The sequence below is a fragment of the Rhinolophus sinicus genome, chromosome 18 (assembly GCF_057876585.1).
Source record: "Rhinolophus sinicus isolate RSI-liver-muscle chromosome 18, RSI-T2T, whole genome shotgun sequence".
NCBI classification, from domain to species: Eukaryota; Metazoa; Chordata; class Mammalia; order Chiroptera; family Rhinolophidae; genus Rhinolophus; species Rhinolophus sinicus.
The window spans coordinates 91,944,831-92,087,526 of record NC_142518.1 but is presented as its reverse complement, the minus strand read 5'-3'; the positions used below and the strand labels follow the sequence as shown (position 1 = coordinate 92,087,526).

Below are 142,696 nucleotides of genomic sequence, written 5' to 3'. Positions count from 1 at the left end.
GGGTAAGAGGAGAGGCGCCTGCGAAGCCACGGGGACGCGAGGGGCGGGGCAAGCGGAGTGGAAGGGCAGGGCGCCTGCGCGCAGAATGACAAAAAGGAGGGAAAGTGAGTGGGCAGGGCAAAGGGCTTAAAACAAAAGTGGGAAAAGAAGAGAAAGGGGATGAGCAATATTTAGTAAGATGCTTAAGCTCGGAAAGGAAAATCAAGTAAGCAAATAAACCTCAGCACCTACTGGGCACCAGGTGTTATGGACTGAAGAATTAGACTCAGGCCCTATACATAAAGCACAGTTGAGAAACAGCAAGTTGGAAACAGAAAAGGGGACCATAAAAAGTTAAAGACAAAGAATCTGAAGAGTAGAAATGCTAACAGAGCAGTTCTGAATTAATCTGCAACTCACAATCAGCCACAAAATAATGAGGGCCTGCTGACCACCTCTGATTTTAGTCCCCCAGGAGTAGAAGCAATAACTGCAAAGCACCCTGGGTGATTCCGTTTACCCAATGTGTTACATCTGATTTTAAGCCTCTGGCATGAATGTTCCATAATCACACGAGACTATGCAATAACAGGGTTTATGTGTTGAATGTAACAGTTAAGTCAGAGCAAGACACGTGGCGCTAAATGATCATTTGTTGATTGAATGCATTCAGAATACCCTTGTTCCGAAAGAATCTTTCTTATTCCAGTTCACATCTTGGGTTCCTCCCACCTTTAAAATTTTTCTAAAGGCAGCACACATAATAATGTCAGCTGACATTACAGAATGCTTACTGAAGATGATGACAATAGCTTCATGTGCATTGAACTACTCTATGAGACAAGAACCGTTATATCATGCGGGGCGGCCTACGGGGTCTCTGCTCCCGCTCCTGACATAAGAACGCAGGATGTGGTGAGGCCGAAAAGGAACACCCACGGAGCCATAGGTAGGGGAGTCATACTACTATATTCTCACTGGTGGCTGGGTTGGAGAAACAGGAATCAGGAGCCACACTGTTCACAACCCTCACTGCACTGCTTGCGGGCTCAGCCACCATCTTCATGCTAGCCCCCATTTTTTGCTAGCGTAGCCACGGCAGTTGTATTAGTGGCCAATGGCTCACTGGTTACAGCTGATGGCCATCCAATCACAGTTGATGGGCATTTACTACCTGAGCCAGCAACTTTTAGTGTGACGCCAAGAGCCTGGAAACTGCACTTCTGGCTCTGTCCCCACACTCCACCCCTACAGGGTCTCACCTCACAAGTTATGTGACAAGCGTCTTCCACAAGGGGCCCTGTGTGAGGACCCTGGAGGTAAATGCAATATCCTGGACACAGCCAGGGTTTCTCAGGGCACCACCAGTCCTTCTGGGCACAGCCAGACTTCCTGGGCTTCTTAGGGTACCACCAGTCTCCCCGGACATCATTCACCAGGGCTGTCCTGGGGGTGAGGGACTACCTTGACCTCACCCTCATCTCCCAAGGAGGACTCAGCAAGTGTTTCCTCCTTAGACTACAAGTCCTGCATCCAGGCGGCCTCAGCAAGCACTTCCCAGCCCACAGGGCTGCAAAGACCTTCACTTTCTCCGGCCTATGCTGGTTGGAGAACTGTCCACGTCGTCCCACCCCTCCACAGGGGTCCAGCTCTCCGGCAGCTGCTCCTCTTGGTCTTCCTAGGACTGATGCACAAATTGCTCCACCGCCCTTCGGAGAGCTTTGGCTGGCACCGTACCCTGCTCGCTACGCCATTTGTCATACAGGGCGGCCTGCGGGGTCTCAGCTCCCGCTCCCCACATAAGAACGCAGGATATGGTGAGGCCAAAAAGGAACACGCATGGAGCCATAAGTAGGGAAGTCATATCACTATATTCTCGCTGGCGGCATCCGCCTCTCTGCAATCCGCTCTTGCTAGCTCAGCCACCATCTTCTTGCTAGCCCCCATTTTTCTGCTAGTGTAGCCATGGGAGTTATATTAGTGGCCAATGAGTCACTGGTTACAGCTGACGGCCAACTAGCCACAGCTGATGGTCATCCAATCACAGTTGATGGTCATTTACTACCCGAGTGAGCACCTTTCCACATGAGGGCGAGAGCCTGGAAACCACCCTTGGTTCTGTCCCCACACTCCACCCCACAGGGTCTCGCCTCACAAGTTATGTGACAAGTGTCTTCCGCAAGGGGCCCTGTGCAAGGAGCCTGGAGGTGAATGCAATATCCTGGACACAACCAGGGTTTCTCAGGGCACCACCAGTCCTTCTGGGCCCAGCCAGACTTCCTGGGCTTCTTAGGGTACCACCAGTCTCCCCGGACACAGCCAGGGTTTCTCAGGGCACTGCCACTTTAGCCAGACTTCCTGGCCTCAGCCAGGGCTCTCAGGGCATTGTCTGTACCGCCTCCCCAGCTCCTGTAACTCAGTGGGAGTGTAAGGGGTGTAGGCTGTGAACTCAGTCACAGCTGGGTTGCCAGCAGCAATGCCCCCAGGGCCCAAAGGTTGCTCACGTTTTTACCCTTTGCTTCAAGATTGGCTGGGCTTGGGGGTTGGGAGCTATATTGTCTCCACTAGCTTCCTCCACTTCTGCCTCAGAGTCTCCACCTTGGGGCCCCTCTTCTAACAGGCAGACCCGAGCTTCCAGCACTTCCAACCGTGACACCTGGTCCGGCACCTGGGCCATTTCACTAAGCGTATTTTCCGTGTTGAGACTCAAGGCCGTGAGGAACATCCAGCCCACGCGGCCGGCTGTAGCCTTCTCCTCCTCCGGCAACCGCTCAGCAAGAGCCTGCAGGGCCTTCTCCCCGCTGGCCGGAGAGCCATCCATGTCCTCCCACCCCTCCTTGGGGGTCCAACTCCTGAGAACAGTGGCCACCGGACACCACACACTGTGTGGGGGCCACACATTATTTTCCCTTTTTTGATAGATGAGAAAACTGATGACATAAGAAGTTAAGAGAGTAACTTTGTAAGTGGCAGATTCAAATTCCACTCTGAATTCAGAGACAAGCCTCTTAACCACTATGCTACACTGCTCTCAACTTTAATAATACTCTTATTACCTTGTGGGGACAGAGTCCCAGAGAGCAGTTTCCAGGCTCTCAGCCTCACGTGGAAAGGATCTGGCTCAGGTATTAGATGGCCATCAGCTGTGGGTGGCCATCAGCTGTTACCAGTTAGCCATTAGCCACTAATATAACTGCTGTGGCTGCATTGAGGGGTCGTTTGATTGGTTGGTTGGCAGAGAAGCGGACGGCAGATTGCGGCTCCTGCTTCCTGTATCTACAAACCAGCCGCCAGCGAGAGTATAGTGGTATGAACCCCCTATCCATGGCTCCGTTGGTGTTCCTTTTTGGCCTCACCATATCCTGCATTCTTGTGGGGGGAGTGGGAGCTGAGTCCCCGCATGACATACTTTCAGAAACTTATTCAAAATAGAGATAAGAAACATGCACGAGCTTTCCAAAATGTGAATTCCCTTCAATTTACATCTCAGCAAAGCACGCCCTTCCAGCCAGACAAAGGAGACTGTAACTTAGAGTCCTTATTTGGAAGGACTATACTCTCTCCAATGAAATGAATTGTGTGTTCACCGGTGGCCTGGGCTTGTTCCTCATATCCAGATGTCTGAACCTTGTAGAATTATGGCCCTCCTTGTGAGCAAATCACTATCTTAGCTTTTCTACAAGATTGTACCTTTGCTTCCTCAGCCACTGCCATCACCAGCTGACCACCTAACTAAACTTTGGTAAAAGGAGCTTTGTTTTCAAATGACTTATTTTAAATGTTCTAGAATAGAAGAATTTTAAAAGAGCATTTATAGAAACAACATTATAAACACATACCACACTTTTAACACATTTGCAGTTTGATTGCTAAGTTTGTTCTCAACATTTTTCAAAAATTGCATGAAAAAAATCAAATCCTCATTCTCAAAGGTGGCCATTTTCCTTTTTAATCACCTTCTATTTGTAGTCTCTACCACACAGACCAGTATTTGATGATACTCTGTCTTGTGTTATGGTTGAATTCTGATCTCTTTACGAGATAAGCTATTCAAGAGGATAGAATCCTGGAATCATCATGTTGGGAGATTTAGAAGTCCCTTCTATACTATGCATTATAGACACTTGTTCAATCTCAGCTAGAATACCCCCAGTGCATGTATCACAAGTCAGCTCATTTCACTATTGGATAACTCTGTTAGAAAATTCTCATTTACATTGAGCCAAAATGTGCCTTCCTCTTTCTACCCTCCCAAGAGAAATACCTGGTCTTAAAAAATGAAAAGGGCATTGTATTTGAAGCCAGAAAACCTTTTTTTATTAATTGAGGTGAAGTTCACATCACTAATACAATATTAGGTCAATTATATCTCAGTAAAACTGGGGGGGACAACAAACAAAAAAATTAATATTAAATTGAAAACTTTTTTATTTTCATTAAAAGACACTATTAAGAGAATGAAAAGGCAAGCCCCAGACAGGGAGAAGAGATTGTTAATCCATGTATCCTACAAAATCACATATCCAATGTAAATAAAGAACTCCTAAACTCAGCAATAAAAAGACAGGCAACTCAATTTTTTTTTTAAATGGGAAAAATACTTGAAAGGAATGTCACAAAAGAGTACATCCAAATGATCAATAAGCATATGAAAAAGTGTGCAACATTATCAATCATCTGGAAAATTCAACTTAAAATCATAATACACACCCACCAGCATGGCCAAAGTTAAAAGGATTGACAATACAAGGGGACTGGTGGAAAGTATCTCAAATTCTCATGCACTGGTAGTGGAAGGATGTATTAGTTTTTTATTGCTGTATAAAAAGCATTGCTACAAGTTTAGCACCTTAAAATGTACTGCCTCCCAGTTTCTGCAGGGTAGAAATCCAGGTATGATTTAACTAGGTCCTGGGCTCTGGGTCTCAGAAGGCTGCACTCAAGGTGTTGGCCAGACTATGTTTTTATCTCAAGACTTGACTTGGGAAGAATGCCCTTCCAGGCTCATTCAGGCTGCTGCAGAATTCACTTCCTTGCAGCTGTAACATCCAGGGCTTCAGTTTCTTGCTGACTGTTGGCCAGAGACCACTCTCACCTCCTTAGGGTTTCCCCAGTTTCCTGCAACATGGCCCTCCCATAGGCAGTTCACAATGTGGGCACTTGTTTCTTCCAGGCCAGCAGGAGAACAAGAGCCTCAGATGTGGTTTTATCAGCACAGAATATAGTGCAAGTATTATTTTCTGTGATGAAGACTATACCTATTTTTCAAAATTACAAATAGCTTCTTTTTCTGATTATAAAAAAGTACAGTCATAAAACATTTAAGCTATACACAAAAGTGGAAAGAAGATAAAAATTACACTAAATCTTAACATCCAAAGACTAGTACTCTTAACAGTGCGGAGAGCCTCCTTCTAGTTCACTCTCAATGCATACACGCATGATTATACAATCATTCTTGCGATGCCCATGTTCCAGTAACATGCTCCTTCAGGGTAGCCCTGGATGCTAAAGTCAGTACCCGTAGTACCCCTAATTTATGGTTATCCTACATTTCCCATATTTTAAAAGTTATTCATCTTTATGGAGGGAAAAGAAAAATACAAAAAACGTTAGATACAAATAAAAAAGAAGTAAAAATAAAACGTAAACATCACCCCCACTATTTAGTACCACCATTAACATTTCTATGTGCTTCTTTCCAGTGTTTCTTTCTCATAGAACTGGATATATGCTGCATAAACCTTGCCTTACCCCCTGCCTCCTTGCAGATCACACTCCTTCACTCACTCCCCCTTGATGATCCTGGAGAGCCAACATCTCCCTCCACTTATCCTTCCTATTACCTTCATGTTTTTCCCAGGTTACCAAAACAAGAAAATCCTCTTCTAACCCTGTGTCACCTAAATATGGCCTAATTACCTTACATTCATAGCCATTTAAAAAATTTTAACAATATTTTGCTTAACCCAATAGATCCAAAATAATATCATTTCAGAATGTAATCAATATAAAAGTATTAATGAGATATTTTGCGGTTTATTTTTATACTACTTTTTAAAATTTTAGACATCATCAAAATGGTGGTGTGAGGTGAGCCTCTGTAAATCTCCCCTGGAATTTAAAACTAATTGAACAACAATAACTCCACAAAGGACTCCCTGCACAGCTGACAGGCAAGACGAAGAGGCCCACTACTGAATTCATCTAAATGTGTGCCAATCGCATGAGCGGGGGAGGGGGAAGGGAGAAGTACGGAGGTTGACCAGCGCGGGCGCAGGACGCAGACCTAGCTAAGTGCTCTGAGCTCGCTGCTTCCTGGAACAACCGCAGCTGCGGGAGAGGGAAGAACTAGGACTGCTAAGGCTCCGCTTATGGCCCACAGGGCTGAGGGGGCAGAATATGACACAGCTGAACCCAATGCTCACAGCAAAGACCTTGGAGAAAAGACTGAGGGAAGAAGGCTGAAAACGGTGGTTTAAGCCCTCACTGCCAAGCAGAGAACAGAAGCCGTAGGCCCTGAGACTAGCCGCCGCCTCCCTACCCTCCCAGAGCTGGCCCTGTCCCCACCTGCCCAGTGCTAGAAGCAGAACAGTAGCAGTGTCAGATCAAAAGAACAGAATATTTGCTGTTCTGAGAACTGTAGACCGCAGACAGAGATTCGCAGCGCAACTAGTTCTGGCAAAGGGAAGGGAGATGTGGAAGCGGGACCAGCAGTGGTGGTGGTCGCTGCCATTGCTCTGGGCCACCTCTCACAGCTCACCCCGCCCCTGGCCCCACCTATCTGGGCGGATCCCTGCAGGAGTAAACAGAACTGCTGAAACACACAGGCTCTGAATCTGGTGCAGGAAGAGCTTTGGAACTTCAAAAGCTCTCTGCATACCCACACGGACACTGCGCCCTGTGACCCAAGTGAACTATTAACAGAGGAGAAACCCGTCTCCCAGGAAATGCCCCCATTGTGTGAGAAGCTGGAATAGTGCAGAGAAAACATAGCACTACCATGTGAGAGAGGAAAAAAAGGCTGTAGTCTGAGGGAAAATAAAGCATTCTACCAACAACTACTGGAAAACAAAAGAAAGACCCCTTCCTATCAAACTGTTGCAGAAGCCACTCCTGTAGATGTCTAGGAAGACAAACAAATCAGTAATTGCCATGAATAACCAACCCAACCAGACAGCTCAAAAAGAAAGTGAAAAGTCTCCAGAAAAGGAACTTAAAGATATGGAAATATGTGACTTAAATGACAGAGAATTCAAGATTGCAGTACTGAAAAAACACAACGAGATACAAGAAAACACAGAAAGGCAGTTTAATGAACTCAGAAACACAGTCAAAGAACAACATGAGCATTTTACGAAAGAGATTGAAATTTTAAAAAAGAACCAAATAGAATTTCTGGAGATTAAGAACTCAATAGAAGAAATGAAGAATGAAATAGCCAGCTTAGGTAGCACAGTTGACCAGATGGAGGAAAGAATCAGTGATATCGAAAATAGAAACCTGGAAATTACACGGGTGGAAGAAGACAGAGACTTGAGACTTAGAAGAAATGAAAGAATTCTACATGAACTTTCTGACTCCATCTGAAAGAGCAACATAAAACAAAGTGCATACCAGAAGGAGAAGAAAGAGAGAAGGGAACAGAGAATAAATTCAAACAAATTATCAATGAGAAATTCCCAAACTTGTGGACAGAACTGGAACCTCGAATCCAAGAAGCAAATAGAACACCTAATTACCTCAATCCCAACAGGCCTTCTCCAAGGCACATTGTATTGAAGCTGTCAAATATTAATGAAAAAGAAAGAATCCTCAAGGCAGCCAGGGAAAATAAGATAGTAACCTACAAAGGACAGCCCAATAGATTATCATCAGATTTTTCAGCAGAAACTCTATAGGCCAGGAAGGAGTGGAACCAAATTTTCAAACAATTGAAAGAGAGAAATTATGACCCAACAATAATAAATCCAGCAAAGATATCCTGTAGATATGAAGGAGGAATAAAGACCTTTCCAGACATACACAAGGTGAGGGAATTTTCTAATACACGACCTGTACTACAAGAAATACTAAAGGAGGCTATTCGACCACCATCAACAGGGACAATTTGTGGCAACAAAAACAAAAAAAGGGGAAGAATAAAGGCCTGAAACGGAATATGGGAATGGAGAAAGTAAACATGCTGAAGATAATGGAATACTCTAAATATCAAACTTTCCTGTGCATAAACTTAAGGGTAACCACTCAAAAAAAATCCAGAACTGAAATGTATACTGTAATAAAAGAAGAAACAGAGGGCAAAATCATAGAATACCACCACACAGAAATAATCAACAACAGCAAAAAGGCAAAGAAACAATGGAGACACAGCCTTACCAGAAAACTAAAGATAGAATGACAGGAAATCCTCACATATCAATAATCACCCTAAATGTAAACGGACTGAACTCACCAAAGAAAGACACAGAGTAGCAGATTGGATCAAAAAACTAAACCCAACAATATGCTGTCTCCAAGAGACACATCTCAGCTACAAGAACAAGCATAGACTCAAAGTGAAAGGGTGAAAATTGACACTCCAAGCAAATGGTATCCAGAGATAATCAGGTGTAGCCATACTGATATCAGATGAGACAGACTTCAGGGTGAAAAACGTAACAACAGACAAAGATGGACATTTCATAATGGTAAAGAGGACTACACAACAAGAAGACATAACAGTCATCAATATTTATGCCCCCAATCAGGGAGCACCGAAATATACCAAGCAACTACTAAGAACTAAAGGGAGAAATTGACCAAAACACAATTATACTAAGGGACCTAAATACATCATTGACAGCTATGGATACATCATCCAAACAGAAAATAAATAACGAAACAGCAGCCCGAAAAGACACATTAGATGAAATGGACATAATTGACATTTATAGAGCACTTCATCCTAAAACATCAGACTATACATTCTTTTCTAGTGTACACGGAACATTCTCAAGGATAGACCATATATTGGGACATAAAATCAGTCTCAAAAAATTTAAGAAGATTGAAATCATACCAAGCATATTCTCTGATCACAAGGCTTTGAAATTGGATATCAACTGCAAAAAGAAAGCGGGAAAAAACACACATACATGGAGATTAAACAACATACTTTTAAAGAACGACTGGGTCAAAGAAGAAGTTAGAGGAGAGATCAAAAGATAACATAGAAACAAATGACAATGAAAATACATCCTACCAAAATTTTGGGGATGCAGCAAATGCAGTTTTAAGAGGGAAATTTATCTCATTACAGGCCTATCTCAAGAAACAAGAAAACTCCCAAATAAATAGCCTCATGTTACAGCTTAAAGAACTAGAAAAAGAAGAACAAGTGAAACCCAAGGTCAGCAGAAGAAAGGAAATAACAAAAATTAGAGCAGAACTAAATGAAATAGAGAACAAAAAGACAATAGAAAAAATGAATGTGACAAAGAGCTGGTTCTTTGAAAAGATTAACAAAATTGACAAACGCTGGGCTAGACTCACTAAGATAAAAAGAGAGAAGACACTAATTAACAAAATCAGAAATGAAAAAGGGGAAGTTATCACGGACACCACACAAGTACAAAGGATCATCCAAGAATACTATGAAGGACTATATGCCACCAAATTCAATAACCTAGAAGAAATGGACAAGTTCTTAGAAACATATAGCCTTCCAAGGCTGAACCATGAAGTACTGGAAAATCTAAACAGACCGATCGCCAGTAACGAAATTGAATCAGTCATCAAAACCTTCCCAAAAGCAAAAGTCCGGGACCAGATGGCTTCACTAGTGAATTCTACCAAACCTTCAAAGAGGATCTAATAGCAATCCTGCACAAACTCTTCCAAAAAATTGAAGAAAAGACAGTACTCCCTAACTCATTTTATGAGGCCAACATTACCCTGATACCAAAACCTGGTAAGGACAGCACAAAAAAAGAAAACTACAGACCAATATCTCTGATGAATACCGATGCAAAAATCCTAAATAAAATTCTAGCAAATCGAATACAACAATGCATTAAAAAGATTATTCATCACGACCAAGTGGGATTCATCCCCGGGGCACAAGGATGGTTCAACATACGCAAATCCATCAATGTGATACATCACATAAACAAAATAAAGGACAAAAATCATATGATTATATCAATTGATACAGAAAAAGCATTTGACAAGATACAACATCCATTTATGATTAAAACACTTCATAAAATAGGCATAGAAGGAAAATACCTTAACATAATAAAGGCCATATATGACAAGCCCTCTGCTAATCTCATAATTAATGGTGAAAAACTGAAGCCCTTTGCTCTACGTTCAGGAACACGACAGGGATGTCCCCTATCACCTCTGCTTTTCAACATAGTGTTGGAAGTCCTTGCCAGAGCAATCAGGCAAGAGAAAGAAATGAAAGGCATCCAAATTGGGAATGAAGAAGTTAAATTATCACTCTTTGCAGATGACATGATGCTATATATAGAAAACCCTAAAGACTCCACCAAAAAGCTGTTAGAAACAATCAATGAATACAGTAAAGTTGCTGGCTACAAAATCAACGTACAAAAGTCCACTGCTTTCCTATATACTAACAATGAAATCTCAGAAAAAGAAATACAAAAAACAATTCCTTTTGCAATTGCAGCAAAAATAATAAAATACCTAGGCATAAACTTAACCGAGGATGTGAAAGAACTATATGCTGAAAACTATAAGACATTTTTGAAAGAAATTGAAGAAGACACAAAGAAATGGAAAGACATTCCGTGCTCATGGATTTGAAGAATCAACATAGTTAAAATGGCCATATTACCCAAAGCAATATACAGATTCAATGCAATCTGCATCAAAATCCCAATGGCATATTTTAAAGAAATAGAACAAAAAATCATCAGATTTGTTTGGAACCACAAAAGACCCCGAATAGCCAAAGCAATTTTAAGAAAAAAGAACAATAATGGAGGTATCACACTTCCTGACTTTGGCTTGTACTACAGGGCTACAATAATCAAAACAGCATGGTATTGGCAGAAAAACAGACACATAGACCAATGGAATAGAATTGAGAACCCAGAAATAAAACCACATAAATATGGACAGATACTTTTTGACAAAGAAGCTAAAAACATATAATGGAGGAAAGACAGCCTCTTCAATAAATGGTGCTGGGAGAATTGGATAGCCTCGTGCAAAAGAATGAAACCGGACTGCTATTTGTCACCATGTACCAAAGTTAATTCAAAATGGATCAAAGACTTAAGCATAAGACCTGGCACAATAAACTGTCTAGAAGAAAACATAGGTACTAAACTTATGGACCTTGGGTTCAAAGAGCATTTTATGAATTTGACTCCAAAGGTAATGGAAGTAAAAGCTAAAATAAACTAAAATAAACGAATGGGACTATATGAAACTTAAAAGCTTCTGCACAGCAAAAGAAACCATCGACAAAATAAAGAGACCACCAACTGAATGGGAGAAGATTTTTGCAAATAGTGCCTCCGATAAGGGGCTAATATCCAGAATATACAAAGAACTCATGCAACTCAACAACAAAAAAACAAACAATCCAATTGAAAAATGGGCAGAGGACCTGAAGAGACATTTCTCCAAAGAGGACATACAAATGGCAATTAGACATATGAAAAAATGCTCAACATCACTAATCATCAGAGAAATGCAAATCAAAACCACAATGAGATATCACCTCACCCCAGTCAGAATGGCTATCATCAACAAGACAAATAGAAACAAATGTTGGAGAGGCTGTGGAGAAAAAGGAACCCTCATACACTGTTGGTGGGAATGCAGACTTGTGCAGCCATTATGGAAGGCAGTGTGGAGGTTCCTCAAAAAATTACGAATAGAATTGCCATATGACCCAGCAATCCCTCTCCTGGGTATTTACCCAAAAAATCTGAAAACATTTATCCATAAAGACACGTGTGCTCCAATGTTCATTGCAGCTTTGTTTACGGTGGCCATGACATGGAAACATCCAAAATGTCCTTTGATAGATGAATGGTTAAAGAACTTGTGGTATATATACACAATGGAATACTATTCGGCGGTAAGAAAAGATGATATAGGAACATTTGTGACAACATGGATGGATCTTGAGAGAGTAATGCTGAGCAAAATAAGTCAGACAGAAAAAGCAGAGAACCATGTGATTTCACTGATATGTAGTATATAAACCAAAAACAACAAAAGAACAAGACAAACAAATGAGAAACAAAAACTCATAGACACAGACAATAGTTTGGTAGTTACCAGAGTTTAAGGGGGGAGGGAGGTGGGAGATGAGGGTAAGGGGGATAAAATATATGGTGATGAAAGGAGAACTGCCTCTAGGTGGTGAACCCACAATGGGCTTTATAGATGATGTAATACAGAATTGTACACCTGAAATCTATGTAATTTTACTAACAATTGTCACCCCAATATAAAAAAAGAAAGAAGAATGAAAAATAATAAAGGAAAGTTTAGGGAAGCAAAAATAAGAAAGGAGAAGGTGTTCTAGGTGGAATTTGAATAAATGTAAGTGGTTGGTAATGAGAATCAAGTGAAAGTGACTGAGGTCATTCAAAAAATGGTTAATTTTATGGTATACGAGCTACAAATGAATTAGAACATATTTTCTATAAATGAATAATACAGAAACAAATAAAAAAGTATATTTCACTTCTATCTCCACCTAACAGATAGCCAGTAAGGCCTTTTTGGTATGTTTTCTTTCCCTTCTATGTGTGTGTGTGTGTGCATATTAATATATATTTCAAAATTAAAAGTGAGAGCTTATCTTAAATAGAATTTTATAACCTAATTATATTTTATGAAAAAATTCTACACTTGTAATATGGATACAACAGTACAATTAACCCCCCTGAATCTACCATCTAGATTAACAAATATTGAACTCATGGCCAATTTTGCTTCATCCTTACTTTCTGATTAACTTGAAGCAAATCCCAGACATCAATTCTTTATCCATAAATATTTCAGCACACATATCTGAAAGATAAGGATACTTCTTAAAAGTATAATAATAATACCAATATTATACTTACAAATTTTGTAATTTTTAATAGCAACATCTTTTCAGTCAGTATTCAGATTTCCCCTAATTGTATCATGAATGTTTTTGTTACAGTTCACTTGATCGAACTAGGATCTGAATAAGTGCAAATACTTTCATTGTTTGATGTGTCTTAAGTGTCTTTTAATCTAGAGTGTCTCCTTCTGTTTCAATTTATTTGTTGAAGCAATACTGGTTTGCCTGCCCTACAAAGTTTTCCATAGTCAGGGTTTGCTGATTGTGTCATTAGTGTATTATTTATCATCTGTACTTTCTGTAAATTATTATTTATAGTTAGAAGCTTGATCAGATTTTAGTTTGATTTTTCACAAGAATACCTCATATGTGGTATTGTATACATGTTATCAGGAGGCAAATAATGCCTACTTGTCCCTGTTTTTGTGAAGTTAATAGACACTGAAGACCCTTTCCTAGCTGCACTGTTTCACTAAGGATAATAAAATGATGGCATTCTATCATTTCTTCTCCATTTATTAGCTGGAATACTTTTATGAACAAAAATGTCCCCTTATTAACTCTATGGTTTCCTTAATGTACAATATGCATAGGAAAGGGATAAATACTTCCTTCATTCTGTTTAATTTTCCAGTTTTTAAAATAAAGAGTTGGCTCCTTGCATTATTCTAGAGTAGCAATGTCTGATGCATTGAAATTGATTTTGTATGTTTGAATCAATTACAGTTATTATTCTCATTGATATTCAAATTGTCTCCTCTTTTAGAAGCAGGGGGATCTATAAGTTGACTCCTGAGTCCTTGTTAGCATGACCCAGTGACTTTTGATACCTAACTTCTGATATGACAAGTTGTTCGAGGATCACCTTGTAATTTCCTTCTCCAATCATGGAGCTAGCTCTATCTCCAAGGAAATCTGAAAAAGATGATTTCAAATGGCAGCATCTTATGCATGTACTATTATTAATTTAACCAGTCCAATATTTGGAGGGAAAGGGCTTTAGATAGTTTCTACCTATTCTGTATTATAAGTTAAATACTGAGATGTTTTATAAAAAATAGTATATGTGGGCCGGGCCGGTGGCTCAGGCAGTTGGAGCATCGTGCTAACGCTGAAGGCCTGTGGTTTGATTCCCACATGGGCCAGTGAGCTGTGCCCTCTACAGCTAAGATTGTGAACAACACCTGTCCCTGGAGCAGGGATGCCGTGAGCAGCCAGAGATTGGCGAGAGCTGCTGAGAGCTGCCATGAGCTGCTGTGAGTGGCCCACCGATGACTGGTCACCGACTGCCTCAGCCATGGGGAGCGCAAGGCTCATAATACCAGCATGGGCCAGGGAGCTGTGTCCTACACAACTAGACTGAGAAACAATGGCTTGAACTGCAGTGTCGGGGGAAGGAGGTGGAAGAAAGGGGGAAAATAGTATATGTAAGTGACTGTGTGCTTATAAATGTTTTCTCTATTATTTGATATTTAACAAAAGCCTAGTCAATTGACTCATTTATGGCCTGACTGATAAACTAGTGTGTATCATTCATCTATGAGTATTAGAAACATCTCCCATTTGTAAACAATGAATTAAAAGGTTGGAACAAAAAAAATAATTAAAAGATAGAAGATGGCAGCAAACCTGAAATAAAACCTCTGTTGAGAAAAGTATATATATTTAATCCCTAATACTCATTAGCCCCTAAGGATATTCTGCTTCCTGGAACTATAATCCCTCTCAGAGTCCCTGACATTTCATTACCAGCCAAGAGGATAAAACTTGGTGGGAATATGATAACTGAAAGGTTTTTGTTGTTAAGCTTCATTGGAGATGGTTCACTTCTTTTTCATCTATGCAAGAAGTTATCTAAAAAACTACTATTATATAAAAAACTACTCCTTTACTCCTAAGAATTATAAACTGAAAGTCATTCTCTCCCAACCATGGAAAATTCCCTATTTGGTTGGCTGGCAATATTTGTATTGGCTGAACTGTTAGAGTGAATTAAACCATCTTACATATATTTGGTATACATATTCAAATATATATACCAAGTCCCTTAGTATAAGGGAATTGGTGCATATTTTGGAATTCTGACGGTTTCTTTAATTTTTGACCATGAGGCTTCTAATTCCAACTAATACATCATACAATATGCCTTTTTCTCAGACAGAATGTTTGAAAATTATTTTTTCTAAGATTCCTGGACATAGGCAACAACTCCTTTCTTTAGGATGAAAATGAAGAATTCTCCAGAGAGAAGTGAGCACATATTTTTACATTTTATTTTTCTACCTCATATCTTCTTTATTTACTTTAAGACTCGAATCATCTGTATTTTCAAGGAATTTATATGGGATAAAGATGCTGTTAGTCAAAATTTATTAAATAGGATTTCCAGTCAAGATGGTGGAGTATGCTTGCCTCCTGTCAGGACCACATCAAAATTACAACTAAACTACAGAACAAGAATTGCCTAAAATCTAGCTGAATGGAAGTCCTACAACTAAGGACATGCAGGAGAAGCCACTTTGAGACTCGGAGGAAGGGCAGAGACATGGAATGTGCTGGTCCCACACCTGTGTGAGTCTGTTAACAATTGGAAGAGATATAAGGTGTGATCAAGAAATATGGTGAATGCTGCTGCTGAGTGCCATCCAATGGAAAGGCAGGGATGTTCAACACCGGAAGTGGCACATCGAACCTTAGTAACAGAGTGTGACAAGTTTCAACTTGTTCAGTGCAGTCAGTCAGGTGTGAGCTATGGTTGAGAGAAAGTGTGCTATATGTCATCCTCCATCATGACAATCCTCCATGTCACACATCACTTCTGGTATACAGCAATTTTTATCAAATAAAAGCATTATGGTGTGTCCTCATCCATCTTATTCACTGGATCTGGCACCATGCAACTTCTGGCTCTTCCCCAAAGTCAAAATGATCATGAAAGGTAAATGTTTTGAATCGATTCAGGACATCGAGGCAGCCATGACAGTGCAATTAAAGATACTCATGAAAGAGGACTTCCAGAACTGCTTCAGAAAGTGGCAAGAATGATGGGATAAGTGTGCTCAAAGCAAGGGGGAGTATTTTGAGGGGGATTTATGGCAATGTGTCTTTTACTGCAATAATTTTTTTTTTAATTTAAGCATTCCATGTATTTTGTGATCGCACCTTGTATATTGGCTGTGGAGGTCCCTCCACAGGGTCCCAGCCCCACACCAGGCTTGCCAGCCCAGGATTCCAGTGCTGGGGAGAGGAGTCCCCATAACTTCTAGCTGTGAAAACAAGTTGAGATTGTGGTTGGGTGAGATGGAGGGTGTCCCGGAGTCCCAAGCATTCCTCTAAAAGGGCCCACACAAGGACTTACTGACAGACTTGCTCACTCTGAACTCCACCCCTGGAGCAGTTCAAAAGGCGCCAGGGACATATGTGGAGGAACTGAGTTGTTTGGCTTCCAGAAGAGGGATGGAGGGGCAGCTTTCTCCCAGACAAAAGTGCTGGCAGAATCAATTGTTTCTTTGTTGATCCCTCCCCCATCTGGTCTAGCTAACACCATTTGTCTGTCCCACCCTGGTGATTCTCTGAGACCCCACCCCCACCCAATTTGGGGGCCTACTCAAGGCGCTTCCAGTGGCTTTTCCGTACAAACGGCCAAACTTGGCGCATGCTATGGTCTTTTCTAAAATCTCTCAAAGGTTCACAAAACCCAAACAATCAGCATCTGGCTTTAGCATGTCCCATACTACTTGCTGAGCCTCCCAAAGCCCAGCACCAGTGGCATCTGGCCTCCGTTCATGGCTTGGCCTCTTGAGGAACAACCAAGCCCACCACAGGTGACAGCCAGCTGCAGATTGCTTTGTGGCTCATGCCAGGTGGCCCCAGGCAGAGCATAGGCTGTGGCTGAACTTGGATTGTGGTGGGGCCCTTCCCAGGAGGCCCTGGGGCTGGCACACCCAGTGGCCAGCTTCAGACCAAGATGGAGCATCACCAGCCACCTACAAAGACAACACACCCAAAGCACAGACTGGGCAGGCACCAGAGCCCTTCGAAAGCAAATCCTGCTACATAGGGTCAGCCCCTGCAATACAGCTCCTCCATTGTACTCATGGCCATTCCTCACAACCAATCAGCCCGAGGGTCAATCGATCCATTGACATGCAAACAGCAACCAAGACTCAACTATAACAGGAGGGCACATACAACCCACACAGGGGACACAACTGGAACACCTGGCTCAGGTGACCAGTGAAACTGTGCCACTGGACCCCATTGGACACCTACTATATAATGCCATGCTACTAAGACAAGGAGTCATGGCAGCCTTACCTAATACATAGAAACAAACACAGGGAAGCCGTCAAAATGTGGAGACAAAAAACATGTCCCAGATGAAAGAACAGAACAAAACTCCAGAGAAAGAACTAAAGAAAATGGAGACAAGCAAGCTACCAGATGCCGAGTTCAAAGCACTGGTTATAAGGATGCTCAATTAACTTAGGCAAAGAGTAAATCAACTCAGTGAGAGCTTTAACAAAGAGATAAGAAACATAAAAATGGAGATAGAAAACATGAAAAAAGAATCAGTCAAAAATAAAGAGTACAATAACTGAAACAAAGAATTCGTTAGAGGGGCGGCCAGGTGGCTCAGTTGGTTAGAGTGCGAGCTCTGAACAATAGGGTTTCTGGTTCAATTCCCACATGGGCCAGTAAGCTGTGTCCTCCACAACTAGATTGAAGACAATGAGCTGCCGCTGAGCTGCCAGAGGGGCGGCCGGATGGCTCAGTTGGTTAGAGTGAGAGCTCTCAACAACAAGGTGCCCATTCAATTCATGCATTGGATGGTGAACTGCGCCCCCTGCAACTAAGATTGGGGGTGGGGGGTGGGAGATGAGGGTAAGGGGGATCGAATATATGGTGATGGAAGGAGAACTGACTCTGGGTGATGAACACACAATGGGATTTATAGATGATGTAATACAGAATTGTACACCTGAAATCTATGTAATTTTACTAACAATTGTCACCCCAATAAATTTAAAAAAAAAAAAAAGGAAAACGGCAACTGGACTTGGAGCTGAGCTGCGCCCTCTACAACTAGATTGAAGGACAATGACTTGGAGCTAATGGGCCCTGGAGAAACACACTGTTCCCCAATATCCCCCAATAAAACTTTCTTAAAAAAGAATTCATTAGAGGGAATCAACAGTAGATTAGATGAAACAGAGGATCGAATCAGTGATTTAGAAGATAGAGTAGCAGAAAACACCCAAACTGAGAAGCAAGAAGAAAAAAAAGAATCCAAAAATAATGAGACTAGTTTAAGGGGCCTCTGGGACAACATCAAGCGTACCAACATTCACATCATTATAGTACCAGAAGGAGAGGAGAGAGAGCAAGGAATTGAAAACCTATTTGAGGAAATAATGACAGAAAACTTCCCTAACCTGGTGAAGGAAATAGATGTATAAGCCAAGAAAGCACAGAGTCCCAAACAAGATGAACTCAAAGAGGCCCACACCAAGACACAACATAATTAAAATGCCAAAGGTTAAAGGCAAAGAGAGACCCTTAAAAACAGCAAGAGAAAAGCAGTTAGTTACCTACAAGGGAGCTCGTATAAGACTGTCAGCTGATTTCTCAACAGCAACTTTGCAGGCCAGAGGGATTAGCAGAAAATATTCAAAGTGATGAAAAAGCAATGATGTACAACCAAGATTACTCTACCCAGCAAGCCCATCATTTAAAATCGAAGGACAGATAAAGAGCTTCCCAGACAAGAAAAAGTTAAAGGAGTTCATCACCACCAAACCAGTATTACGAGAAATGCTAAAGGGACTTCTTTAAGAAGAAGAAGGGGAGGAAAGAACACAAAGATGAATAATAAAATGACAATAACTATGTATCTATCAATAATAACTTTAAATGTAAGTGGATTAAATGGTGTAATCAAAAGACACAGGATGCCTGAATGGATAAATAAAAAAGACCCTTACATATGCTGCCTACAGGAGACTCACTTCAAATCCAAAGACACATGTAGATTGAAAGTAAAGAGATGGGAAAAGATAGTTCATGAAAAGAGAAACAAACAAACCAACAAACAAAACTCTGGGGTAATAATACTTATACTAAACAAAATTTGGCTTTAAAACAAAGACTATAAGAGACAAAGAAAGACCTAGTAATCCCACTTCTGGTTATTTATCCGAAGAAACCCAAAACACTACTTCGAAGGGATCTGTGAATCCATATGCTCATTGAAGCATTATTTACAATAGCCAAGATATGGAGGTAACCTGTGTGCCCCTAAATGGATGAATGGATACAGAAGATGTGGTACATATATACAATGGAATATGACTCAGCCATAAAAAAGAATGAAATCCTGCCATCTGTAACAACATGGATGAACCTAAAGAGTATTGTACTGAGTAGAGGATATCAGACAGAGAAAGACAAATGCCGTATGATTTGACTTAAATATGGAGTCTAAAAAATAAAATAAATGAATGAGCAAAGCAGAAACAAACTCATAGATACTGAGAATATTTTGATGGTTGCCAGCTGAGAGGATGGTTGAGAGATGGATGAAAAAGGGGAAGGGATTAGGAAGTACAAATTGGTAGTTACAAAATAGTCATGGGGATGTAAACTGTAGCATAAGGAACATAATCAAGAATATTGTGGGGGTGGCCAATTAGCTCAGTTGGTTAGAGCGCAATGCTCGTAACACCAGGGTTGTTGGTTCGATCCCTGCACGGGCCAGTGTGAGCTGCGCCTTCCACAACTAGATTGAAAGAACTACTTGACTTGGAGCTGATGGGTCCTGGAAAAACACACTTAAAATAAATAAAAGGTATTTTTTTAAAAATAATGTTGTAATAACTATGTATGGTGTTACATGAGTACTAGATTTTGGGGGGTCATCACTTCATAAGTTATGTAAATGTCTAACCACTGTTGTATACCTGAAACTAACATAATATTGTATGTACACTCTAAATGAAAAATAAAGCAAATATATTAAATTTAAAAAAAATAATCATCCATTTCAAGTGTACAATTTAATGACTTTTCATAAATTTACTGGTTGTGCAACCATCACCGTAATCCAGTTTTAGACCATTTCATCACTCCAATAAGATCCCTCAGGCCCATTCACAGTTAGTTAATCCCCATATCCACCCTAAGACCTGTGCAACCACTAATTTACTGTCTGTGTCTATAGATTTGCTTTCTCTGGCCATTTCAAATAAATAGGTTCATACAATCATAATCATTTGTTACACAAGTTTTTTCTGCTGTATAGTGTGTTCCCAAAAGGCCTGTGTCTACGAGCATAAATCAATAACTTGAAATCAGAAAAGCAATAAAAAAAAGCAATAAAGAAAATCAATGAAACAAAGAGTTGGCTCGTTGAAAAGTTCAATAAAATTGACAAATCTCCAGCAAGTCTAACAAAGAAAAAAAGACACAATTATCAATATGAAGTATGAAGAATAAAATAAAATAAAATAAAAAAGAATGAAACAAGGAATATCAACACAGATCCTACAGATATTAAAAGGATAAAAAGGGACTATTACAAAAAAATCCACACACATACATTTTATAATTTACATGAAGTAGACCAATTGCTCGAAAAATCAGAAACTAACAAAGCTCACTAAATACAAAATAGATACTATGAAAACTCCTATAACTATTAAAGAATGTTAATTTATAATTCAAAACCTCAAAAAAGAAATCTCCAGGTTCAGACCATTTCACTGAATAATTATACCAAATATTTACATGGAAAGAACATCAAGTCTACCCAACTTTAAAGTAGAACAGGCGGTAACACTTCCCAACTTAATTTATGAGGCCAGTATTGCCCTGATACCAAAATCAGAGAAAGACAGTACCAAAAAAGAACTACAGACCAATATCTCCCTTGAGCTGAGACATAAAAAAAAATCTCAGCAAAATACCAGCAAACCACATTTAACAACATATACAAAGAATTATACACAACAACCATGTGGAATTTATTCCATGTATGAAAGGCTGGTTTAACATTTTTAAAAATTATTCAACATAACCAACCACATCAACAGGCTAAAGAAGAAAAATCCTATGATTATATTTATTACGCTGAAAAGTATTTAACACAATCCAACTCCATTCATGATAAAAGCTCTCAGTGAACTAGGAATAGAGGGGAACTTCATCAACTTGATAAAGATCTACAGAAACCTACAGCTCACATACTTAACAGTTAATAGAGCATGATACTTAACGGTGAGGATGGAATACTTTTCCGAGTGGGGTGCAATCCAGCCATGTGTTACAGGAGAGGAACTGTGGTCCACTCACTCACCGCCCTCTGCCCCAGCTGGTGAATCAGGCCCAAAAGGATTATTTGTCCTTCTCCTTGGTCACCAGCAGCGGGAGGTCAGGGGCCCTGGGACCCAGGGCCTTTGTCCGCCAGGATGAGTGGCAGGAGATTAGCCTAGGACTAATCCAGAATCGCCTCACAGGAGCAGCCTCAACCCCTTTTCCATCCAGCTTTCTTTCTTCCTCAGCATTTCTCCTTTGAACCTTCTCTGAGTCTGGACCCTGTCTGCTGAACACACTGATATATCTTTATAAAGCGAAAGTGAATGAGGAAGAAGTCTGAGTGTTTGTTAGAACAGTAACTATCATTTGTCACGCGGGGGACCCTGCTCGCTGCGCCATGTGTCGTGCGGGGCAGCCTGCAGGGCCTCTGGTCCCGCTCCCCACATAAGAACGCAGGACATGGTGAGGCCAAAAAGGAACACCCATGGAGCCATAGATGGGGGAGTCATACCACTATATCCTCGCTGGCGGCTGGGTTGGAGAAACAGGAAACAGGAGCCACACGATCCACAACCCTCACTCCGCCACTTGCTGGCTCAGCCACCATCTTCTTGCTAGCCCCCATTTTTCTGCTAGCATAGCCACAGCAGTTATATTAGTGGCCAATGAGTCACTTGTTACAGTTGACAGCCAACTAGCCACAGCTGATGGCCACCCAATCACAGTTGATGGCCATTTACTACCTGAGCCAGCACCTTTTAGCGTGAGGCCGAGAGCCTGGAAACTGCACTCCTGGCTCTGTCCCCATACTCCACCCCTACAGGTTCTTGCCTCACAATCTATGTGACAAGCGTCTTCTGCGAGAGGCCCTGTGCGAGGAGCCTGGAGGTGAATGCAATATCCTGGACACAGCCAGGCTCTCTAGGCACAGCCCAGGTTTCTCAGGGCACCACCAGTCCTTCTGGGCCCAGCCAGACTTCCTGGGCCTCTTAGGGTACCACCAGTCTCCCCAGGCACAGCCAGGGTTTCTCAGGGCACCACCAATATTTCTGGGCATAGCCAGACTTCCTGGGCTTCTTAGGGTATGTGGGGGCAGAGCCCCAGAAAGTAGTTTACAGGCTCTCGGCCTCACGTGGAGGGGTGCTGGCTCGGGTAGTAGATGGCCATCAGCTGGGGCTGGTTGGCTGTCAGTTGTAACCAGTGAGCCATTGGCCACAATATAACTGCTGTGGCTACGCTAGCAGAGAGAGGAGAAGAGAGAAAGAATGGGGGCTAGCAAGAAGATGGTGGCTGGGCTGGCAAGTGTGGATGGCGGTTTGCGGACAGTGTGAATCCAGCCTCCAGTGAGACTATAGTGCCGCCAGAGAGAATATAGTGGTATGACTCCCCTACCTATGATTCCGTGGGTGTTCCTTTTTGGCCTCACCATATCCTGCTTTCTTGTATGGGGAGTGGGAGCAGAGACCCCGCAGGCCTCCCTGCATGACAGGGTACCACCAGTCTTCCCAGGCCAGGGTTTCTCAGGGCACTGCCACTCTCTCTGGGCACAGCCAGACTTACTGGACTCAGACAGGGCTCTCAGGGCACTGCCACTCTCTCTGGGTTCAGCCAGTCTTTCTCACATATACTCCACGACGGCTGGTCGAGACACAAAAGCAAACATCCGCCAGTTCCACTACATGGTGGTACGTTCCCAAGCAAACAGTCAAGCGGTCCATTAAATTAGGGATGGAAGGCAAGTCCCCATAGTCCATAGTCATTCGTCAGGGCTGTCCTGGGGGTGAGGGACAACCTTGACCTCACCCTCATCTCCCATGGAGGACTCAGCAAGCCTTTCCTCCTGGGACAAGTCCCACATCCGGGCTGCCTCAGCAAGCACTTCCCAGCCCACAGGGCTGCAAAGACCTTTGCTTTCTCAGGCCTATGCTGGTTGGGGAACTGTCCACGTCCTCCCACCCCTCCACAGGGGTCCAGCTCTCCGGCAGCTTCTCCTCCTGGTCTTCCTGAGACTGAGCTTTCATACACACAAACTGCTCCACCATCCTTCGGAGAGCTTTGGCCAGCACCATATGCTGCTCGCTGCACCATTTGTCATGCGGGGGACCCTGCTCGCTGCGCCATGTATTGTGCAGGGCAGCCTGCAGGGTCTCTGGTCCTGTTCCCCACATAAGAACGCAGGATATGGTGAGGCCAAAAAGGAACACCCACGGAGCCACAGATGGGGGAGTCATACCACTATATTCTCGCTGGCGACTGGGTTGGAGAAAGAGGAAACAGGAGCCACACGATCCACAACCCTCACTCTGCCGTTTGCTGGCTCAGCCACCATCTTCTTGCTAGCCCCCATTTTTTCTGCTAGCGTAGCCATGGCAGTTATATTAGTGGCCAATGGCTCACTGCTTACAGCTGACGGCCAACTAGCCACAGCTGATGGCTATCCAATCACAGTTGATAGCCATTTACTACCTGAGCCAACACCTTTTAGCGTGAGGCCGAGAGCCTGGAAACTGCACTTCTGACTCTGTCCCTACAGCGTTTTTTGTCAAAGGCTATACTACTGTGGGGACAGAGCCCCAGAGAGTAGTTTACAGGCTCTCAGCATTACGTGGACGGGTGCTGGCTCGGGTAATGGATGGCCGTCAGCTGAGGCTGGTTGGCCGTCAGCTGTGGCCAGTTAGCCAATTGGCCGCTAATATAACTGCTGCGGCTACGGAGGGGAGCCGAGGAGAGTAGAGGAACAGAACCGAAGAGAGTGGAGGAGAGTCGTTGGTCGGTTGGCAGAAAAATGGACAGCAGGTCACACGTCCAGTGAACCCAGCCTCCAGTGAGATCATAGTGGTATGACTCCCCTACCTATGGCTCCGTGGGTGTTCCTTTTTGGCCTCACCATATCCTGTGTTCTTGTGTGGGGAGCGGGAGCAGAGACCCCGCAGGCCGCCCCGCACGACAAATGGCGCAGCAAGCAGGGTCTCCCGCACGACAACTACATATTCCACCACCACCAGGCTTTCATAACAGACTACATGTAGAGATCGATGCCATGAAGCCTTCTCGGTGAGGAAGAAGAAAAATTGCATTCCTCATGCTTCTTCAGAGATTCGGTGGAGAACTCTTTCAACATTCTTGAGTGTTCTCTAGCAAGAGGATTTTAAATTGGTGAATTTCTGACTTAGTTTTCAGGTGTGATCAATTCAGAGCACTTGCTGTATCTTTTTATATCTGGGAGAAAGGAAAAACAGCACCACTCCTTCCTGAACACATTTTCAGACTTATGAGGATATAATTGATATTGTACACGTTTTAAGAAGGAAAACACTATATTGTGCCTTGTTTTCTTACTCACATTACATCCTCCTGAGACTGTGGCTGACCTGTAGGCCCTTGGTATTCCTGAATATGATTGGCATAGTGTGGGGACAGAGCCCCAGAGAGTAGTTTACAGGCTCTCGGCCTCACGTGGAGGGGTGCTGGCTCGGGTAGTGGATGGCCGTCAGCTGTGGCTGATTGGCCGTCGGCTGTGGCCGGTTAACCGATTGGCCGCTAGTATAACTGCTGCGGCTACCGAGGAGAGTCAAGGATTGCCGAGGAGAGCCGAGGATTGCAGAGGATTGCCGAGGAGCCGAGGAGAGCCGAGGAGAGTGGAGCAGAGCTGAGCAGAGTCGAGGAGAGTGGAGGAGAGTCGTCAGTCGGTTGGCGGAAAGGCGGACGGCAGGTCGCGCGTCCGGTGGGCCCAGCCTCCAGTGAGACTATAGTGGTATGACTCCCCTACCTATGGCTCCGTGGGTGTTCCTTTTTGGCCTTGCCATATCCTGCATTCTTGTGTGGGGAGCGGGACCAGAGACCCCACAGGCTGCCCCACCCAACAAATGGCGCAGCGAGCAGAGTCTCCTGCATGACACATAGGTAATTAGCAGGCTAGTAAGAGAGAACAAAGAAAGTGCTGTCAAAACAAGTACAGAGACATCAGAGCAATGGCTTGAGAGCCTGGGGACTTAATAGGCCACCCCAGCTCTGCCACAGACACCCTCTGGTACCTTTCCAAGTTAGATCAACTCTATCTTCGCATCTTACTGGTAAATGAAATTAAATTATTCTTAGTATCCCCTATCTCACAGGTATGTCATAAAAATAAACTTAGAAAATTGAGGTGAAAATACTGAAGGTTTTTTGGGGGGAGGGGAGTGGTGGGTGAAAAGCATTCTCTGAACAAAAAATTCAGTAAAAGAAAGCCTTTTGACCGTCAGTTTAGAAACCATATATTTCAATTAAGTTCAGTACACATCTGTTGAGCACAAACTGTATATGCAGCATTCTGAGCTGTGCACTTTGTGGCCTCCACAGGCATTGTAATCTCGTGGAACCCCACTAACTCCTACGTACTCTGACCCCCCATGTCTGTGCAAGTTCCCAACCCTGAGTCTGAGCCATTTTCATTCTCTCTCTATCTGTGCTCAAAGGCAGCAAACATTCTAGATACAGAAATAAAATGGTGCCGAAGTTGAGCCCCACCCCCCCACACACTTGAGCCTAAGCTGTGGCTTGGGGTTTAGACATGTCTGGTTATTCCAGTAACTGAGGAGCCTCCTGGGAGAGATCATGTCCTTAAAGAAGAAGAAGCCAAACACAATATGCTTGAGCTAGGTCATCAGAAGGGAGAGATCCTCTGAGTCCAGCACCGTGTCTCCTGGCCCTTGACTGAGTGTAGTGGGAGGTGGGGTAGGGATGGAGGAGGGGAAAGAAGAAGGAAGGGGGTCTATAGATCAAAGTATAAACATCTGTTTCAAACTTTTCAAATCTCACACTTCATATTTATCACACATGCTCTCACTTCTTACTTTACTAGAATGGATCAAAGCATCAACTCAAGTGCATGCAACAGAATACCTCACTGGAGGTGACTTTTTAAAAATAAGAAATCTATTATCTCATAAAATAAGTTTAGGGGAAGATGGTTCCAAGGTTGGTTAATTGAGTAGCTCAAGTATGTCATCAGAGACCCAAGTGGATTTCTTTCTGCTCTACCATCCTCAGCATGATGGTGTATTTCCTGTCATCACCTGTCAGGGCTATACCATGGCTTCAGCATTTCTTGACATCAGATGCAAATGGGGGCATCCAGCAAAGAAGAGCAATGTTGCCTCCCATACCTGTAATCTCTCTCTGTCTCTCTCTCTCTCAACAAAGGAAAACCAAAAACCTCTGAGGAGGCCTCTAGCAGAATTTCCCTTGGGTCCCATTGACCAAAATTATGTCACACACCCATCCTACACTAATTCCTTGCAAAGGGAATGAGACAAATCATAATACAGCCCTCATTCCTCACAGGGAAATCGCCTTCTCAGAGCATGTGGCAGAGTAGGCTCCAAACAACATTAAATATTGCCAGAAAGAAATAAGGAAAGGTGACTGTGGCTTAGGCTCCAACAAGTTCCTTCACCTTCCCTCTCCTCCACTTCAAAATGTTTGTACATATTCCCTTCTACTGCCAAATGTTTCCATACCTACCCTTCTTTATCACCTCTAAATTGTTCTATCTTCACCCTGCTTCTGTACTATCTCAGTTGGAAAGGTAATTCCCTCTCCATTTCAAGACCTGGTCCTATGTCTGTCTACTTGAAAAATCTTTGGCCTTGCTCTTCTCCTAGCCCCTCACAGTGATCCCTGAACCACACCTGCTGGCTGTTCAACCTGACACTCCTTTAGTGAGAATCAGAGGAGATCTGAAGCCCTTTTCTTTGTCCCAGGAGAATCTAGATTTAAAGATTCAAGAACACTTTCAAACCCTATGAGGTAGGGCAGGAGTGGGGGTGAAGAGGCAAGGACCAAGATCATGCTTTATCGTTTCCTACCAGGATTCTATACCTAACAATCCTATGTCCCACTCTGGGATGTGGTGGGAGTGCCATGTGCTATCCTCAGCCACTTGGCTATGGTCTACTTCCAGCCCCTTTCTGCCCCCTACCAGCCATGATTCCCTTGATAATAGGTTCCACTCTAATTTTTTTGTGTCTTATCCTGGAGGAAATCTGAGAATGACTTGGCTTGAACTTGAAACTTGTTCCTCTTTCCTACACTCCCATTGATGCATTTATTCATTCAACATTATTAAACTCTGTTCCAAAAACAATGTGTTAGACAGACACTGGTGAATGAATCAGGGTTTCCTGCCTTCATGGAGCTTACATTCAGGTGGGTGAACTTTGTTTCTCCCACAAGGCGTGGATTGAAATTCATGGCTCTCACCGGGGGACCAGAATAGAAACAAAACTTAACAGCTGAGTTATTAATGCTTTACAGTAGAATTCATGTTTTAGTCAGTCACAAACAACCACTATTATTAGTGTTAATTGTTTTGCTCTTATACAACTCATAACATATCACATTTTTCACTGAGGTCATTGTTTCAGACAATTACAGTTTCCAACAAGATAAACACAGTGTAGGACAAAGTACTTGTGGTACAATGTGCTTTAACAACATATCTTGTCAGGTGAGTGGGCTAGGCCATGAATGGAACCTGTATCTGATCCAAGTTTATACATCACCAAAGTTGTTAACCTTTCTCTGCTCATAGTCAGGAATCTTCAGATTCAGCAGAATGGTTTGTAGCTGCATTGTGAGGGGATACAGTATTTACGGTTACCAATCCTCCTTCACTACACTCAGCATGGTGATTTTAAGATGCTTCTATATTGTTCCATGTATTAATAATTTGTTCCTTTTTATTACTATATTCCATCATATGGATATTACCTCCAATTTTCATTGTACAAAGTATTATCAAAAACTACAGTGAATGTTTAAATTAAAAATATATATTACTGTAAAAGACTCGTTGCCATTAATCCCATTCAAAATACTCCCCCTCACTTCAAACATGCTTATCCCATAGTTCTTGCCACTTTCTGAAGCAGTTCTAGAAGACCTCTTTCAAGAGTGTCTTTAGTTGCACTGTCATGGCTGCCTCGATGTCCTGAATCAATTCGAAACGTTTACCTTTTATGGTCATTTTGACGTTGGAGAAGAGCCAGAAGTCACATGGTGCCAGATCTGGTGAATAAGGTGGATGAGGACACACTGTAATGTTTTTATGTGACAGAAATATCCATACCAGAAGTGATGTGTGACACAGAGCATTGTCATGATGGAGGATGAAACCATTTGCCCATTTCTCAGGCTGTTTTCTAGGCACATTATTTTTTGAATGCTCTAATAAGCCCTTATAATATTCAGAGTTCACCATAGTGTTCCTAGGGACAAACTAAGCTCACACAATTCCATCAAGGTCAATAAACACAATGAACTTCACCTGGATGGCACTTCGCAGCAGCATTCACCATAGTTTTTGATCACACCTCGTATACCACAATTTGTTTATCCGTTCATCTGTTCATAGACATTTGGGTTGTTCCCAGTTTTGACTATTACAAATAAAACTGCTATGCACATTTATGTACAAGTTTTAATATGGACATATATTTTCATTTTTTGTGGGTGAATATCTAGAGATGGAATGGCCAGGTCATACGGTAGGTTTATGTTTAAAATTTTCAAAAACTGTCAAAAAGTTTTCCAAAGTGATTGTACCGTATTACATTCCCACCAGCAGAGTATGAGATTTCTAGTTGCTCAATATCCTTGCTAACACTTGGTATGGTCCGTTTTTAAATTTTTGTCTATTCTAATGTGTATGTGGTGGTATCTAATTGTGCTTTCTAATTTGCTTTTCCCTGATGATTAATGATGTTAAGTATTTTTTCATGACATCATTGGCCATTTGTATATCTACTTTTATCAAGTGTATGTTGAACTCTTGTCCCCATTACTGTTTGTCTTCTTATAATTGAGGAAGTGTGTGTGTGTGTATTTTTTTCTGGATATAAGTCCTTAGTTTGCTACATGTGCTGTGAATATTTTCTCCCAGGATCTGGATTGCCTTTTCATGTTATCAATGGTGTATTTTAAAGATTAAAAATCATGCTGGAGTTTTGCTTGTGTTTGTATTACACCTATAGGTCATTTGGGGAGAATTATCTCATAAACAGTATTGAGTCATGAACATAGTATATTTCCATATTTTGGTATTTTTTAACTTCTCTCAGCTTTGTTTTGTAGTTTTCATGTAGACAGATTTATTTTATTCATAAATATTTATATTTTAGTGCTTTGGTAAATAGAATTGTATTTTGAGTTTCACTTTCAATTGTTTGCTGTTAGTATAGAAGGATACAATTGAATTTATACATTAACCCTGTATCCTGGCTAAGTTCACTTATTGGCTCTAATATTTGGGATTCTCTGGGATTTTTCTACATTAATAATTATATCATTAAAAATGGAATCGTTTTACCTCTTTTTTTTTATCTTAATGCCTTGAATTTCTTTTTCTTTCCTTTTTGAAATAGCTGAGACCTCCAATACCATGATAAAGAGAAGCGGTGACAGTGACATTCTTTCCTTGTTAGTATCTTAGCAATTAAATCTTTCACCATTAATAATGAAGTTAGCTATAGGTGTTTTATAGATGCCATGTATTCAGTTGAGGAAGTTTCTTGTTATTTCTAATTTTTTAAAAATTTTATCAGGAGTGGATATTGGATTTAGCCACATGCTTTTTCTTCATCTATTAAAATGATTGTATGAGTTTTCTCCTTTATCCTATTAATATGGCGAGTTACATTGATTTTTTGGATGTTAAATTAATCTTGCATTCTGAGATAAAACCTACTTAATCTTGAAGTGTTATTCTTTTTATATATTTTTTATTTGATTTGATAACATTTTGTTAAGAATTCTTGCCTCTATATTCGTGAGGAACATTGATCAGTAATTTTATTTTTTATAGTATTTTTCTACTGTTCTCGTATTAAGGCTATGCTAGCCTCATAAAGTGAGCTAGACAGTGTTCCCTCTTCCTCTGTTTTCTGAAAAATGTTTGTAAGATTGGTGCTATTCAGTAGGGTAGCCATCTGGGCACGCAGTTTTCTTTTGAAGAAGATTCTTTATAACAAATTCAATTTATTTGATAGATATAGAGATATTCAGATTCTCTGCTTGTTCTGGTAAGTTGTATATTTCCAGAAATTTGTCCTTTTCCTCTATCTTGTTGAATTTGTTGACATAATATGACTCATAGTGTGGTTTTTTTGTGTTGTTTTTTTTTTTAATTAAATTTATTGGGGTGACAATTGTTAGTAAAATTACATAGATTTCAGGTGTACAATTCTGTATTACATCATCTATAAATCCCATTGTGTGTTCATCACCCAGAGTCAGTTCTTCCATCACCATATATTCGATCCCCCTTACCCTCATCTCCCACCCCCCACCACCCGCCCCCCTTACCCTTTAATGTCTATAGGGTATTTGATAACAACCCTTACCCATAATTATGATCATAGTTGCTATACGAGGTCGGACAATTTAGTTCACAAACTCACCCTAGAAAAAGTGCAACATAACTCATTGCTGAATATCACTACGGTCACCTTCAAAGTACTCCCCTTGGGAAGCTATGCACTGATGTCAGTGCCTAGTCCACCCTTCAAAGCAATTTTGGAACTCTTTTTCTGGAATAGCTATCAGAGCTATCATCATATTACCCTTGATGTCCTGAATGTCATCAAAATGTCTTCCTTTCAATATTCCCTTTATCTTTGGGTAAAGAAAGAAGTCATTGGGGGCCAGATCAGGTGAGTAGGGAGGGTGTTCCAATACAGTGATTTTTTTACTAGCTAAAAACTCCCTCACAGACAGTGCCCTGTGAGCTGGTGCATTGTGATGCAAGAGCCATGAATTGTTAGCGAAAAGTTCAGGTCGTCTAACTTTTTCATGCAGCCTTTTCAGCACTTCCAAATAGTAAACTTGGTTAACTGTTTGCCCAGTTGGTACAAATTCATAATGAATAATCCCTCTGATATCAAAAAAATGGTTAACAACATCTGTGCAACAATTTCGTGAACTTAATTGTCAGACTTCACATATGAATTGTGTTATGTATATTAATATGTGATAGATTTATTAAAATAAATTAATATATATTTTGACATTTTTTCAGTATTAATTTTTCCCCTTCTTCTGCCTCCCCTGGCAACGCCAGTTCAAGCTGTTGTTTCTCAGTTTAGTTGTGTAGGACACAACTCCCTGGCCCATGCTGGTATTATGAGCCTTGCGCTCCCCCCGGCTGAGGCAGTCGGTTGGCTGCTCATAGAAGCTCATGGCAACTCTTGCGGGCTGCTGGCCGCTCACGATGGCTGCCGGCCAGTCACACTGGCTGCTGCCCACTCACACTGGCCACCGGCTGCTCATGGCAGCACACGGTAGCCCATGACAGCACAGCAGCCCACAGCAGCACACTGCAGCTCACTCCGACTTCTGGCTGCTCACTGCAGCCCAGCTCCAGGGAGAGTGGTTGTTCACAATCTTAGCTGTAGAGGGCGCAGCTCACTGGCCCATGTGGGAATCGAACCAATGACCTCGGCATTAGGAGCACAATGCTCCAACCACCTGAGCCACCGGCCTAGCCCCAGTATTAATTTTTAACATGACAAATATTGTTATAACCTGCAAAGATCAAAACTCTTTGGACATCTACTGTTGATAGACAATTGGTTTTTCTCAAGGGTTTGTTTTGGTTATTATGAATAAAATACTACGAATATTCTTGTAAGTGGATATATATACTCATTGCTCTTGGATGTCTAGAAATGGAATGGCTGAGTCTCCTGGTATTTTTTAAGTGAATGGTAGTGAATATCAAATCCCTGTTGAATTGACTCCATTGGATATATTTCAAGGAGTATTGTGTAACATATTTTTATGCACAATGGTACCAATTCTATATTCATCTTCAGCTCATTCCTTTTCTCACATAAAACATTCCCTCAGTTGAGTTCACACACACATGCTAACCTATCCCAAAATCTTTTTCTTCAACTCAGAATTATCCCTTGAGTTCTTGACTTCCATATATGATAAACTGCTGGACATCTCAATGTCCCATAGATGATCCATAGGACAAACAATCCAAACGTGTTCTAAATAAAACAAGAAATTATCATTCCCATATCCTTTACTCAGAAATTCTCGCTAGAGAACTGGGCCTCATCCTAGGTTCCACCTTCACACTTAATCCCGACAACCAGCCAATCACCAAATCCCCTCATTTTTTCTGTCTAAATATTAATTAAATCCATCTTCTCCTCTCCCTTCCTGTTGTCACCGTCCTTGTTATTTCTTTCTAAACTACCGGAGGCATCCTAATTAGTCTCCCTGCATCTATCCTTAACTCTTCAGGTCTCTCTTCCATTTTGAGTCCAGAGAGATTAAACTAAATCACAAATATGCTCTTCATTCTTCCATCAAAATCTTCAATGGCTTATATGTTCATGTGCTTAAAGTCTAAGTTCCTAGTCAAGGTATTCAATGTCCTCAGTCAGTTGCCCACCCCTATCTACCTCTCCATGTCATTTCCCTCCACTCGCCCTTACCCACAAGTAATACTCCATGGTTTTCTGTTCTCCTGCATTTGTGTCAGGAGACTTTGCTGCTTTGCGTCAGTACAGTTCCTTGGAGGAGCAGATGTTAAGATGAGATTAGACATGCAAAAATATTTATTGGGAGAGCCACCTGTAAAGGATAAAGGGGCAGGGAGCGGACGGCTGGCTCAGTTGGTTAGAGCGTGAGCTCTGAACTACAGGGTTGCAGGTTTGATTCCCACATGGGCCAGTGAGCTGCGCCCTCCACACCTAGATTGAAGACAACAAGCTGCCACTGAGCTTCCGGAGGGGTGGCCGGAATGCTCAGTTGGTTAGAGTGCAAGCTCTCAACAAGGTTGCCGGTTCAATTCCCGCATGGGATGGTGGGCTGCGCCCCCTGCAACTAAAGATTGAAAATGCAGTTTATTGTGTCAGTTACCGTCTTCTTTTCCCTGGCTGCCTTGAGGATTCTTTCTTTGTCGTTGATTTTAGACAGCTTCAGTACAATGTGCCTTGGAGAAGGCCTGTTGGTGACTGGACTTGGAGCTGACCTGCACCCTCCACAACTAGATTGAAGGACAATGACTTGGAGCTGATGGGCCCTGGAGAAACACTGTTCCCCAATATTCCCAAATAAAATTTTTTAAAAAAGGATAAAGGGGGAAGCAGCAGAAATAGGTGAGAAGAGCTATGAAATCATGATGCAGGTCTGACACTTGTGAAAGAAAAGATAAAAGAATTCAGTAGGAAGAGCCTCATACTGCAATGCAGTTCTAAGAAAGTCTTGGACAAGGCTGATGGGGAGGATCCAAGAAAAAGAAGCCCATTAGAGAACCATGTGATTTCACTGATATGTGGTATATAAACCAAAACAACAAAAGAACAAGACAAACAAATGAGAAACAGAAACTCATAGACACAGACAATGGTTTGGTGGTTGCCAGAGGGTAAGGGGGGTGGGGGGTGGGGGGTGGGAGATGAGGGTAAGGGGGATCGAATATATGGTGATGGAAGGAGAACTGACTCTGGGTGATGAACACACAACGGGATTTATAGATGATGTAATACAGAATTGTACACCTGAAATCTATGTAATTTTACTAACAATTGTCACCTCAATAAATTTAATTAAAAAAAAAAAAAGAAGAAGAATCCCACAACGGGCGAGAATGGTCTGGTACGAGTAACCCTGCCATGCCCAGTCATTGCCTGAGAGCTCTCCGGGGGAAGCATGACCTGGTGGGAACATTGCAGTGGATTCAAAGGTGCTATAGCTGGAGTTAGTCAGTCATCAATGATCTCTGCAGCAAGTTCTCTCATAGGGAGATCTGAGTGGGGTATTACTATGGCTGTTACATGCTTCTACCCCTATAGAATTTCCCCATGTAGTTCTATCTATCACTCCTACCATCCACCTCGCTTTTGATTGGTTGACCTTCATCAGTAATTTAAGCTCAGCCATCACTTCCTCCATGAAGACTTCACTGATAAACCCAGGCTCAGTCAGGAGCCCATTTGAACCATACTTCTATCAGAGCACTCATATATTTATGAACCTCTTCCCACCACTTGAATAAAAGCAACTTGAAGGCAAGGACTGTGTCCCATTTGTCGCATTATTCCTAATGCGATAAGCATTTGCTGCAAGAATGAATAAGAATTTGCTGCAAGAATGAATGAGTAAATGAATTAATATCCAAACTCAATGCCCCCATCCCTAATATACAACATCTGCTCTAATCAAACTGGTCCCTTTATTGTCTCACAGAAGCGTTATTCTTCTTTATGTCTCCTTATTTTCCTTCATGTCTCTGCTTTTATCTAAAATACTTCTTTGCCTTATCAAATTGTATTCATTCTTCAACACCCTGCTTAGTCTAAATTCAGCCTGAGACCAGGACTTCCATATATGCTTCCATCTGTTCTAATTTCCACTTTCTCAGAATTCTCACTGAACTTGACAGTATGAAACACACAAAACTGGTGTACTTGTTTATACATGTTCTTGTGTTGCTCACTAATCATTTCTGGGGTGTTGACCCTAGCTTGACAATTAGATGTTAATGGCATACGAGAAAGGTCTATGTTGTATACTTCTTTGTGCCCTTCCCCCAAAAAATATAGCATAATGCACGGTACTGATTACAAAATTTAAACCATTCAACTCTGAAGGGCTAAGTCAATATCTGCGTACAGTTACTACAGGAGAAAACTCTCTTTTCCTACAAATTATTCAAGTGAGTGAATCATCCTTGAGACTTATTAAGAGCCCTCTACTGCTAAAATGGTTTATTTCAGAAATGTGAGGGACATAGAAAGGCCTTAACTTGGAATCTTAGAGACCTAGGTTACTGAATATGTGTCTTCCACCAAAATTTGTGACAGGAGTGACTTTTTCTTTTTCTTTAAATTGAAGTTTATTGGGGTGACAATTGTTAGTAAAGTTACATAGATTTCAGGTGTACAATTCTGTAATACATCATCTATGTATATCACATTGTATGTTCACCACCCAGTCAGTTCTCTTTCCATCACCACATATGTGACCCCCTTTACCCTCATCTACCATCTCCCTCCCCCTTTACCCTCTGGTAACCACTAAACTATTGTCTGTGTCTATGAGTTTTTGTTTCTCATTTGTTTGTATTGTTCTTTTGTTTTCAGTTTTATATACCACATATCAGTGAAATTATGTGGTCTTGACTTTTTCTGTCTGACTTATTTTGCTCAGCATAATAATCTCAAGATCCATCCATGTTGTCACAAATCATACCATTTCATCTTTTCTTATGGCAGAATAGTATTCCATTCTGTATATATACCACAACTTCTTTATCCAATCATCTACTGAAGAACACTTTGGTTGTTTTCATGTCTTGGCCACCATAAATAAAGCTGCAATAAACAGTGGAGCAAATATATCTTTAACGGATAAATGTTTTCAGATTTTTTTGGTGTAGATACCCAGGAGGGGGATTGCTGGGTCATATGGTAATGCTATTCTTAATTTTTTGAGGAAACTCCACACTGCTTTCCATAATGGCTGCACCAGTCTGCATTGCCACCAACAGTGTATGAGGGTTCCTTTTTCTCCACAGCCTCTCCAACACTTGGTACTATTTGTCTTGTTGATGATAGCCATTCTAACAGGGGTGACGTGATATCTCATAATGGTTTTTATTTGCATTTCTCTGACGATTAGTGATGATGAACATTTTTTATATGCCTATTGGCCATTTGTATGTCCTCTTTGGAGAAATGTCTCTTCAGGTCCTCTGCCCATTTTTTAATTGGACTGTTTGGTTTTTTGTTGTTTTTAAGTTGTATGAGTTCCTTATACATTTCAGATATTAGCCTCTTATCGGAGGTGTTGTTTGCAAAAATCTTTCCCCATTCGGTTGGTTGTCTCTTTATTTTGTCAATGGTTTCTTTTATTTTTGTTTGTTTGTTTATTATTGGGGAACAGTGTGTTTCTCCAGGGCCCATCAGCTCCAAGTCGTTTTCCTTCAGTCTAGTTGTGGAAAGTGCTGCCCAGCTACAAGTCCAGTCACCGTTTCCAATCCTTAGTTGCAGAAGGCACAGCCCACCATTCCATGTGGGAATTGAACTAGCAACAAGGTTGTTGCCAAGAGCTCCTGCTCCAACCAACTGAGCCATCCGGCCGCCCCATCAAAAGTTTCTTTTGTTGTGCAGACGCATTTTAGTTTGATATAGCCTCATTTATTTCTTTTAGCTTTTAATTCCCTTGCCTTTGGGGTCAAATTCATAAAATGCTCTTTGAACCCATGGTCCATAACTTTAGTACCTATGTTTTCTTCTATCCATTTTATTGTTTCAGGTCTTATGTTTAGGTCTTTGATCCATTTTGAGTTAATTTTGGTACATGGTGAAAGAAGTCTAGTGTCATTCTTTTGCACGTGGCTTCCCAATTCTGCCAGCACCATTTATGGAAAAGGCTGTCTTTTCTTCATTGTATGTTTTTGGCTTATTTGTCAAAAATTATCTGTCCATATTTATGTGAGTTTATTTCTGGGTTCTCAATTCTATTCCATTAGTCTGTGTGTCTGTTTTTGTTCTGCCAATACCATGCTGTTTTGATCATTGTAGCCCTGTAGTACAAGCTAAAGTCAGGGAGTGTGATACCTCCAGTATTGTTCTTTTTTCTTAAGATTGCTTTGGTTCTTTGGGGTCTTTTGTGGTTCCAAACAAATCTGATGATTTTTTGTTCTATTTCCTTAAAAATTGCCATTGGGATTTTGATGGGGGTTGCATTAAATCAGTATATAGCTTTGGGTAATATGGCCATTTTAACTATGTTGATTCTTCCAATCCATGAACACGGAATGTCTTTCCATTTATTTGTGTCTTCTGCAGTTTCTTTTAAAAATGTCTTACCGTTTTCAGTACATAAGTCTTTCACATCCTTGGTTAAGTTTATTCCTAGGTATTTTATTCTTTTTGTTGCAATTGCAAAAGGACTTGTGTGTGGTTTTTTATTATTATTAGTTCTTTTTCTGAGATTTCGTTGTTAGTATATAGGAATGCAATTGATTTTTATAAATTGATTTTATAGCCAGCAATTTTACTGTATTTGTTTATTGTTCCTAACAGTTTTTTGGTGGAGTCTTTAGGGTTTTCTATATATAGCATCATGTCATCTGCAAAGAGTGACAATTTTACTCCTTCATTCCCAATTTCGATGCCTTTTATTTCCTTGTCTTGCCTGATTGCTCTGGCAAGGACTTCCAATACTATGTTGAAAAGCAGAGGTGATTGGGTTCAGCCCTGTCGTGTTCCTGAACGTAGAACACAGGGCTTTAGTTTTTCACCGATAATTATGATAGCAGCTGAGGGTTTGTCATATATAGCCTTTATAATGCTGAGTTATTTTCCTTCTATACCCATTTTATTAAATATTTTAATCGTAAATGAATGTTGTGTCTTGTCAATGCTTTTTCTGCATCTATTGATATAATCATATGCTTTTTGTCTTTATTTGTTTATGTGGTGTATCACATTGATTTGCATATGTTAAAGCATCCTTGTGGCCCTGAGATGAACCCCACTTGGTCGTGATGAATAATCTTTTTAATGCATTGTTGCATTTGATTAGCTGGAATTGCCTTTAGGATTTTTGCATCTATATTCATCAGAGATATTGCCTTTTATTTTCTTTTTGTGTGTGTGTTATCCTTACCAGGTTTTGTTATCAAGGTAATGTTGGCCTCATAAAATAAGTTAGGCAGTATTTTCTCTTCTTCAATTTTTTGTAAGAGTTTGAGTAGGACAGGTATTAGATCCTCTTTGAAGATTTGGTAGAATTCACTAGTGAAGCCATCTGGTCCCGGACTTTTGCTTTTGGGAAGGTTTCAGATAACTAATTCAATTTCTTTACCGCTGATCGGTCTATTTAGTTTTTCAATTCGTAATTCAGCCTAGGAAGGCTATATGTTTCTAAGAACATGTGTAATTCTCCTAGGTTATTGATTTTGATGGCAAATAATCCTTCATAGTATTCCTGCACGATCCTTTGTATTTCTGTGGTGTCCGTGATAACTTCCCCTCTTTCATTCTGATTTTGTTTATTAGTGTCTTTTCTCTTTTTATCTTAGTGAGTCTAGCCAAGGGTTTATCAATTTTATTAATGTTTTCAAACAACCAGCTCTTTGTTGCATTAATTTTTTCTATTGTGTTTTTGTTCTATATTTCAGTTAGTTCTGCTCTGATTTTTATTATTTCCTTCCTTCTGATGACTTTGGGTTTCATTTGTTCTTCTTTTTCTAATTCTTTAAGGTGTAACATGAGGTTATTTATCTGGGATCTTTCTTCTTTCTTGAGATAGGCCTGTAATTATATAAATTTCCCTCTTAAAACTGCTTTCGCTGCAGTCCCAAAATTTTGGTAGGATGTATTTTCATTCTCATTTGTTTCAATGAATCTTTTGGTGTCTCCTCTGATTTCTTCTTTGACCTGGGCATTCTTTAAAAGTATGTTGTTTATTCTGCACATGTTTTTGGGTTTTCCTGCTTCGTTTTTGCCGTTGATGAACAATTTCAAAGCCTTGTGATCAGAGAATATGCTTGATATGATTTCAATCTTCTTAAATTTGCTGAAGCTAATTTTATGTCCCAATATATGGTCTATCCTTGAGAATGTTCCATGTACACTAGAAAAGAATGTGTAGTCTGATGTTCTAGGATGAAGTGCTCTATAAATGTCGGTTATGTGCATTTCATCTAATGTGTGATTTAGGGGTGCAATTTCGTTATTTATTTTCTGTTTGGATGATCTATCCATAGCTGTCAATGATGTATTTAAGTCCCCTAGTATAATTGTGTTTTGGTCAATTTCTCCCGTTAGTTCTGTTAGTAGTTGCTGAGTATATTTCGGTGCTCCCTGATTGGGGGCATAAATATTGATGACTGTTATGTCTTCTTGTTGTATAGTCCCCTTTACCATTATGAAATGTCCATCTTTGTCTCCTGTTGCCTTTTTTATCCTGAAGTGTGCTTCGTCTGACATCAGTTCGCTGCATGTGCTTTTCTCTGAAAACCATTTGCTTGGAGTGCCAATATTCACTTTTTCACTTTGAGTCTATGCTTGTCCTTGTAGCTGAGATGTGTCTCTTGGAGACAGCATATGGTTGGGTTTAGTTGTTTTTATCCAATCTGCTACTCTGTGCCTTTTTTATGGTGAGTTCAGTCCATTTACATTTAGGGTGATTATTGATATGTGAGGATTTCTATCATTCTATCTTTGGTTTTCTGGTAGGACTGTGTCTCCATTATTTCTTTGGCTCTTTGTTGTTGTCTATTATTTCTGTGCGGTGGTATTATATGATTTTTCCCTTTGTTTCTTTTTTTATGTTACATATTTCATTTCTTGATTTTTTTTGAACGATTACCATTAAGTTTATGTAAAATAAAGTTTCATATTTAGAGTATCCCACTTTCTTCAGTATGCTGACTTTCTCCATTCCCTTGTGCCTCTTCAGACCTTTGCTCTCTCCCTTTCTACGTTTTTGTTGTCACAAATTATCAATTTTATGCTGTTAGTTGATTTCTGCACTGCAGTAGCAAGTTGTCTTTTTCCTCCTTTTTTAAGTTTTTTTTTTTTTTCTTTCCTTCTTTACCCTGTATGTTATGTTTAAGTGCATAGTGTCCTATTTGGTGTTGGGGTTGCCGTTTCCTGCTTCTGTCTGTTCGTAATACTAATCATGGTTTTGTATCCTTTTGCCTTTTTGTTGTTGTTCATTTGTTTCAGGTCAAATAGCCTCCTTCAGTATTTCTTGTAGTGCAGGTCAGGTGTTAGAAAATTTCCTCAGCTTCTGCATGTCTGGAAATGTCTTTATTCCTCCTTCATATCTAAAGGATATCTTTGCTGGATATATTATTCTTGGGTCATAATTTCTCTCTTTCAATAGTTTGAATATTTGGTTCCACTCCCTCCTGGCTTGTAGAGTTTCTGCTGAAAAATCTGATGATAATCTAATGGGCTTTCCTTTGTAGCTTACGTCTTCTTTTTCCTGGCTACCTTGAGGATTCTTTCGTTGTCGTTAAGTTTTGATAGCTTCAATAAAATGTGCCTTGGAGAAGGCCTGTTGGGTTAATGTAATTAGGTGTTCTGTTTGCTTCTTGGATTCGAGGATCCAGTTCTTTCCACAAGTTTGGGACATTCTCGATGACTATTTGTTTGAATATAATCTCTGTTCCATTCTCCATTTCTTTTCCTTCTGCTATGCCCGTTATACTTATATTGCTCTTTCTGATGGAGTCAGAGAGTTCTTTCATTTCTTTAAGTCTCAAGTCTCTCTCTTCTTCCATCTGTGTCATTTCCAGATTTATATCTTCATGTCACTGATTCTGTCCTCCATCTGGGCAATGCTGTTACTTAAACTGGCTATTTCATTCTTCATTTCTTTTATTGAGTTCTTAATCTCCAGAAATTCTATTTGGTTCTTTTTCAAAATTTCAATCTCTTTCGTAAAATGCTCATGTTATTCTTTGATTGAGTTTCTGAGTTCATTTAACTGCCTATCTGTGTTTTCTTTCATCTCATTGAGTTTTTTCAGAACTGTAATCTTGAATTCTCTGTCATTTAAGTCACATATTTCTGTATCTTTAAGTGCCTTTTCTGGAGATTTTTCACTTTCTTTCTGAGCTATCTTGTTGCCTTGGTTATTCATGGCAATTACTGATTTACTATTTCTCTTCCTAGACATCTACAGGAGTGGCTTCTGCAACAGGTTGACATGAAGTGGTCTTTCTTTAGTTTTCCAGTAGTTTTTGGTAGAATGTTTTATTTTCTCTCTGACTGCAGCCTTTTATTCTCTTTCACGCTGTAGTGTTATATTTTCTCTGCACTCTTCCAGATTCTCACATGATGGAGGGATTCCCTGGAAGTCAGGCTTCTCTGTGAACAGGTCACCTGGGTCACAGGGCACCACCTCCATGGGGGGATGCGGAGAGCTCATGAAGTTCCAAAGCTCTTCCTGCACCAGTTTCAGAGCCTATGTGTTTCAGCGGCTCTGTTTACTCCTGCAGGGATCCTCCCAGATAGGTGGGATCAGGGGTGGGGTGGGTTTTGAGAGGTGGCCCAGAGCAATGTTGGCGACCACCAACACAGCCAGTACTGCACCCAAGGCTCCCTCCACTTTGCTGGAACTAGTTGGGCTGAAAGTCCGTGGCTACAGGGTGCAGTTCACACAACTGCAAATATTCTGTTCTTTTGATCTGACATTGCTCCCATTTTGCTTCTAGCACTGGGAGGGTGGGGGTGGAGCGAGCTCTGGAAGGGTTGGGAGGGGGCAGCTAGGCTCGGCTCCTGTGCCTTCCTGTTCTAGGCAGTGAAGGCTTAAACCGCTGTTTTCACTCTTCTTCCCTCAGTCTTTGCTCTGAGGTCTCCGCAGTGAGAGTTGGGTTGAGCCGTGTTGTATGCTGATTCCTCAGGCGGGACTGTGGGCCATAAGAGGAGTGCTAGAAGTCTGAGTTCTTCCCTCTTCTGTGACTGCGGTAGCTCCTGGAATGCAGGGAGCTCAGAGCTCAGAGCTCTAGTCTGTGTCTTTCCTGAGCCCACGCAGCTCACATGTCCATACTTCCCACTTCCCTCCTCCACTGCAATTTGCCCACCTTTAGATGATTTCAGTTCTGCAACTCTTAGTCTTGCCTGTCTGCTGCACAGGGATTCCTTTGTGGAATTACAGCTGTTCAATTTGTTAGAAATACCATGGGAGATTTCAAGAGGCTTACCTCCTGCTGCCATTTTTATGACATCCAGATCACCATTTTTTCTTGATTGACTTTTCTTAATGGGAGATTCATTATACTAGCTATTTACTCTATTGCACTTATTCTACATGAAGGCAAACTTGCATGATATTCCCTGTTATTTGCTATGTCCCCAAGAATCTTTGATTCTGAGTCTCTCATACTATCTATTTATTTATTCATTCATTCAACATATATTTATTGAATATCTAAAGAGATAGGATAGCATAATGGCAAAGATTCCAGATGCCAGAACCAGAATGCCTGGGTTCAAATCTTGGCTTTATCATTTGTGTTGTGACTGCAAACAAGATACTTAATAACTCTGTGCCATCTGTAAATGAGGATGCTAAAAATAGTAATTTCCTGGTACAGTTGTATGAAATAATTAATATTTATAAAGTACTGAAAACAGTGCTTGGCATACAATAAGTACTGTGTAATATTTTTTTTAGCCACAATTGTAACTATTACTACATGCCCAGTGTCTCTATTAATACCTCTCCTTTCCTTCCTGCATTCAATTTCTTCTACTCACTAAAGTGTTCTGAGGGGGCAGCTCCTCTAGAAGGCTCACTGATAATGAACATACATTCCTGGGAACTTTGGTTACTCTACCAGATGTACTACTTTACATCTTTGTTTTTGATAGGATGAGAAACAACAGGAAAATTTAATGCAGGACCATTGGCTACAAATAGGTAGAGCATTAGACTGGGAATAAGGAAATTTAGGTTTTAGTATTACCTTGCCATTTTTCTCTTGTCCCTTGTGTGCTATCAGACAACTCGTTTAAACTTTCTAGGTTTTCATTGACTCATCTTTAAAATTAGTTGGTTGGCCTAATGCAATAGTTTTCATGTGTTTCCTATTCATTTTATATACTGACAAATGGATAAACAAATGTGATATGTCTTCGCAATAGAATAGTATTTGGCCATACAAAGGAATGAAGTACAACATGGATGAATCCTGAAAACATTATGCAAAAAGAAAGAAGCCAGAATACATCACAGAAATGGCAGCATAAGGAGTGCTTGAAATCTCCCCTGGAAGATACAACAAATTGAACAGCTATTCTCGCATCCTGCATGACAAGAGCTGTGGGAAGCGAGAAGGACGATGCAGGGTTAAGAAAGACAGTAGCCAAGAATAGAGTGTAAGCGAGGCCAATGGACTCAAGCCTCAAGCACTGAGACCCTAATTGGGCCAACGCATAGCTTTTATTGGTTAACAAATGAGGAAGAAAAGCTTGTTAATCTCAAGATCTGTGAATTATGTGCCTGCTAGCTGTCTTTCCGAAAGTCCCCATTGTGCTCCAGCATGTACTGTGCCTTCACACACACATGCATAACTCCAGGGGATCCATTAAAGGGGAGGGACCAATACTATTCCATGGGGTCTCAGTTTGCTGAGACATCTCTTCAAGGAAGTGTTTCTGATATCTCTCCATTGGGCCTCAGTTTTCTGAAGCACTCCCTTGTGAAATCCTGGGAAGAACATGGGGAACAAATGGTTTGGCAGCTGTAAGGCAACAAGCTATAATTCAACAAAGGATAACTTTAGCAATACACAAGCACATCTGAGTGATCCGTGCATCAAATCACCTGAGGGTAGGCAAATCAGACAAGCAGGGGAGAAGGGAAAGCGGAAGTGCAGAGACGCAGGCCACGGGCCACACGATGCAGTCTGCAGCTGACTGCAGTCTTGGGAGTGGGAAAAATTCAGGCTGCACTCCCTGTGGCCCACAGTCCTGCCTGAGGGATCAGCATATCATATAGCTGAACACAGCATTTGGGGCAGAGACCTCGGGTGACAACTGAGGTTTAAGTTCTCACTGCGAGACGGATAACAAAGACACGAAGAAGCCTGGCTGACTCCTCCCTGAGAGTTCGCCGACCACCAACCACCCAGAGTTAGAAGCAGACTCCAGAAGAAACACTAGTAGTGTCAGATTAAAGAACAGAATATCTACAGCCTTGAGATGTGGAGCAACGTTCCCACAGCCACACACACACAGAACACAAATAATTCCAGTGATAGCGAAAGAGCTGTAGGGGTGAGAGAGCTGTGGGCTGGTAGTCACCATTGCTTGGAGGCACGAACACACCAGCTGCCTCTCACAGCCCACCCCATCCCCACCTTTCTGGACAGATCCAGCCAGAGCCACTGAGACCTACAGACTTTGTATCAGGCAACAGGGGAAGAATTGGGATTTCAGAAGCTCAGAATTCTATTGCCCTCCATATTCTCCCACAGAAGCAGTACCATGAGACCCAGGCGATCTGCTCACAGAGGACTAGCCCATTTTCCATCATGTGAAAAATCAGAACAACACAAGACAAAATAAATCACTACGGTGTGAGAGAAAATAAAAGGCTGCAGCAGGAGAGAAAATAAAACGTTCCAGCAATACCTACTGGAAAGCAAAAGAAAGACCTCTTCATATAACTTTCTGGAAAATGCACTCCTCCTGTACATGCCCAGGAAGAGAAATAATCATTCATTAATTGCCATAAATAACCAAGGTAACAAGGCAGCTCAGAAAGAAAATGAACACTCTCCAGAAAATGAACTTAAAGACATGGAAATATGTGACTTAAATGACAGAGAATTCAAGATTGCTGTTCTGAAAAAAATCAACAAGATGCAAGAAAACACAGATAGGCAGTTTAACAAACTCAGAAACACAATCAAAGAACAAAATGAATATTTTATCAAAGAGATTGAAACTTTAAAAAATAACCAAATAGAACTTCTGGAGATTAAGGACTCAATAAAAGAAATGAAGAAGAATGAAATTGCCAGTTCAGGTAAAAGAGCTGACCAGAGGTAGGAAACAATTAGTGATATTGAAGATAGAAATCTGGAAATGACACAGATGGAAGAAGAGAGAGACTTGAGAGTTAAAAGAAATGAAAGAACTCTACAAGAGCTTTCTGACTTCATTAGAAAAAGCAACATAAGAATAATGGGCATACCGAAAGGAGAAGAGAAGGAAAAGGGAACAGAGTATATTCAAACAAATAATTGATGAAAACTTCTAAAATGTATTAAAATAAATGGATCCTAGAATCCATGAGCAAACAGAACACCTAATTACCTCAATCCCAAGAGGTCCTCTCCAAGGCACATTGTATTGAAGCTGTCAAAAATTAATGACAAAGAAAGAATTCTTAAGGCTGCCGGGGTGGGGGGGAAAGGAGTAACCTATAAGGGAAAGCCCATTAGACTATCATCAGACTTTTCAGCACAAACTCTACAAGCCAGGAAGGAGTGGAAACAAATATTCAAACTATTGAAAGAGAGCAATTATGAGGCAAGAATTACATATCTAGGGGGTAGAAGGGTCCTAGAAGAAGGTAAATGGGGTCAAATATATGGTGATGGAAGGAGAACTGACTCGCGGTGGTTAACACATAATGTGAGATATAGATGATGTAATACAGAATTGTACACCTGAAATCTATGTAACTTTACCAACAACTGTCACCCCAATAAATTTTAATTTAAAAAAAGAGTTACATATCCAGCAAAGATATCCTTTAGATAGGGTGGAGGACTAAAGACCTTCCCAGACATACAGAAGCTGAGGGAATTTTCTAACACATGACCTGCATTACAGGAAATATTGAAGGAGATTTATCGACATGACACAAAAAAATCAAAAGAATACAAAACCATGAGCAACATTATGAACAGACACACAGAAGTCGGAAATGGCAACCCCTACACAAAATAGGGCACTGTACACTTCAACATAGCATAAAGGGTAAAGAAGAAAAAAATTAAAATAAAAAGGAAAAAGAGAAAAAAAATGACATGTGACTGCAACTCAGAAATCAACTCACAGCATAAGTAGGGATAACTTGCGACAACAAAAATATGAAAGGAGAGAAAGTAAAGATCTGAATCTGCAAGTGGGGATGGAGATAAACATGCTGAAGAAAAAGGACTACAATATACATGTAACTTTCTTTTACATAAACTTAATGGAAACCACTCAAAAAAAATCTAGAACTGAGACATATAACATAAAAAAAGAAGAAACAGAAAAATATCGTAGAATACCACCACACCAAAATAACAGGCAGCAACAAAAAGGCAAAGAAACAATGGAGATATTGAGATACCAGAAAACAAAAGACAAAATGGATATAAGAAACCCTCATATATCAATAATCACCCTAAATGTAAATTGAATGAACTCACCAATAAAAAGGCACAGAGTAGCAGATTGGATCAAAAAACTAAACCCAACCATATACTGACTCCAAGAGTCACATCTCAGTTACAAGGAAAAATACAGACACAAAGTGAAAGGGTGTAAATCAGTACTCTAAGCAAATGGTATTCATGAGACAAGCAGATGTATCCATACTTACGAACCCTGAAAATTAAGTTCGTGAACTTGTTGCAATGATGTTACTAAACTTTTTGATATCAGAAGGATTATTCACTTTCAATTTGTACAAACTGAACATTTAACCGAGTTTACTATTTGGACGTGTTGAAAAGGCTGTGTGAAAAAGACGACCTGAACTTTTCACCAACAATTCATGGCTTTTGCATCACAACTGCACCAGCTCACACGGCACGGTCTCTGAGGGAGTTTGTAGCCAGTAAACAAATAACTATATTGGAACACCCTCCTACTCACCTGATCTGGCCCCCAATGACTTCCTTCCTTACCCGAAGACAAAGGAAATATTGAGGACAAGACATTTTGGTGACATTCAGGACATCAAGGGTAATACGATAACAGCTCTGATGGCCATTCCAGAAAAAAAAATACTTCCAAAACTGCTTGAAGGGTGGACTAGGTGCTGGCATTGGTGAATATCTTCCCACGGAGAGTAATTCAAAGATGACCAGAGTGGTATTCAGCAATTAGGTACATAGCACTTTTTCTAGGATGCATTTGTGAACCAAATTCTCTGACCTCGTACATCAGAGGAAACAGACTTCAGGATAAAAAAGGTAACAAAGTGGCGAGGAAAAATGGTGGCGTGAGGTGAGCCTCTGTAAAGCTCCCCTGGAATTTACAACGGATCGAACAACAAAAACTCCACAAACGACTCCCTGCACAGCAGACAGGTAAGATGAAGAGGCCGACTGCCGAAGTCACCTACAGGTGGGAGAATCACGCGAGCGGGGGAGGAGGAAAGGGAGAAGTGCGGAGACGGAGCCGCGCAGGCACAGGATGCAGACTTAGCTCAGTGCTCTGAGCTCGCTGCTTCCAGGAACTACCACAGCTGCGGGAGAGGGAGGAACTCGGACTGCTAGGGCTCCGCTTATGGCCCACAGGGCTGAGGGGAAAGCATAAAACATGGCTGAACCCAACGCTCACGGCAGAGACCTCGGAGAAAAGACTGAGGGAAGAAGGCTGAAAACGGTGGTTTAAGCCCTCACTGCCGAGCAGAGAATGGAAGCCTTAGGCACTGGGCCTAGCCGCCCTCTCCCAACCCTCCCAGAGCTCGCCACGCCCCCATCAGCCCTGTGCTAGAAGCAGAACAGTAGCAGTGTCAGACCAAAGAAAGAGAATATTTGCTGTTCTAAGAACTGTGGCCCGCAGACACAAATTCGCAGCCCAACTAGTTCCGCCAAAGGGGAGGGAGCTGTGGAAGCAGGACCGGCTGTGGTGGTGGTCGCCACATTGCTCTGGGCCACCTCTCACAACTCACCCTGCCCTTGACCCCACCTATCTAGGCGGATCCCTGCAGGAGTAAACAGAACTGCTGAAACATACGGGCTCTGAATCTGGAGCTGGAAGATCTTTGGAACTTCAAAAGCTCTCCGCATACCCACCGGGACACTACGCCCTGTGACCTAGACGAACTATTAACAGAGGAGAAGCCCGTCTCCCAGGGAATTCCCCCATTGTGTGAGAAGCTGGAATAGTGCGGAGAAAACATAGCACTACTGTGTGGGAGAAGAAAAATAAGCTGCAGTCGGAGAAAAAATAAAACATTCTACCAACAAGTACTACAAAACAAAAGAAAGACCGCTTCCTATCAACCTGTTGCAGAAGCCACTCCTGTAGATGTCTAGGAAGAGAAATAGTAAACCAGTAATTGCCATGAATAACCAAGGCAACAAGATAGCTCAGAAAGAAAGTGAAAAATCTCCAGAAAAGGCACTTAAAGATACAGAAATATGTGACTTAAATGACAGAGAATTCAAGATTGCAGTTCTGAAAAAACTCAATGAGATACAAGAAAACACACATAGGCAGTTAAATGAACTCATAAACACAATCAAAGAACAGCATGAGCATTTTACGAAAGAGATTGAAATTTTGAAAAAGAACCAAATAGAATTTCTGGAGATTAAGAACTCAATAGAAGAAATTAAGAATGAAATAACCAGCTTAGGTAGTAGAGTTGACCAGACGGAGGAAAGAATCATGACATCGAAGATAGAAACCTGGAAATTACACACATGGAAGAAGAAAGAGACTTGAGACTTAAAAGAAATGAAAGAACTCTACAAGAACTTTCTGACTCCATCAGAAAGAGCAATGTAAGAATAATGGGCATACCAGAAGGAGAAGAAAGGAACAGAGAATATATTCAAACAAATTGTCGATAAGAACTTCCCAAACTTGTGGACAGAACTGGACCCTCGAATCCAAGAAGCAAATAGAACACCTGATTACCTCAATCCCAACAGGCCTTCTCCAAGGCACATTGTATTGAAGCTGTCTAAAATCAACGACAAAGAAAGAATCCTCAAGGCAGCCAGGGAAAAGAAGACGGTAACTTACAAAGGAAAGCCCATTAGATTATCATCAGATTTTTCAGCAGAAACTCTGCAAGCCAGGAGGGAGTGGAACCAAATATTCAAACTATTGAAAGAGAGAAATCATGAGCCAACAATAATATATCCAGCAAAGATATCCTTTAGATATGAAGGAGGAATAAAGACCTTTCCAGACATACAAAAGCTGAGGGAATTATCTAATACACGACCTGCACTACAAGAAATACTAAAGGAGGCTATTCGACCACCATCAACAGGGACAATTTGTGGCAACCAAAATTCAAAAGGGGGGAGAGTAAAGGCCTGAACCGGAATACGGGAATGGAGAAAGTAAGCGTGCTGAAGAAAATGGAATACTCTAAATATCAAACTTTCTTTTACATAAACTTAAGGGTAACCACTCAAAAAAAATCAAGAACTGAAATATATACTGTAATAAAAGAAGAAACAGAGGGAAACATCATAGAATACAGCACACAGAAGTAATAGACAACAACAAAAAGGCAAAGAAACAATGGAGACACAGCCTTACCAGAAAACTACAGATAGAATGACAGGAAATCCTCACATATCAATAATCACCCTAAATGTAAATGGACTGAACTCACCAATAAAAAGGCACAGAGTAGCAGATTGGATCAAAAAACTAAACCCAACAATATGCTGTCTCCAAGAGACACATCTCAGCTACAAGAACAAGCATAGACTCAAAGTGAAAGGGTGAAAATTGACACTCCATGCAAATGGTATCCACAGAGAATCGGGTGTAGCCATACTAATATTAGATGAGACAGACTTCAGGGTGAAAAACGTAACAAGAGACAAAAATGGACATTTCATAATGGTAAAGGAGACTATACAACAAGAAGATATAACAGTCATCAATATTTATGCCCCCAATCAGGGAGCACCGAAATATACAAGGCAACTACTAACAGAACTGAAGGGAGAAATGGACCAAAACACAATTATACTAGGGGACCTAAATACATCATTGACAGCTATAGATAGATCATCCCAACAGAAAATAAATAACAAAACACCAGTCCTAAATGACACATTACATGAAATGGACATAATTGACATATATAGACCATTTCATCCTAATACATCCTAAAACATCAGACTTTTTACTAGTGTACATGGAACATTCTCAAGGATAGACCAAATATTGGGACATAAAATCAGCCTTAGCAAATTTCAGAAGATTGAAACAACATACTTTTAAAGAACGACTGGGTCAAAGAAGAAATTAGAGGAGAGATCAAAAGATACATAGAAACAGATGACAATGAAAATACATCCTACCAAAATTTTTGGGATGCAGTGAAAGCAGTTTTAAGAGGGAAATTTGTATCATCACAGGTCTATCTCAAGAAACAAGAAAAATCCCAAATAAATAACCTCATGTTACACCTTAAAGAACTAGAAAAAGAAGAACAAAGGATACCGATGGTTAGCAGAAGAAAGGAAATAACAAAAATCAGAGCAGAACTAAATGAAATAGAGAACAAAAAGACAATAGAAAAAATTAATGTGACAAAGAGCTGGTTCTTTGAAAAGATTAACAAAATTGACAAACCCTTGGCTAGGCTCACTAAGATAAAAAGGGAGAAGACACTAATTAACGAAATCAGAAATGAAAAAGGAGAAGTTATCACGGACACCACAGGAATACAAAGGATCATCCAAGAATACGATGAAGGACTATATGCCACCAAATTCAATAACCTAGAAGAAATGGACAAGTTCTTAGAAACATATAGCCTTCCTCGGCTGAACCATGAAGAACTGGAAAATCTAAACAGACCGATCACCAGCAACGAAATTGAATCAGTCATCCAAAAGCTTCCCAAAAGCAAAAGTCCGGGACCAGATGTCTTCACTAGTGAATCCTACCAAACTTTCTAACGGGATCTAATACCACTCCTGCTCAAACTCTTCCAAAAAATTGAAGAAGAGATAGTACTCCCCAACTCATTTTATGAGGCCAACATTACCCTGATACCAAAACCTGGTAAGGACAACACAAAAAAAGAAAACTACAGACCAATATCTCTGATGAATACTGACGCAAAAATCCTAAACTAAATTCTAGCAAATCGAATACCACAATGCATTAAAAAGGTTATTTATCACGACCAAGTGGGGTTTATCCCCGGAGCACAAGGATGGTTCAACATCCGCAAATCCATCAATGTGATACATCACATAAACAAAATAAAGGACAAAAATCATATGATTATATTAATTGATGCAGAAAAAGCATTTCACAAGATACAACATCCATTTATGATTAAAACACTTAATAAAATAGGTATAGAAGGAAAATACCTTAACATAATAAAGGTCATATATGACAAACCCTCAGCTAATCTCATAATTAATGGTGAAAAACTGAAGCCCTTTGCTCTATGTTCAGGAACATGACATATCTGTCCCCTGTCACCTCTGCTTTTCATCACAGTGTTTGAAGTCCTCGCTAGATCAATCAGGCAAGAGAAAGAAATAAAAGTCATCCAAATTGGGAATGAAGAAGTTAAATTGTCACTCTTTGCAGATGACTTGATACTATACATGGAAAACCCTAAAGACTCCACCTAAAGCGGTTAAGAACAATCAAGGAATACAGTAAAGTTGCCAGCTACAAAATCAACGTACCAAAGTGCATTGCATTCCTATATACTAACAATGAAATCTCAGAAAAAGAAATTAAAAAAATACAATTCCTTTTGCAATTGTAGTAAAAACAATAGAATACCTAGGAATAAACTTAACCAAGGATGTGAAAGAACTATATGCTGAAAATTTTCAGACATTTTTTTAAAAAATAGAAGAAGACACAAAGAAACGGAAAGACATTTCGTGCTCATGGATTGGAAGACTCAACATAGTTAAAATGGCCATATCACCCAAAGCAATATACAGACTTAATGCAATCCCCCTCAAAATTCCAATGGCATTTTTTAAAGTAATAGAACAAAAAATCATCAGATTTGTTTGGAACCACAAAAGACCCCGAATAGCCAAAGCAATCTTAAGAAAAAAGAACAATAATGGAGGTATCACCCTCCCTGACCTTAGCTTGTACTACAGGGCTACAATAATCAAAACAGCATGGTATTGGCAGAAAAACAGACACATAGACCAATGGAATAGAATTGAGAACCCAGAAATAAAACCACATAAATATCTACAGATAATTTTTGACAAAGAAGCTAAAAACATACAATGTAGAAAAGACAGCCTCTTCAATAAATGGTGCTGGCAGAATTGGAAAGCCACATGCAAAAGAATGGAAACTGGACTGCTATCTGTCACCATGTACCAAAGTTAATTCAAAATGGATCAAAGACTTAAGCATAAGACCTGACACAATAAACTGCATAGAAAACATTGGTACTAAACTTATGGACCTTGGGTTTTAAGAGCATTTTATGAATTTGACTCCAAAGGCAATGGAAGTAAAAGCTAAAATAAACGAATGGGACTATATGAAACTTGAAAGCTTCTGCACAGCAAAAGAAACCATCGACAAAATAAAGAGGTAACCAACCTAATGGGAGAAGATTTTTGCAAACAGTGCCTCCGATAAGGGGCTAATATCCAAAATATACAAGGAACTCATGAATCTCAACAACAAAGAAACAAACAACCCAATTGAAAAGTGGGCAGAGGACCTGCAGAGACATTTCTCCAAAGAGGACATACAAATGGCAAATAGACATATGAAAAAATGCTCAACATCACTAATCATCAGAGAAATTCCAATAAACCCACAATTATATATCACCTCACCCCAGTTAGAATGGCTATCATCAACAAGACAAATAGTAACAAGTGTTGGAGAGGCTGTGGAGAAAAAGGAACCCTCATACACTGTTGGTAGGAATGCAGACTGGTGCAGCCGTTATGGAAGGCAGTGTGGAGGTTCCTCAAAAAATTACGAATAGAATTACCATATGAACCAGCAATCCCTCTCCTGGGTATCTACCCAAAACGTCTGAAAACATTTATTAAGACACGTGTGCTCCAATGTTCATTGCAGCTTTATTTACAGTGGCCAAGGCATGGAAACAACCAAAATGTCCTTTGATAGATGAATGGATAAAGAAGTTGTGGTATATATGCACAATGGAATACTATTCAGCGGTAAGAAAAGATGAGATAGGACCATTTTTGACAACATGGGTGGATCTTGAGATTATAATGCTAAGCGAAGTAAGTCAGACAGAAAAAGCAGACAACCAAAAGATTTCACTGATATGTGTTATATAAACCAAAAACAACAAAAGAACAAGGCAAACAAATGAGAAACAAAAACTCATAGACCCAAACAATAGTTTAGTGATTACCAGAGGTTACGGGGTAGTGGGGTGGGAGACGAAGGTAAGGGGGATCAAATATATATGGTGATGGAAGGAGAACTGACTCTGGGTGGTCACACACACAATGGGATTTATAGATGATGTAATACAGAATTGTACACCTGAAATCTTTGTAATTTTACTAGCAATTGTCACCCCAATAAACTTAAAAATTAGACTATCATACCAAACATATTCTCTGATCACTAGGCTTTGAAATTGGATATCTATTGCTAAAAGAGAGCGGGAAAGAAAGCAAATGTGTGGAAATCAAACCAAATGCTTTTAAATAATGGCGAGGTCAAAGAAAACCTATGTTGAGAAATTAAGAGACACATAGAAAGAAATGGGAATGAAAATACATCCTATCAAAAGTATTGAGATGCAGCAAAAGCAGTTTTAAGAGGGAAATTTATATTGTTACAGGCCTATGTCAAGAAACAAGAAAAATCCCAGATAAATAACTTCACATTACACCTTAAAGAACTAGGAAAAAAAGAACAAATGAAAACCAAAGTCAACAGGAGGATGGAAACAATAAAAATCAGAGCAGAACTAAATGAAATAGACAAGAAAAAGACAATAAAAAATTTAATGCAGCAAAAAGCTAGTTCTTTGAAAATACTAATACAATTGACAAACCCGTTGCTTCACTCACTAAGATAAGAAGAGAAAAGACACAAACAAAGAAAATTAGAAATGAAAGGGGGAAGTTATCACGTATACCACAAAAGTACAAAGGGTCATGCAAAAATACTGTGAAGGATGATATGCCACCAAATTCAATAACCTAGAAGAAATGGACAAGTTCTTTGAACTATGTAGCCTTCCCAGGCTGAATCATGAAGAAGTGGAAAATCTAAATACACTGATTAACAGTAAGGAAATTGAATGAGTCATCCAAAACCATCCCAAAAGCAAAAGTCCAGGAACAGATGGCTTCACTGTGCTGTGAATTCCACCAAACATTCAAAGACGATCTAACACCTGTCCTCTTCAAACAATACCAAAATAAAATCATTTTATGAGGCCAACATTACCCTGATACCAAAACCTGGCAAGGATAACACAGAAAAAGAAAATTACATGCCAACATTTCCGATGAATACAGATGCAAAAATCCTAATCAAAATTTTAGCAAATTGAATACAACAATGCATTAAAAAGATTATACATCACGGCCAAGTGGGGTTCATCCCCGGGGCACAAGGATGGTTTAACATCTGCAAATCCATCAATGTGATACATCACATAAACAAAATAAAAGATAAAAATCATGTGATTGTATCAATTGATGCAGAAAAAGCATTTGACAAGATACAACATACATTTATGATTGAAACACTTAATAAAATAGGTATAGAAGGAAAATACCTTAACATAATAAAGACCATATATGACAAATCCTCAGTTAATATCACAATTAATGATGAAATACTGAAGCTTTCCACTCTACATTCAGGAACACGACAGGGATGTTTTCTATTACCACTGTTATTTAACATAGTGTTGGAAGTCCTTGCCAGAGCAATCAGGCAAGTGAAAGAGACAAAAGGCAACCAACTTGGAAGTGAAGAAGTTAAATTGTCACTTTTTGCAGATTACGTGATGCTACATATGGAAAACCCTAAAGACTCCACCAAAGAGCTATTAGAAACAATGAACGAATACAGTAATGTTGCCGGCTACAAAAGTGAAGTACAAAAATCCATTGCAGGGCGACTGGATGACTCAGTTGTTTGGAGCACGAGCTCTGAACAACAGGGTTGCCAGTTCGATTCCCACATGGGCCCGTGAGCTGTGCCCTCCACAACTAGACTGAAGACAATGAGCTGCCGTGAGCTTCCAGCGGAGTGAACAGATGGCTCAGTTGTTTAGAGTGAGAGTTCTCAGCAACAAGGTTGCTGGTTCAATTCCGGCCTGGGATGGTGGCCTGCACCCCCTGCAACTAAGATGGAAAACGGCACCTGGACTTAGAGCTGAGCTGCGCCCTCCACAACTAAGACTGAAGGACTACGACTTGGAGCTGATAGGCCCTGGAGTAACACACTGTTCCCCAATATTTCCCAATAAAATTTTCTTTTAAATCCATTGCATTCCTATATACTTAAAATGAAATTTCAGAAAAGAAATTTAAAAAAAAACCAATTTTGCAGTGCAACAAAAAGAATAAAATACCTAGCAATTAACTTCACAAAAGATGTGAAGGACCTAACCTATACACTGAAAACAATAAGACACTTTAAAAAGAAATTGAAGAAGACACAAAAAATTGGAAAAACATTCCATGTTCATGGATTGGAAGCATCAACACAGTTAAAATGGCCATATTACTCAAAGCAATATACAGATTTAGTGCTATCCCCATCAAAATCACAATGGCATTTTTTAAAGAAATAAAACAAAAAATCATCAGATTTGTATGGATCTACAGAAGACCCTTAAAAGCCAAAGCTCCCCTAAGAAAAAAGGATAGGCTGGAGGTATCACACTCCCTGACTTCAGTTTGTACTATAGAGCAATAATAATAAAAACAGCATGGTATTGGCAGAAAAACAGACACACAGACCAATGGAACAGAATTGAAAAGCCAGTAATAAACCCACATAAATATGGAGAGGATAATTTTTTTTAAAGATTTTATTAGGGAAGGGGAACAGGACTTTATTGGGGAACAGTGTGTACTTCCAGGAATTTTTCCAAGTCAAGTTGTTGTCCTTTCTATCTTGGTTGTGGAGGGCGCATCTCAGCTCCAGGTCCAGTTGCCATCATCATCAGTTGCTGGGGGCACAATCCACCATCCCTTGCGGGAGTCAAACCAGCAACCTTGTGGTTGAGAGCCCACACTCCAACCAACTGAGCCATCTGGGAGCTCAGCGGCAGCTCACCTCAAGGTGCTGTGTTCAATCTTAGTTGCAGGGGGCGCTGCCCACCATCCCTTGCTGGACTCGAGGAATTGAACTGGCAACCTTGTGGTTGAGAGTCCACTGGCCCATGTGGGACTCGAACCGGCAGCCTTTGGAGTTAGGAGCATGGAGCTCTAACCGCCTGAGCCACTGGGCCGGCCCTGGAGAGATAATTTTTGACAAAGGAGCCAAAAATATACAATGGAGAAAAGAAAGTCCCTTAAATAAATGGTGCTGGGAAAATTGGAAAGCCACATGCAAAAAAAATCAAACTAAACTGCTATCTGTCACCATATACCAAAATTAATTCTAAATGGGTCAAAGACCTAAACATAAGACCTGAAACAATAAACCGTATAGAAGAAAGCATAGGTACTAAACTTATAGACTTTTCGGTTAAAAGAGGATTTTATGAATTTGACCTCAAAGGCAAGGGACGTGAAAGCTAAAATAAATGAATGGGACTGTATCAAACTGAAAAGCTTCTGCACAGCAAAAGAAACCATCAACAAAACAAAGAGGCAACCAAACGAATGGGAGAAGATATTTGCAAACAACACCTCCGATAAGGGGCTAATATCCAAAATATATAAGGAAGTCATACAACTCAACAACAAAAAGAAAAACAATTCAATTAAAAAATGCACAGAGAACATGAATGGAAACTTCTCCCAAAAAGACACGCCAACAGCCAACAGATATATGAAAAAATGCTCAACTTCCCTAGCATTAGGGAAATGCAAATCAAAACCACAATGAGGAATCACCTCACACCTGTTAGAATGGCTATCATAAACAAGACAAATACAACAGTTGTTAGAGATGTTGTGGAGAAAAAGGAACCCTCATACACTGTTAGTGAGAATGTAGATTGGTGCATCCGCTATGGAAGGCAGTGTGGAGGATCCTCAAAAAATTAAGAATAGAATTATCATATGACGCAGCAATCCCTCCCCTGGGTATCTACCAAAAAAATCTGAAAACATTTTTTCTGTAAAGATGTATGTATTCCGGTCTTCATTGCAGCTTACTTTACGATAGCCAAGACATGGAAACAACCAAAGTGTCCTTCAATAGATGAATGGATAAAGAAGATGTCGTATATATACATAATGGAATACTACTCTGCCTTAAGAAAAGATGAAATACTGCCATTTGTGACTACATGGATGGATCTTGACATTATTATGCTAAGCAAAATAAATCAGACCAAAACAAAAAAAAAAATGGTGTATCTAAACAACGGAATATTATGAAGCCATAAAAAGGAATGAAGTCTTGATTCATGTTACCACATGGATAAATCTACCTCTAAAACATTATGCTATGTGAAAGCAGACAGACAAAAAAAAACTACATGTTGTATGATCCCACTTATGTGCAATTTCCAGAATAAGCAAATCAGTAGAGAAACAAAGTTGATTAAATGTTGCCAGGGGATGTGGGTTGGAGGGAATTTGGTAGTGGCTATTAATAAGTATGGTATTTCTATTGTGGGATGATGGAAATGTTCTGCAGTTAGATAGTGGTGATGGTTACACAACATTGTAAATATATAAGAAATAGCTGTATTGTACACTTTAAAATGGTCATTTTTAAGTGAATTTATCTCAAATTTTTAAAAATGCTCAAAAAAGGGTATCCAGGCGTACATCCTGATTTAATGCATGTCCTAAAAACAAAAAATGAAAGAAAGAAAAGGAAAAAAAGGAACATATGGCAAGTTAGTCAAAAGAGTAAAAAAAAAAAAAAGTGTTTTTTTTTTGAAAGCTTGGGGAAGAGTTTTAAGGATAAAGTAGTCAAAATCATCCAATGTCCCATCTGTGGATTCCATTCTCACCAGGCATTCTTTTTATGATAATTGGGCTTCTTGAGTACATTTCCTTTTGAGAGAAAACTTGCTGTCTAGCGTTTTATGCTCTTCTTGGCTGTTATATTTTTCATGAAAAAATAGTAAACTGGATTGGAATTTTGGTTTGGTTTATAAATGTTTTCTGGTCATCTCACTGAGGCATATTTCAGTCTCCCCTTCCTAATTTTAGTTCGGATGTGGAGGCTCTTGACACCCTATACACCTAAAGAATCTGAGATAAATTTTATTACCCAAGGGACTCCTGAGAAAGCACGGGGTTCAAACTGGTCTGGGTTGGCTTGAGAGAGGAAGAGGGAGTGAATTAGGACTTCATAATCTCTAGAGGGTGGGACTAGGGTAGTGCTCCCCATCATGAGCTGTAGATTTGCTAGTTTTAATTTTCTCACTGACAACAAAGTAGAAAACACTGGGCTTATCTGCCTGTCCAAAAGTGGGGGTCAATTTATAAATGCTCCAAGATTTTGGAATTTTTTAACTTTCCATGTGTGTTATTTTGATCATTGACTGTCTTTTCTTGTAAAGCTTATTTTCAGGGCCAGTAGTAGCAAAGGGAAGTATAGATGAGAAAGAAGAAACTAGCCAAATAGAATTGGTAGTATTCAGTGACTTACTGAACTTGCATGTGTGTTAAGGAACTACTGAGACAAGGTTTTAAGTCTGGGTAACTCTTGAGAGAATGACCACTATTGCCAGAGAACTTGTGAGAAAAATTGGGAGAGAAAACTTTCCTCACCATTCTGAACGCAATGTTTAGAAAATGTTTGTAAAAGCAGTGTCTTAGCAAATGATTTTTTTTGTAAATATATTTTTTCTTAACATTTTAATAACTATTATAGACATCTATATGACAGGAATAATATGCAAGCAAAATCATATATTTAAAACAAATTTAGTGAAATTGACCAATCATTTAACTAACCTGACTTTTATTCCTTTTACTCTTCTAGTTTAGGACTTCACCTCTTTGGCATAGTTTTTTGTTTTGTTTTGTTTTGAAATAGGTGTCTCTAAACCTTGCACAGAGGGAGGATCCAGAATTCACGTTTCCATGTACTCAGATACTGTGAACAGACCGGAGTTTGGAATTGCAACCCGGTTGGACAGCAGGCTTACGAAAAAGATCGGCATTGGCGCCGCTGGCCTTGCGTCGGGGGCCGGAATGCCGCTGCGTCGGAGAACGGGTAAAACCCTGCGCATGTCCTCTCCGGCCCCCTCTTAGTCTGTTAGAAAAGAAACCCGGATGTGCGGGGGGGGGGGGGGAGGAAGAGCTGGGGTCTACCCATGAGGCAGCGCGTGTGGTTATATCCGTCTGCCATGGTCTAAGGTTCTCATTCTGCGCTGCGAGTCACCAGAGGCCGCTGCAGTTGCTGGCTGCCGCCTGGTGTTTTCGCGCTCCTCCCTTTCCTCCTCCTCTTTTTCCTCCTTAGAGTCCCAGTCTGGCCGACCTGTTCTGCTCGCGGTAAGTGTCCACCACCCCGCCGGCGCTGCGAGAAAGCGCGAAAGCGGGCAGTCTCGCCCGCGCGCGCGGTCGCGGTCGCTATCGCTTTCCTCTGGGGTAGCCGTGTCGGCCAGGCGGTGAGGAAGGAGGCAGGTTAAGGATCTGGATGCCGGCGTTGGTCGCCGGGATCTCCCGGGCGCCGGGCGCGGGGGAGGGGACGGGCGCGGTGGCCGCGATGCTGGGTGGGCCACCATCTTGCGCCAGCCCTGGTGGGGGAGGGCTATCGGGGACTGGCTGCTCGGCGGCTTGGTTTGGCGGGCAGCTCAGGCCATGGCTGCGCGGAACCACTGCCTCTGCCTCCTCCTCTCCTGGGGCCTGTGTGTCTGTCTGTCCCCAGACTGATTTGGGCTTTTCTTTCTGGAGGCAACTCTCTTTGGTCTTTTGTACATTCGATACCGATGTTTGGCCAGACCCGCCCACCCCCAAGTCTCTAAAGTCCTAGAAAAGGAGACCAGAGAGGGTTCTAAACTTTCAGGCTTCAGGGGCCTTTGGGCCCATTTTTTCTGACCAGGTTCCCCCCACCCAGGTTACTGGTCATGTAGCGCTCATACCCTTGTTCTTGCCAAAGGGACTTCGCTCCTCCGTCATAGAATTCGTGTTCCATTCCGTTATTGTCTAGAGGAGAAGAGCCCTGGGGGGTAGAGTTGGATACACATTTTGTGTGTGTGCTTTTTAACTGAGCTTTGCATGTTTTACTTAACGGGAGAAAAATATCTCATTCTGAGGTTTTACCCTTCTCTAGACATGAAGGGAGTTCCTCTTAACTCATCTCAAGTCTTGATGCTTTTATTAAGGAGATATAAAAAGGAAATGTCAAGTGCACCAGCTTCTGCAATCACGGGAGAGATTCATCCAAAGGATTCTCTTTGTTTGCAAAGTATTTTTAGGTTTTTCTTTATTTAATATGTGAACTTAAATTTCGCCTTTTTTGTTTTCAGTTTTGGACTGTGAGTTTTAATGTCTTTTAGTGCCATTAAACATAAAATTGAAACCAAGAAATAGAGTTTTAAACTACAAAAGTCGCAGCATTTGTGCGATGTCCTGCTTTAGGGGGTGATAACTCGAGCTGTGTTCTTAAGGATAAACTTTACCAACCGATGAAGGCACTGGGTTGCTTATAAAATTAAGTTGGGCCGTATGCCCTTGCTGTTTTAACATCAGTACAAATTCTACTGCAATTGCATTTGTATATGTGTATCTTGTATTTGTATATTCATTGATATCACCCATTTTGAGGTGGGCTATGGGGTGTTGATAAAACTGTTTAGAAGGTGAGGAAACAGCCTCAAGGAAAAACTTTACTGACGTCATAATGGCTAAGAATTGATAGGATGGTTTCTTAAACTTAGGTCTCCTAACTCTTCACCCAATATTCAATCTACTGTATTGTGTCCCATTTTTTTATGGGAGTGAGGTGGTAAAGAATAAACAAGGGGGCTCACCTAAAAAATAAATATTTTTCAATTCTCCTTTTTTTTCTATTTTTATTTTTAAGGCTTCATATCTTTTCAACTTTTTAGTATTTAAATACTATTGTTATTATTTCCAAGCATGTTGGAAAAGTTGAAGAATAACCCATTTTAAAAAGTTCCAATATTGAAAGGGTTCCAAATTTCAGCTTCCTCTTTTCAACCTATTTTCTTCAGTTACATTTTCTAGTCCAATCAATTTCTTTAGCCCAGTGTTTTACTACTCAGCATCAGCTTTTTTAGTTGAAGATGTGAGTAAGGGGGAAAGGCTATATGATTCTGTCCCTCCTCTTCTCTCCTATTTGTTCTCCTTATTGAGGAGGACATTTAGAACTATACCAAAATGTTTTTTGTTGCTTTTGTTATACTAATTGGACAGGGGAAATACCGGAATGAATAGCAATTTTTGTAAATAGAAAGTAATCCATAGTTTTGGTGACAGATAAAATATTGGAAATTTATATTGAAAATATGTTATTTCAAACGTAACTTTCCAAAGATCAGAAATACTATTTATAACCTATTCATTAATTAAATATATAACTGAGTTTTTTTCTGTCCTCCTGCTTCAAGAGCGACTTAAAAATGTTTGGTTTTCAGTCAGGTTGTTTTAAATAATGACTCGGAGACTTGGTTTACTCAGTAATTTCTATCAAAAGTGTATGTCTAGACTTTTTTGATTCATTCTCTGCAAAGCAGTTTTCTTTTAAGGAGTGTTTTTGGGGTTTTTTTTAATCCTGAATATGTCAGGACAAATAGTCATCACTATAACATTTTTATTTTATTTTTTATATTTTAACTCACTTTACAGTTAATTTAGTAAAGAAATAGTGAAACCAAATTTATTAGATATTTAATAAGGATTTAGACATGGTGTACTTGTTTGTATGTGCTTAGATACACAAGATACATTTCAGAAGCTGATTAAAGAATCCAAATGTCTTTTATTAAGATAAATAGTAAAGACATTTGCAAAAATATAATCAGTGCCACTCTTCTCATTTTTTTGTTTTACAAAATAGTTATTTTCATTAAAATTATATGAAAATGTATTAGGCTTATTATTGCTTTAAGTAAACTAATACGTATTAAATTTTTTAACAGTTTCAATTTCTAATATGTTAAGTTTCAATAGATATAATCCACATAAATGAAAAACTCATCGAGGTCCTTAATAAGTTTTAAAAATGAAAAGAGTTCCTGAGATCAAAATGTTTGAGAACTGTTGATCTGTAATACTTTATTTGTGACGGTATTTTAACAGTTCGTTACATGAACTAGAATTTTGTTTTTAGTGCAAAATACTATACGGTAATTTTTCATGTGCTTTGCTTTCCCAGTAGTGCTCCAAGGAATGTGTTCATTTTACATATAGAAAAACTAAACTCAAAGAGGTTGATTAAATATTCTATAGATTAGGCAACGAGAAAGTGGTAGACTCCAAATTCCCACTTAGTTATTCAGCCTCTACGTCCAGTGTTCCCATCATTGTTCTCTATATTTTTACTTGATATTTTCCCTAGTGTATAAGATTTACCCCTATAAGGTGTGAATTAATACTTCCTGAGGTTATTTTAGGAATTAGTAATTATAGGATATCTTATGAAACTTATTAAATATATTAATATAGTTTGGCTTTGAAAGGCCAATTATGCATTAGTCTTTTTTTCATGTTATTTTACATATGAATTACAACAAAAGCATGTTTTTATGGATAAAATCTTTAGCCTGAATATAATATGAAAATTACTTTGCAGAAAGTAAGGTTTACTATAGTGCCCCATCCCAAAGACTTAACGAAAAGAAAATGTTTTAAAATATAGGCACTCTTTGCAAAGTGTTATGCTAATGAATTTTAAATCATAGTGTCAACTAGCTATTTTCTACAAATAGAGACAAAAGTTGAAAACCTAAATAAAATTAGGGGCAAAATAATAAAATTATTAAAGAAATATCTTCTCAAAATGTACTTGGACTTCATGTGTTCAGGCTTTCAAGAAAACAAATAATTCCCACTTGGACAAAAAGATGGTGAGCCTGTTTTACTTCTAATTTACGCAGTCTGACAATTAAGTTCGCGAACTTGTTGCAACAATGGTGCTGACATTTTTTGATACCAGAAGGATTATTCATTATGAATTTGTACCAACTGGACAAACAGTTAACCAAGTTTACTCTTTGAAAGTGCTGAAAAATCGGCGTGAAAAGTTACACGAAAACAACCTGAACTTTTCACCAACAATTCATGGCTCTTGCATCAAAACAGTGCACCAACTCACAAGGCACTGTCTGTGAGCGAGCTTTTAGCCAGTAAACAAATAACTGTATTGGAACACCCTCCCTACTCACCCGATATGGCCCCCAATGACTTCTTACTTTACCCGAAGATAAAGGAAATATCAAAAGACATTTTGATGACATTCAGGATATCAAGGGTAATATGACAGCTCTGGTGCTTTCAAAATTGCTTTGAAGGGTGAACTAGGTGCTGGCATAGCTTCCCAAGGGGAGTACTTCAAAGGTGACCATAGTGATATTCAGCAGTGAGGTATGTAGCACTTTAACTAGGATGAGTTCACAAACTTAGTTGTCTGACTTCATATGTGTGATTTGTTCTCAAAACCTGGTTTGAGAGTGAATTGCTTAGGTGCTGGCGAAATTGTCTAAGGAACCAAAGGGTATAATCCAGTTATCTTTGATTTGAGTACTGTACAAGTTAATTCCTGTTATAAGAAAAAGGTTTTTGCAGACACCCTCCTATTTAAAATCTTTAAAATATTCTTAGAGCACTTACACAACCGTGGAACAAAATAATCAAAATTACAAAATCAATGCTATTTGAATAAACTTTAATACATTGGATGAATAATATATTTTGTTGAAACCGTTATTGCCTACTTTTATTGAGTTTTTAATACCTATAATTCATATTTATCTGAATAATACCAATATTTTTATATTTGAACCTTTGCAATATCTTCATTTCTATAGCTAACCATATTGTCATTGTGCTAATGCATCATTTAGATATTCTCTCCCTCTGATGTTTTATTATTAGCCAGCAGCAGTAATAAAAGTTATAGTACTTGATGACAATGCAATAGTAAATACAGACAAAAGCATGAGTACTGATAGGATCCAGCAATTCCACTTCTGGGTGTTTATCCAAAGGAAACAAAAACACTAACTTGAAAGGATATCTGCACCCCCAAGTTTATTGCAGCATTATTTACAATAGCCAAGACATGGAAACAACATAAGCATCCATCGAGGGATGAATGGAGAAGATGTGTGTATGTGTGATATATATATATATGCAATAAAAAAATTACTGAGTCGTTAAATTAAAAAAGGAAATCCTACCATTTGCAACAACATAGATGGACCTTGAGGGCATTATGCTAAGTGTAATATGTCATACAGAAAGAAAAATACTGTTTGATCTCATTTATATGTGGAATCTAAAAAAACAAACTCAATACAGAGAACAATTGGTGGTTGCCAGAGGTGGGAGTTGGGAGGTGGGCGAATTGGGGGAAAGTGGTCAAAAGATACAAACTTCCAGTTATAAAATAAGTCCTGTGGATGTAATGTACAGCATGTTGACTGTAATCAATAAGACTATTGAATATTTTAAAGTTGCTAAGCGAGTAGATCTTAAAAGTTTTCATCACAAGAAAAAAAATTGTAACTGTGGTGATGGATGTTAAGTAGACTTATTGTGATCACAATATACATAAATTGAATCATGTACACCTGAAACTACTATAATGTATAACTAATAATATGTCAATTATATCTCAATTTTTAAAACCATGAGTACTGAAATTATGGGACAGCATAGTTATAAGGTGGCCATCTAGATGATTCCAGAGCATGCTAATGTTAATTTTTTAGATAGAAAGCAAAACAATATATTGTTTTAGAACTCAGTTGCACCATCTGAATATATGTTTTCCCCAGAGATTTGTTAGTTTAAAAAATGTTGTAGTAATCCATTGGTAAATGTGTTATTGCTCTTCAATACAAGTACCAGAAACCTAGCTCAAAAATAAACAATTATTTCCTCTTAACTGAAATGTCTTACTAGTCAATATGCTTCAAGAATGGCTAGCTTCAGGTGTTTAAGTGGTATCAGAATTTGAACGTCTCCCTTCCCTACCCTCTATTTCTCTACCCCAGAGTGTTATGGCTTTGCTCTTCTCTTGGTTGGCTTCTTTTTAGGCAGTCTTTCTCCACATAGTAACTCCACCACTCCCAGCTTTATATCCTACCAGCTTATTATTTTCTTAACAGCCTTATTGAGATATAATTCATATAACATACAATTCACCCATTTGAAGTGTATAATTCAATGGTTTTAGTATATTCATTGTGCTGTCCAACCATCACCACAGTTTTAAAATGTGTCCATCATCCCAAAAAGAAACCCATTCTCCCCAACCCTCCCAACCCTAAGCCACCACTATTCTACTTTCTGTTTTTATGGATTTGCTGTTTCTGGAAATTTCATATAAATGAAATCATACAATACGTGGTCTTTTTGACTGGCTTTTTCACTTAATATAATGTTCTCCAGGTCCATCCATATTGTAGTATGTATCAGTACTTCATTCCTTTTTATGACTGAATATTATTGCATAGTATAGGTACATCACATTTTGTTTACCTATTCATCAGCCAGACATTTGGGTTTCTACTTTTTGGCTATTATCAGTAATGCTGCTATGAACATTTCTGTAAACATTTTTCTGTGGACATATATTTTCAGTTCTCTTGGTAGGAGTGGAATTGCTGATTCATATGGTAACTTTATGTTTAACTTTATGAGGAACTGCCAAAGTGTTTTTCAGTGTCTGCACCATTTCATATTCTCACCAGCAATGTATAAGGATTCCCATTTCTCTATATCTTTGCCAATGCTTGTTATTATCTGTCTGTTTTATTATAGCCATCTTAGTGGGTGTGAAATGGTATCCATTAATTTTTAAAATATTTTTCTTGTGGTAAAATATACATAACATACAATTTACCATTTGAACTATTTTAATCCATTATTATTTTTTTAATTTTTGTAGAATGAACTCTTAAAAGAATGTTGGATTTCAAATATATAAAAGGTGAAAACAAAAAAAAATATTAAATAATTATAATTTACACAGGCAGCCACCAAAAACTGAGTGGATGTGTCCAAAGAGGTGTTTGTCAGTTACTTGGAATTCATTCCCTCCCCCCACAGAAACAGTGTATTAAATTTGAGCATAGTTTCTCTACCTGACTCAATAGCTGAAGTGGCGAGTTCTTTACTTTTCTGCGTATTTTGATGCCAACTCTTGAGTTGCAGGACCTAGAGAACCTCTGGAGTTGCTATTGTAGGAGCTCCAAGATTCTCACTGCATGTTTTGCTGGATATTGCATTTCTCTGACAGATGATTTAATCTCCCATAGAATTATTTGCCCTGCCACCAAAACTCTGAGGTGATGACTTGAGAGTTTTTGTGGTGATAGTTTTGGAGGGCTCAACTACCTTATTGGGTAGCACAGCTTTAGACTGAAGTTGTAATTCTAAATGGCATCTGAGGATTTCTGACTCTTTAAAGTGTTTGTCAGTGTACCAATTGAGGCTCCTTGTTGGCTGCGATGGGCACTAAAAGCCATCTCTGTAGTCATAGACAGTAGATAGGACTTGTTTATATATACTAGTTGTACATTTAGTACTAATTTTAGGGTATTTGTGCCAATAGATGTTTTACATGATCATTTAATAAAAGTGTTCTATATGAGTTATATAGGCTGTGCAGTTGTGACTCTTAAAAAATATTGTGTATTCTTGGCAGCAGTAGGTCCTTAATGCTGAAAAAGAATTGTTACGTATTCATCTATTTAACATATGCATTACCTTAATTGTAGTTGCAGGACAAGTGATAACTATTCAAATAATTGAGTTAAAGAGATTTGAATAGTCAAACCTCAGAACTAGGGAAACTTACTTAAGTACTGAATTTACTAGAGATTGTAATAGTAATTCACACATTTATAGCAGAACCTCTTCTGGAGTTAAAGTAGTTCCCCCTCCTTTGGTCTAATTCAGTCTAAATAATTTGGAATTTGAAATGGAAAAAAAAACAGGAAAGTTTGCTTTTGCAGTCTAAGGATAAAGACAAATGTGAAGACTCAATTAGCTGTTTACCCTAATACTTTGTATTTGTGATGTCTAATTTTTTTTACTTTTTTGGTTTATAACTGAAAAAGCTTTTAAAAGTATGTTTATTTTGTATGTAAATATGTAGTATGTGCATGAGAATTCAGAACACAAATTCCTGTTTAAAGAAACTAAGTGTTTTTGTTTTATAATGTTTAGTTTAACAGCTTTTTTAAAAGCCCAAAGAACCATAGACATATAAGATTGTAAACTGCTGAAGGCAAGGACTATGATTTATTCATCTTAATTTTTTTCCCTAGAACTGAGCACATTACCTTGAGCACAGAAGTCAATGAGTAAATATTTTTAATAAATTAATCTATGATGAAATTTATCCAACTCTCTTTCTGTTTCTAAGTGTTGATAAAAAAAATATAAGCATTCCTGGAGCCATTTTTCAGCTGCCTGCCGCAGCACCGGTTGCCGGCACCGCCTCGCAATCCGTTGCATCGGCCGCCCCCGACGCCTCCAACTCCCATCAGGGCACGATATCTGTGCGGACCGGATCCTCCTCTCTCCAGAGCCCCGATTATTTTTGGCCCTCGGTGCCCGTCTGTTGCCGAAAAATAAAAAAAATAAAAATAAAAATAAAATATAAACAAAATTTCTTGGAACATATTTTTTTTATAATAATAATTACATTTATTTCTGATGTGAAACATAAGAAACAGTTAAAGATTAATATCACTTAGCATTTCAAAATTCAGATATACTAAAACATAATTTATAGGGTGATTACTCATCTTTACAAAAGGATGCCTTTCAAAGATTATTTGTAATCTAATAATTCATCAGATTCTTCAAGTAATAAATTTTAATGCATTCATTTTATTCACTAAATTTGCATTCATTCAGAAATGAACCAATTATGGAAAGTAAGTAGCGTGTATATATCAAGCACATCAAACTCAAATGGTAAGCTTTTTGTAGAAGTATTAAATGTGTGTACACTTAATTTAACAAATCCACCCTAATAGTAGGTATCTTTATTTTATAGGTCAGAAAACTAACGCCTAACTTGCTACCTTGTCTGGAGTCACATGGTGAGTTTGCTCCAGATCCAAATCAGACTCAAAGAATTAGGAATCTTGAGTTTCATGCTTCAATATTTGGTGTTAAAGTAATTCATAAAATTCATTGGTGTCATATGTTGGTGCTTAGGTGACTCTGAAACTTGATGGACGACAACAAAACTTTTCAACCAAAAAGTAAGTATTGCTATTGCAAGTGATACTAGTAATATCTGTGGCTTATATACTTAATAACCTTGCTTCAAGAAAAAGGGTGAGAAAAGTAGAGGTGGGCACATCTTTAAAAAACAATTAACATTTATTAAAGTAATACATGCCCATAGTAAAAAAGAACAATACACAATACAAATGTTACTAAAGTAGAAATATAGTGTTTTTTCCTCATTTAAAGAGATAATTACTATTGTTGGTTTGGTATACATAATCACAAACATTTTTGTGTACAGACAAAATAAGTTATTCCTAAATAAAATCATACTATATATGCTATTATGTGCCTTTAAGTAATTTTGACTCTACAGTCTATCTTGAAATATATTGACAGTGGCAGTACCTGGTTAAAAAGAATGAGGAAGACCTATGTGACAATATGGTGTCAAGACCATGGTATTGACATACATAGAAATGATTTTTTTAATTAAAGTTTATTAGAGTGACAATTGTTAGTAAAGTTACATAGAATTCAGGTGTACAATTCTGTAATACATCATCTATTTATCACATTGTGTGCTCACCATCTAGAATCAGTTCTCTTTTCATCACCATGTATGTGACCCCCTTTGCCCTCATCTACCATCACCTCCCCGCCCCTTACTCTCTGGTAAGCACTAAACTATCCTCCGTGTCTATGAGTTTTTGTTTCTTCATTTGTTTGTCTTGTTCTTTTGTTGTTTACAGTTTTGTATACCACATATGAGTGAAACCATTTGGTTCTCTTCTTTTTCTGTCTGACTCATTTCGCTCAGCATAATCTCACGAATGTTGTCACAAATGGTACTATTTCATCTTTTCCTATGGCAGAATAGTATTCCATTCTGCAGACATAATACATACCACAACGTCTTTATCCAATCATTTATGGAAGGATACTTTGGTTGTTTCCATGTCTTGTCCACCAAAAATAAAGCTGCAATGAACATTGGAGCACATATGTCTTTATGGATAAATGTCTTTAGATTTTTTGGGTAGATACCCAGGAGAGGGATTGCTGGGTCCTATGGTAATTCTATTCTTAATTTTCTGAGGAACCTCCACACTGCTTTCCATAACGGCTGCACCAGTCTGCATTCCCACCAACAGTGTATGAGGGTTCCTTTTTCTCCACAACCTCTCCAACATTTGTTACTATTTGTCTTATTGATGATAGCCATTCTGACTGGGGTGAGGTGATATCTCATTGTGGCTTTCATTTGCATTTCTCTGATGATTAGTGATGTTGAGCATTTTTTCATATGTCTATTTGCCATTTGTTTCTCCTCTTCGGAGAAATGTCTCTTCAGGTCCTCTGCCCATTTATCAATTGGGTTGTTTGTTTTTCTGTTGTTGAGTTGTATGAGTTCCTTATATATTTTGGATATTAGTCCCTTATTGGAAGCTTTGTTTTCAAAAATTTTCTCCCACTTGGTTGGTTTCCTCTTTATTTTGTCGATGGTTTCTTTTGCTGTGCAGAAGCTTTTTAGTTTCATATAATTCAATTCATTTATTTTAGCTTTTACTTGCCTTGCCTTTGAAGTAAAATTCATAAAATGCTCTTTGAACCCCAGGTCCATAAGTTTAGTACCTATGTTTTTTTCGATGCAGTTTATTTTTTCAGGTCTTATGTTTAGGTCTTTCATCCATTTAGAGTTAATTTTGGTACATGGTGAGAGATAGAAGTCTAGTGTCATTCTTTTAAACGTGGCTTTCCAATTCTGCCAGCACCATTTATTGAAGAGACTGTCTTTTCTCTATTGTACGTTTTTTGCTTCTTTGTCGGAAGTTATCTGTCCACATTCATGCAGGTTTATTTCTGGGTTCTCAATTCTATTCCATTGCTCCATGTGTCTGTGTGTGTTTTTTTTGTGTTGTGTTTTTTTTTTTTTTTGCCAAAGCCATACTTTTTTTATTATTTGTTGCCCTGTAGTACAAGCTGAAGTCAGGGAGTGTGATACCTCCAGCATTGTTCTTTTTTTTGGATTGCTTTAGCTATTCAGGGTCTTTTGTGGTTCCATACAAATCTGATGATTTTTGTTCTATTTCTTTAAAAAATGCTATTGAGATTTTGATGGGGGTTGCGTTATATCTGTATATTGCCTTGAGTAATATGGTCATTTTACCTATGTTGATTCTTTCAATCCATGAACACGGAATGTCTTTCCATTTCTTTGTGTCTTCAATTTCTTCTAAAAATATCTTACAGTTCTCAATATGTAAGTCTTTCACATCTTTGGTTAATTTTATTCCTAGGTATTTTATTCTTTTTGTTGCAATGGCAAAAGGAATTGGTTTGTCTTTTTTTCAGTTTCTTTTTTTGAGATTTCATTGTCAGTATGTACCGTGTTTCCCTGAAAATAAAACCTAGCCGAACAATAAGCTCTAATGCATCTTTTGGAACAAAAATTAATATGAGACCTGCTCTTATTTAGCTATAATACAAGACCGGGTCTAATATATAATACCGGGTCTTGTATTAATTTTTGCTCCAAAAGACATATTACACCTGATTATCTGTGTAGGTCTTATTTTTGGGAAAACACGGTAGAAATGCAGTGGACTTTTGTACATTTTGTAGCCAGCAACTTGACTGTAGTTGTTTATTGTTTCTAATAGCTTTTTGTATATAGCATCACATCTGTATATAGCATCACATCATGTACAAAAAGTGAGAATTTAACTTCTTCATTCCCAATTGGATGTGTTTTATTTCTTTCTCTTGCCTAATTGCTCTGGCTGGGACTTCCAATACTATGTTGAAAAACAGAGTTGATAGGGGACAGCCCTGTCGTGTTCCTCAACATAGAGCAAAATACTTCTGTTTTTCAGCATTAATTACGGTATTAGCTGAGGGTTTGTCATATATGGCCTTTATTATGTTAAGGTATTTTCCTTCTATACCTATTTTATTAAGTGGTTTAATCATAAATGATTGTTGTATATTGTCAAACGCTTTTTTTTCTGCATCTTTTGATATAATCATATTTTTTTGTCCTTTATTTTGTTTATGTGATGTATCACATTGATGGATTTGCGTATGTTGAACCATCCTTGTGCCCCTGGCATGAACCCCACTTGCTCGTGATGTGTAATCTTTTTAATGCATTGTTGCATTCGATTTGCTAAAATTTTGTTTAGGATTTTCACATAAATATTTATCAGACATGTTGGCCTGTAATTTTCTTTTTTTGTGTTATCCTTACCAGGTTTTGGTATCAGGGTAACGTTGACCTCATAAAATGAGTTAGGGAGTACTGTCTCTTCTTCAGTCTTTTGGAAGACTTTCAGTATTAGATCCTCTTTGAATGTTTGGTAGAATTCACTAGTGAAGCCATCTGGTCCCAGACTTTTGCTTTTGGGGAGGTTTCAGATGACTGATTCAGTTTCCTTACTGGTGATCAGTCTATTTAGCTTTTCCAATTTTTCGTGATTCTGCTTTGGAAGGCTTTATTTTTCTAAGAACTTTCCCATTTCTTCTAGGTTATTGAATTTGGTGGCATATAGCTCTTCATAGTATTCTTGGATGTATAATACTTTGTATTTCTGTGGCATCCATGGTAACTTTCCCCCTTTCATTTCTGATTTTGTTTGTGTCTTTTGTCTTCTTATCTTACTGAGTCTAGTCAAGGGTTTGTCATTTTTATTGATGTTTTCAAACAACCAGCTCTCACATTAATTTTTTTCTATTGTCCTTTTGTTCTCTATTTCATTTACTTCTGCTCTGATTTTATTATTTCCATCCTTCAGCTGAGTTTGGGTTTCATTTGTTCTTCTTTTTCTAGTTCTTTAAGGTGTAACGAGAGGTTACTTATCTGGGATTTTTCTTGTTTCTTGAGATAGGCCTGTAATGATATAAATTTCTCTCTTAAAACTGTTTTCACTGCATCCCAAAAATTTTGGTAGGATGTATTTTCATTCTCATTGGTTTCTATGTATCTTTTGATCTCTCCTATCATTTCTTCTTTGACTCCTTCATGTTTTAAAAGCATTTTGATTAATCTCGACATATTTGTGGTTTTTCATGCTTTCTTTTTGCAGTTGATATCCAATTTCAAAGCCTTCTGATCAGCTAATATGGTCGGTATGACTTCAATCTTCTTAAATTTGCTGAGGCAAGTTTTATGTCCCAATATATGGTCTATCCTTGAGAATGTTCCATGTGCACTAGAAAGTAATGTACAGTCTAATGTTCTAAGATGAAGTGCTCTATATATGTCAATTATGTCCATTTTATCTAATGTGTCATTTAGGACTGATATTTCTTTTCCTTATTTCCTGTTTGGATGATCTAGCCATAGCTGTCAATGATGTATTTAGGTCCCCTAGTATAATGGTGTTTTGGTCGGTTTCTCCCTTTAGTTCTGTTAACAGTTGCTTAGTATATTTCTGTGCTCCCTGATTGGGGGCACAAATATTGATGACTGTTATGTCTTCTTGTTTTATAGTTAACCTTTACCATTATGAAATGTCCATCTATGTCTCTTGTTGCCTTTTTTATTGAAGTCTGTTTCATCTAATATCAGTATGGCTACACCTGATTATCTCTGGATACCATTTGCTTGGAGTGTCAATTTCCACCCTTTCACTTTGAGTCTATGCTTGTCCTTGTAGCTGAGATGTGTCACTTGGAGGCAGCATATGGTTGGGTTTAGTTTTTTGATCCAGTCTGCTACTCTGTGCCATTTTATTGGTGAGTTCAGACCATTTACATTTAAGGTGATTTTGATACATGAGGATTTCCTATCACTCTATCTTTGGTTTTCTGGTAGGACTGTGTCTGCATTGTTTCTTTGGCTTTTTGTTGCTGTCTGTTATTTCAATGTGGTGATATTCTATGATTTTTCCCTCTGTTTCTTTTTTTTTAATGTTATATACTTCAGTTCTAGATTTTTTTTGAGTGGTTACCATTAAGTTTATGTAAAAGAAAGTTTCGTATTTACAGTATTCCATTTTCTTCAGCATGCTTACTTGCTCCATTCCCTAATGCCACTTTCAGACCTGTACTCACCCCCCCTTTTATGTTTTTGTTGTCACAAAATATCCCTATTTATTCTGGTTGAATAACCTCCTTCAGTATTTCTTGTAGTACAGGTCATGTGTCAGAAATTTCCTCAGTTTGTAGATGTCTAGAAAGGTCTTATTCCTCCTTCATATCCAAAAGATATGTTTGCTGGATATATTATTCTTGGCTCATAATTTCTCTTTTTCATTAGTTTGAATATTTGAGTCTACTCCCTCCTGACTTGGAGAGTTCTCCTGAAAAATCTGATGATAAACTAATGGGCTTTCCTTTGTAGGTTACCGTGTTCTTTTCCCTGCCTGCCTTGAGGATTCTTTGTTTGTTGTTAATTTTTTAAAAGATTTTATTGGGGAAGGGGAACTGGACTTTATTGGGGAACAGTGTGTACTTCCAGGACTTTTTCCAAGTCAAGTTGTTGGCCTTTCAATCTTGGTTGTGGAGGGTGCATCTCAGCTCCAGGTCCAGTTGCTGTTGTCAGTTGCAGGGGGCACAATCCACCATCCCTTGCAGGAGTCAAACCAGCAACCTTGTAGTTGAGAGCCTACACTCCAACCAACTGATCCATCTGGGACCTCAGCAGCAGCTCAGCTCAAGGTGCCGTGTTCAATCTTAGTTGCTGGGCGTGGAGCCCACCATCCCTTGCAGGAGTCGAGGAATCGAACAGGCAGCTTTGAGGTTGAGAGCCCACAGGCCCATGTAGGATTTGAACTGGCAGCCTTCAGCATTAGGACCATGGACTGAGCTCCAACCGACTGAGGCACCAGGCTGGCCCCTTGTTAATTTTTGACAGCTTCAATACAATGTGTCTTGGAGAAGGTCTGTTAGGGTTGAGGTAATTAGGTGTTCTATTTGCTTCTGGGATTCAAGGATCCACTTCTTTTTACAAGTTTGGGAAGTTCTTGTCAACTATTTGTTTCCCTTCTCCCTTTCTTCTTAAGGTATGACCATTATTTTTAATTTGCTCTTTCTGATGGTGTCAGAAAGTTTTTGTAGAATTTCTTTTAACTGTCAAGTCTCTCTCCCATCTTTGTCATTTCCAGATTTCGATCTTCGCTGTCACTGATGCTTTCTTCCATCAGGTCAGCTCTATTACCTAAGCTGGTTATTTCATTCTTCATTTCTTTTGTTGAGTTCTTAATCTCTATTAATTCTGTTTGGTTCTTTTTAAAATTTCAATCTCTTTTGTAAAATGTTCATTTTGTTCTTTGATTGTGTTTCTGAGTTCATTAGACTGCTTCTCTGAGTTTTCTTGCAGCTCGTTGAGTTTTTTCAGAGCTGCAATCTTGAATTCTCTATCTCTTAAGTCACATATTTCCATGTCTTTAAGTTCATTTTCTGGAGACTTTTCATTTTCTTTCTGAGCTGTCTTGTTACCTTGGTTATTCATGGCAATTAGTGAATTATTATTTCTCTTCCTAGGCATCTACAACAGAGTCGGTTCTGCAACAGGCTGGTAGGAAGAGGTCTTTTTCTTTGCTTTCCAGTAGGTGTTGGTAGCATGCTGTATTTTCTTTCCATCTGCAGCATTTAATTCTCTCTCACGCTGTAGTGTTATATTTTCTCTGCACTGTTCTGGCTTCTCACACAATGGGGGGATTTCCTGGAAGGTGGGCTTGTCCTCTCTGAGCAGGTTGCCTAGGTTTCAGGGCACTGCCTCCGTTGGGGGATGTGGAAAGCTCCTAAAGTTCAGAAGCTCTTCCTGCACCAGATTCAGGGCCTTTGTATTTCAGTGACTCTGTTTACCCCTGCAGGGATCTTCCAGATAGGTGGGGATGGGGGCGGGGTGTGCTGTGAAAGGTGGTTGTGAGCAATGGTGGAGACCACCAGCGCATCCCCTAGAGCTCCCTCCCCTTCGCTGGAACTAGTTGGCTGTGAGTCAGTGGCTGTGGGCTGCAGTTCTCAGAACTGCAAATGTTCTTTTCTTTTGATCTGACATTGCTGTCATTCACTTCTAGCACTGAGCATGGGGGAGTGGGTCGAGCTCTGGGAGGATCAGGAGGGGTCAGCTAGTCTCTGTGCCTAAGTGTTTGGTCCTCTGCTTGGCAGTGAGGGCTTAAACTGCCATTTTCACTCTTCTTCCCTCAGTCTTTGCTTGGAGGTCTCTGTCGTGAGCATTGGATTCAGCCGTACCTCACGCGGGACTGTGGGCCATAAGGGGAGCACTAGCAGTTTGAATTCTTCCCTCTTCTGTGGCTGCGGTGGCTCTGGAATATAGAGAGTTCGGAGCTCTGCGGTAGGTCTGCGTCCTGTGCCCACGCGACCCACGTCTTCATACTACCCGCTTCCCTCCTCCCCCCCACACCCAGTTTGCCCACTTTTAGATGATTTCAGTTGCACATCTCTTAGTCTTGCTTGTCTGCTGGGCAAGCAGACAAAGGTGTGGAATTATAGTTGTTCAATTTGTTGTAAATTCCAGGGAAGATTTCAAGAGGCTCATCTCATACCGTCATTTCTATGACATCATCTCCCCTGAAATGATTTTTTAAAATTATCGGTATACATGGATCTCCCTCATTTTTTAGAAGTTTGCATTGCCTGACTTTGCTTAGCCCATAGATTATTGTATGTTAATTGCTGACTGCATATCTAGTAGATTACTGTGTGTAGGAAGAAATACAAAGAAAGATAAATATGTTGTTCTTCACTCGCAAGAAGCTTACTTTGGAGTTAGATGTACGAGTATTCAATTAAAACACATTAATAGTGAGCAGTTTGAGATCATATACAGTAAATATTGAATTGGGTGGCATAGACTATCAATGTAGCAAGAGGTGGAGGAAAAACAAGGTCTAATGGTTTATTGAGGAAGTTGGAATTGAACTTTTGGAATTGAACTGGAATCGAAGAGTTGGGAAGAGGCAGGAAACTGATATTTTGTTGAATATCTCCTTGAAGTTAGGTACTTAATATGGCATTTTCCTGAATTTACCTTACCACTTTGATTAGGTAGGGAGTATACCCATATTAGAAGTAAGGAAACAGATTCAAGTAATTTCTCCAGGGTCACATGATTAGAAATGGTAAAATAAAGATTTGAGCTATTCAATTTAATGTCAAGTTCATGCTTTTTCTACAATACTTGAGTAATGTGAACAGTGTAGGTTAAGGAGAAAGGATATTTTAGATGGAAGAAGCAGTATAAATGAGGGTTCCAAGGGACACAATGAGGATGGTTTTTTTCAAGGACTCAGAATATGCAAATGCTAAACTACCAAGTACTTTTTAATTTTACTTAGATCTGTGTGTGTGTATTTTTAATCATATGTTGTTTAGAAAAGAAAGGGGTCTGTTCATAAAATTGGTTATATTTGGAAGAATGGGAAAGATTTTTTTTATGGTAGGTGGACTACTAAACATTAAACAACATTATTCTAAGAAATGATTTTGGCATACCTGTATAGAAGGGGAAATTAAATTAAAAATTTTAAAAGAATAGCACCAATTTGTTAAGGTGTTTATTTTGTATGTAAGGTGTATGTATTGTATGTAATTTTATATACCTTTTCGTTTTGAGTTAAAAGTAGAAATGACTTTTTTTTTAATTTATTGGGGTGACAATTGTTAGTAAAATTACATAGATTTCAGGTGTACAATTCTGTATTACATCATCTATAAATCCCATTGTGTGTTCACCACCCAGAGTCAGTTCTCCTTCCATCACCATATATTTGATCCCCCTTACCCTCATCTCCCACCCCCAACCCCCTTACCCTCTTTATCTAATAAAATTACCTTTAGATATTACTGCACTTAAAAGATGAAGATATCATTGTTTAAGCCGGAACCCTAGAGTTATTATTTTAGTAGGTTGGTGCAAAAGTAATTGTGTTATTTGCAGTTTTTAACCTTTTAAACTGCAATTATTTTTGCACCAACCTAATATTTTCATTTTTCAGTTGTTTCCCATTCATACCTCATTCCATATACCTAGCATCATTTATGTCTATCCCTATTTCTACCGGTGGTGCCAAAAAAATGTGCACATATGACCTGTATTCATCTTTTGTTATTGGTATATATTGAGTATTAGAATTTTAGTACAGTTTTTTCCTTTCTTAAAATGTGTATACATTTTTTGGCACCATCTGTATTATTTTAATTTAGGTGCTCCCTCAGTACCTTTTTTTAAAACCAGAAGAATACATGAGTAGGTTTAAAAAGACAAATAATCTGGAAGTTATAAGTTAAGTTGCATTAACCACAGTTTCCTGAAGGTGGAGAAAGCGGGCAAGAGGGGTCTGCACATGGGTGTGCATGCGTTTTGGGCCTATATACTCTGTTTTCTCAAGGCATCCACTTTCATTAGTTTAGCTGTTTTTCTAATATTTTCATATTTCTAAAATTTAAAAACATACTGCAGTCTCTTCAGTCATTCATTTTTGCCATTATCTAATGATCTTTCTATCGAACAATATGAAGACTTGAGTTTTCTTACACTTACTCCTCCCTCCAAGCATCCTAATGTAGTTATATCTCAATTTTTGGTTAAATCATATTTGATGTCTTTATTATGATGACCATAATAAATATTGTTTGCTGATGACCATACTACTATGGTATTAATATGTTATTGATACATTTACATTTTCTCTTTTTTAAATATATCATTTTTATTTTTTTTAATTTGCTAAATTTTATTAAAAGCTGTAGCCAAGTCATTTCATACCCTTCTATAGTGTCTTAACTCGATTTTATATATGGTAAAACTTGTCTGGTAATCTAACAATTTAATTTTATGTGTGTGGGGGGGGCGGGGGATCTTCTGGGAGTAATGTTCTGCTCTAGTTTGCCTGGTTGCTCTCTATGCCTATTGAACAACTATTGTCATGGGACTTTCTTTTGTCTTTGTATTGTGTTAAATGTCAAGTTTTCTGCATTCTGTCTTCCTCCTTCCTCCTTGTGTCTCAGATTTTGGTGGAGTCTTGCTAAGAAAGAAAGGGTGAATGGGAGGTAAATTTTGTGTGATGTTGCTGGTCTTTATTCTTGATGAAAGAATATGTACCTCATGCTTGACAAAAATCTTGGCTGGGTATAGAATTATAAACTGAAAATTATTTTTACTAAGACTTTTGAGAGCAGTATTCTAATTTTCTTCTCTCTCAGATTTTACAATATTACCTTATCTCTGGGATTCTGAAATTTCACAATATGTCCCTCTACTGTAGGAAATTTTCTAAATTGAGCTAGGTGCTGGTGGGCCCTTTCAATCTGGAAATTTATGTCCTTTGAACTGTGAATTTTTCTTGTATTTTTTTTTTCCTTTGAATACATCCCCTCTCCTTTTTCTTTATTCCGTTTCAGGAACTTTTATTAAATGAGTTGTACCTTTGAAATTGATTTTCTGATAATCTTGTCTTCTCTATTTTGTGTACACACACACACACACCTGTCTTTGTTCCATTTTTGGGACATTTACTCAACTTTGGCATTTGATTTTCTTGTTTGTTTGTTTTTTGTTTCTTTTAACTGAATTTTGGCAATCTTTTTTAATAGGATTTTAAAATAGATCTGAATATATTTTTGTGTGTATGTTTATAATCTTTTTCTGAATGTTACTTTTTTAACATTCTTGTTTTATCTCTAAAAATGCTAATTATATTATCTCTAATATTTTCTCCTGCCCTGTATATTATCTCTGTTTCCTTTAAGGTCTTTTAATTTGTTGCTTTGGCCTTTTACATTAGAGGTTTTAGTCCTATTTCTGGTGCTCCATCCATATTTAAGAATGAGGCACTAAAATGATTGCTAGGAGCTCTGTGTGCTTAGTCAGCGCTTGTAGGCTGGTGGTATTCACAGTATGTTCTTTGCTTAGTTTCTTCAGGTGAGAAATGTCTAATCTGCTCTGAGATGGAATAAGCCTCATTTAATTACCCTGCTCTCATTGTAACACCTCATCTCTGATTTGCTCTGTGCCTATTATTCCTCAGTCTAGTTCAGGTTTTCTATTATGTCTTCCACCTGTTGCTTCTTATTCTTAGTTTGTCTCCCTTTTGTTAATACAGAATTTTGTGGGGGGTTTTTCCAGGTAATAGTCAGGTATAATTATTTTCACAGACATAACCATATTCTAGTCATAAAACTGAAGCTCAGTTTGATTAGATTTGACTGTTCCTAAAATTTATTGGCCACTATAAATAACTACTGTCATCCATTATCTAGCTAGCTCGCTTAATTTTACTAGTGTAGATCTTAGAGATCGAGTTTTGAGTTTCTTCATTTGCTACCGTGTACTGTCTACAAATATCAATTCAGTTATTGCTATTAGGATTATTAAAATGCACATTAAATGTCATACTATGTGTTGAAAAAATGTATTTAAAAATAAGATTTGCTTTTCTCCTTTGGAAAATTAGATAATTCAAAAATGGCAGGACTCTTTATGGAATGTGAAGAGGAAGAACTGGAACCGTGGCAGAAGAAAGTAGAAGAAATTCAGGATGAAGAAGATGATGAGCTGATCTTTGTTGGAGAGATATCAAGTTCAAAACCAGCCATTTCAAGTAAGCTTTCAGTGAAGTAAAGTTTTATAAGATGTTATTTCTAATGGAAATATCTGTAGACCGTCTTATATGTCCTTGTTACTCTGTAAGGTGAGAAAGCACAGATGTGAGGAGGAGCATAGAGATCAGTAAGAATTTCTAAGAATCAGAGGGAGAATGTGGTTGAGGACTTGAGTAAGGAGATGAGAGGTTAACGTATGAGAGAAGAGGAAAATGTTAACTAAGTTAACTAAAGGTTAAGATTACCTAACAGCATTGTAGGCCTTCTGAAATTGGAAATTATAATTTTTAGTGGAGCCAAGTAGCCTATTTACCTGTTTGTTAATTTTTCTTTCTCTCCCTTAAACCCAAATACACCTAGAAAAGGAAGTATTTGGAACACCTGGCTTAAATTTCAGAATACTAAATAAGTTTGTATTAATTTCAGAGGGGGTTCTCACATCCAAGTAACTGCTTCATCACAGTGTCATCTTGATTCATGGCTACAAAATGAACAGGCATTGCATGATTGTACAATCTCTGGTCTGTGTACCAACATGGACTGTGGTTCTGGCCACACCCATCTTCCAGCAATTCCTGATAATATTCAGGAAGGAGGAGGACCTGCTCTTCAGCCACTCTATTTGGACCTCACAGGCAGTCAGTACACTTGATACTCATGGCTTTCCAGCAGAACATGACTAGTACCTTTGTGGATTGTTAGATTTCAGTTAGAGTAATTATATTTAATATTGTTACAACGTTAATGTGAAAATATTGATGATAATATTAAAAGGTCCAATAAAAATGTGTAAAATGCAGAGGAACAACATACTGAATTTCAGAGAAAGAGGAAACAGATTATTTCCTATTATATTTAGTTTCTTTTAAGCAAGGAGAATTTACCAAAGAATGTAGCCAGCATACCAGTGTTTTCTTACTTACCATGACAGTACATAATAGTGTAGTTAAGAGACAAGTTTTTAATTTTCTGAAATCCTAGTTCTTGCTTCTCTTGACTCTCAACTTGGGCTAGCGCTTTTATTCAGTTTTATAAGAGGTAGAATAGTTTATTTTAAAATCTTGTGGCAAATTGAGAGGTGCTAAGTGAAGTACCACTTCAGTTATAAAATGAGCTAGGCATATTAGTATGTTTGTTGTTGATAGTGGAGCAGAATGTTCTCTTCATTGTTGTTTCCTAGTCACTATAATTATTTTTATACTGAAATATTACTATATTCCAAAATTGTTCAAATCATCTTATTGAAAGCATGACAGTTCTGGTTGGATTTATATCAATTGTAGATAACTGTTAACAGTACTTAACAAGAATAATGTGTATTGGTTTTAAGTGATTCTATCAAAAAGAAAGTTGACTCCAGTGAAATTCTTTTCTGAGTTAACTCAGAATTTAAATTATTTTATTGATGTTTTATGTGTGTGCCATAAAATATTTTAGCATATGGAACCTGAGCTAAATATTTATGTAGAACCACCATGAGGGGCGTTAAAAACTTGTTCAATAGACTACTATCACCAAAAAGACTATAGGAATAGCTCTTTAATGACTTGAGTAAATACTTCTCTTGAATTTCTGAATGAAAACAATATCAAGTAGATTTTTCTCCTAGAAGACTTCTGTAGTGCTTAGTCATAGAGCACTGCATTTCCATTATCATAAAATAACCCTGCTTTTGTATGACCTTTTACTTTATAGAGTTATTTTATGAGATCTGGTTCTTTTCTACTAGGAGGGAGCAAAGGAAATTTTTTGAGGTTTTATGGGATTTTTTTAAATGCTTTGTACCTTTTTCTGATTAGAAATTTTAGCCAAATCTCTACTCTTCCAAATTTTCAGTTGATTCCTCAATAACCAAAAATTATGCATTCATACAGGTACAAGAGTGAGCCATCTTAAACTGATCCAGAGGGTCATGTTAGGCTCACATTGACATTTGGTGTAGTAGTAGATTTGAGATACTCTGTTAAATTCTATGTTCAATTTAGTCTGCAGTCTCTGATAGTGTTCCTTTCAGAACTCAAGAGTAATGGTTTAGTTAATCCAATCAGCTTGCCCATTATGAAATGTCCAGGCTCTTAGAGGTATGGATATAGCATGAGGATTGGAGGGAAGAGCTGGAGTCACAGGAACCCAAGTCTATATTACAACCCATTACTGGTTGTATATTGATATATTTTTGGAAAGTTTTTTCTATTAGCTTAATAAAAACTTGATTCAAATAAATTTTAAAATAAATATATTTTTTGTAGACATTTTGAACAGAGGTAACTCCAGCTCATCCTCAAAGGGAATAAAGAATGAGACACTCAATCAAGGTACAGTATTATACTATTTTAATTTTGAAGTGAAATATTTTGATAAAATTGGTTGTATAGAAAAATATTCAATATATTGTGTAATTTTAAAATACAGGTCTTACTGATGCATTCAAGCCTACAAGTCAACACTACAAAGACCCAACATCAAATCCAGTGGCTGCCCTACCTAGATTTCATCCTGAATCTAAATCTTCACATAGCTCTGTTATTGTTCAGAACGTGTCTAAACCTGTAAGTTTTTCTGAAAATACACAATTAGTTCAGGGATATATTGGATATTATAATACACAGTTAGAATTGTGGACTATCATAGCTAGTCACCATTTCAATAGAAGCATAATCACTATGAGAAAATATCACCATCTTTATAATAGCTCAACCAATACCCAGAGTAATAACTGCAGGGACTAACTAGCCAACCTGTTAATAAATCAGGTAATTATATTTAGCTTAATTTAAATAGAAATAATATTGAAAACTATGCTATCTAAAGGTTAGTAAAAAAAAGTATAATCAGTAATGAATATTTTATAATGGCAAAATTCTTAAGATGGTAAATTGAACCGAGTAGTCTTAATTGGAAGATTGTTCCAAGGTCATTGTTGCTGTTTATTCTGAAAACATACCTTCATAGCTCAGTTTGAAATATTTTTTTAACAGAAGTAATAGATAATGGTAATATTCAACATGTCTTTGACTGTTAATATGGGTCTTTTTTCTAAATGCTATATATAAATTATATCTCATTTAATTCTTGTGACTTCCCTATGAGGTGGGCACAATAATTATCCCCGTTTTATAGTTGAGGAAACTGAGGCTCAGAGAGGCTAAATAATTCACTCAAGTCCACACAGCTGGTAAATGATAGAGCTGAGATTTTAATTCAGATTATCCCAGTTTATAAAATATGCACATTCACACATCTAGCCACACATTTAAGTATATACTTTTAAAAATAGAAGCATTGCCTTCGGGCAATGGTATAGTACACAGACTATTCGGATTCCCTGAGACTCTTTCCAGCGTCCATGAGGTTAAAACTGTTGTCATAGTAACACTATCCCCTTTTTACTTTGTCAACATTTACACTGGTGACACAAAAGCAACGGAGGTTAAAACTACTGGCACCTTAATATGAATCAAGGCAATGGAACCAAACTATACTAGTAGTTTTTGTATTGGTGACCTCCGAGCACCTACCATAGAAAATTTTGACTTTTATTTAAGAATATCTTTAAAGAAGTAATTTTTTTTCTAATTTTATTAACTCTTAACCCTTGAATATACTTCTTTATAAATATTCTGTGTGATCCAATGGATAGTATGCATAAAGCATTTCTGTATCTTCAGTATAAAGTTTTCTTGAGAAAAAGCGCTTGTGTGATTTAATTGCAAACTGAACTCACTGCCTTTTTCAATGGAATGTCATTTTTACTTGAAAGGATAACTGACAAAACACCATGTATTAATTATTGCTGCATAACAATAGTACCACTAACTTAGCAGCTTAAAGCAGTATACACTTATTATCTCATGGTTTCTGTGAGTAAGGAGTCAGGGCATGGCTTGACCGGATCCTCTGCTTCAGGATCTCATGAGGCTGCAATCAAGGTGTTGGCCAGAGCTGCAGTATCATTTAATACTGATTCCAAGCTCACTTGGTTGTTGGTGGTATCCAGTTCTTTGTAGGTTGTCAGACTGAGGGTGGCAGTTTTTTGCTGTTGTCAGCCAGAAACTGTTTTCAGTTCCTTGCTGTGTAGGCCTTCCTAACACTACTAGTTGCTTCTTCAAAATCAGCAAGGGAAAGAGAGTCCCCAGCAAGATGAACTATGTAACACTCATTGTATGTCTTGTCATTTTTGCCATATTCTACCGTGTTTCCCCGAAAATAAAACCTAGTTGGACAGTCAGCTCTAATGCGCTTTTGGAGTACAAAGTAATATAAGACCTGGTATTATATTATATTATATTATATTATATTATATTATATTATATTATATTATATCATATCATATATATCGTCTCATATCATATTATATTGTATAAGACCTGGTCTTATAGTAAAATAAGACCCGGTGTCTTATATAAGACCCGGTCTTATATTACAGTAAAATAAGACCGGGTCTTATATTAATTTTTGCTCCAAAAGACGCATTAGAGCTGATTGTCCAGCTAGGTCTTATTTTCTGGGAAACATGGTATTGGTAAGAAGCAATCTGAGATCTTACACATACTCTAGGGGAGATTACACAAGGGTGTAAATATCAGGAAGGAGTCATGGGAGCCACCTTTAGAGTTGTCTGCTATACAGTTTTTCAGTCTTCAAAAATGTACAAAGTGTGCCTGTCACGGAAAAAACAGATAGTATTCTTGCCAATGATAAAATTTGAGCTTTCATGGAAAAATTAGAAGTTTGGTAAATTTGTATCTGCATTTTGAAACACTTATCAGTAATAATATGAGCCTTGGACTAGTAGTTCAAGAAACCTGAACTGAAAATGAGATACTTGAGTGCTGATTCAGACTTTGATCCTAACTAGAGCATTGTCACAACCTCTCTGGGCCTTACTTTCTTCATTTCTAAAATCAGAACCTATACCCAGACCACTGGTTCTCAAACTCTTAAGATCCTTTAAGCATCCATGGGCTGTTTTTAATGTTTTTCTTTTAAAAATAAAAACTTAATAGGTGTACCTGAAGATGGCAGGCTACCAGAAATGCAAAAATTACTTGATTTTAGCTGGAATCAGATTAACTTAGTTTTGTCACGCAGTCAAGCTGTTTTGGGGGTGGGGGGGAAGATAAATCATTATTTAAATGCAGATAAATGAAAACCATTCCTACATTGGACCCAGGGAGAAAGAATAACAAATGGTGGAGGGGTGGTATCTTTCATGTTAGCAAAGTTATAAAGTAGAACTCATTCAAACGCAGATTTTTTTTTGTTTCTGTGGACATGGTTGTTTAATCAAAGCTCCTCAATCAGGTTCCCAATCCTGCTTTAAAAAATAGAGCTTTTGAAAAAATAGGAATTTTTGTCAATTGGTTTAGGGTGAGGCGTGGGCATGATAGATTTTTTTAAAAACTCTCTAGGTGAGTCTGAAGTGCAGCCAGCATTGAGAAGGAAGGGTGTGTATGTGTGTACGTACATATACATATACATTATATTTTTTACCCGAATTAATTGAGAATCTGTGTAAGGGAATTTTCTCTGAAATTTTTAAACTTTTTCATTCTCTTTTTTTAAAAATTTATGTTTCATTAGTTTCAGGTGTACAAAGCAATGCAATAATTAGACATTTAAACCCCTCATAAAGTGATAACCCACCCCTCTGACGTCTTATATAGCGGTTACAATACCATCAACTATCTTCCCTATGTTGTACTTCACATCCCGTGACTATATATACTTATATATTTAGTTATAGGTGACATTCAATATTATTCTACTACAGCTACAGGTGTATAGCGCATTGGTCAGGCATCTCCACAGTCTATGACCTGATCCCCCTGATAAGTCCAGTGCCCATCTGGCACCTTACATGATCTTCACAACATTGTTGATTATATATCCCATACTTTATTAACTACCAATTTGTATTTCTTAATGCCTTCACCTTTTTCACCCTGTCCCCAACCCCATTCCATTCCCATCTGTCACCCTGATAGATCTAGTACCCATCTGGCACCATACCTAGTTATTACAGTTTTATTGACTATATTCCTTATGCTATATCCTACATCCCCATGACTACTGTGTAACAACCAATTTGTACTTCTTAATCCCTTCCCCTTTCACCCATCCTTAACCCCCCCTCCCATCTTAAAGAAGTCCCTCTAAGATTCCTTGTAATACTTGTTTGATGGTGATGAACTCCTTCAGCTTTTTCATGTCTGGGAAGGTCCTTATCTGTTTCAATTCTAAATGACAGCCTTTCTGGGTAGAGCAATCTTAGTTGTATGTCATTGCTTTTCATCACTTGGAATATTTCCTGCCACTCCCTTCTTGCCTGCAAAGTTTCTGTTGAGAAATCAGCTGACAGTCATGTGGGGGCTCCCGTGTAGGTAACTAATCGCTTTTCTCTTGCTGCTTTTAAGATTCTCTCTTTGTATTTAACCTTTGGCATTTTAATTATGATGTGTCTTGATGTTGGCCTCTTTGGGTGTATCTTGTTTGGGATGCTCTGTGCTTCCAGGGCTTGTATGTCCATTTCCTTCACCAGGTTAGGGAAGTTTTCTGTCATTATTTCTTCAAATAGGTTCTCAATTCATTCTCTACTTCAGCAGATCTTTTGAGTAAGCAGGGAGGTAATTATTATTCTTGTAAAGTCAGTGTGATATGGCATAAGGGCACAGGCTTTGTAATCAGGCCAACTTAGGTTCTCATTCCAGCTTTATCATCAATAACAAGCTGGGTTGTACTAGGAACCTTACTTAACCATACTTAAATTTACCTATTTATAAAATGGGAGATAATAGTAGGTCTTTATTACTACTATTGTGACAACTGCTTGATAAAATACATGTACTGTGAAAGAGGCAAATACATTTTAAATGGACAATAATTGGTAGCTCTTATTTCATTTGGAAAGGTAAATGACTTGAATCTCAGAAGTGACTTGCCCACGGTTTCATAGTTAAATGGACAGGTCTTCTGAATCCCAGTGTATTGCCTATTGTACTTTGCCATTGTATTTGGTATCTTTCTGAACTATTTTATGAGATTTAAAAAATTCCCAATTGAGGAATTGTTTTAACATCTTATTTGTTGAATAATGTGTCTGCTCTCTGAAGTGGTACTTAATTGACCAGAGTTATCACCTAGGAAAGGATTTAAAGTACTAACTTGATTAGGAAGAACTTCTGTTAAAGAACTATTTTGGACATTGCTAGTGAATATTTTCCATTTTGCGGGCAAATATTTGGAGAAAATATTTACCTTGAAGTAAGATTATGCTTGGTCACATTTAAGTCACATGGCCATTATTGATTTTATATAATACACATTAAGGCACAAATGCAGAAATCTGCCTGATATACCTCAAATTCTAGAAATGGAATGGTTTGGATCACTTCAATATCTGTCTCCGTAACTTCTTAACAAACCCATGTCAACAGAAAACTTAGTAGCAAAGTAAAATTCTTAAAACCTGATTGTCTTTCAACTTTTAAACACAAAGCACTGAAACAAGATTCTTATATTCCCATTATAAAGGTAATGTGCATGGTGGGATAGAAAAGAAACAGAAGAAAATGCGTACTGTATTTTGATTTTGTTTTCTGCAGATGGTTAGTGTGGTATATGGAATATATTAATCAGGACTATATTTTATACACAGATATCTGTCCCTCTTTTTTCACTGAAATTTATATTGGAAACATTTTTTCTGTGTCTTTGGATATTTCTCAAAAACATGATGTTGCATGATAGTCTGTCATTTAATTTATTTAACCATTCCTCAATTGTTGGACATACAGGTTTTCATTTTTTGCTATAATAAATAATTCTCCATTAAATATTTTCATTTCATTAGCATGAATTCTTGGAAGTGGAATATTTCAAATAATTGGATCAACTCTTAAAGCCCTGGATAGATACTGCCAAAATTTTCTTGCAGGAAATTTTTTCCAAAATATAACTTCTACTTTGCCAATCATATTATCATTATGTTTTAATTTTAACTTTTTATGTCAAATTAATTTTAGATTTCCAGAAAAATTATAAGAATAATAATAATTCAGAGAGTTCTCATAGTATACTCCTTACCCAGTAGATGCTAATTTTGACAGAGAGTAATAATTACCTTTGTGTTTTATAATTTATTAGTAATTGAATCATTGAGGTTATCTATATAGTATTGACATACAGGTAAAATTACCTTTATAAAAGTTTACAAAACAAAATAATTACAACTTTTTACAGGACTTTACAAAGAACTCATCACAAGTTGAATCGGATGATTCTTCAGATTTACTGTTTGACTTGACCCAGGATACAATACCACTCTCCCAAGAGGGATCAACAATTTGTATAGAAGGTTTGGTTTAGCGCTATTTATAAATATAATAAAAAGAGAACTGATGAATATACATTTGGAATGAATTTCTATTTTGAAGCCCATACCTTCATGTTACGTTTTTCGTATATTGTAAGATGGAAGCTAAAAGTTCCTGAGTGCCTTTCTTGGATGATTTTGTATAAAATTGTATTTAATAATAGAATATTTTATTTATTTCTATTAAGTTGGCTAACATGTATTCTTTGAGCTCATTCTCACTTGGAACCAGCCATGGGATGAAAAATTCTTAATATAATTTCTGTGAGTCAGGGAAGTGACTTGATACCCTAATACTATGGGGTTTTTTTAAAAATATTATTTGGAAGGTCATTAGTATGAGAAAAGTGCATGGTTATATTAATAGTTGATTTCTTCATAGACTCAGTGTGTTTCTATCCAAATAAATGCTGTAGGTGTGATAATTAAACATGATTATAGAGTAGTATTATAAAATGGCAGTACTAAAGAAATAATTTGCACAAAGTAAGTACTCACTAAATATCCGTTTGAGAAATAATGAAAATTTCTAATTGAAGAAGTACAGTTCTTTCATTGTATACCTCAATAAAGTTCTTCATTATTATGAAATAAATTAGTATGTCTTGAAGGAATTTTATCTAGTTGAAAAATCCTTATAATCAAAGCAATTACTATTTCTATATTAGCAAATTTGATATATTTCACTAAATGGAGAGAGGTAAACAATAATTTTTTGGATGTTTAAATTGTTTACTAACAAATTAGTATGTATTTGCCAAATCAAGATAGTAAGAAATTTATAGTAATAAGTGTACCAAAAATGTTTTCCTGTTTTGATAATAGTTTGATATTCACCTGTCTAGGTGTCACTTATATAGTTAGTAAAATAGCCAAGAACCAAAATAAACTAGGATATAAAATACTTGTCTGAAATATGATTTTATAAAGCACATGGTCTTTATTCAAAGAAAAATCCAGAATTCTTGAAGCTTCTAGGAGATAAAGACAGTGACTTCTGCTCTCTCTACGTTGTAGTACTGTGGGGAGTGGAACATTGCCCTAATAGTAAATAGCGTTATAGTTGATCAGAAAGATAGAAATTTCAGCCTCTATTCTAAAGATTTTTGTGGACTTTATCAAGTCACCTACCTTCTTTACACCTAATTTTCTCATGTTATTAAAATAGATACTTTTATTTTTCTTACATAATGCATTCATTCTTCAGACATGAAATAAGCCATTTGGAGATACAATTTTAATTCTCACTCTGCTTATCTCAGCTTTTTTGAGGCTCAGATGAGATAAGTGAGAAGTGAGGAATGCATTGTAGCCTTTAAGGACTTGAAAATAAACAGTTGTTAATATGATAATTATGAGCGCTAATGTGTGCTATATGTTCAGAAGAATGATTAATGGACTTCTGTCTAGGATGATCATGGGTTCTTGGAGAATGTTGGATTTGAACTTGATTTTGAAGAATGAAAATTTTTTATTGGCCCCGTTGAGGATAGTGAAGAGCACAAGCTAAAGGCAACAGATACAAATAGTTAAAGAGTAAGAATTTAAAACTATTGAGTTCAGAATGATTTTATTTAACTTGGAGATTTACTCATGCTTTAAAAATTTATATATAAAACAGTCTATTTTTATTATACAGCCTGCTAGATAATCAGTTGCCTAGTCCAAAATACCAGCAGTCATTGGTTGTTGAAGTAACCTAAACATCTAACAAGAATGTTAGTGTGATTATAGAGAAATCAGTCCCGGGTGCCTGCAGTATAGCTGTCAGGACTCATGTGCTTAAGGATGGATAAAAATCACTTCTATGTCATCTCAAAGAATGAAACACAAATTTGGCAGAGGAGCCAATTAATGTAATGCTCTTATTTTCCTGGCTTGTATCCTACTGTTTCTACTATTAGTGTACAGTTAGGAGCATTAAAATATGATATGCAGTTTTAGAATCTGTATCACGCAGTTGTGTTATTTTCAAAAGGCCTTTTGCCAGATCTGGTTATAGCCTAAATAGCCCCACTTCTCTTGTAAATGCCCTCAATTACATAATCCTTCAGCCTTTAAGGTGATGGTTTTCAAACTCAAAACTTTTTAGCAATGAAACCTCTATTCAAACAAAATTTTATTTGAAAGTCTAATTTTAAAAAAAAGGTAAAAGGGAAGTTTCTCTATTTCACATGCCCACTGACATGCCCTTAAGACAGAACCATTAGACTTGGGAACATAGTTTGAATTTTCACATGTATGAGTGAGGTATTATCAGTCAAGATTAGTTGTTCCTATTTTGACATAGGGAATAAACAGATAATTCAAACTACCAGTCAGGTTGTTAAGTGGAAGAAGAACCAACTTGAATTTTCCATTAGAAAAAAAAGTTATTTTTTTTTCAGTATCTTAAAGGGTTTCTCTAAATTTTTAGACTAGAAATTGGTTTTGTTTACAAACTCAAATGCATTTTAAGCATCTAAAGATAAATTCATTTTTTGGAACTGAGCTTAGAGTAGTCTCTGTGCTTTAATTTTTTTCCTTGGGATTTTTTTTTTTTGTTCTGACATTTTGCGTGGTACCTATTTATATACATCTTTATTTGAAAGCATCTTTAGAATTTTCTTGAATAAAAAGTTTATTTCATAAATTGTTCAAATACGTTTAGTTCATAATAGCTATTTGTGCAATTTCTTTCTACTTATTGATTACATACATTTTGATCATTCTTTATTGTCATCTGTATGATGTGGTAGTTCAATTAGATCACCTTTACTTTAGCTCCAAAGTATTTTTATATACTTAATTTTAAAGGTAAGGCTATTTTAGTAGCATTTGTAAGCAGTGTTCTATACTAAAGAATTTACAAATAACTTTTTGATTATTTAAATTTTTGTAGCTCTGGATGAAAATCTGCCTGTAAAAAAACGTTCTACTGCTTCTGAAGTAAACAGAGTTAAACCTAAAAAGCCAAAGACCAGTGAAGATGGTTCTGAAATAAATTCTTATGCTTCATTATCTTTAGACAACTCTCCTTCAATGACATCCTCCCCTGTTATGACATCAGAAGGTAATCTGGCATATAAAAAAAACAAAGTATATTATTTATACATCAATTTTAGAAATGATGGTAAATTGTAAAACTATTATTAAAAAAGAAAAAATTGAGTCATAAAAATCCTTAATTTGTTTTAGGTACAGTTACCTCATCAACTGAATATAAAACTGGAAAGCCTTTTCAAAGATCTTGTCCAAAGTGCAGTGTTCAGTTCAATCTTTTGGATGCTTTGAAATATCACATGAAGGTAAAACTTCTTCAAAATTTGATTTTTAAAACTATTCACAAATCTGACAATATTAAGGATTGATATATATATATATATATATATATATATATATATATATATATATATATATATATATATATATATATTAAATGCTAGAATGTCCAGATATTTAGACAACAAAGCTTCTTATTGGTATTTTCATATAACTTAAGGAAAAATTGATATTTATAATGATACTTGATGTTTGTATATTTTGCACTACAGATGGAAAAAGAAAAGAAAGGGCTTGGTGGTTTCTTAGTTACTTTTTAGTTTAATTTGGGGAGTGTTATAGTTCATATGATTCAAAAAGTATAAGAAGGTATACGAGGTGTGATCAAACAATGCAGTGAATATTTAAATTTAAAAAATATTGCAATAAAAGACACATTGCCAGGGGGCGGATGGGAGGCTCAGTTGGTTGGAGCGTATCCTCTCAACCACAAGGTTGCCGGTCCGACTCCCACAAGGGATGGTGGGCTACGCCCCCTGCAACTAACAATGGCAACTGGACCTAGAGCTGAGCTGTGCCCTCCACAACTAGGATTGAAAGGACAACAGCTTGACTTGGAAAAGTCCTGGAAGTACACACAGTTTCCCAATAAAAAATCCTGTTCCCCTTCCCCAATAAAATCTTTAAAAAAAAAAAAAAAGGTACATTGCTGTTAACCCCGTCCCAAATACTCCCCCTTGCTTCGAACACACTTATCCCATCATTCTTGCTACTTTTTTAATTAAAATTTATTGGGGTGACAATGATTAGTAAAATTATATAGGTTTTAAGTGTACAATTCTGTAATACATCATCTGTATATCACATTCTGTGTTTACCAGCAAGAGTCAGTTCTCCTTCCATCACCATATATTTGACCCCGTTTACCCTCAGCTAACAACTCCCTCCCCCCTTACCCTCTGGTAACCACTAAACTATTGTCTGTGTCTATGAGTTTTTCTTAGTTTGTCTTGTTCCTTTGTTTTCAGTTTTATATCCCACATATCAGTGAAATCACATGGTTCTCGACATTTTTTCTGAAGCAGTTCTAGAAGTCCTCTATCATGACTGTCTTTAGTTGTGCTGTCGTGGCTGTCTCCATGTCCTGAATCACTTTGACTTTGGGGAAGAGCCAGAAGTCACACGGTGCTAGATCCAGTAAATAACGTGGATGAAGACACATCATGATGTTTTCATTTGACAGAAATTGCCGTGTATAAGAAGCGAAGTGTGACACGGAGCGTTGTCATGATGCAGGATGATTTACGACACACTTTAAAACACACCTACTCTCAACTGTAGCTCGCACCTGACTGACGGCACCAAAGAAGTTGAAACTTGTCACACACTGTTACTAAGGTTTGACACACTGCTTCCCGTATTAAAGATCCCTGCCTTTCCGTTGGATGGCACTTGGCAGCAGCATTCACCGTATGTTTTTATCACGACGGAAAGGCTTCGTGTCACACATTGTTATAGAACACTGTAAGCAGTGTTCTATACTAAAGAATTTACAAATAACTTTTTTATTATTTAAATTTTTGTAGCTCTGGATGAATTGCCATACCATTGCTTTTGGTATGGCAATTTCTGTCAAATAATAGCATTATGGTGTGTCCTCATGCACCTTATTCACCTGATCTGGCACTATGTGACTCCTGGCTCTTCTCCAAAGTCAAAATGACCATGAAAGGTAAATGTTTTGAATTGATTCAGGACCTCAAGGCAGCCACGACAGCACAACTAAAGATACTCATGAAAGAGGACTTCCAGAACTGCTTCAGGAAGTGGCAAGAATGATGGGATAAATGTATTTTAAGCGAGAGGGAGTATTTTGTGGGGGATTAATAGCAGTGCGTCTTTTACTGTAATAAATTTTTTATTTAAACATTCACCATATGTTTTTATCATACCTCATACAGTGAGAAAGCTCACCAGTCTCCTTAATACGCCTCGTTCCCAATACAAATAGCAAAGGAAATAATTTTTATTAATTCTGTCCTCTTTGATTTTCTACATATGCAGGTGCACATAAATACATTTTCCATTTTATACACAAACCCATGGCATATTATATATACTTCTACACTTGGAGAAAGTGGCAAACATTCTCTAACATGTAGCTTTTATTTATTGTACCATTGCTTGTGATTAAAACTATGGTAAAGGGCAGGTGGATGCCTCAGTTCGTTAGAGTGCGAGCTCTGAACAACAGGGTTGCCGTTTTGATACCCACATGGGCGAGTGAGCTGCGCCCTCCACAGCTAGATTAAAGACAATGAGCTGCCCCTGAGCTTCTGGAGGGACAGCCAGATGGCTCAGTTTAGAGCGAGAGCTCTTAACAACAAGGTTGCCGGTTCAATTCCTGCATGGGATGGTGGGCTGCACCCCCTGCAACTAAGTCTTGAAAACAGCGACTTGTCTTGGAGCTGAGCTGTATCCTCCACAACTAGATTGAAGGACAATGACTTGGAGCTGATGGGCCCCGGAGAAACACACTTCTTCCCCAATAAAAAAAAAATTAAAAAACAAAACAAAAAACTACAGGAAACCTTTACATTTTAGCTTATACATTTTTATGTATCAGTTACACTTTTGTAATATTACAGTAGGGATTTACATTTGGGGGGAAAAATGTGAATTTTAGATTACTGTGTTTCCCTGAAAATAAGACCTATGCGGACCATCAGCTCTAATGCATCTTTTGGAGCAAAAATTAATGTAAGACCGGGTCTGACCCAGTCTTATAATAAAGTAAGACCAGGTATTGTATTTATTATATTTATTATGTTATGTTATGTTATGTTATGTTGACCTGGTCTTATAGTAAAATAAGACTGGGTCTTATATTAATTTTTGTTCCAAAAAACACATTAATGCAGATGGTCCGCCTAGGTCTTATTTTCTGGGAAATACGGTACTTGTGAATGATCTTCTGCTATTACTATAGTAGATTACTATACAGAGATAAGGTTTTTTTCCAAAGGAAAAATATTTAGAGTATGAATCAAACATCTTAGTGATCTAAGACACATTACTATGCTTTAAAATATTTTATTTAATCCTCAGAAAATTATTTCAGATAGATCTTTTTCTCATTGTTTCATAGCCAATTAATTGGCATAGCTGAAATTCATACTTCAGTCTATGATGGCAAAGCCCAGGTTCTCACACTTTTCTCCCCATTTTGAAAATTATATGGGCTTTTTTCTTGAGTGTTACTTGGAAACTCGAAAATAAGGGGTGTTTGTTTTTAGGGTATGGAATTTGATAGTTATCAATCAGCTACTGTACTAATATGTTATTTAGTTTTCTATATCTTCACTTACCGTGTTTCCCCGAAAATAAGACCTAGCCGGACCCTCAGCTCCAATGCATCTTTCGGAGCAAAAATTAATGTAAGACCCGGTATTATATTCATTACAAGACCCGGTCTTATTTTAATATTTTGTCTTATATTAAAATAAGACCGGCTCTTATATTAATTTTTGCTCCAAAAGACACATTAGAGCTGATGGTCCGGCTAGGTCATATTTTCGGGGAATCACAGTATATTCGTCTACTTGTTCAGTCATGGTTTGAGAAAGCTCTCCAAGTCTCACATTACCACTATTTTCTTTAATATCTTCCAATTCTGTTTTATGGTTGTTGCTATTTAGGACGTAGATAGATCTCTTAACTTCATTGTGAATGTACCTTTTAGCGTTTTTATAAAGTGTTCCCTTTTTGGCCTGAGTTCTATTTTGCTTGATATTAGGCTCACAACCCTTGCTTTCTTATTATGTTCATTTGCCAGTTATATTCTTTATCTTTTTTTTTCAACCCTTCCAAATCATTTTGTTTTTGGTATGTTTCTTGTTTTCACTGGAGTTTTTTTTCTTTTGTGATCTACATGAAACTTTTTTTTCAGTGGTTGAGTTAAACATTTACATTAGTAGGATAGATTTAATTGGCATGATAGGTTTAATTGGTCTTGATTCTATCACAATTTTTGTTGTGCTTTATTTTTTAAAGTGTTTGACTTTGTGGTTGCATTGTGTGTATGTAGTTTGTGTTTTTAGGAAAGTTTATATTTTTGCTATCTAGTTATTCTTAAAGAATTCTTCTAGACAAAATGCTACAACTAAAAATTGTGTACAATAAGTGAATTGGTTTCATCTCATTGGAAATAAAAAGCTCATATATGAAAATATTCCCTATTAGGGTCAGTTTATGTGCAGTCTTGATTTTATTCATGAAGTTGATTTCCCCTTCAGATATTTCAGCATCCCAGACAGAATGTGTTGAGGTTTTCAATATGTAAATGATGCTTCTTTCTTTTTGTCCCATACATTTTCTAGCACCTTGAGTCTGGGGAATGTCAGGTTACCTGTGCTCAAAGTCCAGTTCCAAGCAGGCTTTACTGAAATGCTACTATGTTATTTGATAATTAAGCATATACATAATGGTATATAAAACTACCTTCCTTTTTAAGCTATATCTTGACACAGATATAAAATGTATGATTTTGTCCAAGGAACAAATTATGTTTAGATGTTTGCATCTGAAAAGTTTAATTACAAGGGAAAAGATTGCTATATAGCCATCCTTGATCTTAAGGTTTTTGAAGTTATTTCTTTATTAAGATAATAAGTGTTTATTGTTTGAATTTTTTAGACTATATAAAGAAAGAAGCCGATATTTTGGTGAATATTTTTCCAGATATATTCCAAGCATAGTTTTACATGATGTGGCCCTAGATATAAACACAGTCATTTTTTGGTATCTGATTTTTAAAAGAGCTATAAATAAAGCTTACATATTTTTTTTTCTCTTTCAGCGTTGTTGTCCAGACATGCTAAATACATTTTTGGAAATGATTAAAGTAGAAATTTCAAGTACTGAAAATAAAGATAAGACTGTTACAGAGAAAGGAAAATTGATTATGTTAGTTAGTGACTTTTACTATGGAAAACATGAAGGAGCTGTTGATGATGAACAGAAGACTTACACAACCTTTAAATGCTTCAGTTGCTTGAAAGTTCTTAAAAATAATATTAGGTATGTAAATATTTATTTATATTTATGTTTTGAAATTAGAATGCCACAGATGTAAATATTGTATCTTTATTTTTCTGTGTCATCCTAGATAAGTGATTTTAACATTTTGTATGAAGAGCAAAGGCAGATTATCTTGTTGAAAGCTTTTGTCCTTGTATTTTAGGAGTTTGACACTTTCAGCCACTTAGTTGCATTTCTTTCACATAAGAAAGGACAAAATTTATTTTAACGTTGGGGAAAATCACTTTTTTCTGTATTTATCATTGAACTAGAAGTTTTCATGAGACATTCTTATTTTTGAGCTACTTTTGAATCTTACTTTTCCTATCACATGATGAACAACTTTGTCCAGTTTGACCTACATACCAGTCTTACTTAATGCCCTAATTTTTCAGTTGCTATTTATATATAATTGTTATCACACTTACTTTGCAGAGAAAGTGATCTTTTGTGGTGATCTTGAGAAGAATACCAGTTCTGTGAAACATGTCTGCTTGGATTTTATAATTTAACACGTTTTTTTTTAATTTAGCACATTTTAAAAGTAGAGGTTTAATTCTTAATAGAATTTCAAAGGTTTATACATGTGTGCTTTCAATTTCAGAAACTTGTACTTTACAATCTTTGAGTTATATGACATATATACATACCTATCATCCTAAGTGAGATAGTAATAACAAAGTAGTAAGACATATTGATTGGTATTTTTCATTGATTATACTGTATAGCCTGACGTTGTTTTTTCAACATTTTATTATAATTTTTTTTTCAAAGGAGGATGCAGCTCACTGTGGCCCATGCGGAGATCCAACCAGCAGTCTTGGTGCTACCAGCACCATGCTCTAACCAACTAAGCTAACCGGCCACCCCTTATAAAATTTTCAAAATATTGCCGTTGAAAAGTTTTTACAGTCAACATCTGTATATTTACCACCTCAATTCTACCATTAACATTTTATTATACTTGTGTTACCACATACTTATTCATCCATAGACCCATCTGATTTTTTTTTATAGTTTTCAGAGTAAATTGCAGATATCAGTGCACTTCCCTTAGGTAAGATACACACACACACACACACACACACACACACACACACACACACACACCTATATTGTGACACACACGTAAACTTTTACTTTTGATAACCATCATTTGTAACTAACATTCTTAAGCAATCGTGCTGGTCATTTCTGAGGCCAGCATTTATTTTATTTTATGGTGAATTCTTGGGTCCAGAATGAAATACATAGAAAAACCCTCAAGTATACTGTAATATATGCCTAAAACTAAATTATGAATGCTATGCTTAGGATAGGGCTTTATAGTTTTTAAAAACCTTTCAAATATTATTCATATGAGTTTTCATACTGTACCTCCTTTTTATGAATCCCTAACCTCCATCAATTGCTAACAGTCCCAGCAGCAGCAGCTTTACAGAAGAGAAATTGTGCTTTGAGATGTAACTCTGAAACAATGTTACGATAGAACTCTGTGACATCCTTCCATATTTTTACCATTTTTATAGTAAAATCAAAAAGTAATATTGGAAAATTTGGTAGAATATGTGCAGAAAAGTGGTTCACTGGTTAAGTTCCTTATTAAACTTAAATATTTTATGTATATAATATTAGAAGTTCTTTCACCAATAGCTTTTTGGTTTTTGCTTTAAGATTAGCCTTTTAATACTACACGAAATTTTCTTTTTTTTGTTTTTTGTTTTTTTGTTTTCATGTCAAAGGACTGGTTACAGATTTATAGATGATCAGAACATCTAGAAATTTTAAGCTAACCATATTTTGTAATATTGAGGAATTTTGTAGCATTTTCAGCATATTACTCAGTACATGAAACCTGAACAGTAAACACTGATAAGGTTAAACAACACTACCTTAATGGTAAAACTAGGATGGTAAATTGATGGTTTTAGAGGGTGGTAGAAGCTAATAGTTCAAGATTTCTACTCTCTGCCCTGTCAACGTGTAGGATAATTTTTTCCTACACTGTCACCAAAACCAATTAGGACTAGTTTATTCTGAGAATAGCCTTGTGAGGGGTTTGCTTTTTACCTCTATATCTGCTGGTTTGAGCAGTGTAAGTAGTATAATAATTGAAAGATAGCTAGTTAAGAGATTATTTTACACAAATAGATTTTTATTTTTTTTAAAGTTATGAGCTGAGAGTTTAATGGCTCATGACCTTTATATGTAAATATTTAGGCAAGATGAGGATTTTTAAAATAGATTTTAATGGAGAGAATGTAAAATGAAAGGAGGAAAAAAAGACATTTCAACATGTACCATAAGCAGTTCCAAAGAGAAGTCGTGTTTTGGAGTTGTGAAAAAATAAATGTGGGGTTGCCGGTTCGATCCTCGCATGGGCCACTGTGAGCTGTGCCCTCCTTTAAAAAAATTTAAAAATTTAAAAAATTAAAAATAAATGTGAAAAGCTCCATGATGATTGCTATCTAGGTTGATGACATCACTTTATTTCAATATTATTTCCTTTAAGGACTCATAGTAAATGACTTAATATTTGGCCCCGTCTTAAAATTGTTATTTTGATTGAATAACTTTACTTTGAAATTCAGTAAAAAGTTTCAGTAAGCCCTTTGAAATAGATATGCCTATTTGTGTTGTACTCTCTGCCATTGTAGGTCATAATTCCTTCTTCGGGCGTGAAGTCTTTTTGGGCATCTGACAGTAAAATGTAGAACTAAGTGGACGGTGCTAAAATGGTCATAGCCTGCAAGTTAAAATGAACCATTTGTGCTAACAGTAAACCAGTGCCATTAAATAAAACAGTAGGTTTTTGTAAATCTGAAGTGATGAAGAGTTACAGCAAATTAGTGGTATTTCATATTAACTATATCAATGGATTATTTTAAAACAAAGATGCAAAAAAAAATATTTACTGAGCCACTTAATGAAAGTGATTAAAGTGCATACTTTTCTAGAGGACTTTAAGGCTTGGAGATAGTATTTTGAGTAATACAACTGCATTTTTAGCATTATGTTCAGAAACTTTGTGGGGGTTTTTTTGGTTATAAACCTAATATTTGCACCTGTTGACAATTATTTATAGGTTTATGAACCACATGAAACACCACTTGGAATTTGAGAAGCAGAACAGTGAGAGCTGGGAAAGCCACACCACCTGCCAGCACTGTTACCGTCAGTATCCCACACCATTCCAGCTGCAGTGTCACATTGAGAGTACACATACACCACATGAGTTTTCTAGTAAGTCATAATTTCATTGAAGTGCTAAACATTAATGATTTTGATCATCTAAACTATGAGGAATTCTTAAGAACTCTGATAGAAAAATAAGAATTAGACTTTGTCATTAGAGGGCAAAGTTGAAAAACAAGTTTTAACTTGTAGAAACTTTTTTAGTAAAATTACTAAAATTGAAGTCCCTTTTGTAAATAGAAACTTCCATGGCATTGCTCATGCATTGTATATAGGGTACTAACTTAGAAAACTGAGATTCCTTAGTTTGCAAATATGAAATCAATGGTCTTGACTTACACTCTAATAACAAAAGTAACCGCAGTTATAATTAAAAATCCCAGAGTGTGGAGTTAGACAGTTTGGATTCAGATTCTAGCTCTGCCTTTTAATATAGCTGCAAGATCCCAGGCAAGTTACTTAATCTTTCTGTGCCCCAAGTTCCTCATCTGAAAAAATGGGGCTAAAAAGAACAGTACCTCTCTCAGTGATGGGTTGAGAATGAATAAGTAAGCTAAAATAAGTAAAGTCCTTAGAACAGCATTAACGGAGTTAACAACTATAGAATTGTTGGAACCACCATCACTATTACTATTATTACTTGTTGCTGTTGTTATGGATGTACAAAATGAACTTTTTATTTCTATACATCCTTAAAATGGTGTAATGTGTTTTTTTTCCACTTTCAGCTATTTGTAAAATCTGTGAATTATCATTTGAAACAGAACATACTCTTTTACAACATATGAAGGACACTCATAAACCTGGTGAAATGCCATACATTTGTCAGGTACACACACATTTTATCTTGTACTTAGGTGTTTGTTTAAATTTCATGTGTCACAAAATAGTATTGTTCTTGGGATTTTTTTAAACCATTTAAATAAAATGAGTGCTAGAAGTGAACTCTCTCTTTAATAGAGGAAACTCCCTTGGTTTAACTCATGTGTATCAGGGTAGTGGGTTGGATTTGGCCTGTGGGTCATAGTTTACTGACCCCTGTAATAGCCAAAAAAAAAAAAATACTCTGCTGGAGAAAGACAAAGTTGGACTTTCTTACCAAGTAAGGAAGAAGACAGACACGCCAGAAAAATAGGAAATGCTGTTAGTTATGGGGAATTCAAGTAAATGTTTTGGGTCTGGTATTTTTCCAGAATTTGAAGTGGGTTCCAATAAGATAGGAAGATAAATTGCCTTTGTTATATCCTGGGAGCTATTTAAAACCCAAAGAAGAAAATAATCCATTTTATATAGCAGGAAAAGTTTTATAGGACAAGAGGTGTCAGAATTTGAAAATGCAAGTCCAGATAGGGGGTAATAGATCCAAAAAGAAGGTTTAGGAATATATCCCCTGAATGATAACTTTTCTATTTCAAAGATTATCATTATTACTTGCTGTGATAAGATTCTTAATTGTATAGGTAGCAGAGCTGAATTAAATAGTAGTACGTAATGTTCCTCAAAACAAGGGACTCATCATTGCTACTTTAATGTAATTGCATGTCAGTTATGAATTTTCAGGTTAAACTAAACCTTCTTTATATTTCTAGGTTTGCCAGTTTAGATCATCAACATTTTCTGATGTAGAAACTCATTTTAGAGCATCCCATGAAAACACTAAGAACTTGCTATGTCCATTTTGCCTCAAAGTTAGTAGAATGGCAACCCCCTACATGAATCATTACATGAAACATCAGGTGAGATTTTGCAGTTCTTATTTGTTCATTTTGTCTTAGTGAAAAGATGTGTGTGTGTGTGTGTGTGTGTGTGTATCTTCGATCATTGGTTAGATTTGTTCTAGAAGGAAAGCAATGTTATTCCAAATGGCACAATTAATTTACAATTTATGCTGAATTATTTGTGAAACTTCCACTTCTTTTCTTTGTCTGCTTCCTGGTGGTGATGAGGCTCGTGAATAGGGAAAATTCTGAAAGATAAGTAGAAATAGGAGCCGTAAAAGTGGAGGGGAAGAAGGAATATGAATAGAATATTTAGGTTGGTTATTTCAGTTTGTATAATTGTTCAGGGGTCTAAGAGTGGTGGGAATGGGAATGATTTTGAAGGTGGGTAATCATGAACAGGGAAAAGGAGAAGTATGATCTGAGGAAGATAAGACTGAAGACTCATAATCCGGGTTGTTGTTTTTTCTCTTCAAACTTTATTTCCAATTTCTAGTCCACTTTTTATTATGCAAAGACATGTGGTTCTCATCAGTGACCCAGAATAGTCTTTTTTTTAAATAAAGTATTATCCCCCTTTTTATTCCTGTTGTTATCCATGTGTAAACTTATTTATTAAGCATTTATCACTCTTATTGTAAGTTTGTCTATTTTAACATCAGCTTTGTTTTTGGTTTGTTTTATTTTAACTTTTTATTTAAGTGTTTTTCCAGGACCCATCAGCTCCAAGTCAAGTAGTTGTTTCAATCTAGTTGTGGAGGTCGCAGCTCACAGTGGCCCATGTGGGGATGGAACTGGCAACCTTGTTAAGAGCACTGTGCTCTAACCAACTGAGCTAACCGGCTGTCTCCCCAGAATAGTCTTTTGTAGCAGCCAGTGACAAAGGAAACAGCAATGGCACTTATTTCTAGATATGTGAACTATGCCAGAGAATTATATTTAGGTTGTAACTTGTTTCCTGAATTACTTTTGCCAGTTCTGCTATGAAATTTCTGAGATGCCAGTATCAGTGCTTGCACCTTTCCCTTGAATTCTCATTTTATATTTGTTCTTTTCCTGACAGACCATCCTTTATTAGGGCTGAAAACTGATGAAACAGTAAGCCTCTTCTTTAGTATTTGAAACTTAAAATGAATCATTTGGTACCTTTGCCAAAATCAGCAGTCAATGAATTCACTGAATCTGATTATGTAATCAAGTTTTGTCTTCTCACTGATCAGCTCATTACATTTTCTTATACATTTCATTGTTATGGCCAATTTATTCAACACTGCTACTAACATTGCTTTCAGTTCCGGTCATTAGATAATCATGAAATCAACTTAGAGTTGTTAATTGGAAAAAATCATAAAAGCAGCATATGCAAATACACTCAGGATCACCTGTATTGTGACCGGGATGGTACCCACATGCTTTTTTTTCTTTTTAAGCCTGGTATGCCACCTCACCCTTAAGAACCTCTGGCAAAATCTTTCTACAATTTCCCCACCAGTGTTCCATCCGATGTTAATAGGCGCTCTGCTCTAAAATTGTTCCTGGAAAAAGAAATTCAGTAAATGCCTAGATTTATAAAATTAATTGTTTTTGTTTATTTTTTTAAATGAGAGTTTTCAGAGCTTTTCATATGCTAAAAAATTCATAAATCTCCAAGCAAGGGATATTGTATATATTGTTCCCAAAACTTATTTGACTATTGAACCCTTTATTTGCTCAATACCTATTAACATTTCTTGAGGAAACACATGTCTTGGTGCTCTGTATTTCATCTTTCGACCTTTGATTTTGAAAGGAAGTATGATATATAAAGCAGTAGCTCTCACTTTTTCATTATGAAGCTTTCAATATAATTCTTTCTTCCATGCTTTACTAAGCTCAGAGTGAGGTGTAGATGTGGAGGGAGTGGTATATGCTTACAGAGGTAAGAGAGATGGATGGGCCTGCTATGTGGACTGTGTTTCTTAAGAGGTTTACCTGACCTGTAGTCACTCTTCATACATAACCTGAGTTATATTTGTTAACATGCCATGTATGTAGGAAAGAGTTAAGCCCGTAGGTCTGAGTTGTTCAAATCATATACATTTCCAGAAGGGCCTATTTACATAACTGGCCCTTGGCTAATTCCTGAAACTGAACCTTTTGTTAATAACTGATGAGTGTTTTACATGTCTGGAACCTTGAGCCATGTTGTACCAGCTTTTCTAGATTATTTTGTACAAAAAATATGATTATGATGAACACTTGCTTTTCTTCTAGCGGTCTGAAGATTTGGTGACTGAACCTCATAATAAAACCTGTGCTTTTAGAATCAGGAGAGCTTCCCTGGCAAAAAAAAACAAAACTTTATACACGTTGCCAAGGGACTGATTAAGTGTGTCCTATAAACTCCATTGGGAGAAGGCACTTGGAAACTGGCACCGGTATCCTCCAGACTTCACCCAATGCACTTTCATTTTCCTTTATTAATCCTGCTCTGTATCTTTCACTGTAATAAATGAGAGTTGTGGGTGTAACAACTTCTAAACCTTGTAAATCCTCTTATTGAATCATCAAACCTCGGAGTAGTCTTGGGAACTATTAACACACCTTGGGTGCAAATTTTTTTTGAACTTTAGAGTACCTAAGAGGTAGGCAGTCAGCAATCAATAGAAGAATGGTTCTATTAATAAGGAAGATCATCAGGCATCCTTCAAAGCACTTGCAGTTTTTATAATTGTCCACAAAAGACTTGAAAACCATATCAGGATTATAAGCTTGCAAATTGAGATGACATTAGTGTGATTTTAGACAATACAAATTGTTGAATCTATGGCCAATTTTATTCTTTTTGAAGACTTTGGTTGTAACTTTTTCCTTATAAGAATATATTATTAGGCCTTGAGTGATTTTAGAGCTAACAATGCTGTTAGTACAACTTTTTAAAAAGGATGTAGGATTTCAGATGTGTTCAATAGCCTCCTTATATCTTTATAATGATAACAAGCAGGTAACATACTAATCACTTGCCATATGACAATCACTAGTTCTTTGACTTGTATTATCTTGTTTAACCCTCACAGACACCGTGAAAAGCAGTATATGATCATTTTCATTTCATAGATGAGGAAACGAAGCTTAATAGAGTTAACTTGCCCAATATCACATTCTCTAACAAATGGCAGAGCCAAAAATTGACTTAGAGCCCAAGCTTTTGCCACAGAATCATATTCTTCATTACATTACGTCTAAACGCAGATTTACAGACAGTCAGAATTAGCCTTGAAAACCCCTCAAATCACCCAAACAATATATAGTATGCTTGTCAAAAAGTTTAACACAGACAGTTTTTCTCTATCCTTACAACAGATCACTTTTGTTTTTGGTTGAACATATCATGTGCTATTTAAAAATGCACTTTATTATCATCAGCCTTAGCACATCGCAAGCATGCATGCATAAGAGAGATACACAAGACTTGAGTCCAACTAAAGGAATAATAGGTTAATGTCTCCCATCTCAGGGCTCTGGAGAAATGCTCATTGAGCGGAATGGCAGACATTTTGAACTAGTTAAATTGTGCCTTCTCATGTGTACCTTTTTGTAAGTCCCTTGCTTTCTACCTCACTATTTATTTAGCAAATTTTTATTGAGTGCCTAATATATGCCAGGGACTGTTTTATAGAAGTGAACAAAACAAAGTTTGTGTGTTCTGGAATTTGCGTTATAGTGGGGCGGAAGAGGAGGGAAGAGGGAGAGGGAAGGAAGGAGGAAATGAATGAGTGAATTAGTCTGAATGTATATGTATGACAGCTGGTGGTAAGTGCCAAGGGAAGAAAATAATAGGATAGAGAGTGCCAAGGCTTAGAAGGTGGAGTAGTTTCTGTATTTTATATGGCTTGGTCAAAGAGAACCTCTGCAAAAGAAATAAGGAACCAAGCCATATGGATATGTGGAGGAGAATGCTCCAGGCAGAGGGAACAGTAAGTAGGTAGTGAGGTGAGCATACATTTAGATGTTCAAGGAGCAGCAAGGAAGCTAATGTTGGTGGAACAGGATACACAAGTGGGAGGAAGAGGAGTAGGAAATGAGGTCATATCAATAGAATGCAGGGCAGGTGGCGTAGGGCCTCATAAACCAGAGTCAGGATTTTGGAGTATTATGGGAAGCTATTGAAAGGTTTAAATGTGTGAGAGATCACTCTGGCAACTATAGAAAATAGACTATTGGGAGAAAAAAGTGGAAACAAGGAAAAGGTAGGAGGCTATTACTAGAGTCCAGGTAACTGACTTGAACTGGTATGATAGCAATGGTTGAAGGTAATGAAAAGTGGAAAGATTTATATTTTTGAAGGTAGAGCTGACAGGTTTTATTAAGAGGTTGGATGGGGTGTCAGAGAGAAAAATTGAGACTGACCAACTTTTTCGTCCTGAGCAAAATGGCATTCCCATATACTGAGATATTGGAAAAACCAAGGAACATTTTTTTTTTCAGGGTGGAGAGGGGAAAGTCTAGCGTTCAATTTTGTTCGTGTTGATTTGAAATGTGTATTAGATATCAAGTAATTACATCGAGTAGACAGTTGGATGGATGCTGTTTAAAATCATGAATTTAGATGAGGCATAGGTACAGGTAGAGAAAAGATTTCTGGGAACTATACTCTGGGGAACTTTATAATTGTCTGTTATTTTGCTATCTGCTTCTTGACTGAGATTTTTCCCCCCTTTTTCTCTATTGAGCATATATAGGTGAATCTGTTTACGTTGCCTGTATCTATGATATTATCTAATGCACCATACTACTAAAATAGTTTTAAGATGAAATTAAAATAGTAATACAAACACATTATATTTATACATTGCTTTGAACTTTGTAAAGAACTTTTATTTATCAAATGCCTGCTGTGCACCACAAACTGCTAGAGATACTTTCATATATGTTTACCTCATTTGATTTCCCTTTTTTATTTGTATTTTAAATAGAAATGGTGATGGGCCTGTAGAGATACAGCTTTAGAGAAAACATTCTTTTGTATTTGTATGTTCTAAATTTACATAGAAACACAAAATATATTTTAATTAATGAGAGCATATACATAAAAGATGGCAATTGATAGTATATAGTAGAAAGAACACTAGCTATGAGCAAGTGGCTTAGCTCTCTTCTTGGGTCCTGTTTCCCAGTGGTAAAATAATAACAGGGGTCAGTTTGAGAAGGGACACAGTTAAGGGGCTCTCAAACAGTAGATTGGTATTAGTTGTTCTGATTTATGCTTCTATGCCCATGCTATATAATATCATAGCCACATATGTCTATTTAAGTTTAACTTAATTAAAATTAAATAAAATTTAAAAATCAGTTAGTTACTCTGTTGCACTTGCCACATTTCAAGTGTTCAATAACCACATGTGGCTAGTGGACACCATATTGGACAGTGTACCTGTAGAACATTATCATCGCTGTAGAACATTCCATTGGACAGCACTGCCTTATATAACCATTTCTATAACATAACTTTCTTGGGAGAGTGGTTAAATTTGTTTGGTAGAAAGTTCAATTTATGAAACAAGTGGAAATAACAATAATTAAAAAGAATTTGCTCTTTCCAAGGGTAAAAATATAGTATAGCTCATTTTCATAGTATGTGTCTGAATGGTTTATACTTCAAATTTAAATTTAGGAAGCTTTCACCCTACAAATGGTGTAGAACTTGTTTCATTGGAACCTAATTGATAAAATGTTCATGCTGACTGCCCATATATATAACAAATACTTTTAAAATCCAAATACTAATGCAAAAAGTGTTTTTTAAAAATGAAATAATATTTTGGTGTTATTTATGATGGGATATGGTAAAATATTGATTTTTAAATTATTTAACTATTAGAATTAAGAGCAATTTCAGGTCCCTGGATTTGTGGAATAGAAATTCTTTCGAATATTATTTATAATATTATTTGTAAACAGAAAAAGGGAATTCATCGTTGTACAAAATGTAGACTACAGTTTTTGACCTGCAAGGAGAAAATGGATCACAAGACCCAGCATCGGACATTTATAAAGCCTAAAGAGCTAGAAGGATTGCCTCCTGGTACAAAAGTGAGTTTTAAATATGTTGTATTTTAACATTTTGTGTGATAATAGAAATAAATTCCTTCCTGGTTTTATCTACTGAATATAATATTAAAAATTGGCTTCTGATTGTCATTAAGATTTTAATTTTAGGTTTTATCTTATGTTTGGAATGAAAAACTTCTATCCATTCTTTTCTTGGTTGATTGACATGTGCTACAAGATATGATCAGAAAATGCAGTGAATGTTTAAATTATTTTTTAAAATTATTACAGTAAAAGACGCATTGACATTAATCCCCCTCAAAATACTCCTCCTTGCTTCAAACACATTTAGCACATCGTTCTTGCCACTTTCTGAAGCAGTTCTGGAAGTCCTCTTTCATGAGTCTTTAGTTGCACTGTCGTGGCTGTCTTGATATTCTGAATCAATTCAAAGCATTTACCTTTCATGGTCATTTTGACGTTGGGGAAGAGCCAGAAGTCGCATGGTGCCAGATCCGGTGAGGCACACCATGTTTTTAGTTGACAGAAATTGCCATACCAGTAACAGAGCCTTTCAGTTGTGATCAAAACATTTGGTGAATGCTGCCGCCAAGTGCCATCCAACAGAAAGGCAGGGATCTTCAATACGGGAAGTAGCACGTCAAACCTTAGTAACAGTGTGTGACAAGTTTCAGCTTGTTCAGTGCAGTCAGTTGGGTGTGAGCTACGGTTAAGAGAAGGTGCGTTTTAAAGTGTGCCGTAAGTCATCCTCCATCATGACAATGCTCCATGTCACACATTGCTTCTGATATGGCAATTTCTGTCAAACAAAAACATTATGGTGTGTCCTCATCCACCTTATTCACTGGATCTGGCACTGTGGAACTTCGGTTCCTTCCCCAGAGTCAAAATGATTCAGGACATCGAGGCAGCCACAACAGCACAACTATAAAGACACTCCCAAAAGAGGACTTCCAGAACTGCTTTAGAAAGTGGCAGGAATGATGAGATAAGTGTGTTGGAAGTGAGGGGACGTGTTTTGAGGGGGATTAATGGCAATGTGTCTTTTACTGTAATAATTTATTTAAACGTTCACTGTATTGTTTGATCACACCTTGTATATTAGAGCATAATCCTTTGTAGTGAGTGCAACTAGAGAAACTGTAAACTGAGGCAACAGGTTGTTTCAATATTCTATAGGCTGTTTTTGAGCTATTTTTGTTGGCAGCATATGTGTCTGCTTTGGCCGCTAGACTATAAGGTATTTATCTTTGTTTCTCCAGCATCTGTCATAGTGTCTTGAATGCCATAGTTGAAGCTGGTATTTCTCAAAGAAGCAAGTTCTGCTCCTGAATAGCATTGCTGTTTTAAGTGAGCAAACACATCTGGCTGTAAATTTTTTTTTTGTCATTTGCCTTATGTTCATCTGTTTTATTTTATGTAAAATCAACTCTTGACTATCCTCCAGTGGAGGGATGTATAATCCAAAGTGAAATAATCCCCAAACATTTTTATTTGACTTTGAGTACTTACCTTTGAATATATGTCTACTATTTAAATTAACTAAAATAATGCAAAGCAATGCTCTGAAGATAGAGAGTGAAAGAAGCTATCTCCTGCAATCCATTCATTCCATGCTGTGACTAGACATGCAGAACACTAATGGAAGCAGTGCAGTCCTTTCTCATATCTTCCCTTATAAGTAATAATTAGTATGCTACATTATAATATCATTATAATATTAATCATGATTGGTACTATTACTTTAGAATTAAGCTTTCAGTATGCTTTTTCATTCATTTTATTATTTAATCCATGTAGCAATTCAGTGAGGTAGACAAAGCAGGTATCGTTCCCATATTATAGATGAGGCTTAAAGAGGCTAGGTTGTTTACTCAAGGTCACATGGCTAGGGAGGGGTAGTATTGAGATTTAACCTTGGGTCTTTTGACTCCTTTCTATACCAAATCACAAGTGTTACATATGACTTCCTCATTGGCTGCTCCTCAAGTACATGGGGGTAGTATGGACAATTGATTAAAAAGAATGTTTTCCATTACTAGCCAATGGGTATAATTGATCATTTTCTGAATGATAAATTTTATATTACCTCCCTTTAAGGAAATTCTGAATATTATGAAATTATCCATGCTGTATGATGAATTGATGTAACCGCCGCAGTAACCTTTGAAACTATAAATCCTGCCCAGTGAGCCCCCGAAGAGCAAGTCACATTTACTGGAGCTCTGTTTTATACTTACCAAAGAGTAATATAGGCCTTTCCAGAGTTATTATTTCAGGCCTTGAGATTTAAATTTTGACCTCTATATTTGTGAAAGCTACTTAGTTATGTAAGAGCATAAAATAGCTATGGAAGGTGCTACTATCAATACAAAACTATAATATAGTAACCATAAATAAATATTGAGGTAAATTTCATCTAATTGGTATGACCGTTTAGAATAAATGGAAGACTTATCTAAATGTAGCTTACATTTGCCATTTTCTTTTTTTTTTTTTTATTAAAGTTTATTGGGGTGACAATGGTTAGTAAAGTTACGTAGGTTTCAGGTGTACAATTCTATAGTACATCTGTATATCACATTGTGTATTCACTACCCAGAGTCAGTTCTCCTTCCATCCCCATATATTTGCCATTTTCAAAGTAATGATGTTTAACTTTTTGTATTGTAGTGTTTTTTGAAACAGGTTTATTAAGGTATAATTTATACACCATGCTATTCAACTATTAAAAACATACACTTCAGTGTTATTTAGCACATTCACAGAGTTGTACAAACATTACTACAATCCATTTTAGAACATTTTCATCACCCATAAAAATAAACCACATACCCATTGGCAGTCATGTGCCCTATTTCCCCTCCATTGGCTCCAGGCAAACTTTAATCTACTTTCTGTCCCTATGGATTTTCTTATTCTGGACATTTCATATAAATGGAATCATATAACATGTGATCTTTTATGACTAATTTATTTCACTTAGCATAATGTTTTTGAGGTTCATCCATATTGTAGTTTGTATGAGGACCTCCTTCCTTTTTATGGCTGTATCAGTACTCATGTACCAGCACTTATGTATCAGGACTTCATTCTTTTGTGGCTGAATATTATTCCATTGTAGGGATAATACCATATTTTATTTATCCATTCATCAATTGATGGACATTTGGGTTGTTCCCAGTTTTGGGCAATATGAATAATGCTCCTATGAAAATTTATGTGAACATAGTTTTTCATTTCTCGTGGGTGGAATTGCTAGACTCGAACACTTAGGAGTGGAATTGCTGGGTTATATGATTACTCTTACATTTGACATTCTGAGGAACTGTCAAACTGTTTTCCAAAGCTACTGCACCATTGTGCATTCCCACCAGCAATATACAAGGGTTGCAGTTTCTCCAGATCCTTGGCAACACTTGTTATCATCTGCCTTTTTTATTATAGCAATTCTAGTTGGTCTGAAGTGATATCTCATTGGCGTTTTGATTGTATTTCCTTGATAACTAATGATGTTGAGCATCTTTTCATGTGCTTATTGCCCATTTGTATATCTTCTTTGAAAAAATGCTTATTCAGATCACTTTCCCATTTTTAAATTGGGTTATTTGTCTATATTATATTGAGTTGTAAGAGTTCTTTGTATATTCTATATACAAATCCCTTATTAGAGATATGATTTGCATATATTTTCTCTCATTCTGTGCATTATCTTTTCACTTTCTTAATGGTGTCCTCTGAAGCACAAAAGTTTAAATTTTAATGAAGTCCAATTTATCTTTTTTCTTTGGTTGCTTGTGCTTTTGGTATCATATTTAAGAAATTATTGCCTAACCCAAGGTCACGTAGATTTACTCCTATGTTTTTTTCCTAAGACTTCTATAGTTTTAGCACTTATAATTTGGTCTTCGATACATTTTGAGTTAATTTTTGTATCTAGTATGAGATAGGGATTCAAATTAATTCTTTTGCATGTAAATATCCAGTTATCCCAGCACCATTTGTTGATAACATTGTTGTTTCTCCCACTGAATTGTTTTGACATCCTCATCAAAAACCATTGACCATAACGTAAGGACTTGCAGTGATCTTTTTAATATTAGCGTGATGATTAATTTTCTGAAAAATATATATTGCCTTCATTTTTATAGGTTACTATTCGAGCTTCATTTGGATCTCTTCATTCAAAGCCATCAACTGCATCTTCCAGCAATACTCCAAGCACTTCTCTTCAGGTCTCACCTCCAAAGTCTAAAAATACAACTGCTAAAAATCCCACAAAATCTAATGCAAGTAAACCTAAGACACGTAAGGCTCGTACAACTACATCCACTGCAAGTAAACCTAATGCAAGTAAGCAAGGTAAACGTACATCTAAATGCAAAGCAAAAACCTCTTGCAAGCAAAAGAAACAACGCAACAGAAAGAACAAAATCAGCATAGCTTTGAAGAACTTAAGGTAATATCTTTTATTCCTGATTTACAATGTCAATTTAATATTAAATATTAAAGGTTTATTTTAATATAACTTACAGTATCAAAGAACTCCCTTGCACATTTACATGATAATCACTTTTCTGGCATAAAGGCCAAGCCGATAGTAAAAAGGTACTTTTCACAACTACTGGTCAGAACTTGAATTATTGTGTTTATTGTATAATTGTCATCTTTTACACTGATCTTATATTTTGTGTTTATATCTTGTGATAGTTGAATTGGTTAATATGATCCTTTCTATTCCAGGGAAAGGTTAACTGTTAGATTTTTTTTACACTTAATCCTAGCTTGTTTTTTCAGAGCAGATTTTCAAATGATTCCTCTATTTAAAGATGTTAACTTAAACACCTTAGCTTCAATTAATAAAATGTTAATAAGGTTTTACCTTATTATTTTTGTTTTACAATATATTTTTATCGTTCTTTTCTGTCTCCATAAGGTGTCGTCGAGGAGTTCACAAGTGCATTGAGTGTCATTCCAAAATAAAAGATTTTGCAAGTCACTTTTCAATATATATCCACTGTAATTTTTGTAAATACAACACTAACTGTAACAAAGCCTTTATAAATCATATGGTGAGGTGAGTTAAACATGTACACTTACAATCAAAACTGCCATTCAAGATTTTTTTAAAACAAATTTCTCCTATTAGAAGCTTTTTGTCACATTAAGGAGCTAAAAGAATCTAACAATAGGGAACTCCTAGGATATTACCCAGTACTATTTTCCAGCATAATAAATCATGAAATTAGTGGGATTTTTTTTTTAACTTTGACTAATGAAAATAGGTTTGCTAGGGAAAATTGTGTTTCTGAGTCTTTCAAAAAGTGGTTACCACCAAACATTAAATGATTTCAAAATATTTATCAAATACATGTAACCACATGAGCAGTCACTTTGAGAGACTCCAGATTGTCAAAGATGCTAAGAACACTGGTGCTCACATATGCACATACTCTGTCTCTCTCTCTCTGTGTCCCTCTCTCCCTCTCTCCCTCCCTCCCTCTTTCCCTCCCCCCCCCACCCCTTGTCTTTCAAGCCATCCATCTTTGCATTCATTCAATGAAATAGGAAATGAGGGACTATAGGGATATTCCAGTCATGAGGCTACTGTTGGAATTTCTTTTCATACATCAATTTACATTATTTGAGCACATACCATATACTTTATGCTAGTGAAAGACTTTAGAGCCCACCTTATTTTCATTTGGACCTCATTTGTAGCACTTCCTTCAGGATGGATTTTTTTTAATAGATAAAAATTGTTCAGATATAAATCTGCTACGTTGATTCTACAAATTAAGGTAGGACCATTTATTTTTAGTCAGAAATTAGGTAAAACCAATAAACGTGGTTTTCTGGAAAAGCATAACAAGACGTCTGTGTTACTTTCTCTGGTCTTAGATAGCTACCACTTTCAAGGATTTGCCCACATTTTTTTATGGCTTTGGCACTTGGCTTACAGAGTTTTATTTTGTTTTGTTTTTTGTTTTTTAGTTTAGTTATTTTTTTCCCCTTGATGATCAGCCTGACCTCATGGTATCTTGACTTCTTTAATTCCAGCACTTTACATCCACGTCTGACATGTTGTACCCCCTTCTTTACCACCATCCCATTTTACCTCATCATATACAATGTTTATTCATTTTGAATTCTCATTACTCCACAACTTTCAGAGTCTTGACCCCTCTGTCTGTAGTCAGCAGCACCAATCCAGCTTTATAGTTAGCCTCACCCTCAAGGTCATCTGTTTTGAATGTTGTTTTGCTTTTGTCCTGTAACCCTTTACATCTTTAGTCATGCTTAACCGTGCTATCCTTGAATTTCTTGTCCTTTTTGATCTGTCTCTGTGCTCAGTTCTAGACTACCAAACTGTGCTTGATTTAATCAGCTCTTAATTCATGATGCTTAACTTTAATTTGATACTCTTTTTAAATATACCTCTTTCTTTTTATCTACAAGATCTGTTTAGAGTGGCCGGTTAGCTCAGTTGGTTAGAGCACAGTGCTCTTAACAACAAGATTGCTGGTTTGATCCCCACATGGGCTACTGTGAGCTGTGCCCTCCACAACTAGATTGAAACAACTACTTCACGGGTCCTGGAAAAACACATTTAAATTAATAAAAGTTGGGGTTTTTTTGTTTGTTTTTGTTTTTGTTTTTTTAAAGATCTGTTTAAATCCTTTTCAGTACCCTCAAGATTTTATTCTAGTCCTTCAGTTGTTAGCCTTGCCTACTACTTACTTAGAGGTCATCCTTCTCATTTTTCCCAAGGTTAACTTTTTTCTACCTCAAGTGTTTTCCCTTCACCCAGGCTTTTTTTTTTAAGATGAGGCAGATTTGCTTTTTTTTTTTACTTTGCATATTTTCCTTTTATTGATAACATTTGTAAAGAATATCCTTTACTATCTTATTTGTTATTTCTTTCACCTCCATCTATCAGTTAAAGCTGCCCCTTTAACCAGTTTCAGTTATGTCCTAATTACTAAATGCACTCAGTATTTTTCATTCTTACTCTTCTGACTTCTTTAGAGTATTTGATAGTTTTGATCACTCGCTTTTGAAACTCTTCTCAACTTCTCTTCAACTGTTACCACCATTTTTTTAAACTTCCTTTTTTGTCTACTCCTATATTTCATTGCCTTTTCTTCAACGCATCTGGCCTCTTTACATTTCCTGTCTTGGTACCTTAACCACTCTCAGAGTTTTATCTTTTGCCTTTCAACTATAAATCCTCCAATTTCAATGCTGAGTTTTCCTGAGATCCAACTTTTCATCTTTAACTATTTGAAAATTTTCACCTTTAACTCACTGGCATCTATAAAGAACACAAACAAGTCAAAAACATTGTGTAAGATCCAAATTACTATCACCCAATACCCTTTAAGCTCAGTCTTAAGGCGTCATTTGCATGATCATGGAGCGTCAGCAAGAAATAATATACTTTTAAGTTTCAGAGGCCTGTGTACTTCTCTTGATCTGCCACCATTCATCATGGCCTCCTGAAAGTCCACCTTCTGCAATTCTGCCTCCCAACTACTGCAGTGGTTCTGCACCCATATCTCAGTGGCTCTAAACTAGGCCCCAGCTAACCTTTCTCTCAGTATACTTCTGGGAAGAATGTTGGTCTCTTATTCTGTGCCGAACACATGGCTGCCACAACAGGGCTTAAATTCTGTCCCTAATTAATAAAAGTTTAAATTGGAAAATAGTGTTGGTGTTTATAAACCCCATGGGTCATTCTGTCCTCCCCTTTCCCATCTTCCATGGGCTCCTGAACTGTCTTATAGGACCTCCAGCCCCATTTTATCCCAAAATATTCCCAGTTGGCCCTAGGCTTTCTTCATAACCTTTTTCCTGATTTCCAGTGAGCCTCAGCCCTGCACTGCAGTGTTATTACACACTGAGTGCTTAACTCATCATTAGCCTCATATAGAACTGACTTCCACTTCTACTCTTCAAAAGACCTTGTAGGTCTCTCTGCATTTCCCCTACTTCTATGGTACCTTGTTTTCCTTGTTGCCTCAGGTACCTCCCCCCTGAATGGTACCACCCTCACTCTGACCCAGTTTGGATTTTTGTCATACGCATGAACTCTGTATGTACAGAAACCTCATTTGATGGTTGACTACCTTTATTCCTAGTCCATACCAACTCTAATCAAAATTCAGGTCCCCCAAATTAATTAAACTTCCCCAATGTATAGTTTATCCCACATTCAATATCTAGTGGATCTTCCTTATTCTTTGTTATAACCCTCAGAATAACACTCTCCTTCCCTCTCAGTTTACGTTCTTCCATGAAGTATCTGATTATCATAGCCACTCATAGGAATCATTCCTTTCTTTGAGTTCTGTACCATTCAGATCTATTACTTCATACTAAATACATGTCTGTCTTATTTACCTGAGAGAACAGTTATTTGTATTCACCATGACACTTACTCTGGGGTATTTTCTTTGGATTATGACTAGTCAGAATCTTTTCCCATGCGTACATGGTATGCTTGTGATAGTTGCCTTGTGTCTAAGGGCAACTGATGACCTGGTGTGTTGATTGGTTTGTCAGTACAAACTAGAGCTAGTTCTTCCCGAACTTTAGCTTGTATAATAATCACCTGAAAAACGTGTTGAAACTGATTTCTGGACCCTACTGTCAGAGATTAATTCAGTAGGTCTGGAGTGGAACCTGAGATTTTGTATTTATAATAAGCTCCCTGGTGATGCAGAAACTGCTGGTCCATAGACCACACTTTGGGTAATACTACTGTGTTACGCCAATCCTGCCTGGCTTTCTAACACAGGAAAGTTTTCCTTATCAGTTTGAAAGGGGATATAGAAGTTTCTACCATTCACTGCAAAACTTGGTCAGTGGTTTTCTGTTCTACGTGTAGAGGAAGTATTGTTTTAACTCCCGAGCTCTGCTTCTTTTAATTCGCTTTAATTTAATTCCTAGTAATTGCAAAATATTCTTTAAATGTTTCACATTACTGATGGCCCAAGTAGCATTTACTTTGAGGATCATTCAGATTCTTTCCACTCACTAAGTATATTAAGATTAGAAAGTGATAATTATTATTCATAACAATGTATATTATAGCCAAATATATTATTAGCAGTTACCTTTTAGATTGTTTTCAACTCTTAATTGAAAATTTTAATTTGATACTCTGCATTTTTAACTCTGAGGGGTTTTTTATATAATGGTGATGTACTGATAATTTAAGAATATTCTCAGGGAAATATGTTGTTAGAAAATACACAGGTAAAGTGAAATGTAAGATAAAAATCTTGAATTAAACAGATGGCTAATAGAATTTTATAATTTAGATCAGGATCTTTTATTCAAAACTAAGAAACTAAGCATAAACTTGAAATGTGGTCAAAATTAATATGACTTAATCATATAATACATCTCATTTGTCTCTTATCTCTTCAGCTCTCATAGCAACCATCCAAGTAAACGGTTTTATATTTTTAAGAAGCATTGTGGAACTCTCAGGTAACTAGTTTATCTTTTTCCATTCTCTCTATTGAAAAATAACTTTTTTTAACTAGGGTGGAGTGCCTACTTTGCAAAATGAAATGATTGCTACTGGACATAATAGCATTCTAGTCATTATATCCTTAGATCAAAAAGGGTATAACCCACATTCTCTGGCTGAACTTTGTTTTAGTGGTGTTGGTCATTAAGATGAAACTTCCATGGATTTGCTTTTAAAAAAATAAAAAATGAGTCTCTCCAACAGTATTTGAGTATTCAAAAGATGTTTAACAAACAAAGCAGAAACACTCATAGATACAGAGAACAAACTGATGGTTGCCAGAGGGAATGGGTTTAGGGAGCTGGTGAAAAAGGTGAAGGGATTAAGAAATGTAAATTAGTACTTACAAAATAGTCACAGGGATGTAAAGTACAGCATAGAGAATATAGTCAACAGTATTGAAAGAAAAAAGAAGTTATATAAAATATAGTTCAAAAAAGAACCATTTAAGGTACCTAGTAAAGTGACTAACGTTTTTTTGGTTTTGATCAATATATAGCTTCATAATTTGTAAGGTGTTTTTTTTAATAAAGAAAAGTACACAACTTGTTTACTGAAGGAATTGTTGATGAACATTTCTAAAGCTACTGATAATTAACATTGGTTATATCACACACACTTAGCTCAGAATCCACTATGCATCGTTTCTTCACATTCTTCTGATTACTTTTGATTCTGTTTTCCTTTGTTTAATTATTTAGCTCATGTTGTCATTGCTATTTGAAATATTAGTGTCAGGATCTTTGTAGCACCATGCTAAGACATGGGCTTAAGTTGAGCCAATACTAGTTCCGATTCTTTGGGTTAGTGGAAAAGTGGAAAAGGGGATATGTCTCAGGACCTTTGGGTTTATTATTGCTTCTGCCTCATTTGCTCTTCCCCAGATATTTATCTGCATGGCTAGTTCCATCACCTCCTTCAGGTTTCTACTCCAGTGAGTGAAGCTTTCCTTGACCACTCTATTTAAAATAGTATTTTTCCCCCTGGGCCCCACCCCAGCACTCCCTATCTCCTTTTCTTGCTTTATTTTTCTTCATGGCCGCTTTTTACTATCTGACATATATATTTCACCCTTTTTTGTATTTTAGTCTGTCTTCTCACTAGAATGTGTGTGATTCAGATATTTGTCAATGCCAGATGTTTGCTGGGCATCAAATAGTGCCTTACATATGGTAGGCACTCCATAAATATTTGTTGTGTAAATTAATGTTGAAAATGTCATATGTGGATGATATTAGACCAACAGCTCATAAGCAGAGGGAAGTTTGATTACATTTTAAAAACATATTAGTGCTATTTTTTTAAATATTACTAAATTCAAGGAATTAGAGAAGAGTGAGCTATATTAGGTATTACCTTTACTGAAAATTTTTATAAGAATGAAAATGGATTTATATAATTTGAGACTTTAATTTGATTTTTTTTATTATATTAGTTTCACGTGTACAAAACAACATGATGATTAGACATTTACACCCCTCACAAAGTGATTTTTTTACCTGTTGTCAAGCTCAGTTGCGGGCTTGGTTCCTAAATTAATTGTATGTCTTTAAAGATAAATTCTTTTTCTCAACTTAGGTAGGTCTCAAATTTAAGTAGAAAATTAGTTAATTTCTGTGTGTAGTATTTATAATTCTACAGGACAATAAATTTTGTAATTGCTGTTTTGTTAAAATACAGTGTTCATTCTTTAGCTATTTATTGTGTACCTATCATGTATAACACAATGTAGCAGGTCCTGTAAAGATGAGAGTGATGAAGATGTCATGGTACCAACCTTCAAGGAATTCACAATTTATGATAAGGTGTGAACATAAATAATTACAGTAATATAAAGAGGTTTGTAACAAGTGCCATGAGAGTTACTGGTTTCAAAGGGAGGATCGGTTTCTATTTATAAGAAGAGGCACAAAAAAAAAAAAAAAAGAAGAGGCACAGCGGCGTTCTAGCTGGAAGAAATAAAAATGTAGAAAGGCAAAAAGCAGAAGGCATGCACAATGAATAACTAGTAGTACATTTTGGATAGAGCATGAAGTTCATATAACATAGTGCTGAGATCAAAGTCTGGGGGGATAATTTTGAGCTTTGATCCAAATTGTGGCATCTTTGAAAAAGTCTAGGGAATTTGGACTTAATTTTAATTTGAGAACATTGGGGAAACCATTGATGTTTTGTGCAGAATCAAGAGTACTAAAGAAAGATCTGTTTGGAGGCATACCGTGTTTCCCCGAAAATAAGACCTATCCCGAAAATAAACCCTAGTTAAGATCATCAGCCAGAGGGACACATTTAGTACATTAAGACGATGTTCCAGAAGAAGATGACATTACCGTATTTGAATAAATATAGATTGTTGTACATGAAAAAATAAGACATCCCCTGAAAATATGCCCTAATGCATCTTTTGGAGCAAAAATTAATATAAGACCTGGTCATACTTTCAGGGAAATAACGATATAAGACGCGGTCTTATTTTCGGGGAAACACGGTATACAAGGTGAGCTGTAGCTGTATGAGGCACATAGACTGGTTAAGACTATTGTGGTAGTTAAGAGTGATTTAATAAGAACTTGGGTTAAGGTGGTGAGGTGGTATTACATCATGTTTAAGAACATGGGCTCTGGAATTCAAACCCCGTCCTGGCCTTGGTAGGTTACTAAACCTGACCCTGTCCTCTAAAAAAAAAGTTGTAATTATCACACCTACCTCTTTAGGTTGTTATATGAGGTTTACATTAAATGATATGTCTAAAACCTTCAGCTTGACACAGTAAGTGCTAAATAAATTGTTAGTATTATAAAATGTCTGAAATAATTGACTTTTAAGAAAAAGAGTCAAAAAGATGAGTGCAATGAGCCCTTGTGTTGGGGATATGGCATCATAAGAGAGACCTTTTCAGAAGGAGTGATTTTCGAGAGTGGGGAAGAAAGCACACAACTTCAGTTTCATGAAGGTCATTTTGAATATGCTGGCGTGACAGCCAGATGTAAATACACAACAAATAGTTACAAATGGAGCTGCAGGGGAAAAGTCAGTCGAAGGTATAGTACTGGTTTTTATTCTACACAGGTGAAATACTTTAAAGTATTTAAGTTTAAAATGAACTGCAAAAGTATATTTGTGCTGTGTTAATAAGCTGATAATAATAATTACATTATCTTAATGATTTCTTTTTAAAGCCTTCCCATTTCTTTTCTGACTTTATCATCACTTAAATAAGATTTTAGATTGTAGACTCCAGAACTTTTTTCATCTCCAGTGAACTTTTGGTTCATTCTTGTGTCCATAGCACCTAGTCGTACACAGTGTATAAAGAAGGTCCTCAGCAAATGTATATTGAATGAATGAATGTTATATTCCTGCTTTGCAGATGGGCAAAGGCACGGAAAGATTGTGCCTTGCATAAGTTATACAAGTTTTTAGTGGAGCCACAACTGCGCCTTAGGTCTCTTGACTCCTAGCTTTAGCAACTGGTATTAGAGGGAACAGTTTATAAAGCACTAAATGTTAGCATAATTTAGGCATGGCTATGACATTTTCTAAAGTACCATTTTAGATATATCAGGTTTATATAACAAAATTGAAAAGTGATGGTCATGATCCATAAAATGCAAATCAAGAGTTATTACATGGAAAAAATAATTTTTGAATTTGTATTAGGTTGGTGCAAAAGTAATTGTGGTTTTTGCAATTTTTAAACTTTTAAACAACTATTATTTTTGCACCAACCTAATATGTTGATTTTCATAAAAGATAAAAACCTTTTCTTTCTGTCTTTTTTTTCCCCCATAGGGACATTACTCTAGTGTGCCTTAAGTGTGATTTCTTAACTGATTCTTCTGGTTTGGATCGTATGGCTAAACACTTAAGTCAACGTAAAACTCATACTTGCCAAGTTATAATAGAGAATGGTACGTATGTATAATAGTGTTACTTTGAATTTCTGATACTTATTCCAGTATTTTTGATCAGCCGCAATATGGGCTCATAATTGTATTAGATTTATAGTCTCACTCATCATATATGCTATTTTAAATGTAAAACTCTTTTTCTAATTTCAGTTCCCAAAAGTACCTCAACTTCTGAACCCACTTCTGAGTAAGTTTAATCTTCATCCAGTGCATTGTTCTTTGATGGATTTTAGCACTGTTGCATATTTTTAATGTATCATTAATAGAAATGAAAAATATTAAAGATTTTGTTTCTGTTTTTGTTTTTAAAGCTGCTTGTTGAAATAGATTCCTGCTCTATGGAACTCATGCAACCTGGTGCAAGACAAGTTGGAATATCCTAAGTTCAAAGTTCTGAAGTGTTTTCTAATACAGAGGCAGTTTCCTAAGTTCAAAGTTCTGAAGTGTTTTCTCACACAAAAAGGTTAAATAGCCAAGTTCATGACACTAGCTCTCATTATTCAGCTCTTTTCAGCTTTCACATGGCACTAGATTCTTATTCCACCTTATCTTTGTGTCAGGTTAACAAAACTTAACATGGTTTTTTTCTCCAGTTGGCTTTTCTCCAAAAATAACTTTTGTTTGCTATGGTCTTTTCTGCTTTGCTTAAAATAATTTGTGTTTTTCTCTGCTGTACTTGCCTTCAGAATATTGCATTCCAAACGTTATGGCTATTCATCTTTTTTGGTCTTTTATTTGGTTTCCTAGTTAATTTCTGTAAGTCTTACAAGTTTAGGTCATATAGCTATCTTACTTCTCATTCCTTGTCTGTCATTGTTCTATTCTTCATATTTTTCAGATGCAGAAGTAACACAGAAATTTCAAAAAATGTCCAGGGTACTCCTGGTCAGTGTCCCCCTTCGTTGGACACAACTGATGCCTGTACTCTCTTTCCAAGGAATGTGAATTATTTGACTGTAAGATCTCCACTAGTTTGTGGCCTTAGGAAATCATGTATTTTGGAGAGTCCCTTCCTACATGACTGGTCTCCCATAAGGCTAATGCTAATTTGACCAGAAGTGACCTCAAGGCCCAACAAATTGAGCACAACTTCCCACTGAGGGCTTTGGTTCTTGTTTTAAGCTTATGGGTCGATTCTGACCAAGAAAAGCCCATCAAATCAGTGCTTTATCACCCAAGTTGAAGTTTAATCATTTTGGCTGCTGTCCTTTAGACTTCCTCTAGCATGCATGCAGTCCAAGGAATATAAAAACTGGCTACGTAGGGAACCATGGTTACTTTCATGATCTTAGAAAATAAATTTCTAAAATTACACTTCCAAAGTTACAGTTATTTGTACTGTTATTTGACATTTTATCCATTAACCCTAGGAGTTTTCAGCAATACCAATATTTTAAAAAGTGTTTAATTTTATCTTGGTTTTATGTTCTTCACCAAATTTGTTGATGTCTGTTTTGTTATATCCACTTTTATCTCTTTTCTTTAAAGTTTTTGTTTTGTTAAGAACTCCAAAAAATTCCTTAGAACTCTCTGCAGATTTCGTGTAGCTACTGCTTGGTGGCATCTTAATTTGGCAATTATTCAGACCACTGGACATTATTACATCCTCTATTCATCTTGAGACTGTTAATAACATTATCTTAGTGATTGTGAGTTCAAAGACATAAAGAATTGGCAAAAAAAAAAACAACAACACACTTCTGCAGACCTCAAAACAAGTTTTAAAATGACATTTCTGTACATCTAATACATAATATCTTCTTAGCCATTAATGTAATTCCTTTGGATAAAGATAATATATTCAAAAATATTGGGACCAAATAATGCACTTGTTTCTTGCCCATATATATAGATGTATATATTTTTTTTTTAATTTTGCGTTTGTTTATTTTGGTTACATTGAATGTAGGTTTGCTGAACAGTTTTGATGTTACTTATTTTTTTAATAAAATTTGTATTGTTAACGTGCCTCAGAAATTATTTTCTAACAAATAACTTTATATAAAAGCTGTAGATTTTATCATATAACTAGGAACACTGCTTTACTTCTTACATGGAAGCGTTATTAATGGGCCTGCAGACTGAGAGCTTCATCTACAAAGTACATCTTGCAATTTTTCCTCCAGTGCAGTTAAAATTTCACTATTTATATATACTTGACTAATTTCTTGAACTTTAAAGGCTGGCAAGAGTCCCTTTGTGATCTTAATTACCATGAAGGTGGACAGGCTCTGAAGTTGTTCGAGTCAGTCATGAGTGGTTATTTCCCTCTTAACATCAGAACTTCTTGAATTGTACTTTGAAACTGTCTTAGTCCATTTGGGCTACTATAACAAAATGCCATAGACTGGATGGCGTATAAACAATAGAAATTTATTTCTCACAATTCTGGAATCTGGGAAGTGCATGATCAAGGTACTGGTAGAGTCAGTGTCTGTTGACAAACTGTAATCATCTTGCTGTGTCCTTACATAGTAGAAGGAATGAGACAGTTCTATGGGGTCTATTTTATAAGGGCACTAATCCCATTTGTGAGGGCTCCACCCTCATGACCTAATCATCTCCCAAAGACCCCACCTGCAAATACCATTACATTGGGGGTTAAGTTTCAGCATATGAATTGGGGAGAGCACAAATACTCAGCTTATAACAGAAACAAATTGAGAGCCAGTTTCAATGACCACTTGTTACATAGTCTACTTCTTGCAATTCATAGTCAGAAGAGTTGAATCCATTAGTTTTAATTTTCTAGACTGATTTCTTCTATAAATGATTTCACAAAAATCTTCAAAAGTGGCGTGTTTCTTAACACGTTGCATATGGATCATGAGAATCTTCATAAGGGATTTAAACCCCGCCGTACGCAACATGTTAATAATGGGCTTGGTGATATACTACTGTTTATTTCCATATCTGTCTCTAAGATGTTTTTTCATGCACCATTTTTCTACCCACTTTTTTTTGTTTACTTTCCAAAAATTGAGGCAAAAATATATAACATGAAATTTGCCACTTTAAGGCCACCAACTGAATGGGAGAAGATTTTTGCAAACAGTGCCTCCGATAAGGGGCTAGTATCTAGAATATACAAGGAACTCATGCAACTCAACAACAAAAAAACAACGCAATTGAAAAATGGGCAGAGGACTTGAAGAGACATTTCTCCAAAGAGGACATACAAATGGCAAATAGACATATGAAAAAATGCTCAACATCACTAATCATCAGAGAAATGCAAATCAAAACCACAGTGAGATATCACCTCACCCCAGTCAGAATGGCTATCATCAACAAGACAAATAGTAACAAATGTTGGAGAGGCTGTGGAGAAAAAGGAACCCTCATACACTGTTGGTGGGAATGCAGACTGGTGCAGCCGTTATGGAAGGCAGTGTGGAGGTTCCTCAAAAAATTACGAGTAGAATTGCCATATGACCCAGCAATCCCTCTCCTGGGTATCTACCCAAAAAATCTGAAAACATTTATCCATAAAGACACGTGTGCTCCAATGTTCATTGCAGCTTTGTTTACAGTGGCCAAGACATGGAAACAACCAAAATGTCCTTCGATAGATGAATGGATAAAGAAGTCGTGGTATATATACACAATGGAATACTATTCGGCGGTAAGAAAATATGATATAGGAACATTTGTGACAACATGGATGGATCTTGAGAGAGTAATGCTGAGCGAAACAAGTCAGACAGAAAAAGCAGAGAACCATGTGATTTCACTGATATGTGGTATATAAACCAAAAACAACAAAAGAACAAGACAAACAAATGAGAAACAGAAACTCATAGACACAGATAATAGTTTAGTGGTTGCCAGAGGATAAGGGGGGTGGGGGGTGGGAGATGAGGGTAAGGGGGATCGAATATATGGTGATGGAAGGAGAACTGACTCTGGGTGATGAACACACAACGGGATTTACAGATGATGTAATACAGAATTCTACACCTGAAATCTATGTAATTTTACTAACAATTGTCACCCCAATAAATTTAATAAAATAAAATTTTTTTAAAAATTTGCCACTTTAACCATTTTCAAGTGAACAATTCAGTAGCATTAACTACACTAAGTTTTAAACTTTTCTTAAAAATAAATTTTATTGGGGAGTATTGGGGAAGAGTGTGCTACTCCAGGGCCCATCAGCCCCAAGTCATTGTCCTTCAGTCTAGCTGTGGAGGGCGCAGTTAAGCTCCAAGTCCAGTTACGGTTTTCAATCTTTAGTTGCAGGGGGTGCAGCCCACAATCCCATGCAGGAATTGAATGGGCAACCTCGTTGTTGAGAACTCATGCTCTAACCAACTGAGCCATCCGGCTGTCCCTCTGGAAGCTCAGCAGAGACTCGTCTTCGGTCTAGTTTTGGAGGGCGCAGCTCATTGGCCCATGTGGGAATCAAACCGGCAACCCTGTTGTTCAGAGCTCGCGCTCTAACCAACTGAGCCATCTGGCCGCCCAAGTTTTAAACTTTTGCCCAGCAGTAACTTCTTTGCAGTTTTAACATAGTTCCTCTTTTTTTTTTTTAGATTATTTTTATTGGGGAAGGGGGGAACAGGACTTTATTGGGGAGCAGTGTGTACTTCCAGGACTTTGTCCAAGTCAAGTTGTCCTTTCAATCACAGTTGTGGAGGGCGCAGATCAGCTCCGGATCCAGTTGCCATTGTTAGTTGTAGGGGGCACAGCCCACCATCCCTTGCAGGAGTCAAGGTTGTTGTTCAGAGTTCGCTGAACAACAACCCTGTTCAGAACTTGCACTCCAACCAACTGAGCCATCCGGGGTCTCAGCGGCAGCTCAGCTCAAGGTGCCATGTTCAATCTTAGTTGCAGGGGGCAGAGCCCACCATCCCTTGTGGGAGTCAAGGAGTCCAACCGGCAACCTTGTGGTTGAGAGCCCACTGGCCCATGTGGTAATCCAACTGGCACCCTACAGAGTTAGCATGGAGCTCCAACCGCTTGAGCCACCGGGCCGGCCCCTAGTTCCTCTTTTTATGTACAGATATTTTATCTGCCTGTGTCATAGTTCAAAAATATGATAAATTACATTCTTGCTATATCGGTATTTAGGTAGGAGTACCGCTTTGTGTTTGTCCATGGAATTCTATTTCTCAGAGTATATATTAGGTTCATTTTCTTAAAGTGTAATACTCTTAAAGTTCTGTGTTCTGTAGCATCATTTTTTTTATTTTGTTTAAATGAAACATTGCAGACAGTCAGTACTAAGCTTGCTTATTACAGGCAGTTAGTTGACTTTTAATTGGCGCTAATGAGTTTTGGCTTGAGAGTCTGATCCCTTTACCTTCAGATTATTCTAAATACAGTAATGCTTTTACCTGATTCAGAAATAGCCACCTTATGCATGTGTGCTTTTTGGTTATTGCTGAATAAAAGGTCTGATGAGCTCAGTTTTAGTCCATCACCATTATTGGAAAAATAACCTCTAAACTGCAGAGACATAGTTTCTTGTTATTTTTTGTCACACTTTGCCAAAACACCTCTTTGGACCTCATTTATTTGACCTGCAAATATTAACTGAGCACTTACTATGTACCTGACACTATTCTAGGAGCTGGAAAAACAGACTGAAATCTCTGCCCTTGTGGAGGGCATGTCAGTGGTAGAAGACGGACAATACAAACTAAGAAAATTATATAATATGTTAGATGATGATCAATACTATGGGGAAAATTAAGTAGGGAAGCATAGTGAGTAGGGATTGGCAGTTGGGAGGCTGCCATTTTAAATTTGATGGTCAGGGTAGGCCTGCATGAGAAGATGGCAATTCAGTAAATACCTGAAGGAGGTGAGGAACTGAGCCGCTTGGGTATCTATCAAAAGAGTCTTCCGGAGAGAGAATAGCAAATGAAAAAGCCCTGAAGGGGAAATTGAAATACACATACATTGGTGGTGGGGATGTAAAACTGTTCAACCACTGCAGGAAACAGTTTGGCAGTTCCTCGGAAAGTTAAACATGTAATTGCCATATTGACCCAGTAATTCCACTTCTAGGTATATACCCAAAAGAATTGAAAGCAGGAATTCAGATACTTCATACATAATGCATAGCAGCACCGTTCGCAGTAGGCAAAAGATGGAAACAGCTCAATTCCCATCAACAGAAGAAGGAATTAATAAATTGTACTATATCCATACAATAGAATATTATTTACTCGGTCATCAAAATGGCAGCGTGACGTGAGCCTCTGTAAATTTCCCCTGGAATTTACAACTAATCGAACAACTATAACTCCACAAAGGACTCCCTGCACAGCCGACTGGGAACGCGAAGAGGCCCACTACTGAATTCACCTAAAGGTGGGCGAATCCCACGAGCTGGGGAGGAGGGAAGGGAGAAGTGTGGAGACGGAGCCGCGCGGGCACAGGACGCAGACCTAGCTCAGTGCTCCAAGCTTGCTGTATCTGGGAACGACAGCAGCTGTGGGAGAGGGAAGAACTCGGATTGCTAGGGCTCTGTTTATGGCCCACAGGGCTGAGGGGACAGCATATAACAGCTGAAACCAATGCTCACGGCAGAGACCTCGGAAGAAAGACTGAGGGAAGAAGGCTGAAAATGGTGGTTTAAGCCCTCACTGCCGAGCAGAGAACAGAAGCCTTAGGCACTGAGCCTAGCCGCCCCCTCCCTATCCTCCCAGAGCTCACCCGCCCCCACCTGCCCGGTGCTAGAAGCGGAACAGTAGCAGTGTCAGATCAAAAGAACAGAATATTTGCTGTTCTGAGAACTGTGGACTGCAGACACAGATTCGCAGCCCAACTAGTTCCGGCAAAGGGGAGGGAGCTGTGGAAGGAGGACCGGCTGCGATGGTGGTCGCCACCATTGCTCTGGACCACCTCTCAATCCACACCCCGCCAGTGGCCCCTCCTATCTGGGCGGATCCCTGCAGGAGTAAACAGAACTGCTGAAACATACGGGCTCTGAATCTGGTGCAGGAAGAGCTTTGGAACTTCAAAAGCTCTCCGCATACCCACAGGGACACTGTGGCCTGTGACCCAGGTGAACTATTAACAGAGGAGAAGCCCGTCTCACAGGGAATCCCCCTGTTGTGTGAGAAGCTGTAATAGTGCAGAGAAAACATAGCACTACCGTGTGAGAGAGAAAAAAGGCTGCAGTCGGAGAGAAATAAAACATTCTACCAACAAGTACTGGAAAACAAAAGAAAGAACTCTTCCTATCAACCTGTTGCAGAAGTCACTCCTGTAGGTGTCTAGGAAGAGAAATAATGAATCAGTAATTGCCATGAATAACCAAGGCAACAAGACAGCTCAGAAAGAAAGTGAAAAGTCTCCAGAAAAGGAACTTAAAGATATGGAAATATGTGACTTAAATCACAGAATTCAAGATTGCAGTTGTGAAAAAACTCAACGAGATGCAAGAAAACACAGAAAGGCAGTTTAATGCACTCAGAAACACAATCAAAGAACAACATGAGCATTTTACAAAACAGATTGAAATTTTTAAAAAGAACAAAATAGAATTTCTGGAGATTAAGAACTCAATAGAAGGATTTAAGAATGAAATAGCCAGCTTAGATAGTAAGGTTGACCAGATGGAGGAAAGAATCAGTGCTATTGAAGATAGCAACCTGGAAATGACACAGATGGAAGGAGAAGGAGACTTGAGACTTAAAAGAAATGAAAGAAATCTACAAGAACTTTCTGACTCCATCAGAAAGAGAAATATAAGAATAATGGGCATACCAGAAGGAGAAGAAAGAGAGAAGAGAACAGAGAATATATTCAAACAAATTGTCGATGAGAACTTCCCAAACTTGTGGACAGAATTGAATCCTTGAATCCAAGAAGCACATAGAACACCTAATTACCTCAATCCCAACAGGTCTTCTCCAAGGCACGTTGTATTGAAGCTGTCTAAAATCAACAACAAAGAATCCTCAAGGCAACCAGGGAAAAGAAGATGGTAACCTACAAAGGAAAACCCATTAAATTATCATCAGATTTTTCAGCAGAAACTCTACAAGCCAGGAGGGAGTGGAACCAAATATTCAAACTATTGAAAGAGAGAAATTGTGAGCCAAGAATAATATACCCAATGGGATTTATAGATGATGTAATACAGAATTGTACACCTGAAATCTATGTAATTTTACTAACAATTGTCACCCCAATAAATTTAATAAAAAAAAAAAAATAAAATAAAATAAAATAAATAAATAAATAAATAAAAAGAATAATATACCCAGCAAAGAAATCCTTTACATATGAAGGAAGAATAAAGACCTTTCCAGACATACAGAAGCTGAGGGAATTTTCTAATACATGACCTGCACTACAAGAAATACTAAAGGAGGCTATTCGACCACCATCAATAGGGACAATTTGTGGCAACCAAAACATAAAAAGGAGGAGAGTAAAGGCCTGAACCGGAATATGGGAATGGAGAAAGTAAGCGTGCTGAACATGGAATACCCTAAATATAAAACTTTCTTTTACATAAACTTAAGGGTAACCACTCAAAATAAATCCAGAACTGAAATATATACTGAAATAAAAGAAGAAACAGAGGGAAACATCATAGAATACCACCACACAGAAATAATAGACAACAACAAAAAGGCAAAGAAACAATGGAGACACAGCCTTACCAGAAAACTAAAGATAGAATGACAGGAAATCTTCACAAATCAATAATCACCCTAAATGTAAATGGACTGAACTCAACAATAAAAAGGCACAGAATAGAAGATTGGATCAAAAAACTAAACCCAACAATATGCTATCTCCAAGAGACACATCTCAGCTACAAGGACAAGCATAGACTCAAAGTGAAAGGGTGGAAATTGACACTCCAAGCAAATGGTATCCAGAGAAAATCAGGTGTAGCATACTGATATCAGATGAAACAGACTTACAGACTTCAGGGTGAGAAAGCAAGAGACAAAGATGGACATTTCATAATGGTAAAGGAGACTATACAACAAGAAGACATAACAGTCATCAATATTTATGCTCCCAATCAGGGAGCACCTAAATATACCAAGCAACTACTAACAGAACTAAAGGGAGAAATTGACCAAAACACAATTATACTAGGGGACTTAAATACATCATTGACAGCTATTGGCTAGATCATCCAAACAGAAAATAAATAACGAAATAGCAGTCTTAAATGACACATTAGATGAAATGGACATAAATGACATATATAGAGCACCTCGTCCTAAAACATCAGACTATATATTCTTTTATACTGTACATGGATAATTCTCAAGGATAGACCATATATTGGGACATAAAATCAGACTCAGCAAATTTCAGAAGATTGAAATCATACCAAGCATATTCTATGATCACAAGGCTTTGAAATTGGATATCAACTGCAAAAAGAAAGCAGGAAAAAACACAAATACATGGAGATTAAACAACATGCTTTTAAAGAACGACCGGGTCAAAGAAGAAATTAGAGGAGAGATCAAAAGATACATAGAAACAAAAGACAAAATACATCCTATCAAAATTTTTGGGATGCAGCGAAAGCAGTTTTAAGAAGGAAATTTATCTCATTACAGGCCTATCACAAGAAACAAGAAAAATCCCAAATAAATAACCCTACGTTACACCTTAAAGAACTAGAAAATGAAGAACAAGTGAAACCCAAGGTCCACAGAAGAAAGGAAATAACAATAATCAGAGCAAAACTAAATGAAATAGAGAACAAAAAGACAATAGAAAAAAACTAATGTGACAAACAGCTGGTTCTTTGAAAAGATTAACAAAATTGACAAACCCTTGGCTAGACTCACTAAGATAAAAAGAAGGCACTAATTACAAAATCAGAAATGAAAAAGGGGAAGTTATCACTGACACCACAGAAATACAAAGGATCATCCAAGAATACTATGAAGGACTATATGCCACCAAATGCAATAACCTAGAAAAAATGGACAAGTTCTTAGAAATATATAGCCTTCCTAGGCTGTACCATGAAGAACTGGAAAATCTAAACAGACCGATCACCATTAATGAAATTGAATCAGTCATCCAAAACCTTCCCAAAAGCAAAAGTCCAGGACCAGATGGTTTCACTAGTGAATTCTACCAAACATTCAAAGAGGATCTAATACCAATCCTACTCAAACCCTTCCAAAAAATTGAAGAGGAGACAGTACTCCCCAACTCATTTTATGAGGCAAACATCACCCTGATACAAAAACCTGGTAAGGACAACACAAAAAAAGAAAGCTACAGACCAAAATCTCTGATGAATACAGATGCAAAAATCCTAAACAAAATTCTAGCAAATCGAATACAACCATGCATTGAAAAGATTATTCATCACGACCAAGTGGGGTTCATCCCCAGGGCACAAGGATGGTTCAACATCCGCAAATCCATCAATGTGATACATCACATAAACAAAATAAAGGACAAAAATATGATTCTATCAATTGAGGCAGAAAAAGGATTTGACAAGATACAACATCCATTTATGATTAAAACACTTAATACAATAGGTATAGAAGGAAAGTACCTTAACATAATAAAGGCCATATATGACAAACCCTCAGCTAATCTCATAATTAATGGTGAAAAACTGAAGCCCTTTGCTCTACATTCAGGAACACGACAGGGCTGTCCCCTATCACCTCTGCTTTTCAACATTGTGTTGGAAGTCATTGCCAGAGCAATCAGGCAAGAGAAAGAAATAAATGGCATCCAAATTGGGAATGAAGAATTTAAATTGTCACTCTTTGCAGACGACATGATGCTATATAAAGAAAACCCTAAAGACTCCACCAAAAAGCTATTAGAAACAATCGACAAATACAGTAAAGTTGCCGGCTACAAAATCAACGTACAAAAGTCCATTGCATTCTTATATACTAACAATGAAATCTCAGAAAAAGAAATACAAAAAACAATTCCTTTTGCAATTGCAGCAAAAAGAATAAAATACCTAGGAATAAACTTAACCAAGGATATGAAAAACGTGTATACTGAAAACTATAAGACATTTTTAAAAGGAATTGAAGAAGACACAAAGAAATGGAAAGACATTCCGTGCTCATGGAATGGGAGAATCAACATAGTTAAAATGGCCATATTACCCAAAGCAATATACAGATTTAATGCAATCCCCATCAAAATCCCAATGGCATTTTTTAAAGAAATAGAACAAAAAATCATCAGATTTGTTTGGAACCACAAAAGACCCCGAATAGCCAAAGCAATCTTAAGAAAAAAGAACAATAATGGAGGTATCACACTCCCTGACTTTACCTTGTACTACAGGGCTACAATAATCAAAACAGCATGATATTAGCAGAAAAACAGACACATAGACCAATGGAATAGAATTGAGAACCCAGAAATAAAACCACATAAATATGGACAGATAATTTTTGACAAAAGCAAAAAACATACAATGGAGCAAAGACAGCCTCTTTAATAAATGGTGCTGGGAGAACTGGATAGCCAAGTGCAAAAGAATGAAACTGGACTGCTATTTGTCACCATGTACCAAAGTTAATTCAAAATGGATCAAAGAGCTGGCATAAGACCTGACACAATAAACTGCATAGAAGATGACATAGGTACTAAACTTATGGACCTTGGGTTTAAAGAGCATTTTATGAATTTGACTCCAAGGCAAGGGAAGTACATGCTAAAATAAACGATTGGGACTATATGAAACTTAAAAGCTTCTGCACAGCAAAATAAACCATTGACAAAATAAAGAGGCCACCAACTGAATGGGAGAAGATTTTTGCAAACAGTGCCTCCGATAAGTGGCTAATATCCAAAATATACAAGGAACTCTTGCAACTCAACAACAAAAAAACAACCCAATTGAAAAATGAGCAGAGGACCTGAAGAGACATTTCTCCAGAGAGGACATACAAATGGCAAATAGACATATGAAAAAATGCTCAACATCACTCATCATCAGAGAAATGCAAATAAAAAACACAATGAGATATCACCTCATCCCAGTCAGAATGGCTATCATCAACAAGACAAATAGCAACAAGTGTTGGAGAGGCTGTGGAGAAAAAGGAACCCTGATACACTGTTGGTGGGAATGCAGACTGGTACAGCCATTATGGAAGGCAGTGTGCAGGTTCCTCAAAAAATTACGAATAGAATTACCCTATGACCCAGCAATCCCTCTCCCTGTATGTACTCAAAAAGTCTGAAAACATTTATCCATAAAGACACGTGTGCTCCAATGTTCATTGCAGCTTTGTTTACAGTGGCCAAGACATGGAAACAACCAAAATGTCCTTCGAGAGATGAATGGATCAAGAAGTTGTGGTATGTATACACAATAGAATACTATTTGGTGGTAGGAAAAGATGATATAAGAACATTTGTGACAACATGGATGGATCTTGAGAGTATAATTCTAAGCGAAATAAGTCAGACAGAAAAAGCAGAGAACCATATGATTTCACTGATATGTGGTATATAAACCAAAACCAACAAAAGAACAAGACAAATGCAACACAAAGTCTCATAGACACAGACAATAGTTTAGTGGTTACCAGAGGGTAAGGGGGGTGGGTGTGGGAGATGCAGGTAAGGGGGATCCAATATATGGTGATGGAAGGAGAACTAACTCTGGGTGATGAACACACAATGGGATTTATAGATGATGTAATACAGAATTGTACACCTGATATCTATGTAATTTTACTAACAATTGTCACCCCAATAAATTAAAAAAATTAAAAAAATATTGTTTAGCCATAATAAGTAATGAAGTAGTGACACATGCTATAATGTGGTTGGACCTCAGAAACGCTAAGTGAAAACGTCATAAAAGATCACATATTGTATATTCTCATATATATGTAATATCCTGAATAGGCAAATCCATAGAGAGAGAAGGCAGATTGGTGATTGCCCAGGGTTGAGGGGAGGGAGGAATGGGGAGTGACTGCTTAATGGGTACAGGGTTTTATTTTTTTCTTTTGAGGGTGATGAACATGTTTAAGAAGTAGATATATATGGTGGCACAGAACCTCGTGAATGTACAAAATGCCACTGAATTGTTTAAGATGGTTAATTTTATGGTATGTGAATCTTCTACAAAAAAACTTAGCAGACTAGGAATATGAAGGAAACCTCCTTAACCTAACCTAATGAAAATCTACAGCCAATATAATGAGAGGAAGAAAAAAGAGGGCCCAGAAGCAGGATCATGCCTGACTCAAGGAACAAACAGCAACAAGACAGAGGGCTACAATGGGGGCCGGGGGGTGGGGGCAGGGGAGAGTAATATGAGATGGGGCCTGAGAGGTTATATGGACCATGTAGTATATGGCCTTACAGGTAATTGTCAGGATTTGGCTTTTTTCCTGGGATGGTAAGCTATTAGTGGATTTTGAATAGAGGAGTGTTTTATACCTCAATGAAAAACAAAAATCCTTAAAGTACAGTCTTAACAGACTCACGCTAGCTGCTATCTTGAAAAAAGCTGCCAGGGACCAAGGGCAAAATCAGGGAGAGACACTCAGAGACTATTGTAATAATTCAGGTACAGGATAGGGTTTTAGACTGCTGGAAAACCTTGCTGACGTCAATAGGCTTGGAGAGGCTACTATGCATCTCTTCTATTGCTTTTAATCCTCCACACTGAAAAATATCTATCCATGACACTGTGGTATATAGTTGTGTGAAGGGAGTTCAGCCTTGAAATAAGACAGCCATAGGTTTAAATCCTGGTTTTGTTTCTAACCAGTTGGGTAACCTCAAGTAAATTACCTAAACTTGTGAAGCCTCAGCTTCCTTATCAGTGAAAGGTATGTAATGATTATTTCCTCCCAATAGTTTGGCACTGGCCTGATGAAAAGTATTCACTGAAATTCTGCTGCTTACACTACTACCACTGATGTTACTGCCATTCCTGTTGCTACTCCTGCTGTTACTGCTGTCACTGCTGTTAACTATTACCATTGCTGAGAGGAGACCCTGGAAACTACATAGCAGTAGAATCTTCTCATTGACAGTTTTAGTGGCAGTCCATCAGCACTGTGGTGATCTGTAACTTTGGCTTATAGTTCCCAGGTCTTGCAATAAATTCCTCCAAACTGCTGTGTGGATGACATCTTATCACAGTGTTTCAGTTAGATTTGTGGTATAATTCTGTAATGTCAGAAATGGGTCTAGTTCTGGCATTTCCTGTTTAAAGACTATGAAACAACACTGCCTTATTGAAGGCTAGTACTGGATCCAATCTGCTTTGGAGGGAAACATTCCTTTTGTTCTTAAAGAACCGTTCTTTACAAGAAACTTTGTAGTAATTATTACCAGGAATTCATTTCCATAAATCTTGGCTACTTACCCAATACTATTAATTTCATGAAAAAATATAATTGTAAATACCAACAGTAAAGTGGCCTTTCCTTTTGTAGGACTTTGAAATGACTGAAAGGCACCTGCTTTCTCAGAGTTTAGAAATATTGTGACTCTTAGAATTGCTCTGTTAGCCCTATCTCCGTTCTCCACCTTCTCCAGCATATCTACCTGAACAGGTTAATTATAACACTAGAACAGGAGGAAAGTTTTAAGTTGTGTAAGTTTCTTTTTCCTGATAAAATGTTGAGAATAGAGTGGAGTATTTCTATCTATCAAATCTCCAGAGCATCAGAATCAAGTAAATCAGTAAATATCTCAAGCTTAGAAAATAAGGCTATTTAACCAGTTGATTCAATCAAATGTCCTAAAGACCACAATTTGAAGTGATTTTAAAAGTTGACTTAGTTCTGTTAGTAAATTTCAAGTGGTTTTGTGGTCAAATTAACTCTGTTCTGAATAATTTAAAAGAAGAATATATTCAACAACTTTATTTTTAAAACAATAATCAGGAAAAACCTGAATGACCTTCTGTTTTCATTTCTTCTTAGTGCCCTTTATGTCAAGGGAATTAAATAAAGTATAATATACAAATGTTTAGGGGCAGCCGGATGGCTCAGTTGGTTAGAGTTCGAGCTCTGAACACCGGGTTGCCAGTTCGATTCCCACATGGGCCAGTGAGCTGCGCCCTCCACAACTAGATTGATGACAATGAGCTGCTGCTGAGCTGCTGGAGGGGTGCGGCATGATGGCTCAGTTATTTAGAGCCGGAGGTCTCAAACACAAGGTTGCCCGTTCAATTTCCACATGGGATGGTGGGCTGCGCCCCCTGCAACTAAAGATTGAAAACGGCGACTGGACTTGGAGCTGAGCTGCGCCCTCCACAACTAGATTGAAAGACAATGACTTGGAGCTGATGGGCCCTGGAGAAACACACTGTTCCGCAATATTCCCCAATAAAATTTATAAAAACAAAACAAATGTTTATCTATAAACTAGATTTCACATTATCTTATTTAAATCTTGAAAAAATCACATAAAGATGATTTTTCAATTCAATTCCATTTTACAGATGAGTAAACTGAGGTCACTTGTTCTGAAAATAAAATGGTATCAGGAAGTACTGATGTGTTCAAATTACAGAAACAGCATCCTCCCTGCCCCAGTTTTAATCAAATCTGAACAAGTGACCTCAGTTTACTCATTTTCTTTCATGGAAGATCCGTACAATTTCAAAAGTGATTTCTGATACATAGACAAGCAGTCCTTATGCAGAGGCCTAAACATTCATTATCTTCATTACTGGCTTAAAATGCTTATTATGGCCATGGAAAAAAGCTACCGTGTTTCCCCGAAAATAAGACCTAGCCGGACAATCAGCTCTAATGCGTCTTTTGGAGCAAAAATTAATATAAGACCCAGTTGTATTTTACTGTAATATAAGGCCAGGTCTTATATTAATTTTTGCTCCAAAAGACGCATTAGAGCTGATTGTCTGACTAGGTCTTATTTTCTGGGAAGCAGGGTAATACATGATCACACTATTTTTGTTCATGGGAATGGAGAATTGGAAAGGACAGAGGTGATTTCTTCTCATCTCTCAATGCAAGAAGCTTTTCTAAAACTTCTCTCTTTTTTTGCATTTTTATTAGTATCAGGTGTACAAAGCAATGTAATAGTTAGACATTGACACCCCACACAAAGTGATTACCCCCTCCCCCAAGCTACTACCCCTCTGACATCTTATATAACTGTTACAATATCGTTGACTTCCTTATGCTGTACTCCACATCCTGTGACTGTGTGTGTGTGTGTGTGTGTGTGTGTGTGTGTGTGTGTGTGTTTATAGTTGACATTTAGTATTATTCTACTTCAGCTTCAGGTGTACAGCACATTGGTCAGGCATCTACACATCTCACGTATATGTGGAATCTAAAGAACAGAATAAATGAGCAAACAAAACAGATATAGAAGAAAAACTGTTGGTTGCTAGATGGAAGGGGGAGGCGACGGGGAGAAGGTGAAGGGATTAGTAGGCATGATATAGTCATGGGGATATGAAATACAGTATGGGCAATAATATCAATAATGTGAAGATTATGTAAGGTGCCAGATGGGCACTGGACTTATCAGGCGGATCACTTCATAGAAAATACTTTTTTTTTTTTTTTTAAGTTCCAGTTGTTCGAGCTGGCCCATTCCTAGACTTTCTACTCCCGTGCCCCTGAGCAGCAGCTCAAGCCCTGGCATCTAGCATCAGCTGCCAGCAAATCTACTTAGTCCTGAATGCACCAGGAATGAAGCCCTTAGTCTCAGGCTTGGGGGAAACAGAGAAGAATAAGAAGTTAGCACTGTGGTGCTAGCTCTGCCGTTAGACAGACCTGGGGTATACCCTGCTCTAACACTGGCCAGCGGGGTGACCCTGGGCAAGCTGCTGTGATCATTCTGTGCCTCAGAGGTTATTGTGAGTCTTAAGCATGATAATCCATGTTAAGCACATAACAGAGGACTTAGTGCATAGTAAACAATAAATGTGAGGTGCCATGAATCATTTCAGTTGGAGGTATAGAGGTTGAAAACTAGGCTAGGTCTGATATCCTTCCCATCTAATGATCTCCATGGAAGGGTAAGCAGGACCACACTACCTGGTGTACCTCCCTCCCCTTTATCTGAAGTATTGGGGTTTCCACCTGGAATTGGTTGGTAAGGATCAGGCAGGCCAGGTTTCTTATCCCTTCTTTCACCTGACGCTTCCTCCAGTACTTTAAGAGTGAATGTAGTGGTACACAATACGTATTTTGTCACTGGGGAAGGGATTAAGTACCAACCACAGAGTCAGCTCAGGTCATGAGGCCCATTTCTCAGTCTATCTCAACTGTGTCATAGCCTATGAGAATCTTCCCATGCCCACAGTGGTTTCTCTTAAAACTCCAAGGCCACTTACCCAGCTTCAAAATCTATCTTCCTGGGTAGATAATGTGCTTCTTAATATCGCTCCTCCTGCCCTGCTGCCATGCTAGTCGTTCTTACCAGGGTTCACAGATTTCCCTTGGGAGAGTTAAGCCCCAGTGACTAGCCAGAGGTACCTTACTTATAAAAGTAACTCTTATCATGAGATCTACCCTCTTAACAAATTTTAAATGTTCTTACCATAAAAAGGGTGATGGTACAAAGAAACTTTTGGAAGTGACTGATACGTTTTATTACCTTGATTGTGGTTATGGTTTCACAGGTGTATGCATATGTGCACACTCATCAAATGATATAAATATGTTCAGTTTTTATATATCATTTATACCTCAATAAAGCTGTGTTGTTCTTTTTTTAAAAAATGAGTAACCCTTCTAATTCCAGATGTCTAAGTGCCCAGACTGGGACAGGATTAGCTCCTTCTGTATGGGCTTCCATCCCAGGATATGGTCAATACCAGTCAGAAAAACTACTGGTAAACACTTTCCAACTTTCTCTAATTTTACCAGCAGAGGGCACGCAGCAGACATGCAGTCTCTGTTGAATTATCAATCTTGTCTCTTGCTTCCAGAGTGGTCCTCACATTATAGAGGTGTTAATACTCTGAATTAGTTCTTCACTTGTCTCTCGTGGTTAAGAGGCTCTTGCCTACTAGTTTCAGATAAACAGCCTAGGACATTTGGTATGACTGGAACAGTTTCATTTTTCTAAGAAAGGATCCACGTCACCAGACTGGGTTCCATAGTTACCCAGACCACTGGTTTTGAAGATCTGGCTCAAGAAAAGTAGTTTCTGATTTTAGAGTTCATCAGAAAGCCTAGAGATACAGAAATAGAGATAGATGGAGGGATAGAGATCGATGAGATAGATGGAGAGAAAGATAGAGATAGGAGAGAGAGAGAGAGAGAAAGAGAGAGAGAGAGAGAGAGAGAGAGAGAGAGAGAGAGAGAGAGAGAGAGAGAGAGAGAGACTCTAAGAAATACTAACCTGGAGGCATATCAGAATCAACTGGCCATTTCAACGTTATAAATTCCTGGACCCTGCACCCAGATCTAGTAGGTCAGAGTGTCCAGGGCTGGTGCTTCAGAAATCTATAACAAGTTGTCAATTGATTTCATGCTGTCAGCTGTGAACCAGCATTTGGGAACCACTAATCTAGGGGAATCTCTGGGAACTCATATCTGAGTCCTGCTGCCCCAGCACCAGCCTTTATGGGAGTTGACAGTCAAGGGTACTTCAATTCAGAACAAGGTTGAAACAAGTGGAGATGAGGTCAGCCCTTTCAGAGGGAGCCAGGTCCCTCCCAGTGAGGGGATGAGGGATGGCCGGTGGATGGTGGTCTCTATAACATAACGCAGCAAGTCTATCTCCTCAGGTGTTACAGGAGAATAACCCCTGGCTTCACTCTCTCTATCAGCCACCCAAAGTTTCAGGAGAAGCTGAGCCTTGCTAACCAGGGAGCTCTTAGCACGTCTCCACATCTTCCATCCTCACCCACACACACTCAGGGTGGGCTGCAGTCAGCTTCATTTAGGGGGATGGGCTTCTCCGGCTGTTCTGGGCTGTGTATCCCTCCTAGGTACTGCTCTAGATGGTGCTCAGGGCAACATCTGGTCTTGGGCTTGCTGAGTGAAGGATCCTACTGAGCTAGTCCTCAAGTGCACTGAGCTCTGCCAGAGCAAGTCCTCAGGCTGAATCCAGGGGCCTGAGTGGACGTGCAGATATTGGGGGAAGGGTGGTCAATGACAGATCCTACAGCCCCAAAGGTTGAGCAGCAAAGTCCAGCTGGCTTTATGGTCCCCAGCTATTGTCCAAGGCCAGGACATCTTAGGGACTCCTTTGGCCCAGAGCTGACATTTTTGTCAGCCACTTGGGCTTCTTATAGGGATCTGGTTAGGGGCATCCCATTCAAGGAGGAATGTCCCGGTCTGGCCTCTCGGATACTGAATTGCCTGCTCATCAAACCCCCATGGGTCAGTGGGACTGGCTGGAGTAAACCTGCAGTCCTGCAAAGGGAGAAATCCTGGAGCTGGGAACTAGCTGGAAAGACAATATAAAATCATAGAGCCTAGACTTGAAGTAAGCCAGATCTCGCCTCACCTTGGACAAGTCACTAAATCCCTTGGTGCATCCATATTCTTAGCTGTAAAATGGAAATTATCCCTGCCTCATAGGGTTGAAGGAACATTAAATGAGCTAGTGTTTTAGCACAGGGCCTGTCACATAATAGGCATTCAAATGCTGGTAGTTATTTCTCCAGGTTCTGTCTCCATAGCATCAGTGAGGACTCAAGGATACAGGTCTGGAAAGTGAAGAGGAGCTGTAGAGGAGAGCTACTGGCCATCATGGATCATTCCAGAAACATAGGCTGAATGAGGAACCTGGAAATGCCCTGCTTCCCTTGAATCTGCCTGCTCCTCACCACCCTCATGGCAACAAGGGTGCCATGGTTCCCTGGCGTTCAGAGTCCCCTTCCTCTTGGTGTGCCTTGGGTATAGACCATTCCCAAGTCCTCTTGCTCAATCTGAGGGATACCAAAGTCATTGTGCCACCCTGCTGTTGCCAGCAGGAAGTTCTGGGGTTGGAAGACTGGGTGGAGCCCAGAGATCTCAGGATTCCTGGGGTCACAGTGGGTAGCCCCAGGACTTCTTGGCTGTCCCCAGACACCTGAGGAAGAGCAATGTCATACTGCAGGAAGGGACAGAATCACACAGGTGAGGCACAGAAGATAGAGGCAGGTAGGATTACTGGGTACCTGTTATTCAAACCAGAAGTGCCACAGCCTGGGCAGGAACAAAAGGTAATAATCTGGGAGAAGTTTTCAGTATCTGTTTTTTAAGGGGGGGGGCAGCCAGCATGGAAGTGGCAGCCCTGAGGTCCACACTCAGGAGTCACCCAGGAAGAGGCATCTATTCCTCTCAGAAGAGATAAGAAAGTAGAGGCTTTTCCCTCTTGCAGGTCAGCAAGCCTGCTGAGTCTTTCCATAGGTTACTGAGTCTAGATGATGCTAAAACTTTCCACTGGCTTCCCACTGCATTTAAATAAAACCCCAACCTAACATTCCTGGCCTTACCTACTTCCTTGCCACATCTCCCACGTTCTCTCCCTTTCTCGTTCAGCCACACTGGTCTCCTTTCTGTTCCTCAAACACACCAACCTCACTCCTGCCTCAGGACCTTGGCATTTACTGTTTCCCATGCTTGGGTTCTCTTCTCCCTGACCTCACAGCTGGTTGCTTTTCTTCATTCAGGCCAGCTCAAATGTCTCTTCAACGATGCCTTTTGTGACCACTCTAGGTAATATGTTATCCTCCCCCCCCCCCCCACATCCCTCACTTTCTATCCATTTTCCCTGTTTCATGGCCCCTAGAGTCCTTACTATTCTCAAATTGTCTCATTTATGCATCTCATTTCTGCTTTAGTGTCTGTCTCCTTTATGAGAGCAACATTTTATTTTGTTCACCTATGTATCCCTAAGGCTTAGAACAATGGTACGTAGTAGGTAGCTCAGTAAATGTTTGTTGAAAAGTGTTAGAGGCAATCTAGGTCTAGAAGAGGCAATCCTGATTAGAGGACTTGGAATGTTGTCATCTTGACTCTGTTACAGCAGAAAGGGGCACTGACCAAGACAGGCCAGGACCCAGACTAAAATATACCTGCAGCCACTGTGACGTGGCCCAGCCAGGTCACAGGACCCAAAAGACACCACAACAGCAGGTCATGTCCTGGGCAAGGGATCAACATCTGAAGTCTGGGATAAGGCCTTGAGGTATTCCACTGGGGAGAATCAGCAACAAGAGTTTCAGCTGGCAGTTCACCAACAGAAAACAGGCTCCCAGCCCCTTGGGTGAGATCCAGGGACCAGGCCTTGGGTAGAGGCAACTAGTAAGAAAGCTCTCACTGGGGTACTAGGCAGTCTCCAAAGACTGGAATCCAGGCAGAAGCCAAGTAATGAGAACCAGCCTGGGGGCTGGGCTGAGCCCAAGGCCAGGTGGTGACAGGGGTTAGGGATAAGCCAGTGTGGGAGTAAGAGGGCTAAAGGGACAACCAGGAAGGACCAGACAGGCTATTTGTTTGGGTGGGAAGCACATCTGGGATGTATTACTCTTTGTTGGCAGGGGGCAGGGGGCAGACCTGCATTTGCTTAGCAGAGGAACATGCTCAGGCTCTCTGCCTGGGACCCTCTCCCCACAGGCTTCCGATAACAAAGGTGCCTTAAGGAGCACCCCCCAACCAAGCAAAGAGATCTACCTGGAGCTATTGTAGATATGTCTTTATAGACATTTAGTTTCTTTAATTGGACAAAGGGCTTTC

The 142,696-nt window shown here is 37.9% G+C and overlaps 1 protein-coding gene across 3 annotated transcripts; it reads left to right on the top strand.

The window, feature by feature from the left end:
• Nucleotides 1-59,323: 59,323 nt before the first annotated feature.
• ZNF280C (zinc finger protein 280C) lies at nucleotides 59,324-123,037 on the top strand. 3 transcript variants are annotated; one of them, XM_019717007.2, is made up of 20 exons: nucleotides 59,361-59,489; nucleotides 68,197-68,242; nucleotides 68,361-68,407; nucleotides 79,796-79,942; nucleotides 82,193-82,258; nucleotides 82,356-82,492; nucleotides 88,185-88,299; nucleotides 91,199-91,369; nucleotides 91,495-91,604; nucleotides 96,437-96,657; nucleotides 99,743-99,900; nucleotides 100,581-100,681; nucleotides 101,442-101,588; nucleotides 107,511-107,642; nucleotides 111,773-112,080; nucleotides 112,558-112,698; nucleotides 117,057-117,119; nucleotides 120,955-121,073; nucleotides 121,224-121,260; nucleotides 121,385-123,037. In XM_019717007.2, the coding sequence occupies exons 3-20, from the start codon at nucleotides 68,377-68,379 to the stop codon at nucleotides 121,398-121,400; spliced, it is 2,220 nt and encodes a 739-aa protein (XP_019572566.2). In that variant the 5' UTR covers nucleotides 59,361-59,489; nucleotides 68,197-68,242; nucleotides 68,361-68,376; the 3' UTR covers nucleotides 121,401-123,037. The 3 variants fall into 3 exon arrangements, with proteins under 3 accessions (XP_074179441.1, XP_019572566.2, XP_074179439.1); XM_074323340.2 differs by lacking the exon at nucleotides 68,361-68,407 and having other exon boundaries at nucleotides 59,324-59,489; nucleotides 121,385-121,547; XM_074323338.2 differs by lacking the exons at nucleotides 59,361-59,489; nucleotides 68,197-68,242; nucleotides 68,361-68,407 and adding an exon at nucleotides 75,537-75,675 and having other exon boundaries at nucleotides 121,385-121,547.
• Nucleotides 123,038-142,696: the final 19,659 nt, after the last annotated feature.

Coding starts and splice junctions, on each gene's coding strand:
- ZNF280C (XM_019717007.2), top strand. CDS start 68,377: ATGGACGACAACAAAACTTTTCAACCAAAAA. Junction 96,658..99,742: donor GTTCTTAAAAATAATATTAG/GTATGTAAATAT, acceptor AATTATTTATAG/GTTTATGAACCACATGAAAC. Junction 112,081..112,557: donor ATAGCTTTGAAGAACTTAAG/GTAATATCTTTT, acceptor TGTCTCCATAAG/GTGTCGTCGAGGAGTTCACA.